At 43.7% G+C, this 144,179-nt stretch overlaps 2 protein-coding genes across 6 annotated transcripts in view; one reads left to right on the forward strand and one right to left on the reverse strand.

Moving 5' to 3' along the window:
* Positions 1-14,635: 14,635 nt before the first annotated feature.
* Positions 14,636-96,552, reverse strand: JPH1 (junctophilin 1). 5 transcript variants are annotated; one of them, XM_036492278.2, is made up of 6 exons: positions 95,982-96,552; positions 90,444-91,203; positions 31,495-31,613; positions 21,247-21,893; positions 17,065-17,160; positions 14,636-16,499 (listed from the first exon to the last, which is right to left on the reverse strand). In XM_036492278.2, the coding sequence occupies exons 1-5, from the start codon at positions 96,358-96,360 to the stop codon at positions 17,080-17,082; spliced, it is 1,986 nt and encodes a 661-aa protein (XP_036348171.2). In that variant the 5' UTR covers positions 96,361-96,552; the 3' UTR covers positions 14,636-16,499; positions 17,065-17,079. The 5 variants fall into 5 exon arrangements, with proteins under 5 accessions (XP_036348171.2, XP_004588114.2, XP_036348170.2 ...); XM_004588057.2 differs by having other exon boundaries at positions 14,636-16,641; XM_036492277.2 differs by having other exon boundaries at positions 14,636-16,644.
* A 43,761-nt stretch (positions 96,553-140,313) lies between these two features.
* Positions 140,314-144,179, forward strand: part of GDAP1 (ganglioside induced differentiation associated protein 1) — a 15,314-nt gene continuing 11,448 nt past the window's right edge. The window contains exons 1-2 of the mRNA XM_004588058.3: positions 140,314-140,526; positions 141,142-141,334. Of these exons, the coding sequence (XP_004588115.1) occupies positions 140,410-140,526; positions 141,142-141,334 (310 nt within the window). The 5' untranslated portion in view covers positions 140,314-140,409. The remainder of the gene's footprint in view (positions 140,527-141,141; positions 141,335-144,179) is intronic.

The raw sequence follows: 144,179 nt of genomic DNA on the forward strand, positions 1-144,179 counted from the left end.
TTCCCCTTTTAAGAGTATTGCCTGGAACCAGCAGATGCCTCACAACGAAAAAACCCTGCTTGGTAGAAGGGGAGGTGCAGACAATTGCTATGCTTCCTTACATCTGCCAACACAGGCCTGAAAGCAAGTTATTGAGCACTGCTTTTCCTGCAGCTCTCGCACTCAGACTCCACTGGGAATTAGAAACACATTGATCAGGGCTGTGAGAGCTGATGACTAAAGGCTGCTCAATGATGTGGGTCCTCTGAGGCTCTAACTAGTGCGTTGTTCGACCAGTGGGACTGCCAGGGTGCTGAGCGAGCCGGTTTTTGGCTGTAGTTCTTCCTTTGTTGTGGCACAGTGTTTTAACTGCAAGGCCACAGTGACATCCTCATCCACTCAACAAATCTGGGAAGCCAAGGGGGAACCTGAGAAGTAAGTGTGTGTCTGCCTCCTTAGCCAGAATGTAAGCTACTCGAGGACAAGGGAGTTGAGTTCTGTGTTTTCTGTACTGTTTTTCTAAGAGAAGAGTGAATGCAATTCATTTACTTAAGTAGTCTTGTTCTGAGAGGCAGCAGGTGGTTACATCCTGGATCATCTCTCTTACCCAGCTCATTTTTGTGTGAACTGAGGTGGGGAGGGGGAGTTGTTCTTTGTAGGCAACAGACTTTGCATTTTGTTCTGCTTGGAATATGGAAAGGGATGGGAAGAGCTTGCTTTCCCTTAAGGCCTCAGGGCCAACATTGACCATTTGTGGGCTCCCAGGGCACTGAAGCAAAACTGTTGCCTCCACCTGCTGGTCCTGGTGGGCGTGGAAGGTAAGCTCCCTTTGGAACCTGAGCCAAGGGGTTCGCTCATTTTGCTTGTGACAGTCCACCTTGAGTCCATCTTTGGCTTGCTGTGCGCCAGACCTCCCAATCCTCAACAGCCTCATTTGCTTGCATGGCTGGCTAGACACAAATGCATGAACAGGCAATGAAGCACTGGCATGGGATTATAAAATTTGCAAGGCGAGCTGGAAGCCAGCCCTGGTGGGTCCCTCTAGAGTCTAGCTCTTTGCATGGATGAGATAACCAGCAGTTTTAACACACACACACACACACACACACTCTCTCTCTCTCTCTTAAGGAGGTGAAATTAGCATTCTGAAGCTAAAGAACTGTGATTTGTGAAGAAATTCTTCTCAGTAGATGCACTATGAGCATTTAGTATTGAAAAGTCCTATGCTAAGTGCTGCCAGGATGGTGATGACTGGGACTCCTCATGTGTCAAGAAGTTTACAATCTATTGATAACAAGAGCCTTTTCAACAGTTGAATGTCACACAATGGTGGATGGTGGATGTACATATCCTGGGTGGGAGTACAGGGAGCCTTCACAGAGGAGGTGTTCTTTTGGCTTGGTTTTGAGAGGAGGCTGCACAGGGGCCATAGGGGATGGGGGGGAGTATAGGTGGGGTGGGGATGCTGTGCTGATGGCATTGTGATTGTGGGTAGACTGGCAGAGATTGCAGAGTTGTTTTGGTTCACAGGTGCAGCAGCAAGCGAGGCCATGGTGTGGGGCATACTTAGATTTCAAGGCCTGTCTTAATACAGCTGTGTGACCTTCTGTAATGGCATTGTTAACATAAGAAGTCATCATAAGGACAAGGACTAATACTTGTAATGTGGAAGGTGCATCATGGCCTCTTGGTGTAGGTGTGCTATGAATAGACAACCCACACGGATGTGTGGGTATGTTGTCTGCCTTGTGCAGTTAAGATATTTGAAGCTAAAAGAGTTTAAATCCCTTCTCTAAGCTGTCTCAGCAAGCAAGAATTCCAGTCCAGAATGTGGGAGCCCAGAGCCCACAATCTTCCCCTTAAGCTGCACTGCTCCTCATGGGAGGATAACCAGTGCTATTACCACCTTGATTGTGCAATCTGGCTCATTTACCCAAGCGGTTACAGAAAAGGTCACAGGGTTATGGTGCTAGAGGAGCTCAGAGGATGGTTAAGTCATGTGAATGGCAGCGGTGGTGGTGGGCTTCCTAGAAGTAGACCTCTCCCCTGCATTCAGCTGAAGAGGGCAAGCAGAGAGAGAATTGTAGCGCCGTGGCTGCTGTGGTAAGCTGCCAGGACCCCAGTTAGGATTGAGAGACTTACTCCACACCCTGGTGGATGTGCTCCAACCCCTCGGGGACTCCCTCAACTGAGAAGTGGCCGACAGCACTGAACTTACAGGATCTGGGCCAACACAGTGCTCAAGCTCCCTGTGGGGTCAGCAGAGGCCCTCTATGGGTTACTCTTCCCAGGGACTACAGTGGGAAAACCAGTTGTGATGGAGGCAGCCATCTTTGCAGCTGCCCCGGGGACTGGGAGGGGAGAGTAGAGTGTGGACAAGAAGGCAGGTGAGCCTGAGAATGAGACACAGGGCAGGGAGGGAAGGAATCAGAAGACAAGGACACCTCTGTGGTCTCGATCTTTAAAACATTGTTTTAATGAAAAAATATGCTCAGTTATTATGTGATAACAAATGACTTTTCTCCCTAAAGATGTGGGAGTTTTGGGGTTTTGTATGATTAAACTTAAATTTTGTGCATATAAAGGCACACAACAAGCTCCAAGGGAATACGTAGATAGCATAAGATGATTGCTATAGTGAAACATATGAATGCGGCCATTGGTCCAAACCCTACCAAAACCGGCTTGAATACACAGGATGCCATAAGCAAAAAGTAATCTTACTTGCAAAGATCAGATGTGTGAAGGGAGAGGCCGACACCTGCAAATCTCTGCTGGGACAGATGCCTTTGCTGTGGCTTGTTTTCTGTAGTTTGGAGCATTGAGGAAGCAGGTCATTCTGAGTTTCCCATGAGTATGAAATGGTTGCTGAGAAAGCTGAGAATCCCCCTTGGAAAGATAGTCTTCATATGAAACGCAGCTGCCTGAGACTGTCCAGATGACACAGGAGTTGGGGTGGTCATGTGTGCAAGGGTCCCCTTGGTGCTAAGCAACTGGAGCCCTCAGAGACTCCAGGAAATCTCTTGTGCCCTGGGGACAAAAGGGTGCAGCTGTGACAAAATATCTTAGGGCTGCCTGGCTTGCCTGTGGCTGACCAGGCGCAACTGCTCAATGTTTTCTGAGTGGTGGATCTGTATTTTCTCTTACATGGCTGGGTTCTTAAGGTCAAATGCAAACAGATGAAAAGCTAAAAGCCCACAGGGGACTGATTCCCATGATGGGACCAGCCTCTGACTATTCATTGGGTACTAGGAACCTGACATCAGGAAAAGTTGGACCTGGTCTTATGCATGGACAGGGAGCCTGTTTCCCTGTTGGTCCTAGATTTTGAGGTAACAACAGTTGGCACAGATTGAGTATGCCTTACCTGAAGTGATTGGGATCTGGAATATTTTGAGATGTCTTGGGGCTGGGACCCAGGTCTAAACACCAAATGCTCATGTTTAACATAGATCTTATACACTGCTGTAGTATGAACATGAGTGTGGTCCTGAGTGCTCTAGGAATTTAAACCCCAATATAATAAGTGCATGGTATAAAGATCTTTGGAATTTCATCCAGTATGTATAGGATGTGTGAGGTCTTACAGGAGAACATTAGGAAGTTGGGAATGTGCCATCAGAAGGGGGTTCTAGTGGGAGGGTTGTTAAAAACCCTAACTCTGCATCAACTGTGTTCTCCATTTCCTCATAATCCTTCCTCTGCATGCCCTTTGCCATTGACATCCACTGGTCTCCTAGGAAGTCTACCTGGTAGAGCCACTTGGTCTTGAACTTGGACCTCCAAGATTGTGAACTAGGTAGAACTTCACTGCTTGTAAATTAATTGCCACAGGTATTTCATCATAGTGATGGTAAAACTAATTTCTACACATAATCTGAAGGTAAATTAAAAAAGATGTGATGATTTATTTAGACAGCAATGGAGAGTGAAGAGGAGAGAAATGAAAGGGGTCTTCAATCTGCTGGTCATTCCCCAGATGGCTGCAACAGCCAGGCCTGGGTCAGGCTGAAGCCAGCAGCCAGAAACTTCCCCCAGGTATTCCATATGGGTCGCAGAGTCTCAAGCACTCGGGCCTTCATTAGCTGATTTCTCATGTTTGTTAGTAGAGGACAAGGTTGTAGCAGAGTATCTAGGTATGTAGGGCCAAATTGGTCATCATTTGAATGTGGGCATTGTAAGAGCTGGCTTAATGTGGTTGTCCCCTAAAGTTCATTTTATGCCCTATTTTTGATGTTCCTGATTTGACTGACTGGTCAAGTGAGCTTGGGTGTAGCATTTTGTACTTGTATTATGCTGGTACTCAAGATATATTGGATTTTAGAATATTTTTTCTTGTTTTCTTTTTTTTTTTTCTTTTTCCATAATGGCCAGTAATTAGCCAGGCCAGAGCCAGGAGCTTTTTCTAGTTCTCATATGTGGGTGACAGGGGTCCAAACACTTGGTACATCTTAGTTGCTTTCACTTGTTTATCTTTATTGTTACTTTTAAAATATTTATTTATTTATCTTGCTTGAAAGAATTACAGAAAGAGATCTTCCATGTGCTGGTTCACTTCCCAAATAGCCACAAAGATCAGAGTTGGGCTGGTCTGAAGCTGGGAATCAGGTGCTTCTTTCAGGTTTCTCACATGGAGGTAGGGGCTCAAGCCTTAGACCATCCTCCGCCGCTTTTCCAGGTCATCAGCAGGGAGTTGGGTCGGAAGTAGAGCAGCTGGGACTTAAGTTGATGCCCATAAGGGATGCCAGCACCACAGGCAGAGGTTAACCTCACTGGCCCTAGATTTTAGAGCATTTTAGATTATGGATATTCAACCTGTATTCAATACTTTTGAGCCAGGAAGTGGCAGAAGACAACTTGGCTTTGTTTTTTTTTTTTAACATATATTTTTGTTGCATTTCCTTTTTGTTAAAACTAATTACATTGCATTATGTGATACATTTTTTTATGCACTGGGATTCCCCCCGCCCCTCCCAAAACCCTCCCCCCATGGTGGATTGCTCCACCTTGGACAACTTGGCTTTGTGTGTGGCAATGCTAGCAGCAGCAGGAGAAAGGGCAGATCAAGGGCAGAGAGACAAGTTTTTGTGAGCTTGGGATCCACCGGATTGGTGGCACTAAGGAGCTGAATGGGGATGGTGGCCATGGAGTGGCAAAGGGCATCGTTTGATACTCCTGGAGGTGGAGCAGGTAGAAGCTAACAATGCTCAGACAAGTCCAGTTTTAGCCATGGATAATGGTGGCTTGTAGTACCTTGGATTTCCTAGTTCCTTTCAATTCTCATAAACCTTATGAGATGGGTTTCAAAAATAGACACGGTTTCAAATTCTAACTCTATTACTACTAGCTGTGTAGGTGCAATGGATATGCAAATCACCTCATGCTGTCTGATTCATTGTTAATTTATAAAATCTGGGAACAATGACTAGTACTCAGTTACTTATTGCACAGAATAAGTCAAATGAAGAAAACAATACGAAACATTTACGATAGCCACCTCTCCTCCCCCACCAGTCAGCGTTCAGTAACTGGGAGAGACTAGACTGAGTCTGATTAGGGCTGTCTGTTGAGATTGTGGTGGGAGTTGGATCTGCAGAGTAGTGACCAATTCGTCTGACTGCTCAGGCAAAACTTATAGGGGAGTCAATGAGAAAGAGCTCTTGATGAAAGAGCCTGTTGTTTTTCAGTTACATGCAGATGACAAGCACAAATACTCTTAACAATCTCTTCCCTTCATAAGGCTATACTAATTTTCATTATATTTTATTTGAGAGGCAGGGAGAGAGAACAAGAGAACATTCCCATGTGCTGGTTCATTCCCCAGATGTTTATGACGGGTTGGACTAGACTCAAGACCAGAGACATGAACCAGAAGTGTAATCCAGTTTTCCCACATGGGAGAGCATGGGCCATCACTGTTGCCTCCTAGGGTCAGTTTGACTAGAAGCTGGAGTCAGAACTAGAAATGGGAATCCAACCCAGGGATGTGGACATTGGAACTGGTGGACATGCCACACTTTCTTAGTGCCATTTTATAGCAGCTGAAACTTGTTTTCCAAAGGATTAAACCAAAATGACATGCATATATTGTTTACTTAGCACCAAAAGTTTTACAGCGTTACAAAGGATCCAGGCTCTTTCTTGACATTCTGCTTCCCTCTTCTTGTTGAATTGTGCTTTTTATACTTTTTGCCTCTTGGTTGTAAGATGCTTACTATAACCTAAGGCATCACATCTCTATTTAAGATAGAGAAAAAGCACATGTTGCACCAGTGATTTCTCTGCTATATTTTTTGTTGTTAATTAGGAGAGCAAAAAGACTTTTCTTAAGACTCAGTGGAGTTTCATTGTCCAGAATTAGGTCACGTGGTCATGCTCCATATTAAAAAAAAATAAATTAATGAAAGCAGGGATCTGGCAAAAAGAAACAGGGTTGCCTAATTCTGGTTCTGTATTCTAATGGGAGGCATTTAAGCAGCTTCGACTTTTAGCCCTTTAGACTTTGGTTTATCCAGTAATTTCCCACCAGACTGTATCAACAGCTGTTTTTGATGGGTGTGTAGCAGGTTCTCTTTTTCCTAAGGACAGGAGAAGCAAATAAGCATCTGGCAGGAAGACATGCTTTAGCCCGGTGTCCATAAGAGATGTTCTAATATCCTTTTCTTTTCTCCTCCTTTCTTTCTTTAATTTTGATCAATCAATAGAGGGCCTCTTTAGGTAACTGAAAAAATAATGGTGAATTTCAAGATTAAACTTTTGTTTCTTCCCAAATTTATCAGTTCAGCAGGAGGCTGAACTGCACAGGAAGCAGAAATGTTTGGAAGCAGGACAGAGGACGCTGCTCTACCTAGGTGGGCAGAGGGGCTTGTTGGAGGGTCACTGGCAGCTGTGACTCCCAGGCTTGCAGGCCCAAGGACCTCCTTGTAAAGGAAACTGAGCTTTCATGATTTAGCTGAAGATAGCTGAGGCCTTGACCGGACCTTCTGGTCACTGCATCACCAAATTCTTTTTCTAACAAGAATTAGAATAATGGTATGTATTTGTAATATTCAGTGACTTTAGAGCTAAAGTTAAACCACTCAAAATAATTTGTGATATTATATATATGTGTATATATATATATAATAACTTCTGTGATAATAAAAAGGGGCTGAATTTGTGAAAGTAATGAGAAAATATTTTGGGAGGAGACAATTTTAAAACAAAAATCTTAAGATGAATAGTATTGATGTTGTACAATGGGGAAATAAATAATACCATTGGGTTGTACAGTTAAAAAATGCTTAAAATGGTAAATTTCAAGTAATGCCTATTTTACCACAATACAGAAATGAGCATAATTTGTTTCTTTGAGGGATCTGCAAGACTGGAGGGATATAATACTTTCAAAAATTTATATTAATTATTTTCCATGATACATTTTGTAGTATAGGGATTGCCCCCTTGCTTTCTCTGTTTTTGCCTCCTACCATTTCCCCCCATATTGTTATAGTAGTATTGTCCTTTAGTAACAGTTACAAGCATACCACTCTGCTATTTAAGTACATTATGGAATCGCATATGTGCAAGGTGATGTTAGGGTATGGAGATGCAACTGTCTGTCTTTGCAAGGAGTGTGCAACCTCCTGGTAAAGACAGACTGAAGTGCAGGGTGCATGGGTGGGAGGTGTGAGCTGGATCAGAGAGGAGGGCTTCTTCTCTGGCCTGGGAATGATCAGAGAAAAGTTCCCAGAGCTGAAACGTGAAGAGACTTGAACCAAGATGCCGTTTCTCTCTCTCTTTTTTTTTTACATTTTAAAAAATTTATTTTTATTGTAAAATCAGATCTGTATAGAGGAGGAGAGACAGAGAGGAAGATCTTCCATCCGATGATTCACTCCCCAAGTGCTCTCCAATGGCCCTAGGTGAGCCGATCCAAAGCCAGGGGCCCAGAGCCTCTTCTGGGTCTCCCAAACAGGTGCAGGGTCCCAAGGCATTGGGCTGTCCTTGACTGCTTTTCCAGGCCACAAGCAGGGAGCTGGATGGGAAGTGGGGCCACTGAGGTTAGAACCGGCGTCCATATGGGATCCAGGTATGTTCAAGGTGAGGACTTTAGCTGCTAGGCTACTGTGCCAGGCCCCAAGATGCTATTTATTCCACATCTGGTCCCTTTTCTAGTTGGGCTAAGAATAGTCAATATGGTAGGTGCTGGGTTTAAAAAATTGCATTGTCACCTAAAATGTTTTATTATTATTATTATTTATTTGAAAGGTAGAGAGAAGAGAGACACACCTGTGGAGGGTCTAAATCTGCTGGTTCCCTCCCTTAATGATTGCATCAGCAGGGCTGGGCCAGGTGGAAGCCAGGAGTCTGACAGTCTGTCCGATTTCTGACATAGGGTCAGAGACCCAAGTGCTTCAGCTATCACCTGCTGCTTCCCAGGGTGTGTGTGCACAGAAAACTGGTGTCAGAAGTGGATCCGGGACTTGAACCCTGGTCCTCTGGATGAGCAGCAGGCGTCCCAACCAGATTCTTACCTACCAAAAACCCACCTTCCAAATGATTTTGACTTGAATTTCCCAGGCTCTTTGTTGACTCCAGCACATTTCCATGTTTACCCTGTGTATTATCTCATCTGCATACTGTCCTTTTGTACAATTTGTGGAAAAAAATCTCAGTATTGCAAATACACTGGAACAGATAGGGAACTTGGGTTTTACTCTTTGAAGGATTGATTTCCTCAATCCCACACACATCTGTGAACAAAAATAAGGATCAGGATGTTTTCCTAAAAGCCCCTTGCTTCCTGCCAATCTGTCTTCCCTCTGATAATCCAGCTTTCTCTTCTAGCCTAGTGGTTGCAGATGAGGTCAAAAAAATGTGCCAGAATCTATGTGCAGATGCTGTCATCATTATCTTTAATGGTGACGTGTGTGTGTGTTTTCTGTCAGAACAAAGGGACAAAGTCTATATAGATGGACAGAGGGAGTTAAAAGTGGTATGCAGATGTGAGAACTTCCTGAGAAAACCAAAGTATTGGAGAGCACGGATCTTAGATGAACAAGGAACGACTTCTGACCTGGCTTGATGGAAATGTCTATAGACGAACCACTGTGTGGACTTGTGGTTAACCCAGTTAGCACCAAGGACTCAACCCTCCTGCTATGTTGATGGCAGTCAGGACCCTCCGAAGGTGCCTCGTGTTTTAACATGGCCAGAGGGCAGAGCTAAAACTGCCTGAAACGGAGGAGAGGGAGTGGCTAGAATCTGGCGCAAGGGCACCTGGGTAGGAGTCCATTATACTCCTTAGCTGTACTTTGGATTGTTGTTGTTAATGAAGTCTTTTTAAATAAATCAATTTTCACTTTATTAGACAGACAGATGGACACACACACACATGCATATTTTTTGGTTAGTTTACTCCCTAAATGCCTGTACAGCTGGAGCTGGGCCACCTGATGCCTGTGGTAGGAATTTCACCCAGGTCTCCCAAGAGCTTAGAGGGACCCAGGTACCTGAATGATCATGTGTGGCCTCTCAGGATGATATTAGCAGAAAACTGTATTGGAAATGGAGGAGCTGGAACTTGAATGAGGTGGGGCAGCATATGTTGTATCTTTTTTTTTTTTTTTTAAGAAAAATCGATTTATTTATTTGAAAGAGAGGGAGGGAGAGGCAGACAGCAAAATTTTCTTGTTTGCATTTTTTAAAAAAGATTTATTCATTTTTAGTTGGAAAGTCAGATTTACAGAGAGAAGGAGAGACAGAAAGATCTTTCATTCCCTGGTTCACTCCCCAAGTGGCTACAATGGCCAGAAGTGAGCCCATTTGAAGCTAGGAGCCTCCTCCATCTCCCATGTGGTTGCAGGGTCCCAAGGCTTTGGGCCATCCTCCACTGCTTTCCCAGGCCACAAGCAGGGGAACTGGAAGGGAAGTGGAGCAGCCGGGATATGAACTGGCATCCATATGGGAGCCCAGGTGTTCAAGGCGATGACTTTAGCCGTGAGGCTACTGCATTGGGGCTGGTAAATTTTATAGTTGCTGGTTCACTCCTCAAGGGGCCAGGGCTGGCCCAGGCCAAAGCCATGGCCAAGAAAATGCTCCCTGGGTCTCCTGTGTCAGTGGCAGAAACCCAGTTAAGTGGGCTATCTTCTGCCTTTCCAGGAGCATGAGTAAGGAGCTGGATAAGAAGTGGAGCAGGTAGGACTGGAACCACTGCCTATATGGGGTGTGTTGCTGGTGGTGGCTGAACTTGCTAAGCCACAGGGAAGAGCATGCAGCAAGTTGCTATTACCTGAGGGTGAATCCAGGCCTGAGTTTGAGAATAACTGAAATGGTTTCCTTTCTATTTCAGTCAATACAGAATAAGGTTTGGTGAAGGGAAAAAGAGGTACATGCTTTAATGACATAAAAACTAAAGTGCCAGGAGGTGATTTTCACCTAATATCAGATTTTCCTTATAGTATCAAATGAAACATTCCTCAAGCAAAATTACTTCCTGTACTTATAGAACAGAAGCACAGGGTTGAGTTTAATGCAGGAGTTTCTGGATATCTCCAATACAGTGGGTAAGTTTTTATCATTTTTTCTATTTCCTCTCTACATATTAATCACAGGAGTTACAAACTAATGGTTGCTATATTCTACTCTGGGAGATCAAATGTAATGATGCTTTGCTAAGGTATTTCTCATTAAATATATTGTAATTTTATTTAAAGTCAAAACCATTTGCTTGAGTTCATAAGCATAGTGATTAAATGTAAGAGCCAGGCCTATTAAGATCTTTCTGCACATCAGTGAGAAATCCCCAGGCTCCACATGCATCGGAAAGTTCTTTCCTATAGCTAAGAGTATAATCATTATGGCAAGACTTTGTCAGCACATCTCTTCCCAAACCTTAATTGTATCTTTTTATCATGCACTTTCTATGCGTAATAGACATTAATGAATAGCTGGGCCAACTGTGTATAATGAGCGTTCTGCATTATTGAATATTCCTGGGCCTCTTAAGAGAGACGCATCAGGAATCTCCCGTGCTTCTGATGTGACTGTGAGGGGCTCTGAAATTTCATTGTTTACTTTTTGCTTTGCAGAAGGGCCCATTTAACTGTATAAATTGCAATCAAATCTGTTAGCAGAATTCTTTCCTTAGGGGAGGACCTGAGGCTTACCAACCCCTGGAAGGTAGGACCACGTTTCATTGACTGAAGGCAGCAGCGATTAAATTCATAACAAAAACCTGAAGAGGGAATGAGTCCAAATTCACAATAAAGGTGAGTCTCGGCTCTGTAAATTGAGTATAGCCTGGACATTCATGATCGTTTACCTAAGGTGGATTCTTGTAAAAATGCTTTAGGTTAGACACCAAAATGATCCTTAGAGTGTCCCAAAATGGCTCCGTGGTTTGGTGACGGCATCCTTAATGAATATGGGAAATGATCAAGTGTGTTACTGGTTTCATAAAAATGACATGGGAGAAAGGGAATACTGGAATGCCTAAATTTGGGTCTTCTCTCTACTTGAATTAATACCCTTGATTTACCTGACATGTTTGTCAAGTTGCATTGTTGAATCGTGTGTATAGGTATGCTGATGGCCTGGGAAGATGGGCAAGGATCTATGGTTAGGAGAAAAGGAGAGTTCAGCTTCTGCAGAAGACTAAAGCATTAAGTGCTGAGCACACACAAGCATCATTAACATTCTTGAAACTTGGAGCTGGGCAGCAAAAAGGTTTAGAGTGCTCCAAACCAAATCTTTAGAGTCTAAAAATAGATATAGGTCAAGAGCTAATAGTTTGAGCAAGCCAAGGAGGCCTATTAGCCTGTTGGGTCAAGATATGGAAGAATGCCAGTTCAAGTCTTGTTGCTCATTTCTAATCCAGCTGCCTGCTAATACACCTGGAAAAGCAATGGAAGATTGCCTGGATGGAGTTCCAGGCTGCTGTGACCATTTGAAGAGTAAAATAGCAGACTGAAGATTTTGCTGCTGTTTCCCATTTCCCTCGCTATTTTGTCCCCACTTCTCTGTCCACATCACTCTTTGAAAATAAGTAAGTCTTTAAAAGAGAGCCTAAGCTAAGCAAACCAATGAAAACTTCAAAATGTAATGTTAGGATTTGGTGGGTTTTTTTTTTTTTTTGGTTAGTATTATTTTGTGGTGAAAAACTAGGTATGATTATTAGGAAAAAGATCTAGTTATAAACTTTCTAATGGAAGAAAATCATGGTAAAGGAAATACTGGAAAATAAAGCTGACAATGGGAATTCATAAATTATGCTGACTCCTTCATAGGATTTGTATCATGAAAAGAAAATGGAATGCTAATAGTATCAAGACTCATTTAGGGCATGGAAGGCAATATCTCATCCTTTAATGCTTTCTAGCATGACATCACTTTGCAAATTCATGCTTCAAGTAACCAGTTGTTTATACTTTTGTTTGCAAGGGAAGGAAGAAAAGGAAGCAAGCAAGGAAGGAGAGAATGAGAGAAATCTTCCTTCTTCTGTTCTACTTCACAAATGCTGCCAACATCCAGGGGTGAGTCTATCCAAATTTGATTCATCTCTTCCTCCTGCTGCCTCCCAGGGTATATACTAGCAGGAAGATGAATCAGAAGTGGAGGAACTCAGACTTGATCAAGACACCTGATAGAGCACATGGCACCCAAAGCCACATCCTAACTTCTGTGTCAAATGCCTACCCCTATCCTTTTGAATAATTTACAGATTTTTACGTCTCTAACTTCTGCTGATTTCTTTGGCTCAAGGATTTGATGTTATCTGCTTCTAAAATGTCAAGTCTAGCTCTTGGGTGTTGGGTTCTGCCATCTGTTAGCCTAATACTGATGTGATGTTAGAACATTTTCTGGTCTCCATCCATTGCAGAGGCTGCTGTGTGACCTCTGCATGCTGGGTGCTATGGTTAAAACAGGTCCAGGATGCTAGAGAATGAAATGCTCCTTGATATCTGCCCACCTTTGCTTTTGCTTGTACTGCAATTGTGTTATTTACAGTTTTTCCTTCCAAACATGTGCCATGCATGACAAGAATCTGACAAACATGAGGATACTTCAAGCAGAAAACGGAATTAAAAAGATGCTTATTGCTACAAAATTTTGAAGTGAATTATCCTTTTAAAAAGGTACTCAGATATAGGATGAGGGTGTCTCAGGTGCTATCTTAACACCATGCTCTAAGGCTGACCGATTCTTAGTATACTAAATTAGCAGCTTTAGCAATCAACTTACAATGGGATCTCTGTATTTTACAATGTTTGAGACCCTAACATGAATTTAGTAATTTTTCCTTGATTTTTCCAATGTGTAAAACACACACAGATACAGCACAGTTACTGTGTGCTGCAAGCACTGCACATAAAGGTCATTTCATCCTCATGGTCACTGGATGGCCACACTCATACTGACATATGGGAACACACTAGGAGCACTGTTTAAAGGAGCCACGAGAGTCATGGCTGTACCCAGGATTCCATCCATCCTCACTGCATTCGATGTATTTGCTGTTTTCTGCTGTTCCTGCTAAGGCTATTGTAGAATACTAAAGTAATTCGCAGAACCTTTGGGGTGAGAGGGGAATGTCGGCACAGGTATTTGCTAAATCTGGAATAAAACAGAACAGCTGATTAACTGTTACTTTCACTGGCAGAATGTGCCACGTTGACAGCCACTTACTGGGCTGGAAACATGAGGCCATACAACTTTCCAAAGGGAGGGGGACTGTGAATGGCCCCAAGTGTGCCTGGGGAGGCTGCATGCTATGACTCTTGAGAAATAATTATTGCATTAAAAGGGCATGTAGAATATTTTCCAGATTTCCTAACCATACAGGCTTCACCCCAGCTTTGGCTGCAGACCTCAAAATGTGTGGTTTGGCCATGAATGTGGAATCAATATTTTTCTCTACCACCCTGTGCTTCCCTTCCTGCTTCCAAAGTCTGTTCTGTGATTTGCTAGGAAGCTAATCATTTCAGTTGGTAAATCTGTCAGAGAAACCCAGAGGCAATAATTTTGTAATTACTGTTGTGAGGGTCTCCAATATTGCGGCACTCAACAGCAGTGTTGGATTTGGGAATGTAAACGTTGCATGGTGGTTCCCTGGGAGGTTTTGGAGAAGACCCTTTATCATCCTGCACAGGCAGACTGCCTACCTGCCAGGCCAGCCCAGGTGGCACCTCAGATGTCTTTGAGGAGTACCAGGGCTAGAAACTGTGGTGGAGGCAAATTTACTCAACTGCATACTGTGCCTCCCCTTCCCAGGACATGCCTAAACACTAGGGGCCATGGCAACATATGAGCCTATGTAGAGGCACCATGCTCAAGAAACTTTTATTAATGGAAAAGTGCCCAGGCAGGAAGATTTACTTGAGTTTCCCTTAAAAACAGGGCAGCTTTAAAGCTCCACACAAGGCACTGATCCAATTAATAAAAGCATTAAGCACAGTGGCTGGTTTTGCAAAATTCTTTGAAAGGCCTAGGATGAAGGAACTTTGGAAAGAGTGGATCAGTGTAACTACCTTCTGTTGCTTTTGGTGGTGGTGTTCCATTCCAGTTAGTTTTTTGGGGGGTGAACAGGGAGGGGTTTCTCACCATACTACTACACAACCATCCTGTGCTCCTGGAGACAGTAATTTATTCACAAAAGAAACGCACATCCAAGTGTATTAATAACCAACATTTTTGCTTTTATTAGAGCTGATACAGTTGTGAAAACTGTACATTATACATTTTGGTTTCAGGATTATAAATAAAGGAACCCACAGGTAGGGAGTTCTTTTTTCACAGCAAGAAATTTTAAATAAACAAAGTCATGTTTTATTAAGTACATTGGCAGACTTCAGGTGCTGTCCAAAATGTAGAGTACAGTATAACAATCCATTAGAAAGAGCCTTCATGTAAAATACAGCTGTGCACATTTTAGAAAAATACCAACAATTTGAGCTTTGTTTTAAAAAAGCTTATAAATCATACATATATTTATAAATGGAACCAACATGCTCACTTTATAAACATATCCTGTAGTTATCTATTACCCATTATTTCCAAAGCATTACATGTTTTAAATAAACATTAATGAGATTAAATAGTTTATTTTCTTTAAAAAAAAATCAGCTTTCCCAGCATAAGAAGCTAAAGGGGTTAGGCAGGAGCCGTGAGGACTGAGACAGACATGGGAACTGAAAGGTTTGTTCTTGGGTAAAAATGTACTTCCTAAATTGGAAAGTCAAAGCAAAATGTAAAAAACAAATACGAGGTGTAATTTTTCATTTGCTCTTTCTGCCGCCTTCTGTATTCCATATTGGTCACACCCAGGATTCACAACATACTGCATTTCTGCGAGAAACGTCACTGGGTTACTACCTCGCAGGTGACAAAGCCTCCAGCCCACACCTGTGCTAACGTGGGCATCATGTGAGCTGTCTCCTCTGTATTGAGAAGGCAGCTAATAAGGTAAAAAGAATCGGATTACACCATGCAAGTGACAACAGCATTTAGGAACAGCTCCCCCTCTGAAATGTAATGTCTTACAGAGATTTAACAGATACCCCTTCTCCCCTGATTTCTTTAAATAGTTTCTTTTATAAAGACCCTGTAGTTTCTCTAGGTAAGCATGCTTCTGAATAATAAAGGCTAAATTATAAAACACCAAAAAAAAACCCCTTCAGAATATGTCAGAACAAAAGACTGCAAAAGACAAATATTTAAAATAAAAATGTCTATGCCTTTAAAATTTGAAATGAAATTACAAAAGGACTTCGAAAAACATGAAAGGCAGAAAACCAAAAAGCAATGATTTCACAAAGCTCTATGCGCTACCTGAATGTATTCAACAAAAACTGAAGTTGGAAACAAGAACAGTTATTAATAGCATCTTGCTTAACTTTGATGGGAATTAACATAGCCTCTGACCAGATTTTATTTGGTTGTAAAGTACGTCAGCAATGAAACTGAATCCTCTGAGCACTGACTACTGCAGTCCATGCAACATTTTGACTGGACTTCTTACGAGTTCTGTTGTTTCTCAGCTTTGAAAATTTAGCACCTCCTAAGTGCATCAGTAATTCACCTCAGGTTTAAACAACTAAAATTATTTCTTTGGAAGGTATGATGCCTTCAAGTTGCTAAATTTTAAAGAGAAATAGCCTCCGATAGGTTTAGGAAGAACACATGACATGAGACATGATATACTGCTATCCAAGACAACACGTAGTCACTAACATCTTGTTGTTCTTTTCCTTGAGATGCGACATGTGTGTTTCATTGGGCCAGGACCGCAGGTGGTGCGATGATTATTCATCAGATTTAAATCAACAGCAAAAATACGAACAGAGTCGTGCACAAGCAAACGAAACGTTCTCTCCCAGAACATTCCACAAGATGTTAGAGCAGCAGGTCATGGCATAAGACTGGTGAGTGATGCTGCTACCTATTTCTTCTAATGAGATAGGAGTGAATGTTGGAACCACGGCCACAGCAACACAATCCTCCGGCCGCATTCCTCCGGCAGTCGTTTCCCCAGCTCCCTACTAAAAACGTCAGATGGTAAAATAGTAAGGCAGCTGTTGACTTCCATCAAAAAAAAAAAATGCAGCTCCATACATTTCCAGTTTAGTCACACTCTGCTAAGACAGATGGAGTAGCCAATGCCAAGAACATCGCTGGATGAGGCTGCTTCAGCAGATTTTAAAAAAGAATTATTATTATGTTTTGCTCTCCAAAATGGCTGCGTGCTTCAGCTCCCAGAGGACCCCAGGGGAAATGGACAGGTCCCCTGGCTGAATTTTCCAAGTTTCATCTCTCTGGCGATCCCATTCTAATTCCAAGCCTCCTTCCCTGTGTCTGAGTCTGCCTGGGGTGTGCCATTTAAAGGGCTGGCGACAGCACGGCAGGGAACTGTGGGCTACCACCACTAGTTGTCATGACTGCACTGAAGGGTCAAAACAGTTAGACATTAAGTAACTATGTTGAATCACATTCAGGCACAGCCAAAATTAAAGTGAAGGACAATATGTCATTGTTAAAAAAGACTGAATTCAAATACGAATAAATAATTTGACAGTGATGTGATACAGAAATTAAGGTTGTCCTTACCTTTCCTAATTTCGATCAGGTTAGAAAGTGAACAAAAAGAATGGCCAGGCCTATATTCAACAGCATGACGAGGACAATCATGACTGAATTAGGGCCCTGGAAGGGGAAGGGAAAATAAAGTAAGCATCACTTTCCATGAGAACATCAACAGGTTACCAAAACTGATGTACAGAAACATTAAGAAAACCAGCCTGGCTGTGGCAAGGCAGGCGTGAGTGACAATAGCAGTTTGGAAAGGTACAAGCTACAAATACCAATGTAATGTTTAGATGAAACCATGCCTGAACTTGCAGTTAAAAATGAGTCCTGCCCTGACTCAGGGTAAAATGTTGACAATAAGCCTTTCCATTTGCCCCAGAACAAGGGGATCATGATTCAGTGAAGGCGTCTGGCCTCATGACCCTGCTTGGAACCAATGAGGAGTAGAGTCACATTTTGCTGTTAGGATGTTAGCCCCTCATCGAAGGGAACTGGGACAGAACAGTGACATGCAGCCTCCAAGGGAAAATTCAGAATGTGATCTGCTGATCCTCTCTCCTGGATGGTACTGTTTTTAAAGTAAAAGCGAGATGGGGAAGCCGAATACTTTCAGCAGTTATTTCACGGGTATAGCATTCGTCACAACCACAGCATCTCAAAAAGCATATTAAATAAACTACAGAATGAATCCTATTTTGATCAACATCACTCGGCCAAATACCAGCTAGCCCAAAGTTCACAAGCCTACTGGACCTGTGGCTCAAATGACACATCTTTTCAGATCCAGCCCAAGCAGAAATCGCCTTTGTAAAGAGATAAAATTTTGGTATTTATCAGCAAGAGTGCCTAAGTCTTACATAGCCTTCAAAGTGTTCTAGATTGGTTTTAAAGCCAGGCAGTGGGCTAAACCTAAGCAGATTACTTCTTGTTTGCTTCTTCCATGTGACTACCACTTCCATTTCGCAGGGCCTCAAGAGTGTATTGCCCAAGGTTACTCCAACAATATTATCAAATCAGAATCAGACCTTGCTCCATTTCAGAAGCTCCTGGCAGTTTTCTCTCGATTCCTGCTGAAGCCACGGGCCATCCTCAGTTTAAAAACAATTTTCAATAGACGTCTTTAAAATGTTTTCATCTACACTTGGGAAATTTCCATTAATAACAACCAGCTGGTGCTTTAGAACAGCTATGTTCTAAGTTAAAAAAAAATTAATAGGAGATGCCTAACTCATGCAACTCCTCAATTATGGCTAACTTAAAACACAAATACTGTAGGAAGTTATAATTCAGAAATTGATGATCTCTCAAAATCACAATTGATATTAAAGATATGCCCTTATCATGCCATGTTGATTAGATTTTGTTTATGTGTTAAGCATTTGGTATTGTTTGAACTCTTTCAGACCAGTGAATTTCATTCATAATTCTCAAGGTTAATTTAGTGATATGAAAGATGAGAAACAGTATACGGGATCAGAACAATACAGTGTGGAGTTCAATGTCTTATGCTGGACCCATGAAAAGCAAAAGACAGGTGCCTTCAACCAACCTCATTTAACTTGCAGTACATAAATTCATGGAATCTGATTAGGATCTATCTCTTTCAAACTGGTTGGTTCAAACAATACCAAATGCTTATTATATCCTCTTGGGTTACATCTATCTTTCTTTTTCCAGTTTTGGCCTCTCTCATTGTACTGGTAATTCTGGAGTCCATGAATAATGAATGAATGCTTTATCCAGAATGAAAAAAATGCTTTCTATTGACCACATCCATATATCTATTTATCATACCCTGTAGTTCGATCAACAAAGCTACTTTAGCAGACGACTCAGTGCAGAAGAGAGTAAACCAGCCATGAAAAGTTAAGCAGTAGCCAGGTAAACAACACAATGTGAGTTGCTATGTTTAATGGGCTTCTATCTAGCCAGGACCTCTGGGTTCTTCAGACACCTGGGCAGAGTGCAGGGTCAAAAGCTTTAAGGTGAAGACTAATAAATATCCTGCAGTGGCGAGTTGTGGCTTAAAATAGCAAAACGAAAAAAAAAAATCAGTCTTGCTTCAAGACTGACTGAGACAGGTGTAACAGGAGAGGCTGTTGCGAGGCTAAGTATTCTTACAAGGTCTTGAAAAGAGGAAACTTTCAGGTGGCTAGAAAACTAATCTTTTGTTGTCAATGAGACTAATCCGCAACTGTTAAGACTTTTTGCTAGAGTTTTGTGTCTGAAACGCGACTGTATTTAACCTACAGTCTAGAAAAGAACAAGGTTTAATTTAGCATTAATAAAACCGTTTAGCTGAAATACTGTTTCTGGCTCTTACTAGGGTGGCCATGTTGCAAAGCCTTACTAAAATTTGGGGGTCAGTACTGTTGTGCAGGGGCACATGGAGGAGTGGCTTGTGATGCTGGCATCCCATATTAGAGTACCAGTTCAAGTTCTGGCTGCTCTGCTTCCAATTCAGTTCCCTGCTAGTGTACCTGGGAAGCTGACCCAAGTGTTTGTGTACCTGCCGCTCACCCAGGAGACCAAGATAGAGTTCCAGGCTTCTGGATTTGGCAAAAACCAGCTTCAGTCACTGCAGCTATTTAGGGAGTGAACCAGTCAGTTGGTTCACTGGGCCAGGAGTCAGGTGCTTCATCCACGTGGGAGCAGGGGCCCAAGTACTGGGGCCATCTTCCACTGCTTTCCCAGGCCAGTAGTTGGCAAAAGGGGAGGGTCCAGAGCAGAAGTGGAGCAGATAGGACTTGAATTGGCACAACACACATGGGATGCCAGCACTGCAGGCAGTAGCTTTACCTGTTCCACCAGAATGCTGGCATCTTTCATAAACTTTTGGGGGCCACCAGATTTGTATGTGAGATCTTATTAACCTGTAGATATATTCAAGGCCTTCAAGTTCTTGAAAAATGTAAATATCCTTTAGCTTCCATTTTTCCAAAAGCTTTTTGAAGCAACCTGCACATGCTAAGTCAGAGGAGAAGCAAATTTAAGTCATTATGTTTTGAAAACCATTTGTTGGAGCCAGTGTTGTGGTGTAGAAGTAAGGCTGCCACCTACGATGTCAGCCTCCCATATGGGTGCCAGTTCAAGTCCCAGCTGCTCTACTTCTGATCCAGCTCTCTACTAATGTGCCTGGGAAATCAGTGGGGGCATGGCCAAAGCGCTTGGACTCTAGTCAGCTACATGGGCGATCAGAAAGAAATTCCTGGCTTCTTAGACCTGTCCCATCCTGAGCTAATGTGGCCATCTGGGGAATGAGCCAGAGGATGGGAGATCTTTCAAACACTTTTTAAAATTCATGTATTTGAAACAGTTAATCTCCATGGAGGCTGAGTTTCAGGAAAAAATCAAACTATATCAATTTCCTTTCTAAAACACTGATAATTTGGGAGAGAAAACAACCCAATCAATCAGTGTTTTATAGATAAATTAACAAAATAATAAATTTCAAGCATAATTAAAAGGTGTTTTGACTGTTTAGTTTTATGAATGGAAACTTATGTTTGAATTTATTCTTTTTCAAATAACCTATACCATTATGCATATAGAAGGAAACTTCTGCAGCTATCAGAACTGTCAGAGGTTGCCATGAAAAAGCCATCACAGGGGCTCGGTGGCATGGCCTAGCAGCTAAAGTCCTCGCCTTGAGTGCGCCGAGATCCCATATGGGCACCGGTTCTAATCCTGGCAGCTCCACTTCCTATTCAGCTCCCTGCTTGTGGCCTGTGAAAGCAGTTGAGGACGGCCCAATGCTTTGGGATCCTGCACCCGTGTGGGAGACCTGGAGGAGGTTCGAGGTTCCTGGCTCCTGGCTCTGGATCGGCACAGCAGTGGCCGTTGCGGCTCACTTGGGGAGTGAATCATCGGATGGAAGATCTTCCTCTCTGTCTCCCCTCCTCTCTGTATAAATGACTTTGCAATAAAAACAAATAAATTAGCAAACCTGTGATGTTTTTTTTTTTAAAGTGTGATGCCTGCCTGCCTATGTTAGCCAAGTCTTACCTATCTGAAGACTGTTTAAGGTGGGTTACTGAAACAGGAACTACTGCCTCAAGGTACCACTGGGTTATGCTCTTCTCTGCACAGCTCTGGGATCCCAGAGTTAGGCTGGCTGTCATCAAGCGGCCCAGTCACTCCCTACTGCTCCTTGACAGAATCTAAGGGAGGGAAGAAACAGAACACACAATGTGCAAGACTTACTGAATTGGCTTCTTTTTCCATGGAAGGGTATGAATCATTCCTTGGATTCTTTGGTATAGCAAGTTCAGACTTCTTAGCTTTTGGCTCAGCTTTGCTTTCTTTGGCAACTTGTTTTGTCACAGATTTAGGGGGATTCCACTTGTTAGGTGATGGCTTGTGCACCAGTGCTGAGGAAGACTGGCTCGAACCACCCTCATCCTCTGCGTCTTCAGGAGGGTGCTGGGGGGCGTTCAGCTTCACATAGTAGCCGTGATACTGAGAATGCAATTCCCCATTACTGGGGTTGGGGACATGGTGGCGGCCAGAGTACTTGGGCTGGGGCACGATGGCTCCTACCTCCTTTGTGGGAGCCTTTGACATCAAGGGCTTATTGACAACGGCTGGCACCTGCTCTTCAGCCACACTCCTTTTATCTTGACTGAGTCTCACCCCTGGGCCGGGGTTCTGCTTCTTCATAGGTTTTGGGGGGGAAGGCTGCGGAGAGTGGCTGTGTTTGGGACTTGCCTCAGGAGACCTTGGCGGGGTGGTGCCTTTGCGATAGAAGTGAGGAGATTCCTTTGGTGTAGGTGGATTTGCTGGTACCTTTTCCTCAGGGTTTTCTTTAGCATCTACACCTTCCTGAAGTCTCTGTTTGATGTAATCAGGGCCTGCAAAATAAAATTCAGAAGGTGATACAAATAAGGTATACAAGAAATAATACCTAAGGAGAGAGAGTTGCCAATTATGCCAAGTTGACCAGGGCATATGGCATACCTGTTACAGAATCACACTATACCCCATAACTGTCATGCGTCTACTAAAACTTTTTGGAAAAGGTATAAAAGAGTATGTTTTTGCTAAGTTGGTTTATCACTTTTTTCCTTTAATATATTTGTAAGGTTTTGACTAAGAATGGGCACATTTAATCCTCCACAGCATCACTGAAAAGGCACTTTTAAGAGACTGCATATACCACTACTTATACTGTTTTGATAGCTCTAAAAGATAGGCAGTTCTAACTTCCCTACCAATGCAACTGTCCCACCTACTTACAGAACATTGACATGAAATCCGGGTTGACAGTGCAATGTTCATCACACTGTAATTAGCTCATATAATACACAAGAAAGCATACCTTTACAAATTACAAATTGACTAACCTGCATTTGAAAAGTTAATGAGGTCGGAGAACACCTTGTTGATCACAGTTTTAACAATCCTTGGCCAAGCGATCGTTCACATTTTCTAGCCACGAACGATTTGTGCTGCTTAGGTTTCACTCTACGAAACCACTTCCATGGAGTCCATGCACAGCTGCGAAAGCCTGGGTGCTCTGAAGGCACTGATATTGAGACAGGCAGTTTCTCTGGCTCTGTATTCTCAGGATAGCCTGCCTCTCTTGTTTATACAGTTCAGGATTAGCTAATAACAATGATGTGTTTCTATAAATGGAAGACTTTTCATCTTTTAAAGTGCATGGCCCAGGTGCATCATGACTACACAAGCAGCGAGCTGTAAAGAGACAGCATGCGCATGGGAAGATGACCCAGGCCATGGGCTTATGGAGGCCTGTGGCTCAGGAGGGTATGGTGTGGGACCTGAGGCAGTGTGCCCGCCTAGGCATACCAGCTCCTCTCCAGTCATCAAGACACACACATACCAACGGGGGCTCCCACTCCATCAGCCACGGCTCATCAAAAGGGGGAATTCAAGGTCACACACAGAGTAGCTGGTGGGAGGTGCTCTGAACATAATCCTTTAGGTGTGCAGGGGAGAAACCATCCTACCAGCTGCTTACATAGTGGACCAGCTGGAACTGGTCCTTCCTGGCTCCAATGCCACCTCTCACAAACTAACAGTATTTACAGAGAGGTTGAAAATTGGTTGTCTTTGACTCTTACAAACACATTGCACATTTACAGCCTTGGTTGCTCTTCCCCTGGTGATCCAAGTATTAAGGTATTGTAATGGGGCTGCTATTTCTTTTTCAGAGTACTTCTCAGTACCTAGAGCCTAACCCAAATTTTAGGCAGCAGGCATTGGTTACACCTGCAAAACCCAACAGTCCCAGAGCTCCTGAGTAGCCTTTCAGATAAAATGAACCTCAACATCCAAGACAATATCTAAGCCAGAAAGGGGAGGTTCTGAAGAGCAGCTCTTGCAGGCTGAGGTTAAGCTCAGTGTCCCGAACATGCCAGCACCGTCACAATTTCCCTCCTCCAAATGATGAATCCGTGACGTGGACTCAGGTTTCCCCAGTCTGTCAAGGCTGCATGCCAACAATGGAGATTTCCTTGCTAAGCTTGGTAAATGCTCCATTTTTAAAGCTGGCAACTTCCTTTTGAATCCTCCATTAAAAGAGGGCAGTGACAAGTCTTGGCCCACTGAGATATTTAACTGGAAGAGGATTGAAAAAGGGTGACTGACCATTCAAAGGCTGACACCTTTCTCTTTTCTGAATCCTTTGCTGGTGTATGTGACCAGACATGACACTGACAAACAGCATCACAACCACAAGAAAGTTAGGTTCCTCCATCAGCCGACTTGCCTCTACTTCTGAACCTTTTACTTCTAACAGTCATTTGGGTATTTATAACATCATTTATAGCCATTTGGCTATTGAAAATATTCATGGGCCACACAAAATGATCAACTAAAAAATTAGCCTGCTATTATAGATTCATTAAATTTTGACTCATTCCTGATGTTGGCTTGGCAGGACTAGACCAAATGATTTCACCGGCTGGATGTTCCCCACCCCTGCCATAAAGTCATTTATGCTGGATTCTCAAAGAGAAGCCCATTGTTAAAGCCTTCTTCAGAAAAACAACAAATGGCCAATCCTTTAAGAAATATCACTAGCCATCAGGGAAAAGCACAAAGCCACAATGAAACATCACCTTCACTCCTGTCAGAATGGCTAACACCCAAAACAGACACAGTCATAGATGCTGGTGAGGATGCTGTATGCAGTGCTGGTGGGAAAGTAAATTAGGGCAGCCACTGTGAGAAACCGCATGGAGGTTCCTTAAACAGCTAGAACTGGAACCGCCATAAGATCCCACAATCTCACAATCTCTGTTTTTTTTTTGCCCAGGAGACATGAACTCTATCAAAGAGATACCTGTACCATCAAGTTCCTAGCAGCGCTGTTTATCACAGCCAAGCTATGGAATCAACCAAGGTGTCCATCACCATATGAATGAAGACAATGTAGAATATAACACAACAGAATACTACTCGGCTATAAAAAAGTAAAATCTTGTCATTTGCAGCAAGATAGGTGGAATTAGAGGACATCACAATGAGTGAAATCACCTAGACACAGAGACAAATACAACAGATTCTCCCTTGATTTTTCAAGTGAAAGTTTAAAAAACAACAGCCAAACAACTCAATTTGAACATAGAATGCGGATTACTAGAGGCGTGAGAGGTATAACTTTTTGAATTGAAAAAAAAATACGGGATTTGGAATATGGCTGATTAACTATGACAAAGATACTAACATGGGATGCTAACGTGGGGTACCAGGAAACTCTCTGTTTTACTATCTCACAATTTTTGAATTGTAAATTTAAAACGATTTGGAAGTAAAGTGCTAAGAAAGCTGTCTCCTCTTCTGTGATCAAGTATTTCTTGGAGGCTGGTGCAGTGTGAGTTGCTTGCACACTTTCTCCTCACTCCTCCATGCACGTTTCACTGTTGCTGGTTTATCTGTGCTCCATCATTACTCAATTTTATAGCAGTACTGAACTACCCGGCTAGGTATGGCAGTGCATGTACTCTGCAAGGACGATTAAAATAGTTAAGACTCTTGAGTTCACAGGGTCTAAAGTACACCATACTGAGTTGATCATACAGAGTACTTGTACTGTTGATTGAATGGATTGGCATGAAAGTTCCCTCCCCCGCACCCAAATGCCGATCTGAAGAGCAAAGTACATTAAAGTGATTGTTTCACTTAAATACATATATAGGAAAGTGTGTAATGAACTAACAGACTCTGCCAACTTTTAGTTATACCTTAGGGTAGCAGGGAAAGGCCATGAGTGCCTGAGTCCCAAGAAATAAAGCTGTGCTAAAGCCTGTGTGTTTCTGAAGATGTGAGGCGGATGGTGCGGATGGTGCCGCTTAAACACCTCTGATGCACCCTGCTGCCTTTGCATCCCACCCGCAGCTGCTGCAGAAATGGGAGTTGCTTTGATAGATTCCAACAAGCATGACAGTTGCACCCAAACTTATAAGGAGACCATTTCTTAGGGGGGACCCTAGCAGTTCAATTATAGCAGGACCATGAAAAAGCTTTCTGATGACAGTATGTATGGGGGTTGCTGGTATTTGAAAAAAAAAATGCAAAGGCTATAATGCTTAAAAAATAAAACATTTTCAACTGCTTTTTGTAAACAGTTGAAAGAGTGGCTCCCTCTCCACTGAAACTAGCATGAATAGGCGAAGTTGAGAATAATTTGCTAGTGGAGGAGTTTGTATTAATGGATTTACAAAGTTAAATTTTGGTTTCCATTGAATGTAGTTCTTTTATGCTTATTAACTCTCAAATACCAGCCCATTTATTTTAACCTCTAGAAATATAAAGTTATCACTACTTTTTGATTATGTATGCCACTCTCAAATTGTTTTGAGAGAGATACTTCAGAGAGAAGGTGGGAGTGGGTATGGATGGGTAAAAGTATACAAGCAAGGGTCCAGCGGCATGGCCTAGCAGCTAAAGTCCTCGCCTTGAACGCCCCAGGATCCCATATGGGCGCCGGTTCTAGTCCCAGCAGCTCCACTTCCCATCCAGCTCCCTGCTTGTGGCATGGGAAAGCCGTCGAGGACGGCCCAAAGCTTTGGGACCCTGCACCCGTGTGGGAGACCCGGAAGAGGTTCCTGGTTCCCGGCTTCGGATTGGCGCAGCACCGGCCCATTGTGGCTCACTTGGGGAGTGAAACATCGGATGGAAAATCTTCCTCTGTCTCTCCTCCTCTCTGTATATCTGGCTTTCCAATAGTAATAAAATCTTAAAAAAAAAAAAAAAAAGAGTATACAAGCAAGAGAAGGCAACCCCATTTGCTGTTCCCCATTTGCAAACTATCAGCCTGAAGTTGGGAACTCAAACTAGGACTCCTATGTGGTTGGCAGATTCAGTTACTTGAGCCATCCCCACTACTTCCCAGGACTCAAATTAATAGGAAAAAGCTGGAACTGGGAACAGAGCAGGGACTCAAACCCAGGCATTCCAATAGGTGACAATACACGAAGCAGGTGTCTCAACCACAAGGCTAAATGCCTGCCTCTTGTGCCCACTCTGTCAAGATACGCTCTTCTTTTATAGTTGCCTAGACTGAACTAGAGGGCTTCTGATGACACTCAAAACCTGTGAAAACTACGGGGTATTAACAGTTGAAGCAGTGACTCCTACACTGACTATCAGACGCATCTGGGGTATTGTTCTGAGAGGTTTTCACACAAGAGGTACAAAGCAAAGCCTGGAAATCTTCACGCCCAACAAACGTTCCCAGTGAGTCTAGCGGACCTAGTCACAGGGGTGTGAGAGTGCAGTGGTCAGGTGGTGACGAAACATGGACCTGATGCCAGCCTTACCTGAGGACATGCAGCTGGAAGTGGTTCTGAGCAGGCGCAGGCACATGCCGGCTGAGCAGCCCAAGAGCACACAGAGCCAGATTCTCTTGAGCAAGAGTCAGTACTCTTTAACATAAAGCAGAGGACAGAAGTGCTTCCTGGATGGTTCTCTCTCAGAGGGCATGCACTGTGCTTGCTACTTATTCCACATAGCGACATGTGGCACTGTTGCAGTGCCAGTGACATGAAGCTGGTGAGATGCAGCAGTTTCTAAAACAGTCTGGCCAGAACACTGCCAGGGAGAGAACTGTGACAAGTGAGTGGAGCTGCTGCAGCAGGGACTTCCCTGTGTTTTACAGACGCTATCTCGGACTCCTCAAAGGTTTTTTTCCCCCTTTGGGGATTTACTTTGGAAAGAAGCCTATGAGGTACACAGTATGGAATGGCCACATTCGGTACTGTCAGCCACCAGTGATGCATCACTGTTGGCATGGAGGCTCTGGACAGAGAATGGCAGATGACACCAGTGGGGTATCCAGTTTTACAGAGTAAGCCTCAGTGAGCTGGCTATGGGTAAAAAGGCAACATGAAGATACCCTCCTGTCCCCCAACAATGCCTACTAGGACAGTGCTGACACCAAATGCTTTGTAGTGACAGTGGGAATCATTCACACAAAGTAGACTTTGTTGCTGCAGTGCCAACCTGTGGAAGGACCAGACTGAAAGATTCTAGAGTGATTGCAGGGGCAGGAGTTTGACCTTGTGGTTGACACGCTGCCTAGGATGCCTGGGCTTGGTGCCTGACTCTGGCTCCTGCTAACACAGGCCTCGGGAAGCAGTGGGAGACCTGGGCTGTGTTCTTGGATCCCAGTTCTGGCTCAGCTCTTATGGGCATTTGGGGAGTAAACCAGCAGATGAAAGATCTTGTTCTGCCTCATATGCATGTTTAAAAAAAAATGAAAAGGATGACCTAAATCTCTGTGGGATAACTTTTGGGATCTATATGGAGAGAATATGGCTATTACAATTTCTGAGACCAAAGCCTATAGCAAGGGATGTGCAGCTCCTCATACCTGGTTGGCATTCAATTCACATTTGTGCAAATAGATATATCTCAATAGATAAGTGGCAAGATTAATTAGCAAAGACATGAACTACTAACTTCATGCCAACCAGTGTATTCTTTAGTTTCCATTTATTTATGAGAAAAATGTATTCAGAATTTTGGGTTTGGAAGGTGAGTCTGCAAGTCCTCCATTCCTGGATGCTTCCCTTTCCTTAACCAAAAATAGTGCCAACTAATGATAGGTGCAGACGATTATGTAATGAGGATGTGAGTGCTTTAATTCTAAAGACTCCTAACTCATGCCAGACATCCAAGCTTAGTTAGTATTGTTTTCTAATTTTCCTAACATTGTTTCCTAATTTCCTTTCATTTTAACTAACCCAAGAAACTATATATGTGTCAGCTTTAGGAGGGTAATTAAAGTTCATGGAAAGTGCAGATAAACGTATTTTGGTGCAGAACAGTTTTGAAACCCATGCATATAAGGGGCCTGTGAAAAAGTTCATGGAAAATGTCCACTATAACATGCATGGGGCCCAGCACGATGGCCCAATGGCTAAATCCTTGCCTTGCCAGCACTGGGATCCCATATGGGCGTGGTTTGTGTCCTGGCTGCTCCACTTCCCATCCAGGTCTCTGCTTGTGGCCTGGGAAATAAGTAGAGGACTCTGCCTTGGGACTCTGGACCTGCATGGGAGACTTGGAAGGCTCTGGCTGTTGTGGCCATTTGGAGAGTGAACTAGCAGATGGGAGATCTTTCTGTCTCCCCTTTCTATATATTTGCCTTTACAATTAAAAAAATCTTACAAAACAAAACTATGCATGAATCTGAAACATTTTCTGGCAACAAAATTTTTTTCTTTAAAAAATCCAAAGCTTACTTATCTTTATTTCTTTGAAAGATAGAATAGAGGCAGGGTGAGCATGAGAGAGTGCATGTGGTCTTCCATCTCTGGGTTAATTCTTCAAATGCCTGCAATAGCCAGGCCTGGGCCAGGCTGCTGCTATAAGCCAGAACCTCGTCTGGATCTTCCTCGTGAGCCAACACTTGCTGCCTACCAGGGTGTGCATTCACAGGAAGGGGGAACAAAAGCAGAAGTGGAGGAAGGACTTGAACCCAAGGACTCCACTACAGGATGTAGGTGTTCTGAGTGGCAACTTAATCTTTGGTGATCCAATCCCCACCACTCAATACTGTTTTAACTCCATTTATACTAGCTTCTACAAGTATACAAGTATTCTACAAGTAGGCTAGGGAAGTGGGCTAACTCCCCAGAAGGCTCAAAGGAAATTCACCACATTCCAGGGTAGTCTGAATTGCTAACACGAGCCCAGATCACTGACAAACATTATGCCCTACTTAATATCATTGGGCATTATGGCCAAAACAAGTGTCTGGAGGGAAAGGGTATATTGAATGGTGGCACAAAGAGCCATGCATACAGTTTGCCGAGTGTTCCTCTCCCTGGGCCTCATTCCCTCTGCCTTTCTTGGTGAACATTTTTCAAAACTTTATCTTAGCCTTACTGGCCTGGGAATCTGATTGCATCAGTTTATGAATTAGAGTCATCTCATGGCTCACATTACTAACACAAGACAGATGTATAATACCAGAAGGCTGCAAGCAGTATAAATGTCTCCTAGGCCAGTGGACTCTCACTGACACCACAGTATATGCTCTTCCTACTGGCAGACCTCCAAGAAGAGCTCAACCAAAATTAGTGGTGAATGTGGAGCCAAGGCAAGGGGCAGGAGATGAATCAAGTATCTAATAGAATCAAACTGCTATATCCTCATGCATCAATTTCCTCAGTCAGGACAATCTTGCCAATAAAGCCATACACTGTTGGCTCTAGGGCCCTGCATCCTTCCCCGTGATGGCAATGTCCTTGCCAATGTGACTGCAATACTCCCAGCTTTTGGCTCAGGCTTATTCTCTGTGCAGTGTTTGAATGTACACTTCCAATGTTGGCCTTTCTGACTCAATTTCTGCATGTACTTCAAGGATTTTGTGGGGGAAAAAAAGAGATCATTTTATTTTTTGCAAAAAATAAAGCCTCCCCTAGTTTCTATGAATATGTATTTTCCATGAACTTTTTATACTTCTGTAGTGACCAGTCTTTCAGTGTTTCTCTTCAGCCAATCAGAGGTCTTGTGGTTCTGAGAGCAGTGCCATGGCTTAGGAGCACCTGACCTCCCTGTGCAGCCTACTGGGCTCATTTTCAAGTGTAACCCAGAGAGGAAGTATCCTTCAAAGTTCTTGGGGGTGATTCACTGTGCCACTCACACAGGTGAGAATTCTGTGCATGTACACAATTACTATATCCATGGTTGCCTATGTCCCCGTGTAGTCACTTTTGTAGAAGCTAACACTTTGAGTGATACAGCCATGGCACACGAACCACAGAATAATATAGCTTTGAACTAAAGGCACAAAATTTAACTTAGATGGTGAATACCCAACTCACTGCCAGCTCCTGAAAAAACAGGTAACTTATCACCAGAGTGTTAAAGTGTAAACTGAGAGAGACAACCATCTCCCCAGGGTTAACAACTTCTTGGCATGGGCACATGCATTCTAAACAATGGAGACATTTATATGTGAAACATGTAAATGAAACCAGCAGCCTGACTTAGAAATATCTGAAAAGCCCTTTTAGAAAATGTCTATCTGATTTGGTCACCCTGTAAATGGAATGGAAGGCAGGAGTTGCTATCCCTTGAGACGATCAATAATGCTCACCACAGAAAAGCCCTCTATATAGTTGCTGACGGAAGTGCTGGCTGTGGGTCAAAGGGGACTGCAGCCGCCCCCCGTTTAGCTTGGTCTCCAATAGACCCACTGTCATCTCATGCTACTGGGATGCATTCATTACTGATGGACAACTGCTTGTATGAAGTGCTTTTAGTTAACGGAGGGTGGAATTACATTTTCCCACAATAGTTTTTTTCTTTCCCCTCCAATGCTTCTACACCATAAAAACCTTTTAAAACACCATTTGGTCTGGGAAACCAAGCTGACCTACCTCCTGGTAATACCTAATAGAAATCTAGAAAGACTCTACTGCCCATGAGAATAAACAGCAGAGCCAAGCAATCACACCAGCAGACAACAATTGTGGGCTTGTTTTTCAGAGCAGCTCAAGCCCGTAGCCCCTGGCTGCCCGGCATCTTCCTGATGGCAGCAGCACTGGGAGGCACAGCTCTCCATCCTGTGCAGCTGGCGAACTTCTTCCACAGCTCTCACACCCATGAACAGCTAACTTGCACACAAACTTTAGGTATCACAGAAATGTGAGTGTATTTCTCATCAGAAAATTTTTTTTTCCTCCTGGGCCACTCCAAAAATTAAAAGGTTCCCTTTCCTAACAAAATGTGTATCTATATTCACTGATTTAAACTCTAACCCAAAGGTTTAAAAGAAAAGTGAAAGAAAACACTAGCTCTGGTTGCCACCCTTGTCCGTGAACTCCTCCATGAGGATGGGATGCAGGCATGGCTCACACCAGGTGCCACTTGGTTTGTGGCATTGCTGACATTCAAACACAGATGTTGCAGTGAAAAGGAAATACAAGCATAGCCACTGCTCCCAGCAGCCTCATCAAGAGAGAACTGCTTTACCTGGCTGGTAGAAGTCAGGCGACAGCTCCCTGGCCACAGCTCTCGCGATGTCGCACTCCTGGCGGGCGGCCAGCGCAGCCTGGTCAGCGGCGTCAGCTTTCGCTCTTGCGTGTGCAGTCCTATACGGGGCACAAAAGGGCCAGTCAGCAAAGGTGGCACCTTATTAATTACACCAGGAAAAGCAAAGCTCAATCCGCAGAAAGCAACGTTAATCATGATCGGGGTCTGTGCCACCTGCGACGGTGAGTCTCCAGATCATGTTGCTGTGGGATTCCAATGTCACAGAAAAGAAACTACCTGTGCCTAGCTTCAGTCCTTCCGGCGGGGGGGGGGGGGGGGGGCGGGATGAGAAATATAAGCAAATTCTAAGCAGACTCATGTCAAGTCCAATTTTTAACACCAACAGAGGTAAATCCCCTGTTCACTCCGGTTTCCATTGCCCCCTTAACCTCACAGTCAGATGTGAATTAACGTCATGTTTGTGTATTTCATTCTTATGGGAGAATCAACATTAAAATGTGATTTACGAAAGGACTGCCTGGGAGTAGACCAGATACAGTAGCTCTTTGGGGAAAATATTTGACCAAATCCATTGCTAGTAATATCTGCTCATTCTCATAAAGTAAATTGCCATGGCCAATTTTGGGCTCCCAGTGTGATGCCACTGGACGTGCAGGGAGCAGTCCTCGTTTCCAGCAGCCTAGGCATGGCCCATGAGGTCTTCTCTAAGAGCACGGGTGGTAGAGGAATCCACCTACTGACTTGCAAGTAGGTTTCTTGTATGAAACTAAACAGAGATGGTGAGGCAGAACTGCTGAGAACGAACCAATCTCTCAATCTTCCATCATCTCCATGACCCAAACCCACTACCAATACAGAGGACTCAGGCCAGGGATGAGGCAGCAGGGAAAAGAGGCTTCCAATAAGACATGAATGGTGCGTCACAGCCCAGGAAGAGGGGCCTTGGGAGGTCAGAAAACTCTGGGTGGTTCACTGTCAAAGAGGAAAACCCTTGTCCAGTTAGCTTCTAGATGATGATCATGGGCACCGATTTATTTTTCACAACATCTCCCAACCCCTCTCTTTGAAATGTAAAGGAACAGAGACAGGGAGATACGGAGACAGATTTATTACATCTGCTGACTCACTCCCAATAGCTGCGACAGCCAGGTCTGGGCCATGCTAAAGGCAGGACCCAGGACCTTCGTTTTTATTTTCTACATACCTGGCAGGAACCCAGGCACTTGAGTCATCATCCACTACCCCTCACGTGCATTAGCAGGAAGGTAGGTCAGAGTAACCAGGACTAGAATTGGCACTCTGAAATGGCATCCTCCTGTCTCATCACATGTGTCAGGGGCAAAATATCTCTAACTCTGCCTTTTAAGTAAATAAAAACAAATTTTCAAAAAAAGAAAACTAATGAATGGAAATAGCTGATGTGGTATAAGCGGTAAAGCCAGCACTTGCAATGCTGGCATCCCATATGGACACTAGTTTGTATCCCAACTGTACCACTTCACCGTTGCTAAGGTGCTTGGGTGGATGGTATACTAGAAGACCTGGATAAAACTCCTTGCTTCTGCCTGGCCCAGGCCTGGCAGTTGTGGCCATCTGAGGAGTGAGCCAGCGGGTTGGAAGATCTCCTGTTTCTTCCTTTCTAACTCTGTCTTTCAAATAAATAAATCTTGAAAGAAGAATGGAAAGGGTTGGTGTGGCATAGTGGGTGAAGCCATCACTTGCAATGCTGGTATCCCATATGGGCACTGGTTTGTGTCCTGACAGTTTCACTTCCCCTGCCAATGTGCCTGGGAGGATGATAGTTCAAGAACCTGGGTCCCTGTTACCCATGTGGGAGGCCAGTATGAAACTCCCAGCTTCTGACTGGCCCACCCTGGTGCTTGCGGTCATTTGGAGATTGAACCCATGGACGAAAGATTCTCTTCCACTTTCTCTGTAACCCTTTCAAACTAATACTCTTTTCAAAACATGAATGGAAGCGACAGTAAGAAGATCAATAATTGTAAAAAGGTTCAAGGTGCAAGGGAGAAAGACATGAACAGGTGGAACAGAGAACATAATTAAAGTGAAATGATTTTGCATCACACTGTAAAGGGGGCAACACAACACTATACATTTGTCAAAAGCACAAAACAAAGAGTGAATTCTGTTGTCAATTTTAATACTAATGGATCCTGGGATGAGCTTTGTGATGCAGTAGCTAAGCCACCGCCTGTGATGTTGATGTCCCATGTCAGAGTGCCACTTCACGTCCCGGCTGTTTTGCTTCTGATAGTTTCCTGACAATGCACCTGAGAAAGCAGCGGGTGATGGCCCTGGTGCTTGGGCCCCTGCCACCCTTACGGGAGAACTTGGTGAACTTTGGGCTCCTGGCTTTGGTCCGGTCCAGCCGAAGTCATGACAGCTATTTGGAGAGTGAAGCAGCAGATGGAAGATCTCTACATTTGTGTATCTGTGTGCCTTCCTTCAACCATCATTCTTTCATATAAATAAATAAATAAATGCATAACTTACAGTAAGGGTCACTGCATGTGAACATGAGGACATAGATAGTATCTGAGAACTTGTACTTTCTGCTCAACTTTTGGGTAACATCCTACTTCTCTGGAAAAAAAAAAGTCCATTGGCTAAACATGAGTGAATCAACTTTCAATCATGAAAACTTCCAGATCACAGAGGATATTATAGATTATCTGTCTTCAGGGCCCAGGAACTGTGACATGGGATCAAAACCAAAAGGGCAGGGGTGTACTCCCTGACACCGGCTGTCACGTCAGTCTGCTTGGGTGCCAGCACTGTGACAGGTGAAGCTTCAGTCCTGGGTTGTGCCTGGGAGTTTATACGGATGCCCTCCATGAATGTTCTTTCAGTTTCTCAGAATTGTAATTCTTTTTTCCCAGAATGACTTTCCATTTTGTCAGCTATTCTTAGCGAGAGCCTAATTATGTCTAGGTATCATAATTAATCTTCCTAAGAGTACAGCTATGCTGCCTTATAATTTGCTTGCCCTTTGATGATAAATGTATAAGTCTTGGATACAAAGTGCTTGTTCTAATACACTGAAAACACCACCGTAGAGGTGTGCATGTAAAACGGCAGTGTTACCTCCACCACTTCTTACAACATGTTGAACTGGAGAGCAGACAGGTTCTGCCTAACCTTCTACAAGTGTGTGACAGGAGCATGGCATCAGGGAAGTGGCTCCTGCGACTTCTGTGCTAGGTCCTTTTCTCGTGTTTCACTCTAAGCCCAAACAAGAAGGAAGACCTTTCCATCCATCATTGCTCCATGTATCAGCACTGCTGCTCACTGGCCAGGTGAATCATAAACACATCAAAGCCTGATGTCTGCCAGAGAGGTGCTGACAGCCCTGGACCTGACCATGAGAAATGCAGCAAACAGGGGCTCGCTGAATTTACCAAAGCCACTCACCAGCCTGTGTGGCCAACGCCGCTGGCATGTCTAGCTTTTACTCAGGAACAATCTGGGTCTGTCCTGGCTCATATCCCATGTGTGCAGTGGGCAAACATTGGAGCAGCAGCCAACACATGACTGGGTTGCCAGTATCCCATATGGGAGTACCTAGGGTTGAGAATGGCTCTAACGCTCTTCCAGCTTCCTGTTAATGTGCAATGTGGGAGGCAGCAGGTGATAGCTCAAGAACCTAGGTCCCCGTCAGCAAGCTGGGAGATCTGGATTGAGTTCCAGGCTCCTGGGCCTGGCCTACCCGAGCCAAGGCTATTGTAGCCATATGGAGAGTAAACCAGTGAACAGAGGATTTCTCTCAGACTTTAAAATAGACAAATACGCCCCATATATGCCCGCAGGCTTCCCTAATACATCCCTAAAAAACAAAACAAAACAAAAACAAGATCCCAGGCTCAGTTCCTAAGCAACACAGAACCCCCTTTCACCCATCAGCTGGTAGGTAATATCACTGTTCCCATTTTTGGGGTGGGGCAGGGGTTTGGTGATTCCATCTGGGGAGATCTGCTGAAAGCAGTGTGGGAGCTGGGCTACAACGGTGGGTTGTGTGAAAAATGGGCACACAGCAAAGACGCATGGTGTCCAGGAAGCGTTCCTGTGATCCAAAAGGCCTCTGACACTGACTAGTCTTCAGATCCTCAAGAACCACCCAATACTCTATGCTTGGTATACGTATGCAAGGAAAGAATCTTGATTGAATTTGAACTGTAATACTACATCAAGGTGGAGGAATCCACCAGGGGGGAGGGGAGTGGGGGGGATTCCCAGAGCCTATGAAACTGTCACATAATGCAAAATAATTAATAAAAAAAAAAGAACCACCCAATACCATGACCACATGCATGTTCTGCAGCCAAATGCAATAAACAAAGTGAGAAGCAATCTCTTTCAGTGGGTGTAAGCTGACGACTTCATGAAGGGATATGGTTTTGCAAAGGAACTGAAGCTTTAACTTGTGGAGAGTTAGAATGGGACCACAGGGCTGGCTGGGTGAGACCCAGGTGGGCTGGTTGTGTTCACTGGACTCCTTCCTGGACACCAGCCCTGCTGAGGTCAGCTGTGAACAGCCCTACATGTCTGGCCTCCTTCATGCTGAAAAACTCAAATACAAATAGGTTTCCTTACCAATAACTGAATGAGTAATTGAAGTCTTTCTCCCCCTTCTTCACCCCCCAAAATAAATGAAATAATCTGACAGGAGCTCTCAAGTTACTTTACCTAGAAGAAAATAGGCTAGTTCTTCCATTTTTTTTTCCTTAAACACAGTAAAGCTTTCGTAAAAAGCACATTCAGCCTTCACTAACGACAAGCCAGCACATACCTCTCCTGCTTAGGCACTCACAGGTTCAAAATTGGTCACACATGATGGATCTGCCTCAACATTTCATGGCAGAGGCTATGATCTAATTGGCTCAGGGGGCTGTACTTGCAATTTTCTTTGATGTCCAAGTATCTAAAGAAAATTATTAATTTTGGAAAAATAAAAAGCATGACTGCATGATCCCCTCTCTGCCTCCCCCCAGCTCCGCGTCTTGGTGTCAGAAATGTCATGCTACAGATAATGTTCAAGGTGCTCTGGACACCTCGCTTCCCTCACACACGTCTACAGTGGGCACATGAAGCTGGCACTACCTTTAAGGAAACTTCAAAAAGTTCACCTGAAAATGGAGCTAAAAGATAAAGACATTTTGGTGCAAAAAAAAATTGTTACTACCTATGCAGAGATTTTAAACACTTTTTGCATCAAAGTAAGCATATCTAATTCCATTCTCAACGTATTTTTGTTGTTGTTCATTTGTGCATTCCCCACCCAATCATTTCTCCCCTTCCTCATGGCTACCGCCATGGTCATCTCATCATCTCCCCAGGGTTACTGTTAAAGCCAAACTGACATCCTCCGTTTCCCTCTCTGCCTGCCAGCTATCTCCTTCCCTTCCAGTTCTCTTGAAAATGCCTGACAATAACCAGAAAGTCTTCCCCTGGGTTATGGCACCATGGGTAATAAAAAGTACAAAAAAAAAAAAAAAAAAAAAAAAGGCCTGCTAGCCTTCCTTCTGGACTGTGACATTATTCATTTACGAGAGACCTAAATTTGAGAAAATCAATTATCTTGTGCAGACGGCTGCAGCCCTTTTTAAGAAATTGGTCTGCCGAGCGAAGAACATTCTCAAGAGGGACAAGAACCAAATGGCTCCTCGGATCCAAGTTAGAAATCAGAGGCCTGCTTCCAAACTGGCCTGACGTGATTTGGTCCTCTGACAAGACAGACTTCGCAGGGCTGAGCATGTGTGCCCTGCACGGGGTAGATGCTGTCTCAGTTCACCACATAGAACTCTTCATCCCCACATTAGCAGAATTAGCTGTGATTTTTACCTGGAATGGACCCGGCTTTTGCTAAAGCTGCATATTCAGGAGCTTTACCTTTGAGATATCTACTTCATACACGCTCACCATCTGCAAATCCCCATATGCTACTTTTCTGCACAAATTAAGAAAGGCTCTGGAATAGTAACCTCGAGACAGCATTCCTAGGTTCTCGTTTAATACAAGCTACATCATGAGTGAAGAGTGGGTCTTTGTTAAAGCAGGAGTGCATGTCTTCCTTTCCTTTAGAAGCACTATCAAAGGACTGCTATTATGTGGCACAGTGGGTCTCAACCGTTGCTTGCCACTAGTACCCCCTAGCAGAACTCCAGTTTGAGCCTCGGTTGCTCAGCTTCTGATCCACCTTCTGACAAATGTGGCTGGAAAAGCAGATGATGAGCCAGGCACTTGGGCCCCTGCCATCCATGTGGGAGACCCAGATGGAGTTCCAGGCTCCTGACTTTAGCCTGGCCCAGGGCTGGCTATTGTGGTCAGTTGAGAACTGAACCAGTAGAGTGAAGAGGTCTTCCCTGCTCTGTCTTCCAATCTCTGTCACATCAATCACTGAACTTAAATAAAAGCAATATCAAGTTAGATATGCAATATAAACAAATTCCATAGATATGTATAATTGTGATGTTTGTATTAAAAACTAAACATTTAAAAATATAAACCATGGTCTTACTGTATGTGCTGAAGTTATGGTATAACTTTGAATTTCCAGGGCCCAAACTTCCTCAGTGCCATCATCACACAGGCTTGGACAGCCTTAACGACCAGCAAGGAAGCCAAGGCCAGTCTGAGCGACAAATCAATCTTGTCAATGAGACCAAAAGTTAAACCACACTTTTTTTTTTTCAGAGAAATGCCTTCATAGAATCATAATTAATATCATACTCTTGGCTTTTTATCACTAGGCAATAGGAGGAGCCAAGATTTAAGTGAAGCATATTTATACAGCTTTCGTAAAATGCTGTCCACTATGTAGGTCATTGTCATGTTTATTAAGGTCTAGGTGATACATTTCTCTTGGACTTCAGTGCCAGGAAAATTTGGTCTGTGATGATAACCTGCTGTGTTTCCTTGTATCATACCACTTGAACTACATCATCTATTGTTTCTCTTTTGTTACTCCAGGAAACTTGGAGTAAAAAAGTCTTCAATTTATGTGCATAATTACCTCTTTTAACCACGTGGCTTTAATGCCAGCGTCAGGGATGCAAGTATATGTGTGACTTGTGGTAGTGTCCTTCAGATACCTTTTATAAAGTGGCAGGATGTGCAAACAAAATAAAATACCAACTCCTGGAGCAGTCAGCTCTTGTCCTATGAGGTTTCCTCCACTCTGAATGCCATCCCCCCTCCCTGACCCAACAGTGTTAACCCTCAGGGGACAGGATGTTGTAACTTGGAGACCAGAGAGTCTCCCATTTGATCTCTTTTTGTGAGACTTTTTTTTTCCTGTGCACAGAACATTTTCAAGCTCAGAAAATAAGTCCTCATCTTTAAATACCTCTATTTCCTAACCTCTGATGAAAACTTAAGCTTAAAAGCTACTGTCTGGACACACTGCTCCTAATCCGGGACTGGAATATGTCATATACTTTTTTAATTTATTTTAAATTTTATAAAATCTAGCTAAAACTTACCTTCCCATGTTATTTATGCGTTGGTGAAAATTTTGATGTAAAAAATATTAAAAAGTTGTGTTGGTCTTGAAATAATTTTTGGAGAAAAGCCTTTTTGAGTGAAGATCATTCTACAGTTCAAAAGCAATGCCAAAAAGCAAGAAAAACACCTGCAAGCTACTGAATGGGACAAAATAATACAAATAATATTCTCTTTTAAGGCCAGTGAACAGAATATATGAAGAACTAACATTTCATAACAAAATAACTTGATTAAAAAGAGGCAAAGGGCTAAAAAAGGCATTTCTGTAGAGAAATAGCCAATGAACACATGAAAAGACACTGAACCTCACTAAGCTGAAGTGAAATGCAGATCAAAACCAGCAGGAGAAACCTTTTCATGCCTGTTGGATGGTTGCTATTAAAAAAAAAGAAAAACCCACCAGAAAATAACATTGGCAGGGATATGGAGAAACTGGAATCTGTTCACTGTTAGTGAGAATGTAAAATGGTGCAGTTCCTCAAAAACTTAAAATAGAACCACCATATGATGTCCCAATTTCACTTTAGAATGGAAAGCAGGGTCTCACAGAAATACATGCACACCTCCTCTGATAGCAGCATCAATCACAATGACCTGAAGGTGGGTGGAAGCAACCCAGGTGTCGGTGCATGAAACAAACAAGCATGCATGTGTGTGCGTGCACGCGTGTATACGCATGTACACACTGGAATATTATTCAGCCTTAAAAAGGAAACCCAGGCACATGGTACAACCTTGAGATAAGCCTTGAGACACTAACCTAAATAGAAGAAGGCAGCAACAAAAAGACAGATATTGTAAAGGTGCCCAATTCGCAGAAACAGACCTGGTTGCTGCCCATGGCTAGGATAAAGGAAGAAGAGGAACTTGTTCAACGGTATGGCGCTTTAGTTTTGCAAAACGAAAAGCTCTGGAGGTCAGTTACTCAGTGGCATGAGTGTGTGACCACTCAAAACTTACAGAAAGGTTAACTGGGTATATTTGTTATAAATACTTTATAATTAAAATAATTTTTGAAAATCAACTGATGGACAAGTGTTTACACATCTGATCTGTGCCTCATTGTCTTTGAATATATCCAGAACACTTGTTTTATGAGAAACCAACATGCACTCCTATGTTCATAGCAGCACAATCAGTAATTGCAAAAACATGGAAGCAGCCAAAATGCCCATCAGCAGAGGATTGGATAAGAAAGCTATGGTTCATTTACTCCATGGAATACTACTCAGCTATTAAAAAAAACAAAATGCAGTTCTTTGTGGCCAAATGGGCCAAACTGGAAACCATAATGCTGAGGGAAATGAACCAATCACAAAAGGTTAAATACCACATGTTTGCCTTAATTTAAGGTGATATGATGTTATGTATAACATGTTATGTTATGTATGTTATATGTTGTGTATAAACTACAATTGAAATGTCGATGAGGTGGTCACAGAAGGTGGTTAAGAACTCGCATTTACTTTTACCATATTGGTTACTCATTACTATGTCAATTAATTCCATAATGATGGAAATTTTTGCTGATAGTATGTTGGAGCTTTTAATTGATCGGGATGATACTCTGCTGGCTCTGTCTTCAGACCAGAGAGGGTGTACCTAAGAAGCCGTTGAACTTGACTGGACAATAAGATGCTGGACTCTGTTTGGTATATGCTTGCAATGGGGGAATCTCAACTGAACTTGAACTGTGGTTATGCAACAAAGTGGAGGAATCCACCATGGTGGGAGGGTTTGGGGAGGGGTGGGGAGAACCCAAGTACCTATGAAACTGTGTCACATAATACAATGTAATTAATGAATTAAAAAAAAAAAGTTGGGCAATGGTCCTAGTTGTTCTGGGGCTAGGACTGATTTATACAGCACACTCAATACTAACTTAGAGAAAGTATGTATAGACAGATCAACATTCATGATGTATTTTGGGGGAAGAAAGAAAAAAAAGCCAAGATGGAGCTCTCAGCTGAGAATCCGTTGCATTAATCTTGGCTGTGGCATGCTCAGGGTTTGATGAGTGCTATGAAGGCAGGCACTGATGGACACTTTCAGGAAAGAAGTGAAGAAATAGGAGCACAGTCCTCACGTCTGCTCTGTTAGCTCTTAACATTAAGGCCTGGCACAAAGCCTTCAACAGAAATGTAAGCAGAATGGCTAAGTGGGTAAGAGAAAGAAACAGAAGATAACCCCAAGACTCCCAGCATTGTCTCTAGATGCATGGCCTTATCGCAGTGTGGGCCACACTACAGCTAGAAGCTTTTGACAAACTCACTGTTCGCCAACTAGGATTTTATATGACATGGTTAAGCTGGAGATAGGAGGCTGCAATGCAAAGGGAAGATACAGTTTATCAACAGATACCAAGTTCAACAAAAGGTGGATGAACTCATTGCCAAAAGTGAGCTGGAGAAGCAAAAAGCCAAGGACACAGACCAAAGGATTCTAGGGACCCAGTGAGGAAAACAACGTGTGCCATTGAGGTGTGGCAGCATCCAGGGAAGGTGGCGGCCCTCCAGTGGAGCTGTCCCACGTGCCTGTTCTTGGTTAAATCCCGTGCTCCTTTTCCAAGTTAAGTGGGCCAGATCCAAATTGGTCTTTTCTCAGGGGGCAGGTGCATGTTCCTCAGCCTGCTGGCTGATTGCTGTGCATCTCCAGGACAAGCACAGAGTCAGGGCAAAAGGGCCTGCAGGTCCCGTGTGTGCTCAGAGAAGGTGCGGGCTGTGTGAGCACTGCTGCCTTTGCACAGGCAGTTCAAGTAACAAGGCCACTGACGAAGCCAGATGGAAGGGAGTCGGCAAGGAAGCGGGCAGGGGAAGCAGAGGAAGCAGGTGTGGGCCACATGCTGGAGACTTTTGACCCAGAAAGGAAGGAGGAAATTTGGACAGTCACCAGAAGGATTAGCTGGGTCAAGGGAAAAGAGGTTTTACTCAGATTTTTAAGAAAATGAGAACTGCTTCTGTTGGGAAGTAAGAAGAAAGTGGCTCAGAGAACGAGAGAAGATGAAGCAGCCTTCACAACTGAGGGAGTCAGGCCCTGGACTTAAGAAAGGAGCCAGGTCAGAACCCAACAATTGATTTACATTACTTGAAGGACCCCGACTTTGAGAGGGACTGAGGGTGTTGTGGAAGAGCCAGTTTAAACACAGTATTTCACATTTTAGCTTGTACCTCCGTTTCTTTACCTGCCAAAAGGGTGCAGTACTTCCTGGCAGAGTTGTTTTGGGACAAGCATCAATTTATAAAAAGCACTTGGAACTAACTCAGAGAAGGTGTTGAGCTGATCAATGACAATTATTGGGCTTAGTATTAACTCAGAGAAGGCATTTAGTAGGTCAATGCCTACTACCGGTCTTCTGATGTAACTGAGGGCCGACAGGCAGGACTCAGTGAATCTAAAGAGGCGAGGATTTACAGTCAGCACTGTGCAATCCTAAGGAATGGAAGAAAGGAAAGTCAGGACTGCTGAGCAGGACTGGGAGGATCTAACTTCAAGTCTGTGTGGTTGTGTGTCTTTCCCTTTTCCTAGAAGAAGTGGAGCAGGTGGGAGGTGGCCTTGGTGCAGGGGCAGCAATTTGGGGTAAGGGGTGCAGCAAGCAGCGGGCAAGTCACTATGGAACTAGGCACATGACACAGTGGCCTATGGACAGGACAGGACAGAATGGGCCAAGTCAGGATGGAAGGAAAGCGTGAAAGCAATGTGAACACCAGAAATCACACTTGTCTGCACTATTAGATTCTTAGGTGCTTTTGAGCTAAGTCACTGCCTACCTTCCCATGTGACAAGTTTTACAGAAATTGTCTTGACTCAAATTGGCTTCCTAGTAGAGTCTACCACTTGATTAAGTTATTGCCTAGTGAACTTTTGGTAAGAGAAGATAGACAAAGCTATTTTCAAATGGACACACAGCCTATGAGGCAAAGCTGGACCCAAATGTAATCATGAGGATGCTTTCTTTTGAGCAGTGCAGTAAACACCCGGATGTGCCTGGAAAGAACCATGCTACCTTCAGAACCTGACATTCTGGGTTATGAGAGTCATCCTGGCAATGATGTTTTTATGCCAGCATCAATGTTACACTTCTTGTCCTTTGTTGGTGGTCCAGTAAAGGCAGAAATTAAAGCCTGGCTAAGAATCAGAAAAACTGAAGATTACCCAAGGGTACAAACACATATTCTACTGAATAATAAACTAACCAGGTGACCAGATCATAAACTGACCTCATGTCCACTCCCTGCAGCAAATGCCCACAAAACCCATTCCTTCAGGACCCACACATGTCTGTTTTATAGATACGTAGCACATTTACCAAAAATTAAGCAGAAATGATGTAAACTCTTAAGAACTCCTTCTTCAACTTAGTTATAAAAGTCTCAAGAAGTAAAATACCTATTTTCTAAAAAGTGCAAATTTCCCTTATTCTGTCTAAATATGCCAAATAGCAAATAACAACAGAATCTATTCTTGTACTAGATTTGTGACACTCAACAGCGTAAACATGAACTTTCTTGAGATTAGATACATGAAACCTTTCTCTATTCCAACTTCTATGTCCAAAGTCCATGTGTTTAAGAGGATTGCTTTATGAGGAATGCTCCAGTTTTAGGGATACATGTATTCTCCTAGCAAACTCATTTCATTCATCTGTCATGTCTTGGTAGAAACTGGGATTTTCTTCCTCCATTTACTGCACACCTGACTGGAGACAATGAATCATTCAATAGTTCAGCTAGCAAATCCAACTATATTTTCACTTTAAATCTCCAGTTTTTGGCTATAGCAGAAGTTATGGACAACAAAATAAGGATCACAAACGAATTTGTTCTGATTTATGTTAACCTTTCAGTTTGGGAGGAAAGACTGTGGAATGTACTGCTTTACCAGACTCGGTTAAAAACACAGGGTAAAAAAGATTGCATCAAAATAAAAGCAAACACAAAACAAACCACAGCATCAACTGGGAGGGTCTTTGAGAGTCCACAGGGTCTCCTCTCATGGCCAGGCAATTCCTTCTCCTTGGGTAGCGATCTAAGACTCAAACAGACCAAGGGACATACGAAAAACAGCACAGCTATCCAATAAAAAGGATTGGCAGGACCTACATCTTTCAGCCTTCAGGATAAGGACTGTTGACAGAATTTTTTTTCTTGTGGCTTGACAGTTTATTTTGATTTGTCTGAAATAACAAGAGCATTTCAAGCATCTTTTATGATGTAATTGATGTCCTGCATTAAACAATCTACTAAACTCCGAACAAAAGGGTTTTAGGTTTTCAAAAAATTTTTTTAATTAAATAGTTATTTCAAAACCAGTAAGTAAGAAACTAATTAGGACAGATGCCATGACTTCATCAGAACACCCCTGTTCAGGTTTTTGTTTTGTTTTAAACAAAGCCTTAGTGTTATCTCTTTGGCTGTTAGTGTTAGCAATTTATCTACAGTATTTAGCAAGGTAAACTACAGGCAAAAAATTTAGCAGTTTCAGTACAAACACCTCCTTTTCCCTGAAAATACAGCAGTATTTGAAAGGCTGGATGTTCTCTGCAGTTATAAGGAAGCTTCCCATTTATAGACAGGAACAACAAAAAATGTATCCAGAAACCATAAGAACCGATGTGTGCTAAAGATTGGTGGGACATTTGTTGGAGAGATTTTTAGATTATTTCCTACCATTCCCATTTAATTATGCTACCTTCCAGCTTATACACTTCCTCTCTGCTATAAAAATCCATTCATAGGGCCTGGCACGGTGGCCTAACGGCTGGAGTCCTCGCCTTGAGCGCACCGGGATACCATGTGGGCACCAGTTCTGGTACCAGCAGCTCCACTTCCCATCCAGCTCCCTGCTTGTGGCCTGGGAAAGCAGTTGAGGACGGCCCAAGGCCTTGGGACGCTGCACCCCGTGGGAGACCTGGAGGAAGTTCCTGGCTCCTGGCTTTGGATCGGCGCAGCACCGGCCATTGTGGTCACTTGGGGCGTGAATCACTGGATGCAAGATCTTCCTTTCTCTCTTCCTCTCTGTATATCTGACTTTCCAATAAAAATAAATCTTTAAAAAAATCCATTCATATCCACAGTTCATCTTATATTCATGCTTTCTCCTTGAGTTACTGTTCTCTTTATTCAGTCTATAATTCCCAAATTTATAGCTCCTACTTAAAAATGTCAATTTTGAGCGTGTGCACACACTCTCTCTCTCTCTCTCTCTATATATATATATGCATGAGCTGGTTCCATTTGGATTAATGCATCTGTCATTATATTTAACCCTTTTTGCTCACTTTAATGTGAAATAACAGAGCTTAGAAAACATCTTATGGAAGACCACGGGACAGATTTGGTTTTCATCAAAGTTATTCTTTAGCAGGAACATTTTTAGGTGGTGTTAAAAATGTTACAGATTCAACCTCTCACAGTGCCTTCCTCCACTCATCAAATTAGTAATTAACGCCTCCAAGTTTAAAAGGAAATATCAGAAGATTGTCTAGTTCTTCCTGAATTTTTAGTTCCTTTTTCCTCGTGAGAATCTCAAAAATTTTCAGCATTTGCTGTTAAACAGAGAGCAGACATTTTTTGGCCTTGATATTCCACATACATAATAGCTTATCCAAGGACATTGAAAGCTGTGGTTATGCAACAAGGTGGAGGAATCCACCATGGTGGGAGGGTTTGGGGAGGGGTGGGAGAACCCAAGTATCTATGTAACTGTGTCACATAATACAATGTAATTAATGAAGTTAAATAATAATAATAAAAAAAAACATTTAAAAAAAAAAAAAGAAAAAAGAAAAAAAGATAGAAACAAATACACATTCTACCAGACTAGTTTTCTATTTAGCAACTTACATAAAAGCATCATGTGGCATAACTTGGGGGACAGAGGCAGTTTCAAAGATGGGTGCATGCACATTATGGTTAAAAGGAACAACTTGATTAGAGATCATGAGAGAAATGGAACACAGAATTGAAATCAAGTTCAGTAACAAAATCATGTTACACTCTAGCTCGAACAACTGGCATCTTTTCTCTCTGATCCTCATCTGTCGATAGCGAGTTTCTTCAGTACTTATACTCTTGCAATTCTTGTAACACTTAGAAAATTCTCAGTCCGAGGCCTGCTGTCTGCCTTGGTACTGACGCTAAGCACATTCTGATGAACTTTCAACCTTCCTTATCCTTGTGGTAGGAAGAGCCAGTGCTGGGGCCTGGGGTGCTTGTATGCAGGTTAGCCAGACTTCCGCTGCAACCCTGAGGAATGCAGGGCCTGTCTTCCTGGACCCTATGGCTGGCTGACAGAGGCATTAATCCAAATGGAACCAGCTCAAGGTTAGACTAATTCCAGGGAATATCAAGAACTCCAGCCACACAGGGAAAGCTATACAACCCAAGAAGAGGGAAATTCAGGATGTCAGTGCCACTGAGGTCAGGCTTCCTTGTTGAGGCCCAAGAATCTGGGGACGTCAGCTAATTACCATCTTGCGAGTGTGGGAAGGTCAGTCCGAGCGTGTACCCAAGCCTAAGTTCTTTGCTGTCGAGCTGTCCGCCATCAGTATCTGGCATGCACCTGCTGCTTCCCTGGTGACTGACAGCTGTCAGATCTCAATGGCAGGCTCTCCAGGTTTGCCCTAGAGCCTCAGGCCACAGAGTAGTGCCCATTATCCATGATTTTGCAGTCTTCAGTTTCAGCTACCGTCCCACAGTATTAAATAGAACACTCCAGAAAGAAATATTCCTAAGTTTTCAACGGCACAATTCTAATTAGTTTAACAAGGTCTCACGCTATGCTGTTCGTCCCAGGGAGGCCAGTCATGCCTTGGTCCAGGGAATCCATAGTATACACTGTAAGCCACTCAACAGCATCTTGGTTGTCACACCGATTGTCGCAGAATGCCTGTACTTATGTGTGAATAACCTTTACTTCAGTTAAGGTACATTTGAGTAATGATGCTGGAAATGTGCATATGTAGAAGGAAGAGAAGCCATAACATATACTTTCCTTAAGTGAAAAGATGGAAGTTCTTAATAAAAAATACGCTGAGGATGCTGAAATCAGTAACAAATCTCTCTATGCACGTGTAAAGAAGAAAAAAGAAATTCGGGGCCCGGCACCATGGCCTAACGGCTAAAGTCCTCACCTTGAACGCCCCAGGATCCCATATGGGCGCCAGTTCTAATCCCAGCAGCTCCACTTCCCATCCAGCTCCCTGCTTGTGGCCTGGGAAAGCAGCTGAGGAAGGCCCAATGCATTGGGACCCTGCACCCGTGTGGGAGACCCGGAAGAGGTTCCAGGTTCCCGGCATCGGATCGGCGCGCACCGGCCCGTTGTGGCTCACTTGGGGAGTGAAACATCAGATGGAAGATCTTCCTCTCTGTCTCTCCTCCTCTCTGTATATCCGGCTTTCCAATAATAATAAATCTTTAAAAAAAAAAAGAAAAGAAATTCATGCCACCTTTCCTTAAGTCCCTCAAGCTGCAAAAGGCATTGTCAGAGCTGATAGATGCTTAGTTAAGACGGAAAGATAAGCTATAGGGTTCAGTACAATGGGGGAAAGGCAGGCAAGGGAGACTTAGAATTCATCTCCAGTGGATGAGAGGGGAGCATGAGTGTTTTCTAGTGAGTTTTCCATCTGCTTCATGGGCAAAGTTTCAGCCAGTGAAAGGAGTCCTGGGGATAGTTTCTCTATTCATCTATCAGTACAATCATAGTACTCTTCTGATACAGCAACAGCCTTGGGAACACAAGGATGCATGCTGGCACCCCTGGCTGACTTGGTCCCATCTAAAGCCCAAATGTGGAGCATTTGCACTTAAGGCACAAAACCTGGTGGCCAGAAAAGGCTCTCTCAGATTATGGGGAAAACTTGTGCTGTGTATTTACAACTGCACCCAAGGACTGCTGCAGTGGGTAGGAGACTGAGCCCTCCACTCCATGCTGTTTTTTTTGTTTTTTTTTTTTTCCTAAAGATTTATTCCATTTTTATTACAAAGTCAGATATACTGAGAGGAGGAGAGACAGAGAGGAAGTGGAGCCGCCAGGATTAGAACCAGCGGCCATATGGGATCAAGGCGAGGACCTTAGCCACCAGGCCACACTGCCGAGCCCCACTCCATGCTGTTTTAGCATTGGTGCATAGAAAGCTCTTTCATGGTTCCCTGGAATCAACCAGCTTCCCTGGAGACATCATGCGCATCAGGAAAGAAGTGGCCCTTGACAGACAGTCTTATGTCCAGAAAAAAAAAAGCCCAGCCTGAAGGGGACACTGCCAGGGTGAACAGGATTTCCTCCAAGGAGATGAGACATCCGGGAGAGCAGCATTTGTTCCTCACAGTAGGAAGCCAAGTGGAGTGGTCTCCTGTATGACAAGCAGTGACTGACCAGGCGTAGAAGATTGAGGCTGGCAGCCTGCTGACTGCCGGCATCTCCAATGCTGCAAATTCTTGCTAACATGACCAGTGCCCTCTGGTTCCTTGTTTTGCTATCGACACTTCCCCAGATGTCTGATCACCTTGGGATTTGTACTCCCTGGTAAAACAGTCACCCCTGGTCTGTCTGTCTGTCTTGTCACTGTCATCCAAACCTTCATTTTCTATCCACCACCACTGTTTTCCACTTCAAACAAAACCTCACCACATCCAATGAGCTACAAATGTCTAGCAATGCTGCTTCAACATCGTTGCTACTCTGGGCACACCGATAACCCTAATTCTAAATATGCCATCCATTTTCTTACTCCTGCTTCTTCTGCAAAGTGTATGTTGCAAAGTACACTTCTACAAAATATGCAAACTTTGTAGAAGTTCGCACACATCGCCATCCTGCTCCACCACCTCTGCTGGACTAGTAGTGAAACAGAAGCTTCTTTTCTCTCTACTTTCTCCCTGGCAGCTGCTGGCTGCTGGCAACAGTGATTACAAATATGAAGTTTCTTGTAATGTTTTCCTGAGTCGTCAGAGCAACGGCCACTCAAAGAGGGATCTTACATGGCAAAGTAAGATGAAACAAGGGCTGCTGCGTGTCTGAGCTCAGGGACACTACAGCAAGTCACCACAAGGGAGGTTTTTATTATTGAAGTGTCTTATAACATGTTACCTGTGAAAATATCTTTACCACAGTGCTGGCATATCTCCAGAAATCAACTTCTCTACCTTGGTTCCAAAAGCTTCAAATTTATTTTGGGGGCAAAATTTTTTTCCTACTCTACATATAAAGGAAAGATCTTGGGGTATTATTTTTTAAACTTGCTGTAGATTCCGAAAACAACTATCAACTTCAATATTATATGATGAACGATCCTGTTTATCATCACAAATTATTTTTTTTAAAGATTTATTTATTTTATTACAAAGTCAGATACAGAGAGAGGAGAGACAAAGGGGAAGATCTTCCATCCGATGATTTACTCCCCAAGTGAGCCATTGGGCCGGTGCTGCGCCAATCCAAAGCCAGGAACCAGGAACTTCTTCCGGGTCTCCCACACGGGTGCAGTGTCCCAAAGCTTTGGGCCGTCCTCGACTGCTTTCCCAGGCCACAAGCGGGGAGCTGGATGGGAAGTGGAGCTGCCGGGATTAGAACTGGCGCCCATATGGGATCCTGGGGCGTTCAAGGCAAGGACTTTAGCTGCTAGGCCATGCCGCCGGGCCCGATCATCACAAATTATTGACAGGGGCTTGCACTGTGGTACAGTGGGCTAGGCTGTTGCCCATGATGTTGGCATGCCATATGGATTCTGGCTGCTTCACTTCCAATCCAGCTGCCTGCCCTTGGTCTCAGAAAACAGTGGAAGACAACTCAACTGATTGGCACCTTGCACCAATGTAGGAGACCTGGAAGATACTCCTGGATCCTGGCTCAAGCTTGGCAGCACCCTGGCTGTGGCAGCCATTGGGTATTAAACCAGGAGATGGGAGATCTTGGTCTCTCTCTTTCAAATAAAAAGTGTGGTAAGTTTACCCTGATTATGAACTTGGGGAGAATACATATGTGTACATATATAACGTATGCACCTTTTGACTATATATTTGATAGATATTTATGTCTGTACCAACAAATGTTAACCATATACTATGAGTGCCTGCAGGTTTTTGCCTCACACTTCTGTTAGCTTTCCTTTAGCACAAATACTCATTTTATTTATCCTTGAAGAAGTTATTTTTTGTTTGTTTGTTTCATTGAATCACAGGGAATATGTTGAGTTGGAATCAATAAAAATTTAGAACCACCAAGCAATCAAACAATAAGCAACAGGAAGAATGAACAGTTTAACTGAAATAACAGGTAAAACTCTTGTACTCTATGCTGCTGCCTTGGCAAATATTTAAGTCAGGACTGCTCATATTGTAACTTCATCACGTACCGCTTCAGCTCCTTTGTCAAGCAAAACTTTCTTACAGGGCTGTTATGGAACTCAATTCATAGGCCATTGGTATCTCTTATGCTAGAAAACCTGACTGTAATGACACTGACCTTGATTCTAAATGAGAAATCATTCAAGTGGGATTCAGTAATGCGATTAAAAAATAATACTGCACTCCTTATTTGGTTTGTAAAATAGAGTTTTGTGTTTCTAAACGTTTTCACCAGTCTTTCACGCACCAGGCATTTATACGGGCCTGAAATGCAAGAGCCGGGGTAGGATCCCAGGGCGTCCTGTTGTCTGCTGCTATCCAGGCCTGGGCAATCTCTCTCAAAAGCCCGTTTTCCCATCTCTTAGCCATTGCCTGGCAAACAGCCTTTGTCTGCCATTTGCCACTTGTTCTGAGCTATTTTAATTCTGGACAAGTTGTGGTAGTAGGCTATATTTAAATTGGCCTGCACTGTGAAGAAACACGGCAAGTGCACGTGGCACCTTCTCCCCTTTTGACATAATCCAATTGTGTTTTGGCTGGGAATCAAGCTGTGTAAGATTCTGTATCCTTTGCCCTGGCCTGACTCCCACTGCCCAGGTGTTTGCCACTCACAGGGTGGGAGCCTACCTAGAGGGTTGAGCCCATGGGGGCAGACAGCACAGCCTTTGGAGGAAACCAAGCCATGGATAATGAGGACGGGAAAAGCAAAGATGTCACTGGCTCCTGAGTCCTACTAGAACATCTGCAGTCATTTTTTCAAAGATCAATTTCAGGAGAGATTTTTTTTTCCAGTTAGATAGAATGCAAATATTTAGAGTCTTTAGGGAAATTCTGTGCATGTAGAAAGCCAGCTTTCTCAAATTTGAGTCTCCAGACATAGATGTGTACTCAGCAAGATCTAGTTGTAACCTGTCCCTCCCAGGCACACACACCTGCTTGCCCCCACTGGGTTAGTGCTACACAGAAGGTGTGAGCCCTTGGCTAGAGTCATGCTGGGGCCTCAGAGGAGAGAGTAGGTGGCGGGGGAAAGACTCGTAATAGTTAAAAGTTAAAGAATTAAATAAAGTATAAAAACCACCTCTCTACAGAAGGGCTGCTATGGTCTTGGAAACTTTGGCAATTCAAGCCAGCCAAAAGCCACAATCAGCACTCAAGCATGAAAAATCGGAGACTGTTAACTTTTAAGGAAACATTTTACAAGTCTAGGAGTTTTGCCCAGAGCCCTTAATGTATGGGACTGTGATCTGACAGGCTCCTTCCCCTGGCAGAGGAATGAAAAACCCAGCCTGGGTATACGGTGCAGCTGCATTCACTGAGCAGGTCCAGGAGAGTTTAATATAGAAACCAGGGCTTCTGCCTATTCACGTCTCAGGTTATTTACTTTCACTTCTTGGCTGTGAGAATTTTCCTGCTGTCAGTCACATTTTGACTTGATTTTTTTTTTTTTTTTTTTTTTTTACTGAATCAACTTTACCATCCAAATAGGTGGTAAAAAGCAGACTTTGTGTTTTTGGGAAAACTTAGGAGCCCGTGTTAAAAATATTACAGAAAAGCAGTACAGGTACACAAACTCAATAATTCACATGAAATGCTTTTAAATGTCCCTAACAGAGGAGGTGGCATTCATGGACTCTATGGGGACTATAGCTGCAGACTTCTTAATTTAAAAATTTATTATCTGACAGAGTGGCAGGAAGACAGAGGGAGAGACAGGTTGAGGGAGACACGTTCCATCCAGTTGAAGATTGATTTCTCTTTGTATTAGCAGCGCAGAGATGTCACTTTTTTTTTTTTTTTAACCAGAAGGGATGTGAGTGCTACTGAATTATGTTTTTGAGTATCATAAAGATACAACTCAAAATAAATCTCAGTTTCCAAATTTCAACCCATCAAATATCACCTCCCCCTCACCCCCCAAAATGTCTTCTTAGGGATCCTAGCATTCCTTATGTAAGACATATCTACATGCTTGCTGGTCCTTCTTTCCTTTTTTTTCAAGGATATTGCCCAAACTCTTTCTTCCAGGCAGCATGACAGTGACAAATGGGGAAGACATTCTCATCCTAAGGATGCACCCGTACACTTAGCAAAACATCGGGCATTTACAAGTCTGGGTCAGGAACCTGTCACGGAGATGCTGCCAATGGGAGGATCATTGTGGCTGCATCACCAAAGGATAATGGGAGCAGAATGTCCCCAAAGGCACTTAAAATCCTTTCAATGTAACTGCTCCAAGTCATCAGGGCTTCCTCCAAGAACAGGGATAGGAGTAGGTTCTTCTGCATTCCTGGCTCTGAGGAAGAGGAGGGTGGGGGGAGTGAGGGACGGAGAGTGGGAGAAAGGAGGCAAAAGGGAGGGCTAGGAGCGAGTCTCAGGTCAGAATTGAGGCAGGGAGGAAAGAGACACGAGCCAATTCTGGCCTTCAATCTAAATGGGTACTACTGTTTTGAAACAAGTATTTCTAATAATCCCTAACTGTTCAGCTTTGATTATCATCTGTGCTTCCTTAACATCAGACAAAGCATGATGAACACATGCAGAGCACATGTACCCCAAGAGGAAAACAAAGAGGTGATGGGCTAATGTTTCTAGGAATGGCAGGATAAAGGAACAAAAAAAAAAAAATTATTACCAATCTCTGAAGGCGGCCAAGGCAGGAACTGACATGCAACAAATAGAACCACAGTGGCAGAAGTCAGAAAGAACAAAAGCAGAGGGCATGCAGCAAATCCCTGGATTTGGGGTTACGGAGCGGTAAATGGCTAGAAGGGTCCCTGAGAGCGACCTGCTCCTAGGCTTGTGCTGCCCTATACTCCAGAGCATGCAGGTGTGGGCAGACAGATGACCTCTGCACTCCACGTCTGTTCACGCAGGCTAGACTGCACAGGAGCATGACTAAGGGCAGTGTCTGCAGGCGCCACACTTCAGCTCAGTGGTCTGCAATCTGTGGAGAAGGATTAGAAAATCAACACCTGGGACGCACTGACTGACACCAATGGTGACTGACAGCACCACCCGAGTGTGTATCATACAGCTGGTGAAGTGTTACCTAAGAACTGGACGTGGAGTAGCTTCTGTAGCCTGGGGTCCCAAGTGGGTGAGTGGTGGGAGCTGGTTTCCATGAGAGGTACAAATTATAACTGTGCACACACTATCTCACCCTTGCTGTAGATTTTTCGCAGTGGTCTTTCTATTCTGTTCATGAATAGTGTCCACACAGTTACTAAAAGGTGAATATTCTCTTCCAGATAGAATTTCTAAAAGTTTTTCTTAGCTTTCTATACACTTTCACTGGGGCAGGCGTAGTGGCTTAATAGGCTAATTCTCTACCTGCAACTATTGGCATCCCACATGAGCACCAGTTCAGGACCCAGCTGCTCCACTTCTGATTCAACTCCCTGCTTGTGGCCTGCAAAAGCAGCAGAGATCCCTCCACACATGTGGAAGACCCAGAGGAAGCTCCTGGCTCCAGGTCAGCTCAGCTTCAGCCATTGCAGCCATCTGCGGAGTGAACCAGAAGATGGACCTCTGCTACTTCTCTCTATAAATCTCCCTTTCAAATAAAAATAAATCTGAAAAAAATATGTATTTTTAAAATAAAATACACACTTTTACTGTGTGACATGATTCCTGTGTAGTTTTTCAGGGACCATTTTCAGCTTAAATAAAAGTGTAATGGACCATAGTCAAGTAAGAAGGAATTGGTAGCTAACAGTAACTCTTCAAGTGAACTTACCCCACCATCAAGGATTCACCAAGTTACAATATCTCCCTGAGACTCTTGTAAGATTATGAGGTGTTGCCAGGGATGCATGCCAAACCCTCCACAGAGGGCACTTCACGCCCCTGGGGTGGCACAGGCAGCCTTCTGCCTGCCAGGCGACCCCAAGGCCTCTCCTGCCTTCCCATCCTGCTCCCTGCTGTGTTTTTGCCATCTGGAGGCTCGGATTGTTCCCTGTCCACCTCCTGCCCTTGGCATGTCCTCAGGTGTCTCCGCACTTGTCATAGTTGGCACAGAAATGCCAGCTACCTCAATCCACAGCATATTATTACAAGCAAGCACAGCATAAATGTAATCCCTGGATAAGGTTAGCATAATGGAAGTTTCACGTTCTCCTTGGACTGCTCTATAGAAGCAGACATGTTATGAGGATTCACAGACTTCAAAAGCAGCACACTAAAAATACCTCTTGCATCACACTGGAACACATTCAAAGTTGAGATTCCGGGTGTTTGTCTAATCCCATTTCTATGGTGGCTCAGCGCACAGATAATCAAATTAGCTCTCATCACACAGGAGCCGTAACGCACGGCTTCCTCACCTGTGCGGTGTGAGGAGTGGCAGAACCTACTTTGCTGGCTGTGTGACACATGTCACGCTCTAACAGCAGAAAATGCAGACAAAGCTGGGCACACGATAAACAATACACACAGAATATTTACTCAATTAACTTAAAAAGAAAAGAAACTCACAACATGTTTCTATATAGGTACTATATTTCCATGGAGATAACAACATAAAAAAAAACACCACAGGGAAGTTTCTTATTTTTTATACTCCTTCAACTACAGCTAATCACTGTTGCTTTTCTTAAAACGTTTTCCCAGAGTTTAGGGTATGTACAAGAAAATCTGAATATAAAGTCCCTCTCCTGGCACAGGTGTAGTCTAGTGGTGAAGACAATGCTTGCAAGGTCTCCTTTCAACATCTATATTCAAGCCCAAGGTGCACTCTTGCTTCCAGCTTCCTGTGGACCTACACCCTGGGAGGCAGTGATGGCTCGCCTGTGTGGGTATCGGGGCTGTGCTCCTGGTTTCTGGCTTCGGCTGGGCCCGCTCTTTTGGGAGTGAACCAGTGGGTGGGAACTCGCTGTACAGCTGTCTGTGTCTCAAGCAAATTTTAGCAAATCTTATTTTTCCTTTCTAAAGGCAGCAATGCATACATTTTGATGCTGCTGTAAAATGCAACTAGAAATTAGGGACCACACAGAGCGTAAAGGACAACGAAGTATGTGTGTATGAGTTCTGTATACGGTGTAGCAGTGTACACTTCTGGATGGTTGCGTACACACACACACACACACACACACACACACACACATACACACACACACTGTGTGGCTATTATGTGCCAGGCTGTTGTAACTCTCACTCTTTTCTACTCTGAAAACACCAAGCATGGTTGTGGATAGCACCAGCTCCTATTTCAGGCTCAGTATCTGGCCAGCCATAGGATAATGCCTGCTTGGGGTCCCAGGGTCTGCTTTTCCTTCAGGAGACCGGGCACAAAGCACACACTGCACCCTACTCTGACCTTGTGCAGTGCTTCTGGTGTTGATCTAGAGGTCTATCAGGGAGTGGTATAATGACTCTACTGGCTAATCATCTACTTCCATGTGCCGGGATCCCATATCTGTGCTGGTTCCTGTGCAGGCTGCCCACTTCCCATCCAGCTCCCTGTTTGTGTCCTGGGAAAGCAGTAGAGAGAGGCCCAAAGCCTTGGGACCCTGTACCCATGTGAGAAACCTGAAAGAAGCTCCTGGCTTTGGATCAGCTCAGCTCTGGTCACTGTGGCTACTTAGGGAGTCAACCAGCAGACAAAAAATCTTTCTCACTGCATCTCCTTTCTATACCTGGGTTTCCAATACAAACAAATAAATCTTAAATAAAAAATAATAAAAGCCTATCAACAGGTATGGGTGTTGTATGGCAGATTATGCCACTGCCTGGGACTCCTGCATCCTGTATCACAGAGCTTGGTTCAAATCCCAGGTAACCTGTTTCCATCCAGCTTCCCAAGTAATAATGCCTGGGAGAGAGCAAAAGATTGTCCAAGTACTTGGGACCCTACTACCTTTGTGGGGTGTCAGAGCAAAGCTCCTGTCTCCTGGTTTTGGCGTGGCCCAGCCCTGGCCATTGAGTCCCTGTGGGGAGTACACCAATGAATGAAAAGATGTTTCTTTTTCCCCTTCTTTCAAATAATTTTTTAAAGAAAAGATGAAAAAAATCTTTCATTGTGTCACTCTTTCAAATAAATAAAATAAATGTCTGGCCATAGGAATTTTTACCTGACGGTAAAGATTTGAAAATTACCCTGGATGGGAGAGTACAAGGCGACACCAAAGACCTTCCAGCAGATTTCAGCCATCAGAAGCACAGAAGTGTGCCACGCCCTGCACGCGTCGTAGGGCCTGACTTCTCTGGGGCTCGGAGCCCCAGCCAGGGAAGCTCTGTGGGGCAGGCCTCGCACCTACCCGTGATGACTGAGTTTATGGATATGCGCATTACGAAAAAACCAAGGTAAGGGTTATGCTATCTTTTACATTTTACACCAAAATATGTTTTTACTAATTTCCTCATCTCAAACTTCAGAGGATAGGATCAGAAATCTATTGTAACGTAAATATAACATAAAAGCAGACAAATGTGTGTAACTTCTGGCCAACAAACATTGGCTCCGGCAATGTCTCTGACCCCCACTGAAGCCCAAGAACATCAAAGGTCAGGGTGTGAAAAGCATGGGAAAACCAAAAAGCCTTATGGTATCCTTCAACACAAACGTTCAAGGATTGTCATAGACATACTTTGCTTTCTGAAGAAATAATCATATGTGAACAGAACCAAACTTCATTTCTAAAAGTGATGAGAACATTTTTACGAAATGTGAAGTCCTACTTAGCTTTGTAAAGTTACAGGGATCAGAGAAGAGCAAGGCAAGAATTCCTTCCAACTGAAACTGCCTTATGATTTGAATGACAGAGAGTCCTGCCTGTTGGCTGTAATCAAATCACTTCAGTAAGCAAAAAGCAAAGTTTTACCAGGACACTCGGAAAACTTTGTGGAGGATGGGATGATATTCTACCAGCTCTAACTTTGGACCAGAAATGGTCTCCCCAAGAAACTGTTCAACCCATCTGGACAATAAGTAGCTGGACTCTATGTTTGGTATATGTTTGCAAGGAAAGAATCTTGATTGAATTTGAACTGTAATACTGCACCAAGGTGGAGGAATCCACCGGGGGGAGGGGCGTGAGGAGGGGTGGGGGGATTCCCAGAGCCTATGAAACTGTCACATAATGCATAATAATTAATAAAAAAAAAGTCAAAAAAAAAACTTTGTGGAGGAATAAAATTTCAGTGACTATAGTTTTGCATAATATTTAGAAAATACATACTATGAAAAAAATTACACATAGATTTCAATTTTTATCCAACAAAATATTTTCTGTGAACTTTTTGAATCTCTCATGTATTTTGTAAATGCAGATCACAAAGCCTCACAATAGATATTTATGTATATGAACCTAACAGCTGAAGATTCACAGTTGATTATTTAAATTTTACTTATTTATTTTTATCCTATTTGAAAGGTGAAGAGAAAAAAGGAGAAGATTTTTGCATCACTGATTCACTCCCCAAATGCTTCCAGCAGCCGGGGATAGGTCAGGCTTCAATTTGAGGCTCAATTCGAGTCTCAATTTGGGTGGCAGTGCTTGAGCCATCACCTCCTGCCTCCCAGGGCGTGTCTTGGCAGGATGCTCGATCTGGAACCAGCACAGGCTCTGCCATGGGGCAGGCAACCCAAGTCGCACCTCTGTGCTAAATACCCAACACCTTAAAGTTGAGGATTTTTACAGTTTGTGATTTTTGTAAGTGCACCTCTAATGCTAGATAAAATTAAATATTCTGCAACCTGCTAATTAAATCCAGAGGTATTAATCACTGCATCAACACATTTCACAAAATCTACACACTGAGAAAGACCTCAGAAGCTATTTGGTTCCAAAACACCCACGTCGATCAGGAAGTCGAGGCCTGGATCAATCAAGCGTAAGCACTGTTTCCACACATACCGGATTGCATACCACAAATGTTTGGCTTACATGCAGAAAATACACATATCTCCAGGCATCATGGCCCTAGGCAAACTCAGTTCCACCATCCTCAATGACAGCCTGGCAGGAGTCCAAACAGTGCCATAGATACAAAGCACAGATATCCCTAATGCTCTGAACCCATAAATGGTGGAAACTGGTTGGGAAAGGGGAGGCTGGCAGCCTTGTGGGACCTTAAGAACTCATAGGGTACAGAGATGATTTTTTAAAGTTAGCCAAGCGCTGGACTACTTTTCAGAAAGACATAGCACTGCTGTACTCACCTTCCTTTCTAGTGATGAAATAGATGGAGGTGGCAGGAAAGCAGGGAGGAAGACAGATGAATGTCAGGGAAAGTCAGGAGGACAGGAGAGACGATACAAGTGAGGAATCTGTGGGGTCAACATGGCAAAGGGTCCCTAACCAGTACACACCCCACAGTGACACTGAGCTCTGAAAAGATACTGATGTGCTGGAGCAAAATGAGGAATTACAATTTTACTATTTATATAACAGCATGACATGCATGCAGATTCACATGGCATACACATCAACACACGTTTATGGCAATACTGCCCTGAAATGACTGTATACATATACTACAGAACTTTGCTAAACACTTTATGATGAAACTGAGTAAGCTGGGTTCTCACCAACAACCCTGGAAAGTTACTACTATGTGTTTTCCAATGGGTAGTGGTTTGCCTAAAACACGCATCAGTGACCAGCAGAGTTGGGACTGACCTCAGACACGTGCAGTGAAAAAGTCTCTCCTCTCCGCGACCCCAGTCCAGCCCCTGCATTATTCTGCCAGTTGGGACTAATTAAAATGTTACGAGGAAGATCTGCCAACTGGTGACATCTGTTGCCTTATTAGATCCATTTCTGTATCTAAACCTTCCATGTCTTAAACTTTCATATTTTTTATAATCCCACCAAGAACTTTCACTGTTTCATTCATTCAGATAAAGATGATTGTTATTAATCTTGTGACTTAAACATCAAACTATGAACTAGCAGTGCTAAATCAATTCTGTTGACTACAATCCTCCCAGGACCCAGAATGTTACCAGCAGTCACTGAGCTGTGTAAGGCTTGCCTTCACATAGTCGGAACAAAAGTCCTACTAACCCCTCAATAAGCCAGTGTGGTTGAGAGAGCCGAAAATACCAAGCAGACAGTTGTGTTTACCCAATTATTTCAGTTGAACTGACCCAGCCTTAGCAGGCAACCCACTGAAATAGCCGCACCCCTGTTCAGAAGCAAGCATCTGTGGGCAACATTCTATGTGATGTCTGATAAGAACATTCTGTTTTGGAGAGAGTATGCAAAAGATGCTGCAAGTTCTGATGGCTTGGGATCCAAATACCAAGCCCTGGGATCACTGCAATGTGTTCCAGATTCATTCCCATCTGTCCTGTGTGGTTAGTGGGAGCTACCCCAACCCTGACCCAACTCATTCCACAATTATCCCCTCACATGCATACTTCTGTCATCTTAGGTCATGGGGTAAATCTTCTTGGATTTCCCCCTCCCACGCCCTGCCCTTTGCTTACAACCACTGGTACCACCAACTGCCAGCCCCTTCCTTCCCAGGGGAGTAGAATGGCAGCCACCTTTGACGTTGTCCCAGATGGGATGCAGAGGAAAGGCTTCCCAAAGCATCCATGCTGGCTCTTAGGAACAAACCTGAGAAGCTGTCTGATTCAGACGCGGTCATGAGACCTTCTGTATGTTCCAGTCACCTTTTCTTCAAGGCTCACTAAGTGTCAGGCATCACAAGAGATGCATCCCACACATGAACTTGTGGAATCTGTTTGTTTCCCTTATGAGGAAGGCTCTAAACGTTCCCAGCCCCAGTAGCCTATTGATGACAATGCCAAGGCTGAGAGCAGTTATATCAGCTGCCCAAGGTGGAGCCCCGACTGACTCCAAAGCAAGTGTGCTCCTTCCATACTCCATTACTTTAAATCACAGTGCAAAAAAGACCAGTCCTCCGTGCATACCTACTAGATGGAAGATTCTCGACTAGTCTTCCACCAAGTTTTGCAAGCAAAGATCTAAACTATTATTACGGCAGCTGTGCATGTTCTAAAACCTATCTGCCCAGCCACATAATGTATTCCATATTCTGTTAGAATGTTTTAACTTTTAAAATTTACTCTTGGTATACAGAGTACACAGGCTGCGGTAGGTAACAACAGTCTTCTAATTTTAATGAATGACACCTTCGTTTCTTACAAGATCATCAAACACAATGCTTATTATTGATGACAGTGGGATAAGTCAGGGGCAACCTAAGGATCCACTACTGGGGCAGTGATAAGTAAAATGTGGTGATTGTAGACTTCACGCTACAAGGTGGCAGTCAGAACCAGTAACTTAAGTATGAGACAGCATACGTAAATCCTAAATCAATGTGTTGAGTGGCCAGACACACACACAAAACTAAACAGATGTAAAATGTTATAATATGATAAATTTAATTAGGGAACATGGGTAATGAGAGGAAACTTATATATGTGCTGCCAAAGTGAGCACGAGGACAGAAAACTTTAAATCACAGAAAACAACACTATACTTTCCAATGTATACACATTCAGTGGCATACAATAAATATGAACTGCAAAGTTCAGGGGAAGGGAATTGGGGGGGGTGGGGAGAACAGGGATCAAGAGAGGAATCCTGCACTGAGGGCTGCATACAGAAGGCCAGGAACTGAGAATAGTTCTAAGATTAACCTTCCACATCACAGGGTTAAGTAAAGAGAAAGGGAAGGAAGATGAACAGGCGGGTCGTACACACCTTACAAACTGAGCGCAGAGCCTGTGTTCTGGCCCGGTGTAATACACTGCTATGAGTTTCAGAAGCTTTGTGCATGTGCAGATACCCATCCCATACCATCTGCAGCCCTGACCAGAACAGAGCCTGAACATTCACATACACTGACATTGGCACTTACTGACCATACAACTGAGGACTTTAGTCCTGTTAAAAAGTGCTCTGTTTTCATAACAATATACCCTAGCAGAACACAGAGGTGAAGGGGATAGGAAGCACAGTGGCTAGCCGGCAACTGAACGGGATTGAGATCTGCTTTTTCCTTTCTCCTCCTTCCTCTGCTCCCGTGCACCCACTGAACCAAGGCATGGAGGGGATTGTAGATTTCCATTCCTTAGATCCCAGCCTCTGAGAATCCTCTGGTCCCCTTAACCTCAGGCCAGCAGCCGAGGCGCTGTGGTGGCTTGGGGGAAAAAGCCTTCAGGAGCCAGGGCTGGTGAATGAACTCCTAAACAAACTCTCCACTGACACATCACTAAAAATAAGTATGCTTACATGCATAACACATTTTTGGAACGGTAAGCTGAACACTCTTTTTATCCTCTCGAGAGACGTTTCACTCTTGGACTTTTTATACAATAACATGCAGGTGCAACCGTGCTGAGCCTCATAGGTAGTTAAGTTTTGATGTGATAATTGCACATCTGCCAAGAAGTTAAGGGATCGCCAAGGGAGTGGACAGGCCCTGTATATCAGCTGCAAGCCCAGATTCCGGTCAAACGCTGATAAGGCTCACTTGGGCATTGCCTTATTTAGTCAGACTGCGCTGCTGAAACACGGGCGCACGGTGACAACTGCGCATGCTATTACAAGTCCTCCTTCCAGTCATCTGCTGACACACCAATTAATAGAAGTGCTCCTGTTATTGAAACAGCCTACTGCCTTTTCTCCCAGCAACTTTTCTACCAAGAATGATCACAATGATTTCACAAACAAAAGATTTATTACACAGAGTTACACAAACAAATTTTTAGTTCTTACATCTCCCACCGGCAACACTGAGCAAGGATAACATTACATGCGATCACTCTAGTGGTTTGGCTAAATTGCCTACTTTTCCCCACAGACCAGTACTACCACCATCTCTAACTATTCATTTAAAAGGAGAAGTACGGTAAAGAGAAGCTTTGTACTAGAATTCAGTGACTTGACATACACTGAATTCTACTATAAACCAGGCCAATAATATTTATAGATCTCTTTCTTACACACACACATACACAACACTATATATATTTTAATGATTTTTTTACAGGTCTAGAACATGAGTAAGTTGTTTATATTGTTTCTATATTGTTTATATGAAGATAGTTCAAAAAAGCTCATGGAAAATGAAATTAGATTTATTTTGGCTCAAACATTTATAAATCTGTATTATTTCTCACAATAAGCAGTTTCCAAAAAATATCTGAAGATTCCACGATGCAGTGATTTTAAATATTGCACCAAGATAAACCTTTTAAATCTCATTTTCCATGAACTTTTGGAAGTAGCTGTGCAGCATGAGGAAGTGCTTCATGAGATAGAAAGCAATGATCTCAGCTACATTTGAACAGCAGCAGCAACAAAAACATTGTGCACTGTGAGTTCCCAGCTACAGCCTCTTGTCTGCAGTTTCAAGATTTGAAAAGCTCTGAAAAAACAAAATTACCTTTTTATAAGTTTAGACCCCAAACAGGGGAATAACACTTGGATGCACCTGACACGAATCTCTTTACAGCTTATTACCCCACTAGGTGTGGATTTTGGTTTCTCTGGAGAATTAACGTGTGTCATTTCTCTGGGCTGTGCAGATCCTGCGGGGATTTCATGTAACGGACACCATCAGCAACACGCTACTTTTGTCCCATAGGTTCCGAGCTCTAAAACATCTGGACCCGCAAAGGTTTCAGATGGCAGCTTTGGAATACAGTCCGTGATCATCTTTTGCAAGAGTGTGAAAAAAATACACATTTGCACATATAAAGAGCAATGATTTATGAAGACACTACTAACACGCACTCCCTTCAGGAAAAGTACTTGGTTCTCTAGTCACGAATGGGAGGGCCATCCACTACTCAGTCTATTTATCATTCTGTAACTTGGAAAATCCATACCGTCAACATACATCATCTTCCAAGAAAAAAAAAATTACAACTCTTACACTTCAAAATTAAAAAAAAACCACCATTTGTACATATATGGCAAGAGCTTGATCCAATTCAAGCATAAAGTTTTTACACAACCTTTGACTCCCACTGTTGGTGGGTAATGTTGAGCAGCCCTTGCTGGGCACTGTAAAATTTCTATTTCTCTTGACTCACATTTTCAGTTGACCTAACTCTTCCCAATGCAGTCAATCCTTACTTAAAACACTAGCTAGAGCTCATTTCTTACATCCAGATTTAAATCATGTCTGTCACTCCGTAGTTACCATAGTCAGGCTTACTCAAAGGTCCTATCTGCTCCGTGACACTGAAATCCATGAAAGCAGGGATAAAATAATCCAGCTGTACAAAGTCTACTTGGCACCGTTTTTCTCCCATCCATGGTTAACAACCCTGGGTGCATACTGGTTCTTCCCCATGAACCTCTCAGGGTCCGCTCAAGTAATAAGCGATACATGCCACTGAAGCGGAATGAAGCTTATTGAACACACAATCATGTCCCAGGAAGGTTCTATCAGAAAAATGGAAAAAACAATCAAGGCAGACTCCTGAAGATTCAAAGTGCCACCTGTCAAGACAAATATATCTGTGTAAGATGCAAACCCCGGCTGACTGGGAGCTGCAGGGAACTGACAATTCTCAAATGCTGATACCTACAACTTCAGGCAGAAAAACTCCATGGTGTCCTGGCTCTCTTAACACATAACAAATGGCCCAGCAACGAAGCAATGTGGGTTAAAAAGAGCACTTGTTCTCTGGAATGAAAAAGGAAAGGTATGGAGTCCCAAGAACTTAAAGAGACTCAAGATCTTCAAAAATCATGGGCTAGGGGCCAGCATTGTGGCATAGCATGTTAAGCCATGGCCTGCAACACCATAATCCCATCTGAGTGCCAGTGCCAGCAACTCCTCTTCCAATCCAGCCCCCTGACGATGTGCCTAGGATGGCAACAGAGGGTGGGCCAAGCTCCTGAGCCCCTGCCACAGAAGTAGGAGATCCATACACAGCTCCAGGCTCCCGGCTCAGCCACTGTGGCCGCTTATAGATTGAATCAGTGGATGAAGATCTTCCTCTGTCACTCTGTCTTTCAAATAAATCAATCTTCAATTCACAAAAGCATGAACCTCTCAGTTTAGAGATAAGCCAAATCCTTATCTTAAAATCCTTGAGAGTCTTTCAAAATGAGTTTTTTTTTTTTTAAAGATTTTATTGTTATTGGAAAGCCGGATATACAGAGAGGAGAGACAGAGAGGAAGATCTTCCATCCGATGTTTCACTCCCCAAGTGAGCCGCAATGGGCCAGCGTGCTCCAATCTGATGCCGGGAACCAGGAACTTCTTCCAGGTCTCCCATACGGATGCAGTGTCCCAATGCATTGGGCCGTCCTCAGCTGCTTTCCCAGGCCACAAGCAGGGAGCTGGATGGGAAGTGGAGCTGCCGAGATTAGAACCGGCACCCATATGGGATCCCGGCGCGTTCAAGGCAGGACTTTAGCTGCTAGGCCACGCCGCCGGGCCCCAAAATGAGTTTTGCAAAGGTCACAACAGTGCATTAGTTTACACACACAGTTAACAATCAGTCCAGTTTCTAAAGACAGAAAGCAGAGACTTCTGAGGAAGGTGAAATTCCACCCAGTGAAGACCAAGTTCCCTCTGACTATACATTTCACTGAGCGTTACCTTCTGGCCTGGGTGACAGAGCTTTGTATTCAAAAGCAACACAACACAAAAACTATGTTTGCCTTGGAAATTATTACTACCAAGTTTGCATTTAAATTGTGTCTACAGTCACAAGTTCAACAAATTGGTAATACTGTAGCTGATAATCCCAGGTTTACCAAAAAAAAAAAAAAAAAAGCAGCCAGAAAAACCCTGGCAACAGCTCCACCCCACCATTCTCACTGTGTGGATGACAAAACTAAGTCCAAGTAAGTCTGCTTATTGGATGTGTTCAATCTGCGAGGTATATAATTATTCAAAAGAACTGGCTGAACTTATTTTAAGAAACAACTGCAATGATGCCTTAGTAAGTACCCAAACAGAAGTCTGCACAGAATGCCACGGGTGAGGGGGGCAGATGAAGGGAGCCGGAGAAGGGTGGCTTGTTTCCTCTTGCGGGCACAGGCCTCCCTCTACCTTCTCCAGCAGGATTTCAGCAGCACCAGCACCCTGGCATCCCCAGTTCCTCCGTGCCTCTCTTGAAATCCCATTTCTTGGAGAAAGCACTCTGATACAGAGGCCAGGCTGTGTCAGCAAGGCCATCAGCCCCTATGAGTGTGGGTTCAAGTTCCTACTGCTCTGCTTCCACTCCAGCTCCCTGCAAATGCACCCGGGAAAGCAACAGAAGATGATCCAAGTGTGTGGGCCCCTGCCACCCACGGCGGAGGCTGGACTTCAGCCTGCCCCAGCCCTAGCCATTGCACACACTTGGGGATTAAACCACCAGCTGGAAGATTCCTTTCTCTTTCACTTTGTGTTTCAAATAAACAACCTCAAACAAACAAAAAACGTCTCTCATACCTAAGGAGGTCTGCAATGAATATCCATGAATGACTTCAGGGTAAAAACAGGAAACACAGAACTGGAGATGCAGGAGGTTTCAGCAAAGAGAAAGAGTCAGAAAACAGGAGAGTCAAAGGCAGGTTTGGGTGAAGACAGGCTAAAGAGGAGGGAGATGGAAAGTCAGGTAAAAAGCACACAGGCGGCCAAGGAGACGCTTTCTGGGCAAGGTAAAACCAAAACAACACGGAGCCCTCAGACCACCTCCCAAGACACGAATGCATGTGTCATCTTCAGCAATCACAAAACAAACACCGGAGCCTGACGTCACCAAACCACTGATCCTAGGCTATCGTCTTTGCATATCTGAGATAAAAGCTAATATTTTAATTGTGTAGTGCTAACAGCCTCAAAATGACGCTCAACCTGTGGTCTTGTGCATGTAGGGAAGATTTTGTTTACATTTCTTGCTGGGCCAACACACTGTCACGGGTTAGGGGAAGGCTGAGCCACCTGGAGAGACAGGCAGACCCAGGAAGAGCTGACTGTGGAAAGGTGACCAACCCAGCTTTGTTGTGTGTGTCACGGGGTTGCCTGGGGTTATGTCCAAAAGAGTCATTTCTGCCATGAGCCACTTCAGTTGGTAACACAGAGTTGCTCAACAGGTCCAAGAGATGAATAATGCTAATTAATGTGATGATATATTAAAACTGAAGAAGAAAAAGAAAAATCTTGGGGACCGTTGTTGTGGGGCAGTGGATTAAGCTGCTGCCTGTGGTGCTAGCCTCCCATTTTGGGGTGCAGGTTTGAGATCTGGCTGCTTTGCTGTGCATTTAGCTCCCTGCTAATGTGCCTGGGAAAGGTATGGCAGATGACCTAAATTCCTGGTCCCCCGCATGCACACAGAAGATCCAGATGGAGTCCCTGGCTCTGGCCTACTCCAGCCTTGGCTGTTGTGGCCATCTGGGGAGTTAACCAATGGGGAGAATATCGTCTTTCCCTCTATCTGTTTTTCTCTCAAGTAAAAGTTGATTAATTTAGGAAATTGAAGGAAAACTTCGAATAAATTTGGTTAAAAAATACACAAACAAACATAAGCCCTTATAGCCTGCTGTGACCTGGCTGTGTCCAGGTTGCCCACTAGGCTGGCACTGTTTGCCTCTCTTGCCTTTCTATCCCTTCCTCCTGCTCATAACTCCCTCCTCTCTGGCTGCCTCCCCAGTCCTTTATGTTCCAGATCCAACTTCCCATCCTTCCCTGCAATGCCTCTCCTGATGCTCGCCCAGGGATCCATTGCGCTGTTCTTTCCAAAGACAGAAACAACTGATTCTACCCTGGCACTTGCCCTTCACCTAAAGTTTCAGTGGCCCATGACATTCCATGACTATAAAAGCTACTGCCCAAGAGCCAGGATGGCCTCCTGTTCTCTTCTGAATCCCTAAAGAGCCCGCAGCATTGACTCGCACAAGTGCCACCAAGTTGGCCTTAAGAAAGGGCACGGGATAGGTCTTATACGAGTGGCCTGGAGAAGCATGGTGTAGCGGCCTGCGTATACCGACTTCTAGCTCCCTATTTTGTTATTGTTTTTAGAAGACTGATTTTATTTGGAAGGTGGAGCAAGAGTGACATCTTCCAAACACAAGTTTACTCCCTAAATGATCACAACAGCCGGGGCTGAGCCAGATGGAGCCAAGAGCCAGGAACTCCATCCAGGTGTGTCTATCTCATGGCTGGCAAGGCTCTGTGTGCTGGGTCCATGTTCTGCTGCTTTCCCAGGTATATCACCAGGGAGAGGATTCAAATGGATGTTCATATTGGATGCTGCTGTCACAGGCAGCAGCTTTATAAGCTGTACCATGATGAGGCCTCAGTCTCCCTATTCTTTTTTTTAAAAGACTTCTTTGAGGAGCTGGTGTGATGGGTCAATTGCTTAATATTCTTCTTGCAAGTGCTGGCATCCAATATGGGCATTGGTTTGTGGTCTGGCTGCTCTACTTCCCATCCAGCTCCCTAAGCAGCAAAAGATGGCCTGAAACCTTGGGCCCCTGCACTCATGTGGAGGAAGTTCCTGGCTCCTGCCTTTGAACCAGCTCAGCTCTGACCGTTGTGGCCATTTGGGGAGTGAATCAGAAGATGGAAGATCTGTCTCTTTTTTTCTCTCTGTAAAATCTGCCATTCCAATAAAAATAAGCAAATCTTTTAACAACAACAACAACAAACAATTTATTTGAAAGGCAGAGTTACAGAGACAGACAGGGTTAGAGAAAGTTTCTTCCACCTGCTGGTTTAGTTCCCAAAGGGCCACAACAGCCAGAATTGGACCAGGTTGCATCCAAGAGCCTGGAACTCCATCAGGGTCTCCTATGTGAGTGGCAGGGGCACAGACACTTGGGCCATCTTCAACAGATTTTCTAGAGAAGCCCTTTTTTTTGGGGGGGGGGGGGGCGGAAGACTGGTTTTATTGAGAAGACTGGTTTCAGGACTAAAAAAGCACACTTACCAAAGGATAAAATGAAGATGTTTTAGTAGGCGAAGACTGACACTTCCCCTTGCTTTTAGTTTTAAATAATAATAAAAATCTAAGAATTTCTTTCATGACTTTGATGAAGTGAAGGTAGGAATGCAAAAATGCAGGCTATAGGTAGGCACAATTGTGCTTACAAAGGAATCCAATCAAATCCTGCTTAGCAAGGCAAGGCCCAGGACAAAGCCCCAGCGGTTCCCTCCAAAGCTTTTCCTAGAGGACGCCAAGCAGTGAGTCAGGTCTGCAGTTTCCAAAGGAAACCTGCATCCCCAATGCCCATCTTTGCTACCACAGTTTGCACACCCCCTGGAACTTCAGGGACTTCAAACAAAGGTGCGGCACTCCCCACCGCAGGCCGCCATCGTTCTTCCTATTTGTGTGTGATGTATTGGGAAAGACATCCCTGGTCCCGCTCCATAATCTGCAGCTACTAGGATGCTGCAATGGCTTTGCAGAAAAGAACATAAAATGAGGACTTGGGTGCCAAACATTTTGATACCCATATATCACCAGGTGTCTTCCAAAAGTTCCTGGAAACTGAGTATTAAAAACAAACAAACAACAACAAAACCCCATGGATTTCAAGACTTTTCTGCACCCAGTTATCTAGCTATGAGATTTTGGAGGTATGCTGTATCTGTCTTAGAGATCTATGAGAGCCAATGAAGCCCCTCTTACCCAATAACTCAACACTTGACTACCTGAGATTCACCAAAGCCTTAGGTAATGGTTCGGGACACTATCATACCCTTGGACATGCCCAGTGTGAACACTAAAAATGTGTCCCTGCAGGAGAGCATGCACTTCACATGTGTAGCCCTTCACTGTGCTAGGTGCTGCCCTAAGCACTGAACGACAGATCACCTGAGTACTCAGACTAACTCTGGGAGCTTCTACTAACCACCCATTTTACAGACAGGAAATGAAGGTGTGGAGAGGCAAAGTCGGTAGCTTGCGGACACTTAACTAACAAGCAACAGAGCCAGGTTTCAAAGCTGCTCTGGCTTTCCAGTCCGTGATCCTATTGAGGGGCCAGCGCTGTGATATGGTATGCTAACCTGCTACCTGCAGTGCCAACATTCTGTTTGAGGCCCAGCTGCTGCATTTCTGATCCAGTTTGGGAAAGCAGTGGAAGACAGCCCAAATACTTGAAGGCCTTGCACATAAGTGAGAGCCCCCAGATGGTTCTCTCAGCTCCTGGCTTCAGCCTGGGAGAGTCCCAGCTGTTGTGGCCATTTGAGGGGTGAACCAGTAGGAGGAAGATCTCTGACTTTCCCTCTCTGTGTAGCTGCATCTTATAAAAAAAATCTTTTAAAAAATGTCTTAATTAGGTAGTTACATATTTTTAAAAAATCAGAATGAGGTTCAAAGCCTCTTTGTGTAAAAGGCAGGCAGGCTGCTGTGCCCACTAAGAACTGTCTCTCCTTCACTTCTGTAAAAGTTACAGCAAGGCAACCCACAGGGATCTCTTCCCTGGCTTCTGGCAAGCATAACTGCCTCAGGGGAGCCCCCACCGCAGGCGCCCAGAGCCCTCTTGGAGTCTTGTTCTGCTCTGTCCTTGGGGAGAACAGGGCAGCCTTACCCTTCTGAGAGAGTACCTTTGAGCGTGGGAGGTGGGGCTGCCACTGGAACCCAAGGGGCCGAGCAGAAGACGTGTAGGGGTGGGAAGCAAACTTCATGCTGAACTCCTGTGGCGAGGGCCTGCCACCCGACTTCTCTCCATGGCTGACAAAGAGCCCCAGCTCGTGCCTTCCTGAACTTCTTGTAAGCCACTGAGCAACTGCACTTGATGACACAGAGGCACACCTCTATCTAACTCACCTCCCCAGCCTCAGGCCTGAGGGCAGCACTTGAACTTGGTCTAGGAGAGTGAGAGGAGCCAAGAGTGTCTGGCTGTAAAGCATGACGGACGGACAGCAGCAGGCCTGGACGGAGCTGACCCAGCCCACCTGACCAATCCAAAGCTGAAGACACCTGCCACCTCCCCTCTCCCCAACCTATCTTCTTCCAGGAGCTTTTTCCTTGCCTTCCCTGGTGACACTCCTTCCTACCTGCTGCCTGAACACTCACAGAATTGCACTGCCAGCTGTTTATGTATCCATCTTGATCAGCGGGTCATGGAAATGCTCTGGATGATAAGGACTAACACATTTCCCTATTGGTTTCACTCTAGTTACGTATGACACCTGATAGGGAATGTTGTTGAAACGGTCACAAAATTTGCCCTACCATGAAACATGGAGCATCCAGCTTCCACTTCAGATTTATGAACTCCTGTAGGCTTCAAATGGTGCTTTGAGTAATGATTAATACTTGTTTCCCATTTTGCAAACAAGAAATGACAGACAGGGAGAGGTTAAGCCATGTTCCCGACTTGTATCAGTGGCAAGGTCAAGATTTGCATGAACTGCCTTGGCTTCAGAGGACAGTTTCTCAAGTGTCCTCTTTAAAGACACACACTGCTTCTCCAGGCTCTGGAATGACACGAATATGCGTGACAACAGCAAATCAACAAACCAGATCTCTAAATCCTCCACACTTTTGCCCATGCAAGTGCTTCTGATTGGAAAGCTTTTCTTCCCCTTCCCGTCTCTGGAAGCTAATGCTTGTTCGCTCAAGACCCTGGCTAGGAATGCTTGCTGGGACAGATGGACAGGCAGAAAGACACACACACACACACACACACACGATGTCCTTTTGCTCTACCACTGCTTTCTTCACACCATATATTATCTTTTGGCTTCCTCCTCAGTCTTTTGCCCCAAGGAAAAGAGCCCTTTCCTTTTTTTTTTTTTTAATATTTATTTATTTATTGGAAAGGCAGATATACAGAGAGTAGGAGAGAGACAGGAAAATCTTCTGCCCGCTGATTCACTCCCCAAGCGGATGCAATGACAGGAGCTGAGCCAACCCAAAGCCAGGAGCCTCTTTCGGGTCTCCCATACGGGTGCAGGGTCCCAGGGGTTTGGGCCATCCTTGACTGCTTTCCCAGGTCACAGGCAGGAAGCTGGATGGGAAGTGGGACCTCTGGGAAGTAGGGTCTCTTGGGGCCCGGCACCCATATGGGATCCCAACACATTCAAGGTGAGGACTTCAGAGCTGCTAGGCCAACGCGCCAGGCCCCGGGAGCCCTTTTCTTTATGCTGAGTATGGTAGTAGTGAGAAACTGCTGTGTTGATTTAGCACCTGTGAAATGTCACTCTCTCTGTTAGGGATACTTACATACACCTGATCTCATTCAATTCACCCAATGTATGGAGAGACAAGGTCATTTTCTGGCTATCACATCTAATATTTAAAAAGTCTCATGGTTAGATGACACTTGTGAACAAAATTTCCTACCTCACTGGCATCCCGTGAGGCCCCCACAGCATAGGGCGGGACCCCTGATCAGAGGAAGAGTGGCATGTTCCTCCTCAGGCCGGGGGCAGGCAGATCACTTGCACCTTGACCTCAAACCTGTGTAGGTAGAGAGTACTGTCTGTCCCTAGGTCACAAATCTCTCAGGGCTTTAACTGCAACTCATTCATTTGCTCATTACATGTCACCCAGGTGCCAGGTGTGTCTCAGCTGAGCCTTCTAGGTCAATGTCACTACCTGGAAAGTAGTAACAGTTACTTCCACTAAACACTTACACAACCACTGCAGTGAGGAGCAAAAGCAAGCACTGAGAATATTTACCATGTCTTCACATCAGTGTCAGGCTCTATGCAAGTTAATAAATAATTACTTTAACTATGCAGTCTTTAGACGCACACAGCGGGTTACTACAGTGTAAGAATGACCTATTTATGGTTATCACATTCTTTCCCAATACAAGTAAACACCAGAATTGGCTCTTGGTAAAAAATGATTTTGGCTACCTTTAAATTTATGACTAAATTATCAATGAAATCTTAGTAACTCTGCTTGGCTTTAGAGAGCATCAGTTCAGTAGTTACAATTTTAGACTTCTAAGATATGAGGATTTAAGTGAGAATTTTATATTCTAATCAGAGATAAGCAAGGAACAGAGTAAAGGAGGAACGGAAAGTTAAGGGAAAAAAATGCCTTAAAATATTACGAGAAAACCCACTTAGCTACAGCCTATTTAAGTCCGTAAAGATCTTTACACCTGTTAATGTAGGGTCTGCCAAAGAAACTTTCCAAAAAAAATTTTCCCCTTCAAGAAATTCCATCTCTTCCTTGCCCTTGCCTTCATCAGCTTTATGAAAACCTGACAAATCACAAATTGTCTTTATAGTAAACAGTGTATTTTGATCACCTAATCCAGAGTGATTAAATTAGGCTGATCTGAAGGGTGCTGTTTAGACTTCTCATTGTTCTTCCCCTAACCTACGCCATGTGTAATGTCCTCTTGGAGGTACAATCCTGGACAAGGACTGGAGCCTGAAATGAGCCACTACTCAATTTTCCCATGCTTTCTTTCAAGGAGATAAGTAAGACAAGCACCTTGTGGGGAGCGTTGAAGCATGGGAGCTATGCTGCTGCTTAGGACCCCCACATCCCATTCTGGAGAGCCAGTTTCAAGTCCTGACTCTACTTCCCATTCCTTTTCTAGCTAATGAACACCCTGGAAAGCAGCAGGTGATGCCTTAGGCACTCAGGTATCTGTCACACGCAGAAGACCCAGATGGAGTTCCTTGCTCCTGACTTTGGCCTGGTCCAACCTTGGCTATGTAGGCATTTTTGGAGTGAGTCAGGAAACACATGATCTCCCTCCCTCTCGGTTACTCTGCCTATGGGTAAACAAAACAACCAACAAAAACAAGCATCTTCATGAGAATCATGTGGTCATTCTCTTGCTCCATTTTAGATAAGAATGATTAACAAAAAATGGAAACTGCCATTTCCAAGGTAAATGTTACGCCTTAACAGATTTAGTCAAAGACCACAGACAGCACCAGGAATTAAAGTTCTGACCACTGTATGGCGGGCTGACTAGACAGTCTGATGGCTCCTCTACTACAATTTAAATAAAGCAGATTTGCTAATTTGATTTTGTTTCAGACAATGAAATTATGCATAGATAAATTACATTTATAACCACAATCAAATCATATTTGGCATCTTATCTTAGTATAAAATAATTTCCTGCTTCATTATCTCTGCCTCTTCGCAATTTCTCCTGCCCAGCCCCTCTAGTCACTTTCCTAACTACTGTTTATCATAAATGACAAAGTGAATTTTTGATGGTCTCATTTCCAAGGGCAGCTCCTGAAAGCCTGCCTTATAAGAATCTCCAGATGGGCCTGGCACCATGGCCTAGCAGCTAAAGTCCTCGCCTTGAACGCCCCGGGATCCCATATGGGTGCCGGTTCTAATCCTGGCAGCTCCACTTCCCATCCAGCTCCCTGCTTGTGGCCTGGGAAAGCAGTCGGGATGGCCCAAAACCTTGGGACCCTGCACCCGCGTGGGAGACCTGGAGGAGATTCCTGGTTCCTGGCTTCAGATTGGTGCAGCATTGGCCGTTGCGGCTCACTTGGGGAGTGAATCAGTGGATGGAAGATCTTCCTCTGTCTCTCCTGCTCTCTGTATATCTGACTTTGCAATAAAAATAAACAAATCATTAAAAAAAAAACAAGTCCAGAGAACTCATCTGATTCCAGCTTGAACATCCAAGCACGGAAAAGTGTGTGCCCTCACAGTGTCTCACTGCTATTCACGGCGCCGAGCTTGAGCTTTGCTAACTCTGCCATGGCCTCAGTTTCAGTGCCCCTGTGTACCACCAGCCGGTGTGGCTTCCCTTCGAGGGTCCAGTTCTATGTCTTTGATGCCTTCTTCCTTGTCCTCAACTTCTGCTACTTGCGATGCACCTTGCACCCAGCAGCGAAAGCCATCCTCCTCCTGTTTTGCTCATGTTACGAACTTCCTAAGAGTTCTGAAATGGTTTCCACTTGAGTGTTTCACAATGCCCAATTGCCGCTTCTAAGGTCCTTTAATAGTCAGGCGCCCCTTATCTCATTGTCCTCCTCGCTTACCATGACTCAGCTGTTCCCGACACCACAGCAAAGCAAAACATGGTGAGTGCTAGGTCGCGTGCTCCTACAGGGTGGAGCAACATTCAGAAGGGGTTTGAGGACATTTGTGGCCACACATTTCTGAGACTTCTCACTACAGGAGAAAGCTCCAGAGTCCAAACCTGATGGTGCATAGGGCTGTTCCCAGTGTCTCACTCCTATTTTTTATTTTTTTAAAATATATTTTTATTTTGAATTTTGAATTGTGAGGTGCAATTTTGCGTAGGCTAGGATTCCTCCCCAAACTTCCACCCCTGTCAGATTTTTCCCATTTTGTTGCTATAGTGTAGCCCTTCATAAGGAATCATAATTCTATCAGTCTCTTATTTAAGTGTATCCCGACCTTGTTGGTACAGACAATGTCAGACAGTCCAGCATCCCACTGTCTACACATGTCCAACAGTTTCATTGGGAATCCATCTTTCGTCTGGATGCAGGGATGCATGTTCCGTTATACCCCCACGTCTGTATATGATAAACCCCAGTACTATTTTTTAACAAATATTTTTAATCAACTCCTATTTTTAACAAACCTTTGCTGCAGACAGCATTCATATTTCAGCAATGTTAGAAGGATCACCACTGCTGTTCCCCAAACGTATTGATTTTCTGGATCACATTTCTCAGTGGGGCAGGATGAGCGCACATGGAAGTCCCTGGGCTGTAAAGATACCTGTTTTGAGATCTTATTGGCAAGTGTGGGGGGGGGGGGTGGGAGGGGGCTCATTAGGGCCCATCACCTGCAGAACTCCATGAGAAGGTCTGGGAAGCTGCAAAAATGTTGCTACCCACGGTGCATGAGCCTGGGTATCTTTTCTGCCTCTGAGAGTTCTTCCTCTCAGCAGGCTGTGAGTCATCAGATATGCGATTCCTCCCCCACCTGGCAACACCTCCAAGTTGCTTGCCTTGCCGGCAAATCATGCTTCAGCTTCGCTTCAAAATGTCGCTCACAGATCAGATTCTTTAGGAAGCCACTCCAGGCCACTAACTCCACCTGACAGCAGACATGCCATCTGTCCCAGGAAACCCTTAATGGAGGCCTCCTCTCCAATCCTAAACTCTTTATCATTATTTATCAGCAGCACACACACACACACACACACTCAGTTTGCACAGACACTGTTTAAGAGGCGAGGGATGCTATTCCTTTGTTGGCTTAACGCCTTCTACTATTCCTCTTGCCATATCTTTAAGTTCTTATTATTGGGTACCACACACAGGGGAGGCTCTGCCAGGGGGATGAAAATAGCAACCGTAATTTAAAGAAAACTTTTAAACAATAAAATTTAAAAGCCGAAATTTCAGACCACACAATTAACACAATCCTAAAGATGCTGAAGCTGTCAAATATATATCCCCTCAACATGCTCTTATCCTCTTGTTTGTTGATGAAATTCATCAGAAATGACTGCCTAGATGATAACCAGATTTCAGGAATTTCAACGATGTGAAAGTCATTCTGACCCAGCGAAAATTAAGGATTTTTAACAATGTTTGTACTGTTCAGTTCATACAGTCATGACGAAATAAAAGGAGAGATAGTCAAATAAGTCACTGGAATTGGCATATGAACAAATCAGTCTATCCCTTTTTCATGCCACTAAGACTAACCAGTCTGACATTTATGTACAGTGCCTAGAGATGTTTATGGCGGAGACACTTCAGGGAGCCTCATGGACAGAGCTCTGATAAGCTGACAGCTGCCTGTCTAAGTGGCTTTGCATTGCTTCTTACCTAGGTCCTCTGGGTGTGCCTTATCTGCATCTGTCTGTAAGCCTGGAGGGAGGTCAGGCTCACACCTCGCAGGGTACTTCTCTGAGTACCCTAGAGTGCTTCCGGGCACTCCAATGGCTTTCCGTTGATGGGCCTGATGATAATCTTTGTTTTTGACAATTTACTTGGTAGGTCTTTCCCCTCTTCCAAAGAACCCATCATCTTGTGATTGAGGGCTCACCTGGAGTTGGAAAAATTTAATGTCAGTGATGTTTTTGCTACATTTGCTGCATAGTTTCCATAAGAAACATAGATGGTATTGTGATGTAGAGTAGGGTTCCAAAACAAGAAGAGAATTCACCTGTAGGCTCAGGATCTTTGGTGACAAACTGGCCCAGTTTTCAATGTCCTGACTTCTGTTTTTTGATATGAGAGACAGACTGAGACACGTGATTTGTGTTATATGTTTGAAATAAGTCGCCCACAGCCTGGCACTGGATAACCCTCTCTGCTAACCTCAACAGGGTATGAGGACATCAGACCTACATCTCGCACTTATTCCTCTTTCCTGACCCACTGCTTTTGGTCCACCGAGTTCTGCTCATTTTTTCCCTAGGTCTTGCCTTTGACTGGGGGCCACTGTCATCTCTGCCACAGAGCAAGTGTGTGCGCCTAGCTGCTGATTCACTTCCTAGATGCCCCCAAAGGCTGGAGGACAGAAGCTGTAAAATTAGTCTCGCATGTGGGTGGCAGGAACCCAACTACTCGAGCCATTACTATTGCCTTTATACATTGTCTGCCTTAGCAGGAAGCTGGTATTAGGAGACAGAGGCGGGAGTCAAACAGAAGTATACCAATGCGGAACGTAGATGCCCCAATCAGCATCTTAACCACTAAGCCAAATGCCCACTATGGTTTATCATATTATACAGACATGTGTATTATTCTGGCCCTTATTAAGGCTTGTGGCTGTTCAATGAACAATGTCTGCTACTTGAAACAGAGCAAAATTGAAGTATATGACTAATAATACTGCCCTTCATGAGTCTACAGAGAACACACGGGTTCAAGAAACAAAACAAAAAAATCCTTAATTCTCAAAACCCAGGGAAAAGTCAGGGCCTACCAGAGATCTGACAAGTACTCGCTTTGCAACATTTTGACTCAATTTCCTGCCCTTCAGAGGGTTGCCATGGTGATTTGACAGCCCATATATGCCAAGTTGACACCACAGGTGCAAGGACCGGGTAACCATTCACATCTGTTGGCTATGTGACCAAGAGGTATCACTCAAGTTAAGGATCCCTACACTGAAGGGGGTGGGGCGATGCACCTGTGCATAACGCACTTGGGGGAAGGTTTACAGCTTTTCTTAACCGGCAATGCCACCAAAAAAGTGAAGTAACTGCCAAATAACCAGCTCTGATGTTTCTGACCAAAAGGCACTGTTGAGATCTAGCTACTCTCTAAAAATTTATTGTGCAGACTCTATGCCGAGATAATTAACTTCTCTAAACTTTCGAACAAAACCACTCATCTTTTTCCTCTTTGGCATGGCAAAATTTTATTTTTTTTAAAACAAGTTTTGTTGATAGCATTCCAATTATCTGAGAGAAAATTACTTCTCTGTAGAAACATGTTTACTGGGTTTCTTTGCTTAGCCCGTGCCTGCTATGGACCATTGGCATAATCACAAATGACTAACGGGTCAGGCCCACGATGGGAGGCTGGGGGCTCTCCAGGCAGAGAGAGCTGTTGTGCAAACAGCTGCAGGAAAGCATCCGTGATGAGCTCACCCAGACTGGGTTAGGTGCCTTCTGGAGGGTGGGGGCGGGTCTCTGCAACCCACAGGCCCACAGCACCTGCCAGCTGCGCAAGAGTGCCATGAAGTGACAAGGTATTTGCTTTTAAGCACAGCTTTTGTGTCTTACTCATATCTATTCCCAGGGCCTAGTGCCATGTTTGGACAGAGCTGGCACTAAATAAATGTTTGCTGAATGATGTTTCTGTAGCATAATAATTTGTGAGAATATTTTATTCCAGGATGTTGACAAGGAGGGGGGAGAACAGTCCAACAGATCTAGCTTGCTGGATAAGGCCCTTAAGCACAAATCTTTGAAAGTACAATTTCACAAATTCAAGAATAGAAATTCTGATATCTGAATTGCATTGTCACGAGGCAACAGATTCCCAGTCATTTGATGTGAGAACTGCCTTACTTATCTTTAAGAGCAGCAGCATCTGGTATCACACAGAATTCCCTTTTCTTTGCGTGTCTCATGAATACTGTCTCCCTGGACTCAAAGCACAGTGCACATCTCCCCAATTCCCATGTCCACCTTGCCTGTTACGTTTTAAGCCAGAAAAAGTCATCTTTCTCCCTCAACCCGTGGAATTCCTGTCTGGTATTTTTCTGAGATCACGCGACCGTTAGGCCTCCCATCACCCAGGCCCAGAATTTAACATGTTAACTGACTCTTCACATGCTCATGCAATGACACGTCTGATCCTATGAGCCGGCCGGGCAAGCACCTCCATACATTCACCTCTTTGCCTACTGCCACTGTCTAGCACAAATCCGAGGCTCTGACCTAGGCTACTAGCTAGCAGCCTGCTACCTAGTGTGTCTCCAGTTTGACTGCCTCTTACTTTGTGCTCTCCACCACCACCTGTAGCCACAGTGATCTTTCTAAATATGGCCTTGTCAGTCTCCTGCCCAGAGCTCACTAAGAGCTTTCTCCTCTCGTTGGGATAATGCCCAAGCTTCCCCTTAGATTCAAGCTGAAAAGTCCCTGTTCATCTCTCAACACCGCTCACCCAGCACTCTTTTTCCATCCACACTGAACACGGTAGCCTACCCCAGACACATGGAGGCCACTGTGCCTTACACCCACACATCCTTTGGATCTGATGCTGGATGACCTGCAGAGCCCTCTGCAGTCTCAGGCTGCGTTTTGATTAAGCCTCTCCATGTGCTATCCGAGGTCATAGTCAAGTGCCAAACATCAGATGAGTGACTGTTTCTTTAATCTGTCTCAACCAGACTCGAAAATTTAAGGCCTGGGTTTTTGTCCTAAATTTAATTTATATGATAAGTAACTGATTAATATAACAATGATTAAAATGAGTATCTCACTAACCAAACCTTACAAAAATGAGCTAGCTATCCCATCTTTATTAGCCCATGCCACAGTATTAATGAACGTGCTCACTCATGACAGAGAAGGGCTAAGGAGGCCATTCTTTAAGATCATTTACCCATTTCCAAGGCAACCTGACTTTCAGATCACTGGGCTGAGGAGGAGGAGCAGTGGGGAAGGCGTGACCAGGGCTGCTGGTGGGTGGGCAAGATTCTATCACAAACCTCCTGGATTCTCTCTCACCTGGAAGTGGACCCTGCTGGTCTGCGGGGGAATATCTATCTTTTCTGCGCCTTTAGCCTATTAGGCTCTTCTCAAAGCTCTCTGACATTACATGAAGGGAAATGTATGAACTCTTGAAGATACCAATTTAAAAAGCACCAGGAGTGGGCTTTGTGGCAGTGGCGGAAGCCACTGCTTGGGATACCTGCAACTCATGCTGGAGTGCCAGTTCTGGTCCTGGTTACTCTGGTTCTGATCCAGCTTTCTGCTGATGTGTCCTGGGAGGCAGCAGATGATGACTCAAGTGTTTGGGCCTATGCCACCCCAGAAGGGAGACAAAAATGGAATTCCAGACCAGTCCTGGACTTGGGCGGGGGGCATTTAGGAAGGAAGCCAGCAGATGAAAATCTTTCTCCCTACTGCTTTGTCTTTCAAGCAGATGAAAACAAATGAACATTAAAAACAAAAAAGGGTCCCATGCCAATATCAATGTACAAATGTAAACAGTGGCTTATCTCAACCAATAGGACCAAAATCTGATTGATCTGGTACAGTAAAACTACTTAAAATTTCTATTTAAAAGGTTTTTTAAATAAAGCATGACAAAATTATTTGTTAATCTCTATTATTTTAAACACACTCAAAAGTGAATTAATGCATTTTATGTGGCTTAAATAAGTTTCTTTTGGCCAACATGGAAATCCTAAGAAGATTGACTTCAAAGAGTTGAACTATTTTAGAGGCAATCCTGATTCCTCACATATTAAATTTCTGAGAAAGCAGCTTATTTTGAACTTAGCACATTATACAAATAAACGTGAAACACCATCTAAAATAGAAAGGCAAACTTACGAAAAGCTGGATTCTCTCAAGAGGCTGTTGTACTAAAGCTGAATGACTTACATAAATACCTCTGGCATTTGTTGGATCCTGTTCCTAAACACAATGTTCATATTTCATCTATAATAAGAAAAGCATCTCAAAGATTTGCAAGGCACTGGTCTTGCAAGCGGCCAGCTTGGTGTCTTGAGTAAAGTGAGATTGGCAGAGTCAGCTTAATCCATAATGGAAAGTTGTGCGCGGGCGGGGGGTGGGGGGGTGCCTGGGCCGCCCAGCAGCTGCTCTGAGAAGGAGCCGCCACCTGGAGCTCACCCCTCACTAGCCTGAAAACAGCTTCCCTGGGTCAGGGCTGGAATTCACAGAGTAGACAGGAGCCCGAATGCAATCACACTTCTGGGGGCTTTCCAGAAAATATCTTGATGGGGTGGTTTTCATTACAAGTGAAGCTAAGTCATTTCATGTCTTCATATTTATACCATCAGAAAAGTATCCTATGAGTATTTCAGAGCTAAGTGAGATATAAGCTGTTGGCATTTGCATTTTCTAAGCAAACTGGTGCCTACAGTTAAAACAAGGTCAACATATGTCCTCAAAACCTGCTTATCACCTAGGCTGTTTTGTTTTTCTGCTCCATCCTTCACAGCTAGCCAGTCCTCACTGAACAGATCACGGCAGACTCAAAGATCGCCCTGTACATGTTTGTACCCTAGGAAGGATCTGCTCCTTCCCCTTCTCCACTGTTTAATCCAGTACACAGCCATGCCTAGAGGACTCAAGTTGAAAACTCTTCTCAATGGCCAACCACTCCACATACTTGTAGGACTCTTCGTTTTTTTTTTTGTTTGTTTGTTTGTTTATGGCTTTAAGACTACTTTTCATTCAATTTGCATTCACTTGAACCTTTTTCTTAGCCATGGAAACAGATGCCCACCTCACTGCCTCAGTTTCTGGATATGTCTGGATATGGGGGGGCTGAAAGAGTTTTTTGAGGGGGTTGGGGTGGGAGGGTTGCTTTTCTTCCTTTTCTTTTTAAAGATCTTTAGAAACAAGATACCCAAGGTTCTGATAACACAGTATGTTCCCATGTTATGTGCAATGAGCTGTTAAATGGACAGTGATATTACCCAGAGCTGAAGGAGCATTGAACAGAAGTCTCCTTGTGTTTCCAAGTTACACCTCTTGGTATTACTGCAGCCAGGCCAGCCCCTTGCTTGGGGGCAGGACAGAGTGGCCCAGGGGATAATCTTTGTGGTTTCATCCGCTCTCCCCATAATGACTGTTCTAGGACACCTCGTGTAGAAGCCCCAGCAAAACACACGGAAGTCAGAGCAGGCACCCTGCTTTCTTGCCCAGAGGACATAAGCATTCTTTGGTGTAAAGCAGAACTTTTTTTTTTTACGCAACACAAAAATTCCAAGATATATCATAGATGATGGTGACACACATTAACTCACCTAAACAATATGAAGTTTGAATTCTTGCTATCCTGTGCAACAGTATTTCATATAGGTTGTAGAAAATAGAATTAAAAGTTTATTTTGATGAAAAAAAATCTGGAAACCCATGAATACTCATTTTTTTCTTAAATATTTATGTGGAACAAGTGCCATGGCACAGTAGGTTAAACATCCACTTGAGGTGTTGCATTCTATGTGAGTGCTGATTCAAGTCCAGCTGCTCCACTTCTGATCCAGCTTCCTGCTAATGTGTCCAGGAAAGCAGTGCAACATGGCCCAAGCGTGGGCTTTTGCACCCACACAGAAGACCTAAAAAAGACTCCTAGCTTCAGGGTGGCTCAGCTCTCACTATTGCAGCCATTTGGGCAGTGAACCAGTGGATGAAAAATTCTCATTATCTCTTTGGCTTTAAATAAAAACAAACAAATCTTTAAAAAAAGGATTATGGGCCAAAGCTGTGGTATAGTGCATCAAGCCACCAGCTGTAGTGCCAGCTTCCCATATGGGCACTGGTTCAAGTCCTAGTTGCTCCACTTCTCACTCAGGTCCTACTAAGGTGCCTAGGAAAGCAATGGAAGATGGCCCAAGTGCTTGGGACCCTGTACCCATTTGAGAGATCTGAAGAAGCTTCCAACTTGGGTCTGGTCCAGCCCTGACAATTGCGGTCATTGGGGAGTGAGCCAGGGGATGGAACATCTCTTTCTCTCTCAATCTATAACTCTGTCTTTCCAATAAATAAAGTATTTAAAATAAACTATAGGTCCGTCCATTTAAAAAAAATTATTTGAAAAGCAGAACAACAGAGAAAGAGGAATGCAGACACACACACATGGAGGGAAGGAGAGGAGGAGGGAGGCAGGGAGTGAGCGAGCAAGAGTATCTTTCATCTACTGGTTCACTCCCTGAATAGCCGTAACACACAACAGCTGGGACTGAGCCAGGAGCTAGGAAGTCACTTCATCTCTCGCACTTAGGTGGTATAGACCCAATCGGGCACATGGACAATCTGCTGCTGTCTTCCCAGGAGCAGCAGCAGGGAGCTGGATTGGAAGCTGAGTAGCTGGGACTGGAATCAGTATTCAGATTTGGGATTCTAGTGTTACCAGCAGCAACTTAATCCACTATGCCATAATGTTTGCCCCTAAACCTATCTTTGAAATCCATTTTTCTTTTTTTTTCTTTAAAGATTTATCTGTTTCATTGGAAAGGCAGATATAGAGAGAAAGAGATACAAAGAGATCTTTGGTCTGCTGGTTCACTCCCCCAAGTGGCTGCAACTGTGCTGAGCTGATCCAGAGCCAGGAGCTTCTTCTGGGTTTCCCAGGTGAGTGCAGGGTCCCAAGACTTTGGGCCGTCCTCTACCGCTTGCCTAGGCCACAAGCAGGGAGCTGGATGGGAAGCAGGGCCACTGGCAGCAGGACTAGTGCCCATATGGAATCCCTGCATGTGCAAGGCAAGGACTTTAGCTGCTAGACTACTGCACTAGGCCCCCCTTTTACTTTTTCATGTGAACTTTTTAACATTATCTTTATAACAGGATCCCAGTATAGCTCTAATATACCAGTGCTTTGCTCAATTTGTGCTTTTTCAGTCTTAAAAAGTGCTACTGCTTGTTGCTAGCACACTGAGGTCACACACACGTGAGGCTGGAGATGGGTCGCCCGAACACGGATGAGCACGCTCTCTGTGGGCCAGCTTGGTCGGTCTGACTCTTGGCCTTCTACTCTGCCTTCCCTTCCTCACCCCATTTCTCTCTCTCTTAGTTTGGCTTTTTTGCAGCTTTCTATCAAGCTTCACTTCTGAAGATGTCACTGTAGGAATACACCTTTTTTGAAAGTATTAACTGCATATCGCTCATTTACAAAACCTGTGATAGCTACTCTCAATCTCCCAAAGAATTCTGATCTGAAGTTACTGACTGAGGTAATTTTTCTGAGCCCAAGTCTGAGGGTTTACTCAAATCTCTGCCTATGGCTCCTAAAAGGTGGAAAAGGTAACAGAGGAACAGTTGTATCAGAAAGGACACAATGGCAACTCTACTACAGTAATAACACAGGGGAACTCACTGAGGGTGGGGGAACTGGCAAGTGGATATGGGAAATCTCACGATCTATGCAAATGTATTGTAAAATAATAAAAAAAATAACATTTAAAAAAAGTTAATGCTTTTCTTAGCCATAAACACCAACATTTTTTGGTGATTCTCCCTAAAATTTACCTGTGTAACAATCTCAGAGTAAAAAGAAAAAAAGAAACAGAAAAACTACTCATGTTGATTTGCAAGACAGAATTCTTTTCTCCAACAGAACTTAAGAATTTCAAAATCCTAGTCCTTCACAGCCATCTGGCAGAGAATAAGCTTCTTCCCAAAATTGGTAGTCAGTTTAATTTGGATCCATAATGTGCAATGACTCATGTTGACTCTGGGTCTTAATTACTAATAAATGAAATATGAATAAAGTCAAATGATTTCAGGACAGTCTGTTTATCCCAGTCGGCTTTATGTGTTACACTGAATGTCTTTATGGTTAAGAAAAATAATCCCCCCAAAAGGGGCAGGGAAATAAAAATGTTTAAAAGAAAGCAAAGACAATCAGACATTCAGCAAACTTTGATTTTTAAGAATCCATAAGCTCTCATGTTCTGACACTACATATTCTGGCATTATCAAATGTGTCTGATGGGCTAAGGGCATTATGGAGAGTCAAGCTGACTTTCTAGGGTTTCCATATCAGAGAACTGCAACTATGTAACACTGAATGGGCTCAGATCTATACAGACTGAAGACAATTGTTTCACTTAATCAGAAGCTCTTAGTCTGGGCCCAAGCCTTGTAAGGATGCTGAGGGAAAGGACACCTGTAACAATACATTTGCATGATTTTGCTATTTCCTCGACTATGGTTAGGGCTGAACGTCCTACCTTAAAGCTGGTTTGGACAACCTAATTCACTCATTCATCAAATATTTATTAGAGAGCCTACCAGTGTGCCCTGATCCTAGGTATACAAAAGCCAGTAAAGGTGCCTTGAGGGTCTGGGGCTTTTCCCCAGGCACCTTGGAGCCAGATAGGAGCCAGATATCCAACAGGACAATGGGGTGATGTTATGTAGACTGAGGGGGCTGGAAGAGATGAGGGCAGGAGTGGAGGTGGGGACACTAACTGAACAGACTCTACAGCTGCACCTGAGTGAGGAGGCGGCAGTCACAGGAGCTGCTCAGGGGAGCCAGCAGAGCCACCACGCACAGGGACATGCTGCACAGAAACTTTGTTCTCAACTGAAATCAAGCTGGGTGGCCAAGCTGTTGTGAGGACAGAAGAATGGAGGGGAGTAGGATGCAACTGAAGCAAGGTAGACCTTTAAAACTGCATGGGAAATGGAAATAAATGATACGTTTAGGGGCCAGGAGTGTGGCATGCCCAGTATAAATGCTGACTGTGGTACTGGCATCGCATCTGGGTGCCACATGGTTTGATTTCTGATTGCTCCAGTTCCCATCGAGCTCCCCGCTAATTTACCTGGAAAAACACAAGTGCTTGGGCCCACGCATCCACGTGAGACCCGGAGGAAGTTCCTGGCTTCAGATCAGCTCATTTCTGGTCACTGTGGCCATTTGGGGAAAGAACCAGCAGATGGACCTTCTACCTCTCTCCATCACTCCCCCTTCCCAACTCTACCTTTCCAATATTTTTTAAAAGGTTTATAATCATGTAGCCAACAAAAACAAAACACCACCCTATGTACACGAGGGAGTTTTTAAAAAGCTCCAAGAAAATATGTATTATGAAAAATCTATAAGGGTTTCAAATTTTCCAACAAAATAAATCTTTTACGTCCACTTCCCATGAACTTTTAAAAGAATCTTATGTGTCACTTTTAAAGAACTCCCTGGGAAACAGTTTTTAAAACACCTGTAGGAAAAGTATGCATTGTTTCTATAGTGAAGTCTCCCATTGGCAAACATGAATTCTCACCTTCAGTTCTGAAGTAAGAGGTGGCAAGCTCGCTCGCACGGCAGGTCAGCCAAGCATGAGGGACTCCACATTCCATCTGGCTGCCTCTGTCCCCCAGTGCAGCCACAGCTGGGACCATAATGATACAGGTGGGGCTGGCCCTCGTCAGGGAACAGAAGAGGGCTCCCTCAGGACACTTTCTGTCTAGGTGCTTCTGTTGCTGCCTCAGGGGCCACCACTAGCGCTCAGGAAGAGTTGGGCAGCAAGACCACAGTCCTCAGTGACTGGCTAACCTGTCCTGATCACCAATTCTTCTTTGCCACTCTTGGGAGCCTGGCCAGCCCCGCACCAGCCCATTTTAGCAGCTGCAGGGAGACTGCTCACTGCACCTGCCAAAGGCTACAAAACCTAAGAATTGCTACAAACTCTCTCCTCTCACCTGGTAGTGTGTCTTCTCCCTAATACTGCTGCAAGCTGGTACAAGCAACTGGTTGTGGTGCTCAGGACTTCGGGCCAGCTCTCTCTCCCAGTCCTCTCAACATACAGCTTTCATCCTCTGGCATAACAATTTTCTCGGAAAGCTCAGCTCACACACAGCTCTGGTTCTGCCCACAAGCCTTCCTAAATGATCTACTCACATGACATAATGATTCTCTAAGGATCATTTCTTCATTGTTTTCTCCACTAAATGTCTCACTGTAACATTCATCCTTAAGATAACTTTCTCAAGGAGCAGAAATTTCTTTAAACATCTGCCTTAAAGAATTAGAGGAGATAAAAGTCAATGGAGTAGAAACTGTCCACATGAGAAAAGTGTCTAAGATAATGTGAGCAGCTGAAAAAATGACTGGAGGCAAGAGCTAATGGAATACACTGAGAGCCCTTAAGAACCTGAAGGGAAACAGGATGGTGATGGGTGGTGCCGCCTTCCATCTCTGCTGTGGACTGCCTGGGCCCGGGCCTGTATGCTCGCCTGGGACTCTTCCAAAGCTGGGACTGGTGGGGGTTGGGGGGTAGGGGGGTGCGGGGGGTCAGTCTTCTCTCTAAAACAGACTCTGCCTATTACATCTACATATAGGAAGCTCTACTTACAAGCTCTACCCAGTACTCCAGGGACTCACAAGTGAGTGACTAGCCATGTTAGTACCAAATGTTTAGGCAGATGCAGCAAAGACCACACAGCCTTGGCGTGAGGACTGGTTCTGCTCTTCTCTTTCAGATCTGTCTCTTAGAGTGGTGTCTACACCTATAAAATAGGACGGTGGGGATTACAGAACTAGACAAGTTCGCCAGCAGGGAATGGTCTTGGTAACTGAGATGCAAGGCCGACTGGCCGAAAACACTCACCTCTTGGACCATTCTTAGCAGACAAGGTCTCCGAGACCCCTTCCCAGCCCTGGTGATGATTTGTATCTTCAAAACCAAGAAAATAGGATAATAACATTTTGTGAAATCTCCTAAACACAGTATTTTTTTTTTTTTTTTTTTTTTTGGATGAGAGTCACAGGCTAAAAAAAAGTTCTGGGAGTCGGCAAGTTGCTAGCACTCTGGGTGATTACAACTCCCTAAGTGTTAACCTGCTGGTTAAAGTGTCTACAAACACGATATCCACTATATGACAGCTACTAACCACTCCGTCATACCCATAGATTTCCTAACTGGTAAGAAGTCACCAGCGGCTCAGAGCTGCCTTCAGCAACAAGCTGCTCCCTCTCTATTCAAGGCCCACAGAAACTGTTATCTTTGATCTTGGGTCAGAGGAGGTTGGCCCTGTGCATCCTAGTTGCCCCAAGGAGACTGGTGACTGCAGCTCCTTTCCCTCTCTGCTTCAGTGCAGACTAGGAAGATGCCAGGAAGGCAAACCGGGTGCCTTGGGACTTAAAGGCCAATCTGAGAAGTGCAAGAAATGAGGGAGAAGAGTGATTACCGACATCCGGTGGACAAGCTGAGCGGCATGTGACTATTAGCTGACCCCGCCCGCTGCTGTTCACGGGGGTGGGGGGGTGGGAAGGAGTGAGCTGCCAGGAGTCGGAGTTAGTTCCCATTCTGCTGGATGGGGCATGTATCACTTTATGTTCTTCAACTGTCAATATTTTGAGAAGTCATTAACAATCACTACAGAGAGGGAAGTACCGATCCTCTGGTCTTACAGAATTAGGGTTCATGACAACAACAATAGCTACAACTCCTTGTTTCTGGGATATCTCTTGAACTTAAAAAAAAAAAACCCTCTTTTTATTTATCAAACAAATTTTGAAAAGACTCTTACAAAGTAACTCTAAATGCACAGCTGTTATAAAGGAAATGTCAGTCCTTCAGTTTTCTCCAAAAACAAGTGCCAAAGCAACATCTCAAGTATTCTTTATGGCAAAGAGCTTGGAAAACAGAGTAAGGCAAGTTGAACGCTTTTCATTTGTCCATTGTGCTACCAAAACTGTATTGTGCCAAGAGTACTTTACAGGACTCCTGCCCCCTGAGCCATTTTAAATGCAGACTACAGCACTGCTCACCTCTAGGTCTCTAGAACTTATCCATCTTGCATAACTGAAATTGTACACCTGCTGCACAGCCAGCCACTCCGTCCCCCTCCCTCTGGTCGTTGGCAACCACTGCTTCCCTCTGCTGCTCTAAGTGTGACTAGCTTAGTTATATTGTGTAAGTGCAACTGTGCAGTACCCTCCTTTCTGACTGGCTTATTCACTTAGCTATCTCAACAACCTTTAATTCACTGCACTAAGCAAAATATTTATGAAGTAATGAATTAGCTAAAAGTACTACCTTAAGTTCAACATTTCTTGACTACAATTACATAATACAGTACTCCTAAACTACATACTACTTCCCCCAAAAGGCTTTCAATAGACTATGGCGAGGACTTGGTGAAGACTTTGATGATTATACTACAGAATTACCTTTCGGCTATGGATGCAAGATACAAACATGCAACATACACAAATGCCCTAGTTACACTGGGGTCCAAGCCCCATGACAACACCTTCTATGTATACAAATAGTCCAATTTTTTTTTAAATGTGAAATCCCAAACACTTCTGTGCCCAAGAGGTATACCGAAGCTGCAGCATGAGCACGGATGCTCTCTGCATCACAAGTAGCCCCCTGTGCTTGAAGGTATCAATAATTTAAACGAATCATAAAAGTCAACAATTAGAACAGGTCATCTGCTAGAGGGTCCTGAGCAGGCTTATTTTCCACCTGCCAAGACCAAACTGCCTCCAGCATACAGCTAAACTATAAGGTGGAAATAAAACGGAAGAATTCTTGAGTGTAATCAAAATTAGAGATGAGGCCCTGGCAAAGGATACTGCTATGTCTAAAAGCTAACTGACTGCCAAAATATCCCCAAAGATTAGATGTGCCAAGCATCTATAAGCAACTTGAAGAGCAAGCTCTAACACCTGGTTATCAGAGAAAACAATCATGTATATTAGAACATGCTTAAAATCGGAGAAACCCTTCAGGAAAGTGTGTGTTCATTAACTAGAAACATCAGAAAAGGATTCATTTGGGATAAAGATGAAAATCTTGAAGACTTTTTATACCCAAAAGATAATTTTAAAAAATACAACCTCTTTCATTTTCCAATTGGTGTTTGGGACACTACAAAGCAAATAGTAGTCCTGAAAAAGACACAGTAAAAAAGGAGTTCTAGAATATAAAATCAATTTTGGAACACTCAAAAATCCAAATGTCAGAAATTTCATATGGCTCAACAAAAAAAGGACGGACGGTGGATCTTTAATCCAAGGCCAATAACAAAAACTCGGAGACACAATACTATTTATCTGCTTTCAAACAGGAAGTGTAGTTTTTTGGAAGAGCTTTCTTGAAGCAGAACCAGAATTCTTAACATTTTATGCCAAGTTTGTTACTCCAAACACAGAGCTAATACGCCTGAGAATAAAAATTCCCAGTTACAACAGTTTTTTGTTTAACATCTGACATCCGGCTCTGAAAAAATTCTACCCAATAAGGTGTGTCTGTCTCCACTTCTGCATCCGTACACCCAGCCATTAATGGGAAAACCTGAAGTAGGTAGTCCTTCCACGCCCACATACACCCCACCTGTCACTCTGCAATTCACCTGCTTTATCCTTCTCACTCCAGCAGGTTCTGAATGCTCCACTTTCTCCCAACCTTGGCACAGTCAGAGGCCCATCTGTCCATGTCAGATTCCCCCCACCCCTTTCCTTTTAATACACCAATGATCTAATCTTCCCAGCCCCGAACGCAGCCGTTCTCATATGCCTTAGTCTCTCTGCCTTCTCCACATAGACCAGCTCTGCTGCTTCACACATGGGCTGAATTCTGCATGTAACCCTCCAGTTCTGCCCTATCATGGGATCAGTGGCTTCTTCAAAACCCATCTCCCCCTAAGGTTCCAACAAACAAAATCTGAATTTCATAAATGATTATTTTATAGGGAGGATTATGCACACCTCCAACTTCTGTATTAGAATAGAGGCACCCAGTTTTTGCTGGCACACTAGATACAAGTTTCTTGGGACAGTATTCCAGATGTCCTTAACTTCCCAGATGCAGGAAGAGGGACACGGGACCTGAGTGAACCCATCATTCAGGCTAGTAACTTAGGACAGGAAGAAAAAGTCATTAGAACATCATTTGTTGACAAATTTCAGATTCACACCAAGTACATCTTTGACTTTCATCTCTTGAGGCTAAACCAGTTTCTATCTTTCATGGTTTTTTTTAAGGGGGCTGGGGGTACCAGACATATAACCAGTACGGCAGGCAAACTGACATATTTGCTACTCACGGAACAACCTGACCAAACCAGCCACCCTCTGTCTACCTACCTTGAATTTGCGATTTCTACCTTGGTTCTCGCCATGGCAGCTGCCCTTTGCGCGCCTTCAATCGCTCTGTCCACCTTCTCCCTAGTTTTTGTATTTCTTATGGGTATAAGCTGCTTCCTTATTCCGCGAACCAGAATATTATTTTTGTATTTCCCCTCTTCTTTGGAGCCGTCGGGAAACACAGTGCAGCCATAGCCGTGCCTCTTGTTGTTAGCCCACTCGCCTTCGTACTTCATGCCGTTGGAGCGCTCACTGATGCCGAAACCATTGCGCTTGTCATTCTTCCACTCGCCCATGTAGGTTTCCGTGGTGGTGGCGTCCACGTGGTCTTCCACAGGGCAAAAATCACAATCAACGTCACCGAAGCTGATGGTGGAATTGGCGTCGCTGGAGCTGATCCTGCTCATGGCCGCGTCACTGCGGACAGAGCTGCGCTTGCTGGAGATGGAAGACTTGGACTCAGACTTGCGAAGCTTCATGCTTCCCAGAAGCGAGCCCCGGCGGAAGAGGCCGCCCTTCTTCTTGCCTGCAAGCTCAGCGTCCGCGTGGAAATTGAGCACAAAGCCACCACGAGTGCCCGTCGGGGTATCGGCCGCGGCCGCAGCATCGTGAAGGATGCTGCCGTTGCTCTGCTCGCTGCGCAGCGAGGCCAGCGAGGTGCGCAGTGGAGAACGGATCACCGTGGCCATGCCGTAGGGCACGCTCTGGCGCACGCCATAGCCATGCCGCATGCCGCCGGCCCACTGGCCCTGGTAGGTACCTTGGAGAGGGAGACAGGGAGAGAGCATGAGAGCTCAAAGTATGAGTGGCAGAGGCCCCAGAGAAGCCAAGGATCGACTACCAGCACCCAGGGTACCAGACAGGTAGATCCAGGATCAAATCCACTCTTTCCTCACCCCACTCCCTTCCCCTAAATCCAATCTATTACATCCTATAATTCTGTCACTAAGACCTTATTGTAATTGAACTCGTGTAGGAGTTTGCAATGATATAATCCATTTTACCTTTCATTTAAAGAAGTGTTTAGAGGAAAAGCACTACTTTTTAACAACAACAAAAAAAGAATGTTCTTTAGGCAACGCTCTAGAAATTTCATCTTCTGCATTCTATTTCTGAATCTCACTAATTTGGAAGAAAAATAACAAAAATAAAAATGACTTTTAGGTCTATATCAGTATTTACTTTCCAGTAAGCACAAAGGTTTCATATCAGCTACCCAGAGGGCTGGGATGGGAACTGCTTTGTTCAGCACCCTTTCTTTAAGGTAGGATAACTATTTACTGTCTACTGTTACTTGGATTTGAGTCAACCTTGCTGAGAGTGACTGGACAAATGCAATATATATCCTTATAAAAACATCAGCAACTGAACGTTTGTGCTTCTCACTGGAAAGGGCAAGCTTGGCGTCACATCACTTGCCAAAATCTCTGCTTCTCCCTGGACACTCCCACTGGAACTGCCCAGCCTCTTCCATTGGGTTGTCCCTCCACTCAGCTCAGACCAGCAGCACCCTCAAGGCAGGAAGTACTCTTAAAACAACACTCAGCTCCCATAGGTGTGGCTCACAGGCCGGGCCAGAAGAAACCCTCTGCTCTGTCCTGACCTTCACCTCAGAGCAAGTATGCACTTGGCAATGCTCATTAGAACCTTGTTCACACCAGATCAGTCTTCCAATAAATACTATACTTTTCAGGGATAGAGTAATTTTTAAATAGAGCTTCTGCAAAATATAGATTAAAAAAATAGCCTGGTGTGGAGGATATCAACATTAAATTAGCAAATTTAGGATTTGTCTTCAAATTAAGGTCATTTCCTTTAATTCAAAGAAAATGTTAATAGCTTCCAAAGGAAGCTATCTGGAAATTTCAAAATGCAATTGTTCCTGTGTTATCCATAACAACCTCCACTATCATTGGTAATAACTTATGTTTGATCTTGACTTCTGACTGTATAGACTTAACACTTGTGTTTTATAGTACCATGCATAAGCTTTCATTGTGTAGCACAGTTTTTAAACCACTGACAATGCTAGTGGTCTCTCATCACTGTGTAAACAAGGGTTGGCTATTTTATTGCTGTTTAGAACTAGAATAGCTCCTAAAAGTTTTGACCAAATTCAAGATCACTGGCTGTTCATTTTAACACATTTATATAATATAGTGTTATGGTGCAATGAAACACTAGATGGATCAGGTACTGTGAATAATGTATTCTGGGTGGATGTGATGTCTTCACCCAACATATGTAAAGGAGCCGGGTGGGCCGTGCTTTTCTCAATAGGATACCCCCCAAAGAATGAGATGGTCACTACACCATTTCATGGCAAGACACTCCCTACAGAATACTGGCCTTCTCCAAAACACTGCCATCTCTCAGGAAAGTGAACCGAACTAATGGAAATTTCAACTTGGACTTTTCCTTTGCCTATTTAGGCGAAATTTTAAGTTCTATGATGAAAGTTATCCAACCTGACTTTTCCATACTGAAAAATCTCCTTGTTTTTATTATTTTTGGTTAAGTTCATTTTACAAGCATATCCTTCGAACGCTTCTACATAATGAAAGTTAATTTTGCTCGAACATTTTCCAAAAATGCTACCATCAACAGGCACTATCTTAAGCTCATCCTTGCCTTCTTGGTGAATGGGAACATCTGACACCCTCCAAAAGAAAGACCACTCTTTAGAATTTCCAAAGAAGTCAAGCAATTGCAAGTCCAGAAATTTACATTTGTGTGGAGCTGCCAAACAGGGATGTGGCAGGTGAGGTGGCGGGGACGGGGCGGGGGAGGGGGCCGGGGTGGTGGGGGGGACACCACCTTCTCCCAATTGCTAGAAACTAATTTACAGTCAAAATTGTTAGTTCATCTAAAATTTAAAACAGGTCTAGTGAATGAATCTGGAGAAAAGGACCATTTCCTTAAGAAGCAGGCGGGTTCCAATTTCGCCCTGCTGTTCCACTTCTAATCCTTTCCTCTTGATTCCTAAAATATAAATGCATATTTCACAAGCATAAAAATTCTTACAGGTTTGTTTAAAATTGTGTTCCTCTGGGAGCCGATTCTTCTGGATGCAGCCATTTTAACTACACCATCTCGCAGTGGAAGATATCCAACTCAGAATGAGTTTCAAATATGAACTGTTCTATGCCAGCGTACGTTTATACGCTATGAATGGATATGTGCAAGTAGACATACACTTAAAAGTTAATAATGGGCATTTCTTGGTGGTCTCAGTTGTTTCATGACAGGTGAAAAAGTATTAGATTGGAATTTGCATAAGAAATCCCAGGCCCCTGGCCATGTAGCTCATGAATATGGTACTTCGTATTCAAGGGGTTTCTATGTCAACAACATTCCACTCATAAGTCAGGAATAACTTAAAGGGATACTTCTCACCTGGAATTTCTTCGTTCCTTTTTCAGTTCAATGTAACCACAAAACACATGCATCAGATTTTAAATCTGACAGTGTACAGGAATGGATAGGTAAAAACAAGCTCACTCTTAGTAATAAAGTGGTATTCCTATCTTAGTCAAAACCTTTAAATGACATTAATGTACAGCTACTCCTTTTTATTGCAACCCTCATTATGAACAGGTTTTTCTAATGAAGTGAACACAGAGCAGCAAGTCCACTAGCACTGAGTAGACACTCAGTGAATTTTTTAGTTTCTTTTTTCTTCCTAATTATAGTATGGTGAGTTTTTGTGGATTTATTTTGGTAGAAAAAGAAAACTACAGTATTATGATGCCAAATTTTTAGTTTCTTCTTTTAAAGAAAAAAATTAGAGTTAGTTTTAAAGCAAATTCATAAAATTATCTTGGAGGTTTATTTGGGCTTCTACAACACAGTCTTTACTGTAATATTTTTTTCATTACTATGTATAACAGATCCTAAACCAAGAGATTTTAATTAGTAGCTTTTAAAAGTGACTATTTTTAACCTTCCAATACTTCAGTAACAGAAGTATCTGCAGCCTTTTTAAAAGGTTACAAAATGCACAATTAAAAAAAAAAAACACATTTTGCATTTCACTTTTGAGCATGGAATTTTGTCTTATGGTCAAGCCGGGGGCCCCCAGTAAAAACCAGCCACATATTTACAGGGCTGTCAACCAAAGTACTTTAAATGTCTATTCAGACAATTTAAGGCCCCTGATTAAACTACTGTGGAACCCAGGACTCATACAGCCCAATGAAAAGTATTAGAGAAAGTTTTCTCCCCCCTTTTAATCCGTGAGAACCATATTCTTTATACCGCAGGATGAAAAGATGTCCTTTTTAGCAAATCCTACCATTCTGCTGTTTTGCATTTGAAACACGGCCCAAGTGTTCTGAGTAAGTGAAGTGTACAAATTGTATAAGCTTTTATATAAGCAATGGCATAACTGGGGCTGCAGTGGGCTGGAGCAACTTTTAATTGGATTGCTTTAATATCCTGAGTGGCTTAATTCCAAAGGGGGACATCACCTCCTACAATCCTTCCAATTAAATAAGACTATGCTTATCAAAAAATGTGTTTTCCAAAGCTCAGGCTGTCTGTGTTCCCTAGCTTTATACACAAGGAAATGCATCAGGTTTGGGACACCTGTTTCAACAATGTACACACGCTCTAATTTCAAAAGGAACTCCTGTCCCAGGACAAACACTGTCTTTGGCGAATACAGAAACAAGATGCTTTTTGTTCACCGCCAGGCTTACTGTTTAGGTCATACACCTGAACGCAGCTCTTAATGAACGCAGCCCCTCCCAGGACAGCAGGTGCTAGAGAGAACACAACTTTCACTTGTGATGCTGTAAACCTGGCTGCGCTAACAGGTTTTTCTGGTAGTTTGCATAGTGATCTCCAAACCACCAGAAAGTTTGGAAACCTACAGTTTCAAGAACCGAATGAAAACCAGGGGGAAACTACATCTCTGCCTCCACATCTGTCAGGTGGCCTCCTGAATCCCAACAACACGGACGTTTCCAAACTCATCCCGAATAAGGTCCAATCCCCCCAACATCTTAGTTATGGATTTCTGGCTTCTATCTTTAGGCTACTAGAGGACCAGGAGCGAAATACGACTCCACGTGAAACCAATCCGGAGAGCGGTCAGCACGGACCGCCAGCCACACCAGCCTCAGAGCGTTCGCGCTAGCTCCACGGGAGTGGCGATTTCAAACCGGGCCGGGAGAGGGAGGGATCAGGAACACACTGTGACCGGACTCAAGTGACAGCGTCCGCGCTCCAGTCCAACCCTCGCGGGCGGCGCTCCCTCCCGGGGGCAGTGCAGCGCTGGCACCGGCCAGGTATATTCACGCCTCGCTCCCCTCGGCGTTGACACCGAGCCCGCTCCAAGAAGCCGGTCATCCCAAAGCCTTGCGACCTAGTCCTGCGCCCCTGCGCAGCCTTCCGCGGCAGGGAGGCAAGGCAGGAAGGTGGGCACTGTCCCCAGGTGTTTTGGCGGGTTTCCGGACACGTGCGCCGCGCGTCCACCCTGCTTCCCCGCACCCCGGGCAAAACCCGCCGCGCCGAGCCGCCTGCGACGCCGCTCACCTCCGTCCCCGTAGGTCTCCACGCCGTACCCGTCCTGCAGCCCGTTACTCCAGGTACCCTCGTAGCGGGCGGGGGTGCATAGGCTCTGGCGGACCCCGTAGCGCCCCTTGAAACCATGTGACCACTCCCCCCGGTACATCCACTTGCCCTTCGTCTCCACCCCCAGCCCGTGCCGTTTGCCCTGCGCCCAGTAGCCCTGGTAGGTGTTGCCGCTGGGCCAGGTGTAGCCTCCGACCACCTCGAAGCCGTGCGACCAGGAGCCCGAATACTCGCCCTGGCCCTTGGGCCCCGTGCAGATGCCATGCCCGTGCGCCTTGCCCTCCTCCCAGCCGCCGCAGTAGGTGCCGCCATCGTCGAAGTCGAACCTTCCGCCCGTCATTCGGGGGGCAGCCCCGGCGCGCTCCCCGCGGGGGCACGGACGCGGGCAGAGCTGGGCACGGCAGGGTGTAGTTCGGGGGTGGGAGCCCGGCGGGCAAGCTCACGACAGCGCCCCGGGCAGCTCCCGCCGCCGCTCGGCTCCAGTCCGACGCCGCCCCCGTCCTCCCCTCCTCTGCCGCCGCCGCCGCCGCCGCCGCCACCACCACCACCACCACCACCACCGCCGCCGCCGCCTCCGCCGCCGCCTTCCTCCTTGTCCTCCGCCTCCTCCTTCTTCGCCGCTACAGCCGCCCCGGCCAGCGCCGCGCGCGAGAGGACAGCCCAGGCTCCCGAGCGGACCTTCAGCTGCTCCCGCCCGCCCACGTGAGCCGGGCGCCGCCCCGTGCCCGCCCCTCGTCCCCTCCCAGGGCGCCGAGGCCCGGCCCCGCGCGGCGCTCCCGCCCCACCGGGCCCTGCTCCCACCGAGCTCCGGGAGCCACAGCTTCCCCGGCGGGCGAGCGCGGAGACCGGGTGGCGCGTGTGTGTGCGCGCAGTGGGCTACCGGGGGAGCCGCGTGTACCAGGGCAGGCGCGGCTGCTTGTGTAGGGGCAGCTAGCGCGGGCGCCCGAGCCTCTGGTGTTTGTGTTTTGGAGTTTTTCGATGTGATTAAGCTCCTGTAAGTGCGGCCACGTGTGTGTGTGTTGAGGGAAGACTCTTTATATGCGTGTTTTGTCTGCATGGGGTTTGTAGTTGCATTTCTTTTCGACATTCCAACTTGTGTACTCTTGCATTTGTCATGCTCAGCTGTCATCATGAATTAATGTCCCCCAGATATATGCATGCATGTGATACAAATCGGTGGCGCCCTAGCTATAATTGTGCAGAATGTTCTCTTACACCCACCCATTTCAAAGCACATGTGTTTGCATTTATTTAATGAAGCTACTGGGGGAGAGCCATGCAACTTGAAAAAGCCCAGAATAATTTTTTTCTTTTGTTTTGTTATAACGAAGATGCTTTTACATCACGGCCTGCTGTTTCTAGTGCCTAGTTTGTTCTTAACTTTAGAAGCTCTTCAGCCTGGAACTGTGTACCCAACAGAGGACTCAGACTGTGTATATCTAGAAGTGTCTGGAATGTACACCTGGTACCGCTCCTCTGGAATCCAGAAAGTAAATAAAAGTTTTCAAGGAGGGCTATGGCAAGTAAAGTACTCTTCTAAACTTACAAAGAGGCTGTGACCTGCAAAACCACTGGCAGCTGTGGGCCAATCTACTTTCTGCTCCGTTGAAAGCACTTTAGACAATTCTTCTAAACTTTTAAGCTTCTCTTTTAGTGTCTTCCCAATGGGAATGACAAGATTTGCCTTCTCTTTCCTATGTTAGGTAATGACTGAGTGTGGTGTAGGAGCAGTGCCAAGCCAGAAAATTAAGAGATCCGGGAGGCAGCAAGTTGAATCACTCCATTTTTCTCGCAATGATAGCAGGCGTTGGGCTCACCCTTACCCTCCCAACACCCACTGGAGACACTTCTCCCAGGTGCTCTGCAGCACTGCTCTGCGGGTTACTCCTGAGGCTGGGATGGCTTGGGATGACTGGACAAGCACCAGGGGCTGCCAGAACTCCTCTCACTAGGTATTTAATAATCAGATAAAAATATAAGGACAGATGTCAGGAAGGCAGCAGGGAAAATGTAGGCTAAACTATCCAGAAAAGGAACTGAAATTAACCTTGATTGTGTCTGTCTCTCAGGACTGGAGCTGGCCCTTCCAGCATATCTGACTGCATGACTTAGAGGAACATCTCCTTTTACGCAGAAGTGAATCACCAAAGAGGGTTAAACCCCTCATGCATGGCACTGGCTGCAGTCGCCAGGAATAGTGTGTATCCTAGTAGCCTGAATCGTTAGGCATCGCGCTCAGCATCTTGCCCTGGCTGGGGACTGATTTAGGCCACTGGGAAGGTGAGGGCCCAGGGCTCTGCGGCTGAGCCATCTTTCTGTTTCTCTGCTATGGGATATACGAATCAGGAGCTAGCAGAGATCGACACAGTCACATCTATTTTGAGGATCTACTTGATACAAAAGACAGTGTGGTTGCTCAAGCCAACTATGTTTTTTTTTCTCTTTTGATACTCAATTTACAGAACATTCTTTGTTTTTCTGTTTTGCTTTTTAGTACCCACCCATATGTATCAGGACTCTTACGCCATATTCTTTAAGAGCTAGTTAAAAAAAACACAAATGATTAATAATTGCTTTTCCTAATGAATTCCCATGCAATTGAGAGTTTCTGGAATATATGATGTCTGCTCCATTTATAGTGGATGGGGCAAAGATGAGTGATATCCACACATCTACATGGAATAGGCAGATTTGGTTAGGCCAAGAAAATGAGAAATTTATTTCTTAACCTTTTCCTCTGGTATTCCTGATAGATTTCTTCCTGAGAAGGAAACTTAATTAAAAGTGAAAAATCTTCCGCTGGGTCTCCATTTATTACATTTCAACTAATAATAATCCTAACCCAATTCCACCATTGACTGTCTTCATGCAAGTAAGTTACTATTAGATTCTTTGCTATCTGTCTAAACAGTTTTTGGCAAACCAACCATTTGAGCCACACTTCCAGTTACCTTCTGGCATCACAGTGACATGTTTCTCCTGAAGGCTTAGAGTAAGTCTTCAGGTTTGTTGATACTGGCTGGAGAAGACAGAATTGACAAGAGGAAGAGGTCCTGAGAATAATGATATAGCTGACAGTAGACAGTGGAATATGTTGCCATTTAATAACTAGGGTTAGTAATGTCCTTATTTTCCCTCTCTGAACCTTTGCCCTGGATAAGGGGGAGTTGAGTTTAGCTTTAAGAAGGGATTAGTAAGGAGAGAATGTGAATGTTGGCTTGACAGGTGGGATGGGGGAGGCCATTGGAACTCAGGGGCCAACAACCACTCAAGCAGTTTGTTTTTTTCCATGCTAAAAAACCCAGCTATTTCACATTTGCGTTTTTAAAAAAGTTTATAGCAAGTGGTAAGTCACTTTGAATGTGAATACATCCAGTTAACAAAATTTTGATATGAATATTTTGCTTAGAATTTAAGATTTGATTTTGAAATCGTTCATTTACTAATTTGGGAGTTAAAGAGAGACAAATAGAGCTTGCATTCTGTGGTTTATTTCCCAAATGCCTGCACTGGCCAGGGCTGCAGTAGATCAAAGTCATAAACCCGAACCCAATCCAGGCCTTTCATGTGGATGACAGGGACACAACCACTTGACACATTACCACCATTTCCCAGGGTTTGTGTTGGCAGGGAGCTGAACTCAGGCATTCCATGGCTCACTGGCATCTTAACTGGTACCTTTAACCACTAGGTTCAAAACTTGCCCTCTAAAAACTTACATTTTTTTTATCTTAAGAGCTATCATTTAGTCGAGAGGCAGAGAGAGAAGAAAAATGGATCTTCCCTGAGCTCGTTCATTCCCCAAATGCCCATAATAGCAAAGGCTGGGCCTGGCTGGAGCCAGGAACCAGGCGCTCTGTCACATCTCCCATGGTGGTGACAGGGACCCAAACACTTGATTCATCATCTGTGGCTTCCCAGGATATATCAGTAGGAAGCTAGGCTGGAAGTGGAATCGTTTGGAACTCAAACTAACACTTTGCTATGGAATGTAGAATGCAGGTGTTACAAGTACTAGCTTAACTGACTGCTCCACAGTGCCCACACCTGCTCTTTAATGGTGTTTTGAAAACAAAATCATATGTAAAAAGTTAACTTTGTTTTAGTACCATAGAATTAATTTAAGGGCTTTTAGTAATTTATAAGCACAAAACTAATCTATACGTGTTTTCTGTTTAAAAGATATAATCCCAAGTATGCAAAAAAGCACACGAAGTCACTTAATTGTAACTCAAACCAATTAGATTGATTTGCAAAAATAGTAAAAAATTGATTGTATGAATTAATTATTCATAAAAATGTAAGAAATTTATCCATAGTAAATGAAAACATTGGGAAATATCACAGGGCTGACACTGTGGCACAGTGGATTAAGTGACTGCCTGTGGTATGGGTCTTCCATATTGGTGTGCCTATTTTAGTCCTGGCTGCTCCCCTTTGCATCCAACTTCCTGCTAATATGGAGAATGGTCTAGGCATGGCACAGTAGCCTAGCGACTAAAGTCCTCACCTTGAACATGCCGGGGTCCCATATGGGCGCCGGTTCTAATCCCGGCTCTCCTGCTTCCCTTCCAGCTCCTTGCCTGTGGCCTGGGAAGGCAGTCGAGGATGGCCCAAATCCTTGGGACTCTGCACCCACATGGGAGACCCAGGAGAGGCTCCTGCCTCCTGGCTTCAGATCGGCTCAGCTCTGGCTGTTGCAGTCATTTGGGGAGTGAATCAGTGGATGAAAGATCTTCCTCTCTGTCTCTCCTCTCTGTATATCTGCCTTTCCAATAAAAATAAATAAATCTTAAAAAAGAAAAAAAAAAAGAATGGTCTAAGTGCTTAGTCTCATGCTACTATCCATGTGAAAAACCAGAATGCAATTCCTGGCTTCTGGCTTTGGTCTGGCACAGCTGTATCTATTTTGGCCATTTTGGGAATGAATTGGCAAATGGAAGCTCACTTGCTGTCTCTGTTACACCCCTTTCAAATAAATTAAACAATCTCTTTTTTTAAGTAGTCATAAACTGTTCAGACAGCATGCAATCAGAAGAAAAGAATTCCAAAACTTGTTGGAGGCCAGTTATGTAGTGGGTGGGTAAGGGTGAGGAGAAGCGGTGATATCTTTTAGGGCAATTAGTGTGGGTGTGTCAGACACTGTGCTGAGTTCTTTATAGGTAGTCGTCTTAATCTGAATGACTATAATCAGTACTAGTAATATGACTACTGTACTGAAGGAAAAATTGGGTATAGTATGTGAATCTGCCCAGGATACTCAGAGCAGATATGATATAGCTGGCATTCAAGCCCACCTGTGTCACTCCAGAAGTGACTCCTGAATATGTCCTTTATTGGACCAAGGGTAAGAAAACATTGCTGTCTTTCACCCGGGGGACTAGAGAACAGATCAGTGTGAGTAAAGGCAAGAAAGGGCCAGAAGATGAGCCTTATTTCCTATGTGTTAGACTTGCAGTCTGGGTGAATAGTGCTGTTACTGTCTTGAGATTTTTTTTTTTTAAATAGAGGAAGAAGAGTAAATTATAGGGGTTGGAGAAGGTATGTTAATTTAGCAGAGAGTGGTCCAGAAATATACCACAGATGAGATGTTCAGAAGGCAGTTGGGTAACAGAAGTAAAACTCTAAAATAAAGTCAGTTGATAAATAAGTAATCCTTGTTCATTCTCTCTCTCTCTCTCTCTCTCTCACACACACACACACACACACACACACACACACACAACACTCTTTTTCCATAGCACCCTCTTTTGACACTTGCAGTATTCATTTGTCCTACTTCAGTGGCCGGATCTAGTCCCCATCTTCTCTTGGTTGTTCCTCAGTGTTCATCCAAGATGGATGGCTCATCCATTCTGCCTTAGCATGCTGCTGTCCCCTGCCACTGTCCTGGGCAGCTTCATCATGGGATCCATTGCCCTTCGTGCCCATCATGATCGGAAATGAAAGTCCACCTCCTAAGACACAGAACAGCCAGCTCTGAAAACAACTTTCCAGTGCCACTCCTTAGCAACATAGTTTCATCTTCCCATGCTCCATGAAGGAACTGACTCTTAACCAACGTCTTCACTTCTTTGATGCCCTCTGTGTCCTCCTGGTCCTTCCCTGGGCTGTCTGTAAGTTCCAATGGGTCATTTCTACCAATCTGTCCCTGGCACTCAGCACTCCTGGTACATCTGTCTATCTTTGTCATGCCATACTCCAGGAAGCCCTTTATGGAGAGAATCACATAGTCTACCAGTGGTCTCCATGAGGTCCCTCTGTACTGCACAGCAGATTTTTTCCCCCAGCAACTCCCAGATGCCCATCACTGCCACCATTGAGCCTTCTCAGCCCCAGCTCTCTCCCCCAGAGGGACTGTACTAGCCCTCCCAGAGAAAAGGGCTAACAGCTGGGGTCACCTTCACATTCCCTGTCTCCAAGGTTCCCGTTTTCTTCCTCCCCTTACCCATGCCTTCACAGAAGAAATTTTTATCCTCTCGGTTTTGGGCCAATTCCTTTCTCTCTTTCTCTCTCTTTCTCTCTCTTTCTCTCTCTTTCTCTCTCTCTCTCTCTCTCTCTCTCTCTCTCTCAAAGATTTATTTATATTTATTGCAAAGTCACATATACAGAGAGGAAAGACAAAGAGGAAGATCTTCCATCTGATTATTCAATCTCCAAGTGGCTGCAATGGCTGGAGTTGAGCCAATTTGAAGCCAGGAGCCTGGAGCCTCCCACATGGGTGTGGAGTTCCAAGGCTTTGGGCTTTCCTTGATTGCTTTCCCAGGGCACAAACAAGGAGCTGGATGGGAAGTGGGATCACTGGGATAAGAACCGGCACCCATATGGGATCCCAGTGCATTAACGGTGAGGACTTTAGCCACTAGGCTACTGCACTGGGCTTCAATTCCTTCTCCTTTAAATATATTTATTTTTAAAATATATTTATTTTCTAAATAAATAAATAAATAAATAAGCTTATTTTCTTCCCTCCCAGTCAACAAACATGCTCTTGTGTCCTCCATATTAAAATAGCCCTAATTTCCTGACCCTGCTCTCTAAATTCTGTGTGTGTGTCTTTGGAATCTCAGACCGGTTCGAAAGTGTGCATGACCCTCGAGTCTTCACTTCCTCACCTGTCACCCTCATGCCACTTGGTTTGGGTGTGGTGAAATCTGTGTAGCAGTTGAGAGATACCATGGACTCTTCAGTTCTTGTCCGGCCAGTGGCCGCCGTGTCTTTGATGCTTGCAAACACTTACCTCCTTGACTTTTCTGAAACCCGCATCCCTTGCTTCCTCCTCCCTCTTTTGCTTCTACCACTGTAGTGGGCCTGTCCCTGCTGTGTTTTTTTCTTATCCTTTTCTTGTTTCCTTTATTTTAAGCCTGTTCCAGGCAATAGTTTCATGGTGCGGGTGGGGTTTTGTATAATTGCTAGATACTTGCCGGCTGGTACAACTAGGCAACACTGCCGTAGCGACTGAGTGTCTAATTTAGAAATAGACTAATTCTGACATTACAAACACCAGCTGAGCCATGTTTAAATCCCAAGGGCAGAACTTTGATGATTTTCTTTTCCCATAATGTGTCCCTTGTGGCCTTTTGCTGTCCCTTCCCAATGGTAGAAGATCTACCTAGAGCCATGAGATGAGGCTCATGGGAGGTTTCAAAAAAGTTCCAACAATGAAAAAGTTAAAGACAGATTCAAGGGTACCATAAAAGAATAGTACACATTAAGACACAGAATGAATCACAAGTCTGTTTTGAAGATCTAATACCAGTAACAAACCCTAAAACATCTAGGTGTGCCTGGTTTTGTGTGTGTGTGCATGTATTACTAGCCTAGGTGAGATACAGAGAATTGGGGATGCAGCCTTGCTGTTAAGGATATAAAGTCTCTCTAAAGAGTACAAGACATGCAGCCACAAGTAGCCAATCAGAGCCCAAGTGTCAGAGTGAAAGGACAGTGATTTTGTGGTGGAGACTGTTTTGGGACACATAGGCATATTGCTTAGCTTTGTGGTTGCAGTAAAGACACATCCTTTTAAAGACCTCTAATGGAATGATTTTCTCCTGTTAAGAGATGCCCTACGGAGAAGAGGAATGGGAAGAATTCCTGTCTGTGACTGTGAAAACAGGAGACCTGCTGGAAGAGGGAGGCCTGGCCCCAGAGGAGACAGGCACGCTCATCTCTCTCATGCCACATTTAAAGGCACAAAACTTTGTTCTGGTGACCTGATGCAGAGGGCCTTCAGTAGTTAAAAATCACACAGATTTGGGGATGGCAAGGAAATAGAAAAGTATATTTGAGACTATTGGTATGAAGATGTTTTTAAAAGTTGTGAAAACGGATACAACAAACTTTTGCTGGAGTGACTGAATAAGGAAAGGAGGCACACACTATTGTTGAAAGTAAAATGAAGGAGTAAGCTCCAGAGTGACTCATAACTGAGGGAGAGGAAAAAAAAAGAGAAATCATTTATTAAGCAATAAGAGAAATATAAATTATAATTGAGGAATGAATGGCACTAAGAGCTCTGGAATGGGATTTGAAATAATAACTAATAATAGAAAAGGTTTTCCTTTATTAGGGTAATGAGGGGGAATGTTTATCTTTCCTCAACATGCACACCTGAAAGGCCTTGTAGGATTCTTAGGTACTGATTGTGTTACATATAAATCCTACACTCCTCTTCCTTTCCTTCATCACACTACACTTTGCAAATCACTTGCATAGTACTTATTATTTTTACACCCTACTGAGACATCAGAATGCCCGTGGGAGTGGTCCTGCGGGTAGAGTACTCAGATCTGCCTTCAGGGGAACCTGCTCTGTGGAGCGTCCTGGCAGGAAGCCTCTGGCTGCCACAGCTCTGGGTCTGCTGACCCATTCTGTGCTCATGTGCAGGGAAGCCCCTCCAAACCTAAAGGCAAATTGCTACAACTTGAGCAAAAGCACTGTGGAATGGCTGGGAGACTGTGCATCTGGTTAGAGCTCTGGATTCTGGAAACAAAGACTAGAAGGCTGGGACATGGAAGTGCGGGGTAGATGAATATACAGCAGTGGACATGGGTGGGTGGAGTTGTGTTTCACATGTCCATGCCTTCCAGAGAGGAGGCACTGAATACCTAAGTAGATGAAAAGGACTCAGTTACCTGATGTAGGGTGGGCTTCCTCATCAGCTATTCCAGATCTGGAACAATGGGCACATGAACCCAGCAGCCTTGGTGGCAAAGGAAGAAACTACCCAGGAGCTCCAGAGCAGGAACTTCCACTTAGGACCAGAGACTCTTTCACGAAAATAAGCAACAGTGGGTGCCAAGTCTCCTTTCAGCCTGGAAGATCCAGTGGTTCTTCTTCAACAGGGATAGAAACATATTTAGGGGATAAGTTTGCCATTCCTGACCCGGTAGCCTCAGCCCTTACCACCATGAGAGATGTGCGTAGGGAGTGCTGGGACTACAGACATGACATTTTGTAAACCAAATATCCAACTGGGGACCCACTTCACTACTTATTTATGGGCTTGGTGGGTCTTATGTTACTTTACCTTATATCTCTGTTATGTATGAGGACTCACCCTCATAGAATGATGGCCTGAGGGCACAGCTGGAATCATGGAAAAGATCCTATGAAGATAGAATGGTTTCCTTTTGAATGCATCCTCTGCTCTACTTCCGGCTTTCTCTATGGCACTATTACTAATAGGAGGGATTTGCAGGCCTGGGAACCAAGAGGTGAAGCAATGGTCCTTCACTTTTCTAACATGCAATGGTCTACTTGGAGCTTCATTCTTCCTGTCCAGGCAGCTCTGGGTTCTGCAAGGTTCCCAGAGTGGGAACACTCTGGCCAGAAGATTGTTCTGGCCACAGGAGCTCTGATGAAGCCTACACAACGGCTGCCTTCTGGAAGTCCCAGGGGTAGTACCTTCTGGAAGTCCCAGGGGTAGTCACTTCTGGAAGTCTGATGCCGAGGGAATCATCCCTAGCAGTATGTGAATGGCTGACTTGGATGAGCCGAAAGGAGATTGTCATGCCACAGGGTTAGTAGGAATGTAGAACCTGGATGATCCATTTAGATGCCCCCTTGCAACCACACAACAACCCCTGTCTAAGAAGGGTGTGGCTAGCAAGGGCTCATATCATAGAGAAATGAATGTTTGGTTGCCACCATTGCATCCACCACCACATTCCACTGGTAGGATGGCTGAGTGGGAGGGAAAATGAGAAAGCAGACAAGAAAGACCATTGGCAGCCTTAGAGCAACTGCTGAGACAGGGGCTGCTGTTTGTCTACGTCACTGGTTTCTAGAGCTTCCCTTCAGGAAGAAAGACCCATGAGAAGTGCTTCCACGCCATGTAGAAGAGATCCTCACTGCAGCTCCAGGGGGAGATGGTGGTAGTTGTACACTGTCACAGGTCCTCAGGTGGTGATGGTGGTAGCTGTGGGTGTGCATGTCATAGATCCTCAGCTGGAGATGGTGGTAGCCCATGTCATAGATCCTCAGCTGGAGATGGTGGTAGCCCATGTCATAGATCCTCAGCTGGAGATGGTGGTAGTTGTGGGTGTGCATGTCATAGATCCTCAGGTGGAGATGGTGGTAGTTGTGGGTGTGCATGTCATAGATCCTCAGGTGGAGGTGGTGGTAGTTGTGGGTGTGCATGTCATAGATCCTCAGGTGGAGGTGGTGGTAGTTGTGGGTGTGCATGTCATAGATCCTCAGGTGGAGGTGGTGGTAGTTGTGGGTGTGCATGTCATAGATCCTCAGGTGGAGGTGGTGGTAGTTGTGGGTGTGCATGTCATAGATCCTCAGGTGGAGGTGGTGGTAGTTGTGGGTGTGCATGTCATAGATCCTCAGGTGGAGATGGTGGTAGTTGTGGGTGTGCACCATCACAGATCCTCCTTCAGGAGAACAGCTGTGAGGAGGGAGGCTGATGCATGGTGAACAGCTTCCAGCTGCTGCACCACTGGAGCCCAAGAGTGTCCAGGCTGAGGCACAGAGCACAGTGGGGATAAAAGAAGAGGGCCATTCCTTTTCAACGCAGGGCCCTCTGATGGTTGTTACTTGCTGTGCTTTCTGTTGACTTGGCTGGGTAAACTGCAGTACAAGACTCCTCTGCTCAGTTCTTCCTTCCCTCCTTCTTTTCACCAGTTTTAGACCTGCCTCATGACCCAAAGCTTGACCCACTGCTTTTTCTTCCTGTGGGCTTTATCCTTCACATGTGTTCGTCCTGGTATGTCCCCTGTATGGCTAATTCTCTCCTGGTGTCTGTTTCATGGGAAGTCCTGAACTAATACAGGCAATGGCTTTTAGAGAATAAACACATATACTTTTGAGTGTTTTATTGGGTGTTTGTAAAAGACAGAGAGGCAAACTAATCTAGGCTTAATAAAACTGAATCAAAGTTCTTGTTTTATGGTTCTTAAGAAAGAATGAGAAAGCTTTCTTTGGAAAATTCCCGTGGTCTATTAGGTGGGAGAAAGCAAGAAACAGTGCAGTGTATGTGGCATGGTATATTCTGCTGTATTTTTATGTGTATGTAAAAGTACAAAGAAAAATAAGAGTGTAGAAGTGAGAAATTTCACTGAAGAGTAATTTAATTTTCCTATTTATTCATGTTTTAGAGACAGGGAGCTCCCATAACTGTTCTACTCTGCTAAATGTCTGTGACACCTAGGGTTAGGACAGATCAAAGCCAGGAGGTAGGAGCATTATCCAGGGCTCGCATATGGATGACAGGGACCCAGCTATGTGAGTAATAACCTGCTACCTTCTAGAGTGAACATATGAAGGGAACTGGATTGGAGAAGACCTGGGACTTGAACTCAGGCAGTTCAGTATTGGATGTGGATAGGCCAAGCAGTGCCTTAACTGCTACACCAAACACCCATCTGATTATATTTTTGAATTTTACTAATTACTAATTAAATTAAAATGTCAGGCCTCAGCATTTTATATTATTATTATTATTATTTAAATAGTTATCTTACTGGAAAGGCAGATTTACAGAGAGGAGAGAGAGAGAAAGATTTTCTATCTGCTGGTTTACTTCCCAAATGGCTACAATGGTCAGAACTGAGCCAGTCTGAATCCAGAAGCCAGAAGCCAGGAGCCTGTTACAGGTTTCCCACACAGGTTCAGGGTCCTAAGACTTTGAGCCATTCCTCTTCTGCCTTCCCAGTCCACAAGGAGAGAGCTGATTGGGAAGTGGAGTGGCTGGGCCATGAACTGGCATGGATGCCGGTACTTAGAGATGGAGGACTAGCCAGTTGAGCCCACACTCTGACCCTGAAAGTTTTGCTGTTCCTAGAGAAGTGTGTACCACTATTTGCATCACTCTGACAGCCTCAGCTAAATTACACCTTATTTCCACACCTCAGATCCATGCTTACTATTCCTATAGTACAGATATTTCAAAGCAAAGATAAGAATCCACTGCAGGATAAACTTAAACATTGCTTGGGCAGGTTTTAGCTACCCCTGGCCTACTCACCAAGAGTAGCACCATCACAGCTTTTGAACACTTCCCTAGGGAATGCTTTTGAATGCTTCCTAATGTATTTCTCAGATGAGGAGTCATTGTTGTAGGCTATTGCTCAAACTCCCCTGCTGACGATCACCAGGGGTCAGTGGCTAAATATACACAGGCCCAGGTCTCTCCCTTGGTGAATCATGAGTCTGTGTATTTGTGCTGGGGCTCAGGAATCTGTTTAAATGACCACTCTTGTGTGTTCATCAGGGCAGCATTACTGTGGGTTAATCCTCTCACGTGCATCACCTGAGAGCCTACAGACTCAGCAAATGAATTCAAAGTTCCCTGATACTAATAATCCTCAAAATGATTCACCTCTCTCTCTTTTTTGGGGGGGGGGGGCATGAATTCTCTCTCAAAATGCTTTGAGGATTATAAACAATATCCTTGTTCTTGTCATTTCAAAAGCAAAATCCAGAAGTACTAGGTAAGGGGCCGGTGCAGCTGCCTAATTAGCACGCTAATTTTCAGTCTGGAAGCAGTGTCATCCCATATGGGCACTGATTTGAGTCCCAGCTGCTCCTTTTCCCATTCAGCTCCCTGCTTATGGCCTGAGAAAGCAGCAGAGGGAAGGCTCAACTCCTTGGGCCTCTGTGTCTGTGTGGGAGTTCCAGAAGAAGCTCCTAGCTTTAGATCAGCTCAACTCTGGCCATGGCCATTATAGCCATTTGAGGAATGAACCAACAGATGAAAAACATCTCTCTGTCACTTCTCTCTCTGTACAAACCTGCCTTTCAGCAAAATATTAAAAAAAAAAAAAATCTAAAGAAAAAAAAAAGTATTAGGCAGGGCCCGGCACGATAGAGCAACGGCTGAAGTCCTCACCTTTAAAGCGCCACGATCCCATATGGGCGCCAGTTCTAATCCCTGCGGCCCCGCTTCCCATCCAGCTCCCTGCTTGTGGCCTGGGAAAACAGTCAAGGACGGCCCAAAGCCTTGGGACCCTGCATCCCTCTGGGAGACCTGGAAGAAGCTCCTGCCTTCGGATTGGCTCAACTCCAGCCGTTGCAGTCACTTGGGGAGTGAATCATCAGACGGATGATCTTCCTCTTTGTCTCTCCTCTCTGTATATCTGACTTTCCAATAAAAATAAATAAAAATCTTTTTTAAAAGTATTAGGCAAGAGCATGTCTGCTAAGGATAAGTGAAGCATAAACAGTGAATATTTACAAGACCAAACAAGCCATTCATGAGGTGGCCTTGGAATGAACACTTTACAACTCTGCTAAGTGTAAGCCAAACCAGTGCATGGACCTGTAGGGCCTTCATCTCTGGTCCAGCATCTGGATCCTGAGCTCCAGGAAGTGTGTTATTCTGATGGTCTGTTAGCTTTGAGAGATATCTTTCTCCTGCCTTGAGGAACCAGGTGGGCACAGGCTCTGGGCTGTTTCCTTAGGCTACCACACAGCACAGTACCCCAAACCCAGCTCTGCGGTTCCTAGCTGCTTTAGAATTAGAGCCTTGACCTTGTTGGTGAATGCTGCTTTGCCCTGCTCTGGCTGGGCACTGTGGCATTTGGGCATGTCAACCCCAGAAGAGCAGCACCTGGGTGAGCAGGTTCCCCTGCTTATCAGTCGTGGGGCTTTAGAGCAGGGTTGAAGCAAGAAGGATCCAAGGGGTGAAGTCACAGATTTTTTTCAAATGATTTGTTAGAAGGAAGAATGTTCTATTATGAGTGAATGGTTTGGAGATGACTGAATCATGTATATCTTAAGAGCTATTCTGTTCCAGCGGTAACCAAATTTTCCATAAAAAGTCTGTAGCCTTTGAAGTCATTTACATCCTGATTCTGATATATACTTTGTCTCTGGTGTCTGAGGAGGCTGCCTGTAAGTGCTATTTCAGTTTGTAATTTTCCTTCATCTGAAAGGCCACATGTTACTTTCCCTCAAGATTTAAATTCACTATGTTACTGTTACCCATTAACTAAGATGGAAAAATGTCAGAAAGTCTTTGCCCTTCTTTACAGCTATTTTGATCATGTGAATATAAGCTTCATTTTTTCCATTTGTTCATTTACTCAGCATGTATGTAGCAAAGGATGCCCTGGAGTGAGCATTGTATCCTTGACGGCTGCCTCCTTTCATGGGACTTACAACCCACTGAGAGAGTAGATGCTAAATCAACATATCACTGCAAATGGAAAAAGTGGTACTATATAAAAAAAAGAATAGTAGGGGGCAGTGTCACTTAGATTGAAAGCAAATCCCTCCCTTTAAGTTTATCATCCATCCATGCATCTCTCCACTATCCATTCTTCCAATAGGTATAGCTCAGATGTTTCTCTGAAGGAGTGACATGCAAGCTAAACTCTGAAGGATGTGCAGGGGAAATCCAGGGAAATAAGTGCATGAGTGGGAGAAGTGGAAACAATTCAGTATTAAGAGCCTGGCACTTGTGCTTGGGAGCTCATTGAGTAGGGAAAACATCTTGGTGGGAAGAGATAGCTGAGAAGAAGGCAGGGACCATGCTCGCTTGACTTGAAAACAAGTTGTATTGACATTAACAACCAGAATCGAATGTAATAGATGCTCCATAAAATGTTATGATACTGCCCAAAGGGACATAGCTCGTCCGGAGTTCAGCCCATGCTCTGCAGGATTCTGCTTTATGGGTTCCTTTAGGAGGCCTTTCTCAGTACAGTCTACAGGCAGGCCATTTAGCTATTGCTTGGTGGATATGCACCATTCACATGGCAGGTTTGTCTTGCTTCTCGTTAATCAGAAACAGTTACAACAGAAGGACTCACTGCCAAAGCCAGCCTAAACATACCTTTGGAACCAGCCTATGGAGACAAAGAAAAATTAGAGAAAATCATCACACCTCTTGCAATACATGGATGAACCCCATGGCTGTGGGTTTGGAAAACAATCCTGAATCAAGAACAGATTATTCCCAGAGACTTCGTTGAGGACAAAAGGGAAACTATTTCTTCTCACATAAAGCCAAGGGGACAGAGTCAGTTGTTCCTTCTGATGTTCTAAAAAGGGGATCATTAGCATCTAGGGTTTGGTAGAGTCAAGAGTGATTATTAAGATCTAAGTGTAAGGAGAGACCAACTTTGGTGAGGTCTGACGACCAGGTGCTTTTTACTTATGATATCCAAGACAGGCATGATTAGCCAGAGGTGACTGAGAGACTTTTGTCACCCAGACCTTGCCGGTGAAGCAGGTTTAGAGCCCTAGCCTCCAAAGTCAGGTGCACTGGGGTGTAGGAAGGAAATACAAAGGGCCATGGGAGACCCCAGCTCTGTTTTCAGCCACAAAAACAATGGCTTTCAAAGAAAAGTTCGAGTCTGGGGCTCAGTAAAACTGAGAGCTGTGGCCAGTTAGTGCAATACACTCAATGCAAAAAGTAGTCACATTTTGTCACATTTTTGTCACAAGGCAGAAGACAGTGTAGTTTGTAGTTGGAAGCAGGTTGGCTTCATGTGTTTGAACATGTCAGCTAATGCTCCTTTGATTATTTCAAGTAGCTACAAGTCTTCCTGCCCATCAGTAATGCTTATAACTTCAAGGGGGATGGAGAGGGCAGGGTAAAAAAATAAAATCGAAACTGCCAATTTGAAAACAGATTTTTCACTTTGGAAGAAAGGATATGCAAGAGACAAAGGTTAATATAAGATTCAGGCTTTGGTGAGAGGAAAAAGAAATGATTTGTGGGAGTCCCTAACAGGGGAAAAAGAAATGATTTGTGGGGGTCCCTAATGTCATTAATTGGAAATTCGTATGGGGGTATTTTACTAAGCAACATGGATCAGAGAAGTTTCAGGATGTGAACTCTGAGAAGACCTAAGAAGTTTGGGTGAGCCCACAGGACTCTGGTCACTTCAAGTAGACACACTACTCCCATGTAAGCATGGGAGCTGAGGGCAGAAGAGTCTCACATGATTGTTCCCCCTCAGACCTGTGTGGGGAGGAGTAGCAGTCACCTCATCAGATAATCTGAGTGTCTGCAGGACAGCCACCTCAGAACAGAAGGGAAGGGATGGGTGTTTGGGCATACTCCCCTTCTGCACGGGGCACCAGTTCCCCCAGCTGCCATGAGTATTGACAGGTGAGGCTTTGTGGCCGGGATTGCCCTTTGACAAATGCAAATAAAAACCACAATGGGATTTCACCTGACCCCAGTTAAAATGGCTGTCATCCAAACAAACAGAAAAACAATGCTGCTGAGGACGTGGAATGACAAGGTGCCCTAATCCACTGTTGATGGGATTGTAGACTACTGAGATTCCTCTGATATGTGAAAATAGATCTACCATATGACCCAGACTTTATCTAGATGACATTAAATCAGCATATCAAAGAGTTATCTGTACCCTCATGTTTGTAGTAGCTTAATTTACAATAGCTAAGATATGGAATCAACCCAGATGCCCAGCAACTGAGGATGGGATAAAGAAAATGGTGTGTGTACTCTATGGACTACTACATAGCCATAAAAAGAATTGAATCTTGTCTTTTGTAACTAAATAGATGCAATTGGAAACCATTAGGCTTAGTGAAATAAGTCAGTCTTCCATATGGGCGCCAGTTCTAATCCTGGTAGCTCCACTTCCCATCCAGCACCCTGCTTGTGGCCTGGGAAAGCAGTCAAGGACAGCCCAAAGCTTTGGGACCCTGTACCCACGTGGGAGACCTGGAGAGGGTTCCTGGCTCCTGTCTTCAGACTGGCGCAGCACCAGCCGTTGCGGCCACTAGGGGAGTGAACCACCAGACAGAAGATCTTCCTCTCTGTCTCTCCTCCTCTATGTATATCTAACTTTGCAATAAAAATAAATAATTTTTTTAAAAAAAGATGTAACCTATAAGAGTGAGACTGAAATTCTTGGATTTGATTATTTTGTACAGCCTTTGTTCATATTCCTGATGAACAGTGGGAGCTTTTTGTTGGTTCTTATTTGTTATTTTCTACTTGCTGTGTGCTGATATATTTACCTAATGGAGTGTTAAGCCTGTGATTATGAAGTGAAAATAAAGCATGCCATTGTAAAAATTGGGGGAAAACATGAAGGAAGGAGGACAGTAGGTGGGGAATGTGGGCAGGAGGGAAGGTAGAGTGTATTCCAATATATGTCGAATTTGCTCACTTTATAGAAATAAAAAATCTTTACTATAAAAGAAAAAGAATTGCTCTTTGCTACAGGGGAGCTTTTAGCAAGAGGTCATGTGAATGCCCGGGGGCAGTGGCATACAGTGATGGGTCTGTTGTCTGGAGTGCAGAAGTCTGACCCCTTAGCCTTGGTTGGAATGTCTCTGATGGGATTTGCTAGCTCTGGGGTTCCACGTCACATCAGCGTCTATGTATTTGCCTGGAGGGTCTGATTCCTCTCTCTGTTCAACCCAGCTTCTGAGGTTGCCTCGTTGGGTGCTGCTCTATTTGCCAGAAGACCTTCTTCTTCTTCTTCTTTTTAAAAGATATATTTTTATTGGACAGTCAGATATACAGAGAGGAGAGACAGAGAGGAAAATCTTCCATCTACTGTTTCACTCCCCAAGTAGTGGTAACGACCAGAACTGGACCAATCTGAAGCCAGGAGCCTAGAGCCTCTTCTAGGTTTCCCACGCGGGTGCAGTGTCCCAAAGTTATGGGCTGTCCTTGTCTGCTTTCCCAGGCCATAAGCAGGGAGCTAGATGGGAAGAGGGGCAGCCAGGATTAGAACTAGCACCCATATGGGATCCTGGTGCATGTGGCGCAAGGACTTTAGCTGCTAGGCTACCGCACCAGGCCCTAGAAGACCTTCTTTAAGCAAATCTGAAAGTTTGTATCCTGGGATGCATTGCCTACAAGAAGCCTCCTGAGTTCTCTTGGGTTCTGTGATTAAAGTACGGAGGAGACCAGAGTGAGTTCTGGCCTAATCCAGGTAAGATTCAGAAGCTGGTAGGCTGTCAGGGGGTTGCTATGTGTCGGGCTAGGGGAAGACATCACAAAAGCAAGGACTGGGAGGAGGACTTATTGGAGCCAAGATCTAGATAGCTTTGGCGGGGAGAGGTGGATAGCTGATCCTACCTGTTCTTGCTGGCAGGACTGAGAACAAGTGATCTTAAATGTGAATCTTTCAGCAGATGCATCAAGGCCAAAGATCATGCGCCAAGATTCTGTTGGATAAGAGACTTCTTGGGAGGCCAGTGAGCACCAGAGAATGGTTCTCAAACCAGATGCCTGTCCCTGGATGCCAGAATACTAAACCAATAGAAGACGAATTCCATTTTCCACCCACCCCAGAGGGAGAGGATGACAGAATATTTTCCTGAAATATGTTTTGGGGATAGCTGGCTGACTTGCTCTGAAAGGGATGAAACTGTTTTTTGAAGCATAGGTAGAAATGGGTCTTGAGCTATAAATCTTGGTTCTAGGGGACATAAATCTGTTTGTACACACCTGAGATGGGCTAGAAAAATGAACAAATTCCATTTGTACACACCTGAGATGCACTAGAAAGACGCATAGATAGTATCAGGGCAAAAACAACGTATATATGCTTTGTATTTTTATGTGTAACTTTTTTTTAACACTAAGGAGTGGCCCTGTCGTAAGTCCTTTTATTTGCAAAGTTTTGTGGCTTGTGAATTTTCAAAATGAAAATTCATCAAGCTAACAGCACACTTTAAATAATTTCCTGGATACCTAAAAGGTGTTTCCCTGGCAGGCAGCCTCTGAATCGGGAGCACAACTCCTGACTGTCATCCTGGTTGTCATCTTAGGAGATGAACCGCAACTGAGCTGGAGGGAGCTTGCACTTGGAGAGTCAACTTCCCTACTCGACAATGAAAGCAAGGCTCCTGCTCTCTCTGCCTTTTGAGTTTTTTTTTTTAAGTGCTTTTACAGAGATTTTTTCTCACATACTCCCCACAACAAGCTGAGGGGGTAGTTAGCAGAGTCCCTTTAATGTTACCAAGGAAATGGAATATGAAAGTGGATTGGCAATTGAGCTGGGGAAGCGCAAGGGTTCAGACTCAGAGCTGATGCCCGTCTTGTCTGCAGCCCACTGCCTGCACTGTAGCGCTCTGCCTCTGTGTATGTTTCTGATGGGAGTGTGAAAAGGCACAGGATAACCCAAGAGGCAAGTTAGCAAGTGAAGATGATCAGCCAGCTAAGTTTGAACATGGGAGATTTCTGAGCAATGGTGGAAGATTTTACCCCATTGGCCCTGAGTAAGGGTTAGTGGTTAGGTCAGAACCATGCTCATCATGTAATGTGTGTTGTAATTAGTTATTTATGTCTCTAAGTTCCTCATTTAGAAAAGCTGTATATAGTTACTTTCCAGGAGCCATCACCTGTGCCTGTATTATTATAGCCTTAATTGGAGTGTCTGTGACTTGTCATGTAGTCTCTTTGACGTCACAGAAAAGAGGAGTGTCTTAATAAGGAGGCATGGAGGGACTGAGAAGGCACACAGGCAAGTGGAAAATCTTCAAGTGTTCTGGTAACATTTGAGCATTCCCAATATTCAGCAGCGAAGTCCACATTTGCCAAATTTCTAAGCTATTCTTATCAATCAACTTTTTCCTGACCCCAACCTCTACTCTAGGTTTTCATTCCTCAGCCCAGTGGCCAAGAAGAGCCAGTAATGGTAAAAGTTGGATGCCAACAGTATACATTTAAAATGCACAGTGACAGAATTTAAAACTTTACTTAATGACATACTGCAGATGGATCTGGAAATGCCCGAGAAGTCTCCTTTTAACTGTCCTCCTGATAGAATCTATTTGTATCACTGGTTTTAGCCTTGTCGACTTGGAGGGAGTGGTGAAAGATGAACAGGCAACGCTCAGCCACAAGGGGAGAAAAACGTCATCCGATCCTCAGAATAGCAACAGCAATAAATATGGTCATGTCCTTCTTCTGCTGAGGCTGAAACGACAGACGGGATCACATTTACGGCACCCAGCAGGCCGACTGGCGACCAGGGGTGGCTCCAGGAACTGGAGGAACCGCGCAGCAAAGTTGATGCTGACTTGGAAAGCTCAGCTTAGAGCTATGACTTAGCACAGTAAGAAAGAGGGTGGCAGAGCCCAGTCCCCACTGGGGAGCTAAAGGGGCTCCAGTACCCTTCTGGCCACAGGTTGGGGCGTTTCTAAATTAGCTTTCAAGACAGCTGACTTGGGGCTCTTGAGAGCTGAGCTGAGAACTTCCCTGAGCCACTGCTTGAGGACTTGTTGCTCTCTGCAGCTGCTGCAGCCATCAAGGCACATACGTAACAAGGAGGGTGAAAAGGAGTCCTCTCCTTGGTCATCAGTTATTTAAAGAGGGCCCATCGGATTTCAAGCCGCTTCATTGTACAGAATCAGCACCTTTGCCCCCAGAATCCTCCAGGTCTTGGTACTCAGTACTCCCCAGCTCTCCTTTTCTAGATCAAACCACTTGGCGCTGGGACTCCGGAGCCTCATCATTTTCTATCTGTTTGCATGTGTTTCCCCACTTCATGCACTGCACGGCCAGGCCCTGGAAAAGGGTTTAAGCTGATACACACACACACACACACACACACACACACACACACACACACACACACACACACACACACACACACACACACACAGCAGATTCCTTTGAAGCCAAAGCATCCCTTGAATTGAACGACTTTTCCTTTTTTTTCTCTGTTAAACTTTCCTACACTAAGATAATAGACTTCCTCCTAAAGCCATGTTCCCATCTGAGATCTTTGTGGTGTACTGCCCTCTGTCACCTGTCCCCACAGGGAGTCGCCGGAAGCAGCTTCCCTTTGGCCATCCGTCAACCATTTCGCTCCTGCAGCTTTCACGGGTACAGATCTCCTCCATGCTTTCATGGCTCTCAGGTACATGCTGAGGATTTAAATGAGTCTTTTTCCTCTGAGGATTACAAGAATGCTTTTCTTTAAAAAATACAGACCACAAAAAACAAAAACCAATGTTGCTTTAGACTTTCGTGTCTTAATATGAAGTTAGCCTTGTGTTCCACTGTCACTATTATTTCATTTTTTAGAATCCTGTTAAAAACAAAAAGATAAATGAAGTGCATTTTTTTTTTAGCACCAGCTCTCCTGCTTGTTTTCTCAATGTCTCTGGTGATGTTGGGTGGCTAAGAAAAAAATCAAGCCGGTGTGTTGAAGTTGGTGCCAACAGCACATAGACAACTACTTGCGGCTCAAGTTCTGCTGCTGCTGAGAATCATATCTTGTCTATTTATACATTCACAGAGCAAAATCTTACTTAGTGCAACCCTTGCAGGCATAACCATTTATTTCTTTAAAGCTTATGTCACTGAATTTTTTTATGCCATTTGTCTCATGGGGCTGCAGACAGTACAGACATAAATGAACTTCCCCACTTTTTATTTCATGAGCACAAGAAAACTAAAGCAAAGGCATTTGAAAAATAAATCCCAATGCATTATTAAATCTTCTAATTTGAATTATAAAGAAATGCACCCAAATGATTTTAAATCCCTGTAAAGATCCCATTAGGCATGGAAAGAGAATGCTAAATAAGGTATAGATGAAGACCACCTGAATCATTTATTGGGAACTAGGGAGAATAAGGGCACCTTCCTCTGAGGGGCTGGTATTCTACAATTGTGATGAAAAGACAGTTAAAATGAATACAAGCACATTTAAAGTTAGTTAGAAACATAACTAATTAAAACTACGATTACAAACCTAGGCATTAAGAATCCCCTGTGGAATATGCTTTCTCCAAGACTATAAATAACAAGTTACATGCTATTTTATAGTTACCAGCAGGTTGTAAATAGACCCCCTTGGCTACTGTTACATCAATGAAGACATGTCAGTGACATTGGTTTGATTCAAATACCAGAATACACTGCAAAGTGACTCTCCTACTCTCTTACTTTCATATTATCAGTGATGTTTGCAGAATAACAAGAAAATCATCAAGGTGTATTTTCAATTACTTCGTAAGCACAGCATGAAATCAAGAAATAAACTTACATGGATTTGTGAGTAGTGGTGAAGAATGTTATTATCTTTCATTAGAAAGTTTAATTTCTACATGAATTGTTTACTCCATAGGTATTCTGAAGTGTATATTGCTGAAATTCACCTTAAATCATTTGAGAGAATTGCCAAAAATGAAGTTCCAAAGTGCTGCCAATCTAGTAGCTTAGCTCCTCTGACTAGAAAATACTGTATTATTCATCGTTAAGATTTATCCAGAGTGTTAGAAAAAGCACTACTTTGAACCATCCTAAAATTTTTGTCTATTGGTACTTTACATTACAAAATCAGAATTCATCCTAAAAATATTTCAATCTCTGGTGGACAAAGTGATTCCAAATTAAAGATAAAAGATGGGACTGATGCTATAGCATATCAGTAAAGCTATCACCTGCAACGTTGGCATCCCATAGCGATATCAGTTCAGGATCTGGCTGCTCCACTCTAAGACCAGCTTCCTACTAATGTGTCTAAGAAAGTGTCAGAGGATGGCCTAAGTGCTTGGACCCCCGTACCCACATTGGAGAACCAAAAGAAGCTCCTGGCTTCTGGCTCTGGACCAGCCCAGGTCCTACCATCAACAACCATCTGGGAGTGAACCAGCAAGTGGAAGATTTCTCTTGTTGCATGTGAAGTACAGCCTCTGCCATTGCACTTATGTAATGGGTAGAGTCTATGATATTTCACCAGTGTGTCTAAATCCTTCACTGCAATAATTAAAGAAAGTATTATCAACAAGTAGTGCAAGTGCATCTTTGCTTGGATTGTATATGATGTATATTATATTTGTTCTGAATAGGTATGCTAGTCATTGAGAGTAGGCAGTTGTATCAATTCTTTTCACCCAAAATATGGCTCCTAGTGAATTCTCTAGTGAAAAATATTTAAAACATCAGCATTATTGGTTGTTCTTTCAGGAAACTAAGAAATTTACCAAATTACTATAACTCTAAAGAACCTCATACCTTAAGCTTCCTGAAATAATAAGATGCATTTGGTATAAACTATGCTTATGTAAGATCAGAGGAAAACATGTAGTTTCAGAGTGAAGTCTGGACTGTTCCAAGGTTGCTGGGCTTTCAGCCCAGAAGGTTATCTGCACTCTGTGAGAGGCAAGCAATACAGTCTTGAACCTAGGAACTCTATCTAACTGGTGGTTGGCACCGTGGGGTTCTACAGGTTCATTTGAGGTTGTTCCAAATTATTTCATGTTTTCTTCCTTACACAATAAGTCAACCTTTGACTTTCTTTTAAAACTTTTTTTTTTAAATTTTGAGTGTGAGGATTGGGGAATGGAGTTTTCATTTGCTGGTTACTCCCCCAAAATGCCTGCCACGATCAAGATTGGCCCAAAGCTGAGAGCATGGAACCAGGAGCCCGCTGTGGGTCTCTCACAAGGGTGGCAGAAACACATGTGTTAAGCCACCACTGCTGTCTTGAGGGGCCAGCATGAGCAGGAAGCTGGAGTCGGGAGCCAGGAATTCAGCCCAAGCACTCTGAAATGGGAGGCAGGCAGCCCAACTGTTTGACTAAGCAGTCATTCTATAGTCTTTTGACATTCAGTACCACTCTGCTCAACAAATGTCACAGATTTAGATGAAACTAGCAACTATGAATTGAGATGGCCAAATAACTTTACACTACATTGATATTTCTCAAACTTAAGGTGTAGCAGAAAAACTTGGAGGGTTTGTTAAAATGCAAACTGCTGGACCCCACCTCCAGAGCTCTTGATTGAGTGGGTCTGTAGTTGCAACATGTTTCCAGGTGATGACAATTGCTTTTGAAGGACCCATACTTTGAAAACCACCATTATAAATCAAATGATGAGGTTACATTGATTAGGGTGCTGATCAACTAGCCAGAGCCATCACAGTTCTTAACAAAGTAACACACTAGATGAGCCATCTTTTATCTAACTCAGATGATACCTACAGTTTTGTGGACACTTAGGAAATATAAAATCATACTTGCTTACATTTGAAGCAAGTACATAAAAATACTGAAGACTGAGTTCTAAAGACCTTCTCTCCTTTGCGGGGAAGGTGTACATCCTGGTCTCAGAGTCCCTTGGGCACAGCGTAGCTAGGCTGTAGTGCTGAGCCTTGGTCCCCATGTGTCCTGCCTTCAGTGTGCTTTGTTTGTAGTGAGTCTTGGCCCCACAGGCACACATGGGGTCTCATGCCTGTGTCTGTGTGGCTGAACTCTCCTTCCTTTCTTCCTATGTGTGCTCCACTTACAAATCCTATGTAAGTCATGCGGATCAGATTGTTGGCGTGAGTCAGGGCAGATCAAATAAAGTAGTTCTTGGCTGTTTGGTCATTAATAACGTATTATCAGAAAGTGGAGACAGCTCTGTTTTTTTCAATATGCAGACAAGATATTTAATTTTTTTTTCCAAAATGTGGTTTTGAACTACATTGGTTAGTTAAATATATCCTCTGTTTCTGTTTCTTCCAGCTCAAGAAACATAGCAAGGTTGAGTTATTCTTTAAAACATAGAGCCCTCTTGTGGTCATTTATGTAAAAGTACTTAAAAAATGTACAGCACACTGATTTGTGAAGTTTTGAGATCTCTGGTTTAGTTAACATTCATTTAAGAAAATATGTGGGGATTACTAAATTACCAGCAAAATATGTAAGACAAGTAATAAAACTTTACACAATAGTAACTTTTAAAAATAACTACCAGTTGTAATAGTGCTCTGTGTTACAAACTTTACTGAAACAAATCTTAGAGGAAAGTGCCAAAGTCGTCATTATCCACCTTGGGGAATTTTTGCAAGCTGAACGCAGCTGTAGCCAAACTATATGGTTGATCTTTATTATAATTTTATAGGTAAGGTGACTTGGGCTCAGAGATGTTATGTGATCTGTTGTTTTCTATCATCAGTTAAATAAATTTAAACTTCATTTTTTTGTGAAATATTTAAAATGAATATAGGACTTCAATAACTATTACCTAAAAGTACTGTAATTTTATAGACTATGACTCACAGTCTAGATTAATGAATATCACATTTTGTCGAATGAAGTTCTCTACTCACAGAATTAGTGGTAGACTAATAGACTACATCTGATAGTTATGTAATATCGTTGGTAGTTGGTAGTGGCTGTAGTGATTATACCTTGTCTTTCTCCACCTGTTCAGAAGCAGTTTGGGAGTACCATCAAACATTATCCCAGCCTAGGGATATTAAAATGAATAAATGATGGGCTGTTGCCCTAACAGACTCAGAGTAAAATGCACAGGGAAGGCATATTGATGGTAGTTTGATACAGCTATTTGACAGAAGCTCTAGTAAAAGTATATATACTGGGCCCAGCATGGTAACCTAGCGGCTAAAGTCCTCACCTTGCACATTGCAGTATCCCAAAGCGGTAGTGGTTCTAATCCCAGCAACTCTGCTTCCCATCCAGCTCCCTGGGAAAGCAGTAGAGGACAGCCCAAAATCTTGGGACCTTGCACCGGTGTGGGAGACCCGGAGGAGGCTCCTGGCTTCAGATTGGCACAGCTGCTGCTGTTGAGGCCACTTGGGGAATGAATGAATGGACAGAACATGAACAGAGAGAAAAATTTTCTCTCTGTCTTTCCTTCTCTCTGCATATCTGAATTTTCAATAAAAAAAGAGTAGTGTAGGATAGCAAAAAAAAAAATACTTGGCTAATAGTCACAAAATTTATGTTGTCACTTATTATCTCTAGGAGTTTGGATGAGTCTGTCACTGACTAAATCTCATGATTCCACCATAAATTAATGCTAGTGATTACCTTCCTTGTTAGCAGGAAGATAATTGAGATCATAAGAAAGTCTTCTGTGAAGTGTAGAGGCAAATGTTCTGCATTATTCCTTTTGTTTAGAGGGCAGCAAGATTAAATGCCAGTGTATCATTCACTCACTCATTGTTTTGCTGCTGGGAAGGTGTGCTGGAGAGAGTGCTCTGTGTGTAAACAGAAGTATGTATATCCACTTTATTCCCAAGCCCAGGGAATAAGGATGGTGGGTGTCTGAAATGAAGTAGGAAGGAAAACTGAAGCTGGTTAGGGCAGAAGAGGATAGCTAAACTACCTTAGTGTACAGACTTATTCACAGATCTACTCAGAGTTCTCCTGAATACCAGCCGTGCTACTACCACCACCACCATTGCTATCATCACAGCAATTTGTTAAATAGTAAATAAGACACATTCATTGGTATTCTGGTATATGCTAACATAAATTGATAACCAACTCTGGAAAAATATAAACACAACAACATTTACAGATTTTACTAGTGTAAATATTCCTACTATGGCTAATTTCAAATAACTGATAACACAAAGTTAGGATAATATGCTCAGTAGCATACCTTTTCATACTAGTTCTGTCATGTGGATATAACAATCATAGGTTAAATTCAAGACTGAGACCCAAACCATCTTCCCTGTGGCTCTTGGCCTACGGTGTCCTTACCTGACATTTATTAAAACTAATTCACTGAATTGAGACAGCTATCACAGTTAACCCAACCAAGTTCTAATCACTAGATTCGAGAAATCATTTGCTGGGACCAGCATGATTGCTTAGTTGGCTAATCCTTCAACTGCAGTACCAGCATCTTGGGTGCTGGTTCATGTCCTGGCTGCTCCATTTCCAATCCAGCTCTCTGATTATGGCTTGGGAAAACAGCAAAGGATGGCTCAAGACTTTTGGCCCCTATTCCTATGTGGAAGTCCTGGAAGAGGCTCATGGCTTTGGATCAATTCAGCTGTGACCATTGCTATCATCTGGGGAGTAAACCATCAAATGGAAGATCTCTCTCTCTCAGTCTTTCCTTATCTCTGTAAATCTGCCTTTGAAGCAAAAAATAATAATAATAATAAATCTTTTTTTTTTAAAGTAGTCATTTGCTCCTCCAATGGATAAAGCCCTGTTGTCCAGTACTGTCCAGGATGGTTTGTGTGGAAGGATTTCAGGCCTAAAAAGGGAGAATTCAGGCCTGGGACAGAAGGTAACTGCCTCTTACATGTGACTTCCTCTTCCCAAGACAAACCTGATTGTTCCAAATTTGTGAAAGAGCATGGCATCAGCACCAATTATAAAGGAAGGTCACAAGCACCACTGACCAGCCACGAACCTGGACACAGCTGATCACATGTCTCTTAGCCCCAATTTCAGTCCATAAGTACCTTCCCTCAAACTTGCCGAGCAGCATGGGGCTTAGATAAAACTGTCCAGATCTTTTGTTTTTCCCTTTGCAATCAGATGAGATCGGGTACATTCAGGTTGCAATCAATACCTACTTTGTTCCAGGATCCCAATGTCAGTGGCTGGCTTTCTGCATGTTAGACAAGTATGCCTGCTTTGCGGGTTCTTTACTTCCAATTTGTTTGGAAATGTTTCAAAGTAAATGTTCAGAACTTGGACACTGCTGTGAGAACTGCCACCTGCAGAAACTCTGGACCTGACATGTTGCCAAGTGGTGTCCTGCGGTTCCAGTTGAACAGATCTATATTCTATCCAGTATCATTGTGGTTAACTACTGTAGTCTTGGGCTATTAGTCGCTCTGAGGCAGACTGTAGCAGTGAATGGTTTGGTTCTATTCCTTTCTCCGCTGTTCTTAGTGGGCTCTGAGCAATGTGACATGGGTGGTCACAGGATTGAATGCCTGTGCCTACCCTAGGCCCAAGAGGAGGCCTCTAGGATGGAATACCCCTAATTTAAGGTCTTCTTGGTTCATTCTGTACGGCACACCAACTGTGGATGTGGGACACATCTGATCTTGAGCATTTCCATAGAGGTGCATATGTCCTGTCCGTGCACTTGGGGTAGGCCTCAACTGAGGGTGCCATTCATTGCTGATGTGCTGCAAGAGTCCACAGGTTCAGGGAGAATGACCATATTGTTTACAGTTTTGGGAAAGACATTTAACAGTGAAGCCAGGTTATGAAAACTAGGAAAAAAGAATAAATGCTTTAATGTGTAGATGACATCATATGTCAATAAGTGTCAGTAACTGTCAGAGAAACATGACCTCACTTAACAAAACGAGTTTCCTGAAATCTCTTTCAGATCTGACATAGACAAAAGCTGACATGAATTTAAAATAGGGGCCAGCAGTGTAACATAGTGAATGAAACTGCTCTGTGCAATGCTGACAGCAAATATGGGTGCCAGTTCCACTCCTAGGGGCTCTGCTTCTGATCCAGCTCCCTGTTAATGTGTTTGGAAACTCAGCAGAACATGGCCCAAGTGTCTGGATCACTGCAACTAACAAAAGAGAATCCAGATGCAGTTCCAGGCTCCTGGCTTCAGCCTGGCTGAGTCCCAGCTGTTGTGGCTATTTGGGGAATGAACCAGTGGATGCAAGTTCTCTCTCTCCTTCCCCTCCTCTCTAACTCTTCCTTCTACATAAATAAATCTTTTTAAAACAATGAATTTAAAATAGTTGTAAGGAAATTCAGCTCACTTCAAGAGAAGCAATTTAATACTGTAAAAAGAGAGATGAGAATACTTTTTAAAAATCAAACAAATTCTTCACGTGAAAAGTCCATTAAGTAGAAATTTAAAATGCATTAGTAGGTGTCAGTAACAGACTAGATCATAAAGACATTTTCAGACAAATAAAAGCTCAGAGAAGTTATCACCTCTAGACCTGTATTATAAAAAAATGTTAAAGGTTGATCTCTAAACTAAAAGAGAATCTAATAAACAAGAATATATAAGAAGGTAGAAAAATCTCTGATTAAAGTAAGTATACATAGTCAAGATGCTTTCCTTTGGTGAATAAGGCATGTACATTATTTACCTGTAGATGGCTGGCTTTGGCAGCACATATATATATAATTCATGTGTAGAATGCAGATTTAAAAGCAGAGCAATAGAAAATGATAACAACTATTAATACGTTAAGAGACAAATATTATAGAATGATGTGAAATGAGACATCAAATTTTCAAACTGGGGTGGGTATTTGGTGCAACTGTTAAAGCTCAGCTTGGGACAACTGCATCTCACGCTGGAGTGGTTGAATTCAAGTCCCAACTCTGCTTCTGATGGCAATTTCCTGCGAATCTGCATCCTGAAGCAGCAGGTGATGCCAACCAGGCCCCTGCCAACCAGTGGGCAGATCTGGATTAAGTTTCTGGCTCTTAGAGTCATCCAAACCTTACTCCTGCTGTTGCATGATGATGAACAGACCAGTGAACAGAGGATATCTGACTATCTCTCTGCTTTTCAATTACATAAAATCTTTTTTTTAAACATTCAAAATGTTGGGCTGGCATCATGGCATAACAGGCTAATTCTGCATCACATATGGGCTCTGGTTTGAATCTCAGCTGCTTCACTTCGAATCCAGCTCCCTGCTAATGACCTGGGAAACAGCTGAGGATGACCCAGGTCCTTGGGCTCTGAATCCACGTGTGAGACACAGAAGCTACAGGCTGCTGACCTTGAATCAGTCCAGCTCTGGCCATTGCGGCCATGTGGAGTGTAAATCAGCAGATAGATCTCCCACTCTTTCCTTCTACATAAATCTGCCTTTCTAATTAAAAATAAATAATCTTATAAAATATATTTATTTTTAATTGGAAAGGTAGATATACAGAGATAAGGAGAAATAGAGAGAAAGATCTTCTGTCTGCTATTTCACTCCCTGGGTGGCTACAATAGTTGGAGCTAATCCAATCAAGAGCCAGGAGCCAAGAGCTTCTGGGTCTTTCAACATGGGTGCAGCGTTCCAAGGCTTTGGGCTATTCTCTACTGCTTTCCCAGGTACAAGCATGGAAGTGGATGGGAAATTCAGCAGATGGGACATGAACTGGTGCCTATATAGGATTCTGGTGCATGTGAGGCGAGGATTTAGCCACTAGGCTATTGTGCTTGGCCCCAAAAACTAAAAAAAAAAAAAAAAATTTGGAGAAAGTCACAATGTCAGGAGGAATGAAATGCAAATGTAGAATTTTTAAATTTACATTTTATATCTGCTTCATCTTTGTTTCCTTGCCTGAAAATCACTGTTAAATTGCCATAACTTCAAAATAGCATATTTCAGCCAAAATACATAAAACCTCATTGTAACTACAAAGCAAACAGAATAGGCAAAGAGTCAAACAGGCTATTAGAGAAATATATCTAACCACAAAATAAGACTACAAGAGAGGAAGGAAGAAAGAAAAAAAAGAAGAAACTGCAAAGGTAGAATATGATTATCAAAATGTTAGTTGTAAGATTTTAATTTCAATAATTGCCTTTGATGCAAACTATTCTGAAACTGAAAAACCAGACTGGGGACTGACATGGTATAGCATCTTAAGTCACTGCCTGCAATGCCAGCATCTCAAATGGGCACCAGTATGAGTCCTGGCTGCTCCACTTCAGCAGCAGTTTGTTACTAATGTGCTTCAGAAAGTACCACAAGAAGTTCCAAGTACTTGGTGTGAGAATCTTGGTCCTTGTGGTCATTTGAGGAGCAAACCTGGGACTCAAATCTCTGCATGCATGCATATAGCTTTTCTTCTTCCTCTGTAACTCCGCCTTTAATATAAATAAGTATATGAATAAACAAATAATATAATAATATATATCAATAAATGTATAAATAATATAAATATATATACATACATATACATATATTTATATTTAAAAGACCAAATACACTAAAGAAACTTCATGAGATCCAACCACATGTTGCATTTAAAAAGCTGAATTTTGGCTTGCATCATGGGGCAGGGATGAAGCTACTGCTCCAGTGCCCACACTCCATATTGGAGTGCTGGTTTGAGTCCTGGCTGCTCACTTCCAATGCAGCTACCTGCTGGTGTGCCTGGGAAAGCAGCAGAAGATGTCTCAAGTTCTTAGGGCCTTACTATTCACGTGTGAGACCTGATTGAGTTCCAGGTTTCTGGTTTTTGGCATTGTGGCCATTTGAGAATTTTTTTTTAATTTTTATTTTTTAAATTTTATTGTATTGTTGTTGACAATAGTTAATTGCAGTTAAAAAAAAGGTTCAGGGGGTATAGGGAAGTGGGCAATACTATTATGTCCATATTGTTTCCATCATGTATCTGAGGTAAAGTGGGATATTGAGGGAGAAGCCCCACCCGGTTTCCCGCCCACCCCAAGTCCCGGATGTGGGGCACGCTCTGAGATATTTGCTCAAGTGGTTTTAATAGTTCTCCAGTTATGAATCACTGCCAGTTTCGCTCGATGAGGTCGTCCACTGAATGATATGGTCCATCATAGAGGCTCCGTTTGCCCCATATTTCGCTGCCAACATATAGCTGAGATGAATGATTGACCTGTTCTGTCTTCTGTCTTTTCTTGGTTAGAGTTCTGAGTCCAGCAGTTTGATTGGGGAGATCTCCAAAGAAACCTTGAGGTATTCCCAGACCAGATTCTTGTATGTTCTAGCAAGCACAGGGCCCGGCACAGTCCATCACCCCGATCAGCTGGTGGTTGCAATTGCTGGGTTGGTTCTGTTTTCAGTCCCGAGTTGCACTGGAACCAATGGGTGTTGCAGTCCAGTCTGGTTCTGCCCAGCACATACTCCGCCCTTACATCAACCAGTGGGAGCTGCAGCCTAGTCGGGCGACCCACAATAACCCCCACCAGGCCTGCCCCCTACCCTGGTTTGCCAGTATGTGTAGCAGTAGACCAGTCTGTCCCCCATCCCATTTGGCTCTTATACTTGTCAATCGGTATTAAAGCTTAGTTCCATCTAACCAACTCAACCATCCAGCCCTCACGGATGTTGTTGAGTGCGTCTCTGTCTAGCCACCCCAGCCCCCGTCCTAGTTTTCATGCCCTCCCGCGGAACTAGTGACCCAGGGAGGGGGAACCCACTTTTTCCTTCCCAGGTCTTTCTCAGTCCCGGTTTATGCACTCTTTAGGTGGTTCTGTGGTTTGACTTGACAGAATTAGTCCCCAGTGCCAGCTTCTGCCAGCTGATGCTGCGGCCAAGCCCAAACATCCCTCACCCGCTCTAACTTATGCTTGAACCCACAGGAATAATCAGCCCAGCCTGGCTTTTCCCTGATCTAGTCCACATGCAGCGCACAGGTGTTGCAGCCTTGCTTAGTCTGGTCTGTCCTCATCCCAGCCCACGCTCTCCAGTGGGAGTAGCTGTCTGGCGAGGGGACCAGCCCCTTAATCCCCCTGCCAGCTCTGTCCCTCCCTTCCTGGATCTCACGTGTGCTGGTTGGGTGCTGCAGTCAAATCCAGTACAGGCAACCTCACCCTGGCATTCCATAATGTGTACTGGTTTTGTTACAACCAAACCCGGCTCAACCCACACTCTGTTCTCGTGTTCGGATTTGCCAGTGGATGACATGAACTGATTCAGCCTGGTCTGCCCCGACCCATGCCGAATGTATGCCAGTGGGAAACTTTCCATGGCCTATTCTGGGCTGTTTCCTATCATGTTTCTTGCGCTCACCTGCAGGGACTGTGTCCTGCCAGAGGAGTTGCCCAGGCTCCTCCATCAGAACCCCTCCCAATGCCAGATTTTGCGCATACCAGGGGGTCCATGAGTGAGACCTACTCAGTTCACCTCCTGTCCTAGCAGGAACAGTGGCTTTTCCCGGCTGGCTTTCACCCCATTCTGGTTCTTGTTGTTGGATGTTTCAGTCCAGCCATGGCTCGTCCATACCCACATACAGCTCACACATGGCTCAGTAGGGGGTTGAGACCCAGCCTAGTCAGTCCCACATCTACCCTGGTTCTCCATGACACCAGATGGTGTTGGGGTCTGAACTGGCCTGGTGCATCCAATCCCAGCCCACACTAGTGCCTCGGGTGACTGCAACTGTTTCCTAGATAGAATGCAGCCCCCATTCCAGCACAAGCGCCCCTTGGTGGGAACTTCAACCCTGTTGGGGTGTCCAACTAGGGGAACTTGTATTTCCACAGGGTTGGGCCCACACAACCCCATAGAGTTTACCCCCAGACCAAGTTCAGTCTTGACCCTGCCAAATGTGACCACTCCACCACTCCACCAAACATTTGGGTAATGGTGCCCATCACTGCCAAAGAGGCCCCCACCCATAGTATTGGTGTGGGCTGGTGTGTGATGATCAGTGATGTTCTAGGCAAGGAGGCCATTTCTGTATTCCGAATTGGGTTGGTGTATCTGATTAACTGTAATTGTCTCCTGGGTACTTCCCTCCAAACCACCAGGTCTCAGTCCCCATGCATGCCTAAAACTTCCATGACCCTGTCACTGGGAATCACCCAAGATTCACTACCACCTACACTAAAACTGGACTTAGTCATGGGTGTCCCCAGGCAGCAAACATATCTTAAAAAACCCCAGAGCAGGCCGCCGGGCGGCCAGCAGGCAAAGCCTGGCACCACATGGTGCACTGGCCGTCCTGGGTGAGGCCGAGGACTCGTTCACTGCCTTGCGGCAGTGTCTTTGGGGTGAGCCCCCAGCATTGGGTCCGACCCGGCAGGGGCACCCCCCACAGCCGCCACACTGTGAGGAGCGGCACTTGCCCCCAAACCCAAGGCCCGAACCCATTTGAGAATTAAAGTAAAGATGGTATGTATCTTTCTCCTCTTTCTCTCTGTCTTTTGTCTGTCCCTCTCCCCTTTAAACAGAATTTTTAAAATTTTCAAAATATAGATTAAAAAAATCAAACTGACTTCACCTCTAAGGATATGCATATAATGATGTGTAAGGGTAGAATGAAATACTCCATACAAATAGATCCCCAAAGAAAACAAACTAGGCATAATTATATCAGATAAATTAAACTTCAAATCAAAAGTTAGTATAAGAAGAAAAGTTCATTTTAGAATAATTCTGGGTTCAGTCCAGCAAGAGGAAATAACACTTATACGTGTACCTCAATGTCAGATTTCAAGACTTACTGCAGGCCAAATAATCAAAACACCCTAGTACTGGCCCAAAAGTAAACATGTAGACTAATGGAACAGAATAGAAACCTCAGAAATCAATCCATGTAGCTGAAATTAAAATTAATCATTGACAAAGGAACTAAAACTATTCCCTGGAGAAAGGAAAGTTCCATCAACAATTGGAGTTGAGAAAATCGGGTTTATGCATGCAGAAATATGAAACCAGCCTTTACATCTTAATATAAAAATAAGCTCAAAATGGATCAAGAATATAAATCTATGACCTGATGCTATCAAATTGCTACAGCAAACATCAGTGAAACTGAAAGACATTGGCATGGACAAAAACGTGTTGGAAAAGACCTCAGAAACACAGGAAATAAAAGCAAAAATGGACAAATTACATTAAGCTAAGAAATTTCTGCACTGAAAATGTTTGCAAACTGTGCAGCTGGTAAAGGATTAATGCTCAGCTCAAGGAACACAACAAACAGTTCAATTAATTTCTTAACTGGGCAATGGACATGAACATGCATTTTTCAAGGATGAAATGCAGGCAGGAGCAGCCGAGGACTTCAGAAGGTACCTCTTGGGACCCTCTTGCCCCCATCCAGCTGGTGTTAGCAGAGGTGACTCCAGATTGGGGGACCCAGTGCCTAGAGTCACCTTGATCCCACTTGATCTGCAGGAGCAGCTTGCAACTTCAGGGGGCCTGCTTGGGGTCCTCTTACCCTCATCCAGCTGGCAGTGGCAGAGGTGGATGAAGATTGGGTGGCCCACTGCCATTGGTGCCCTGGCCAAGTCCTCGGCCCACCCGGTGGCAACACGCTTTACTAAGGACTTGGGCATGTGGGCTTACATGGGGTATGAACCAAGGCACAAGTGAGGCAGATTGAGGACTTAAGGGTTCATGTCTAGGAGAGGAATGACTACTGAGATACATCAATGGACAAGGTCACTGTACTTCAGTAAGTGAGGATGCTGTGTTTGAGTAGCTTGGAGGAGGGAACGGGAAGACCTTTTAAGGTTATCCTGAAGCACCAGCACAAGTGGGAGACCTGAGCTGTGGCAGTTAGCATCGGTCATCACTGAGCACCATTCACTGGTACACACTAAAGCTAAGGCTGGGGCCTACCAGACAGGGCAAGATCACAGTAACCACCAATGAGAGTCAGGTCAGGGGAAGGGTAAAGTTAGGATCAGCCAAGATAATAACTAGCATGTGAGAGAATCGAGTCTTGTAGCAGAATCTGTGGGGGATATATATATATATATATCTGTGGGTGAGCTCTTTGAAATTGCAGTCTTTGCTGGCATGCCCAAGAGCTGTGCCTGGGAACAGACTTGGCTGGGAAACTAAGGAGACATCACAGCTGGGTTGGGATTCTCACTGGTGAGCACAAAATGCAGGTTGAGGGCATTGTGCTGGGATCGACACGGCTATAGCTTCTTTTGGCGTGGGTGTGAACTGGGTCTGGGGAACAATAGCCTGGGCTATAACTCCAGCACCCACGGGTACTCGTGAGCACCAGGGTGGGTATAGAACGGGCTGGGCTAGGACTTGTCTCCCACTGACCCTCATGAAAGCTATGTCTGGGCACAGACTAGGTGTGGCTGGGCTGCAACACCTAATAGGAAGAACCAGAATGGTGTGGGCTGGTTGAACAAGGCCATGTTTCTGCCAGCACAAGAGGTGGACAAAGTCAGCTTGGATCAAGGACTCACTGGTGTGCATGAGATCTGCCACTGGGAATAGACCCTACAGAGGAAATTAGAAAATTCCTTCGTAGGGATGCAGTCCCTGCAAGTGAGCACAAGAACCAAGGCAAGGAGCAGTCCAGTCCAGGCAAGGTTACAGTATCTGCTGGCATACATGTGGGTCAGGTCTGGGGACAGACCAAGCTGTGTCAGTTCATAACATCCACTGGCAGATCTGAGAACCAGGACAGAGTGCAGAAGGGGGCAGGTCAGGCCACAACAACAACCAGTTTACACTAGGGCCAGGACAGGGTGCTGGCTGTACTGGGTTTGGCTGCAGCACACACCAGCAGGGGTTGAACTGAGCCAGGTTGCGCAATACGATAGTGGATGCTGAGGTGAGGCAAGCCATGCAAGCCTGGGGTCAGTGGGTACTGGGTTCATCAGCCCCATGGGCGGGGAATCTGGTGGGACTCAGGTCACTTGGCCTAGGACCTGGGGCCTGCCTGCACAGTGGGTACTGGGTTCGTGAGCCCTGGAGTTAGGGATCTGGTGGGGCTCAGGTCACCTGTCCCAGGTCCTTGGACTTGCCTGAGAATGGAAAAGGCAGAACAATAGATGCAGATCCTGATGGACATGGAGAATATGGCAGCCCATTTGGTACCACAGCAGAAGAAGAACAGAGCAACTTGGACAACTACCCCAGAAAACAATGACAGCAAAAATCTGAGTGAATGGAGACTTGAAGTTAATTATGAGCCAATGAACACTGGGAGGTTGCCTCACCTTTGGATGGGCAAAATCAACAGCATTTCAGAACTGTCCAAACCACTTGGTCAGAACCATTGGAACATGCACCACATCAGGACCTTTCCCCAGAGACAAGAAGAAATATCGAATTTGGGAACGAACACAGAAAGAATGGAATACAAATGGCTGACAGACACATGGAAAAAAGCTTAGGATCTTTAGCCATTATGGAAATGCAAATAAAAACCACAATGAGGTTTTTATCTCATACTAGTTAAAATGGCTATCATAGAAAATTAAAATATAGTAAATATAGTAAAATTAAGATGTCAAAAAAAGGCACCTTAGTAAATTGCTTATTGCAATGTATGCTAGTATAGCCATTATGGAAGACAAAAAAGAGATTCTTCAGAAATCTGAAAATAGATCTGCCATATGACCCTGTCATCATTTCTGGGAATTTCCCAAACAAAATGAAGTTAGCCCCACAAAAACAGTCATCAGTAATCCCCATGTTTATAGCATATCCATTTACAGTATCTAAGATATGGGATCAACTGTTGACTGGATGCAGAATATATGATATATATATACATACACTGTGGAATATTGTCCAGACATTCAAAAGAACAAAATTCTATCTTTTGCAACAAAATGGATGCAATGGGAAGTCTTTAAAAAAATTTTTTTTATTGGAAAGTCAGATATACAGAGAGGAAAATCTTCCATCTGTTGATTCACTCCCCAAGTAACCAGAATGGCCAGAACTGTGCTGACCTGAAGCCAGGATCCCGGAGCCTCTTCTGGGTCTCCCAGGAGGGTGCAGGGTCCCAAGGCTTTGGGCCATCCTCCAATGCTTTCCCAGGCCACGGGCAGGGAGCTGGATGGGAAGCAGGGCAGCCGGGATTAGAACCGGTGTTCATATGGGATCCTGACGTGTACAAGGTGAGAACTTCAGCTGCTACAATGGGAAATCTTCATGCTTAATGAAATAAGCCAGTACAAAAAAGACAAATATCACATGTTTTCTCTAGTATGTGGTAATTAATATAGAACACCAAAAATGGATAGGAATGATAACGATCTTGTGATTTGATTGTTGTTTTTAGCCATTGTTTATATTCCTATGAAACTGTAGTCTTTCTACTTTTTGCTTGTTGAATATATTATGGTTAGTGTTGCAGGGAGCTTGTTATTATAGAGTGGGCTGAAATTACGTTTCTGTAAAAAAAAAAAAGAGAGGAAGGAAGGAGGGAATTAAGCAAGGGAAAGAGGGAGGCAGGAATGTATGGTCATCTTAGAACTGTACCTATGAAATACATGAACTCTGTTCTCTTTCTACACATTAAAAATTTGAGAAGAAAATATAAAAAATAAACATGTGTTCTCAATATAGGAAAACTCAAATACATACAGCAAATATTAGACTTTCAAGATAGATTCTAATGTAATATTGGTAGGAAACTGACATTTCACTTTCAGGAATGAGCAAATCATTTAGAAAATGAGCAAAGAAATATTAGTTAAATTGCACTCTAGATCAATGGGCCCTAACGTTATACGCTAAATCAATTGGACTTAATACATATCTTTGGAACATTCCATCCAATAGCTGCAGAATATGCATTCTCTATGGATCCAGAACAGATCATACAGAAGGTTATAAAACAAGTCTCAGCAAGTTAAAAAACGATCAAGTATCTCTTCTAATCACAATGCAGCAAAACTGGAAGTCAATACAACTACCCAACACCAAAAGTTTGTAAGCTACATAATTACATGGAAATTAAATAACTTACTCAAGAGTAACCAATGGATCAATAACAAATATAAGAAGGAAATTTACAAAATTCTTGCAATGGATGAGAATGGAATACAAGGTCAAGGCCTTGGGAGACATAGCAAAATTATTTGCTAAGAGGGAAGTTTATAGCAACCAATACCTTCCCCAGAAAAGCAAAGTTAACTTATTACCATAGTTTAATTAGGAAGGCAAGAACTCATCAAGTCCGAAATTAGTACCAAAAAGCCCCTACAGGATGAAGAACATAAATACAGACTAAAAATCAGTGAAAGGCAGGATTTTTTTTTTAAAGATTTATTTATTTTTATTACAAACTCAGATATACAGAGAGGAGGAGAGACAGAGAGAAAGATCTTCTGTCCGATGAGTCATTCCCCAAGTGAGCCGCAACGGCCGGTGCTGCGCCAATCCGAAGCTGGGAACCTGGAACCTCTTCCGGGTCTCCCACGCGGGTGCAGGGTCCAAACGCTTTGGGCCGTCCTCGCCTGGTTTCCCAGGCCACAAGCAGGGAGCTGGATGGGAAGTGGAGCTGCTGGGATTAGAACTGACGCCCATATGGGATCCCAGGGCGTTAAAGGCGAGGACTTTAGCCGCTAGGCCATGCCACCGGGCCCAGGGCAGATGATTTGAAAAGAAAAACAAAACAGTTAAAAAGAGAGAGGAGCTGATGTAGTGGCTCAACAGGCTAATCCCTCTGCATGTGCCAGCATCCCAGATGGGCACTGGTTTGCGTCCTGGCCATTCTACTTCTGATCCAGCTCCCTGCTCGTGGCCTGGGAGAGCAACAGAGGCCCAGGTCCTTGGGTTCCTGCACTTGTATGGGAAACACAGGAAATTTCTGGCTCCTGGCTTTGGTTAGCTCAGTTCTGGCCATTGATGCCATTTGTGGGGTGAAACAGCAGATATAGGATCTTTCTCTGTCTCTTCTTCTCTCTGTAAATCTGCCTTTGAAATAAAAATAAATCATATTGAACCCAGCGTGGTGGCCTAGCAGCTAAAGTCTTCACCTTGATCGCACCAGGATCCCGTATTGGTGCTGTTCTAATCCCGGCAACTCCACTTCCCATCCTGCTCCCTGCTTGTGGCCTGGGAAAGCAGTCGAGGACGGCCCAAAGCCTTGGGACCCTGCACCCACGTGGGAGACCTGGAGGAAGTTCCTGGCTCCTGTCTTCGGATCGGTGCAGCACCAGCCCGTTGCGGTCACTTGGGGAGTGAATCATCGGACAGAAGATCTTTCTCTCTGTCTCCCCTCCTCTCTGCATATCTGAGTTTGTAATAAAATAAATAAATCTTGTAAAAAATAAGTCTTATTAAAAAAAGAAAATTGGAGAAAGGATCCAAATAAAATCGGAGACGAAAAGGGAGATTTTACTACTGACACCACAGAAACACAAAAGTTATCAGATTATTGTGAACAATTATACAGCAACAGATTTGATAAAACATTAAAATTTCTGGACACATAAAGTTTCAAGAGTGAATCATGAAGATGTAAACAGACTTATAATATGCAGTGACTGAATCAGTAATAAAAATATCCTATCAAGGAAAAGCCAAGAACCAGATGGCGTTAATGGCTGGATTCTATGAAACCTTTAAAAAGGATTAATGCCAATTCTTCTGAAACTATTCCCCCCCAAAAGGAGAGATTTCTTCCAAACTCATTTTTTTTAAAGATTTTATTATTATTGGAAAGCCGGTATACAGAGAGGAGGAGAGACAGAGAGGAAGATTTTCCATCCGATGTTTCATTCCCCAAGTGAGCCACAATGGGCCGGTACGTGCCGATCCGATGCCGGGACCAGGAACCTCTTCCGGGTCTCCCACACGGGTGCAGGGTCCCAAGGCTTTGGGCCATCCTCAACTGCTTTCCCAGGCCACAAGCAGGGAGCTGGATGGGAAGTGGAGCTGCCGGGACCAGAACCGGCGCCCATATGGGATCCTGGGGCTTTCAAGGCGAGGACTTTAGCCGCTAGGCCATGCCGCCGGGCCCTTCCAAACTCATTTTTAAGACCAGTATTATATAACTACTAAAAGTAAAAGCATAATAAGAAAGGAAAGGAACACACCAATATCCTTAAACACAGATGTAAAAATCCTCAATGTAATACTGTGAAACTAGGTCCAGCAGTATCCTGAGAAGATTCTCACTGTAGCCAAGTGGAATTCATCCTAGGTAGACAAGGATGATTCAAAATATGCAAATTAAGGGGATGGATTATGGTAGGATGGGTTAAGCTGCTGCTTGAGTTGCTAACATCCTATATGAAAGGGCTTATTGGAAGGCAGCTATGTTCACCCCTATACCACCAATGCTGTCAGAAAGGGCTTACTAGAGTCCCTGTTGCACACTGGCCCTGGTCCAGCTCACTGCTAAAGCTAGCAGCTCACATACTTAAGTTCTGATCACTCTCTTTCACTTTCATGCTCTTTCTTTACCTTTCAGATAAATAATTTTAAATAGGTAAATTTATGTAGATAATACATTATATTAGCAAAATGAAGAGAAAAAAATCAGGCTTGTCAGTTGGTGCAAAAAAGACATCTATAATATCTAACATTCTTCATTGTATGTACTTTAATGAATTACATGCATAATGAATATACCTCAACATAAAGAAAAAACCCTATACAAGAAATCAGTAGCTATCATTTCCCCCTGAATGGGGGAAAGCTGACAGGTTTTTTTCCCCTGAGTTCTGGAATAAGACATACATGTCTACTTTCACCATTTTTATTCAACATAGTGTTAGAGGTCCTTGGCAGACAATTAAGCAAGAGAAAGAAGAGCATCCAAATATAAGAGGAGAAAGTCAAATTGTTTCTTTGTAGTTGATATGATCAAAGAAAACCCCAAATTTCCTTTATAAAACTCTGTAGCATTGTTATACATCAATACTGAATCATCTGAAAAAGAGATCAAGAAAGCAATCTCATTCCCCAAAGTCACAAAATTACCTAGAGTACATTTAATGAAAGAAGTGAAAAATCTCCACAATGAACATGATGAAACATCAATGAAAGTAACTGAAGAAGGCACAAAGTGTGAAAACGTCCCATGTTCTTGTAATGGAAGAAATAATATAATTACAAAGTCCATCTATCTCAAGTGATTTTATAGATTTGGTGCATTCTCTATCAAAATACCAATGACACTATTTTCCCAGTACAAAAAACAAACAAACACAAAAACAAAAACCCCACTATTAAAATTTCTTTTGGATCACAAAAAAGTAGCCAAAGGAAAAAAAATAGTAGGTATTATACTGCCTATCTTTAAGCTATATTACAAAATTAGAGTAATTAAAATAGCATTTCATTGGCATTAAAACAGAAACGGTGACCATGGAGATGTTAGAAGTGACCACACACATCTACAGCCAACTGATCTTTGACGAAGGTGCAAAAGACTAAACATTGGTAAAAGAGTAATCATCATTAAACAGTACAGGGGAAACTGGATTTCTACATGTGGAACAAGGAAAACAGAATCCTACTTTTCATCATATGCAAAAAATAAGTTCAAAGTGAGTAAAGACCTAACCCTAACATCTGAAATTTCAAAGCCACTGGAGAACAATGAGAGATGCTTCAGGATGCTAGATGGAATGGGGCCAGTCTTTTTGGATCAAACCTCAAAAGCACAGAAAACAAGCAAATATAGATAAATAAGTATTTCTAAATTGCTTCCATATGAAAAATGAAATAACCAGCAGAGTGAAGAGAAGCCCTAAAGAAGATATTTACAGGTTACACATCTTAAAAGACATTAATAATCAAAATATGTAAGAACTCAACTCAATAGGAAAACCCCAAATAATTCAATTTAAAAAGGATTAATAGATTTAAATGGATATTTCTCAACTGTAGAGAAACAAATGGTGACCAAATATGGAAAAAAATGCTCAACATCACTACTCAGTGAAATGCAGATACAATATCCTGTGATATGACCTCATTCCAGTTATATTGACAATTATCAAGCTGTTCCCTGAAAAAAATTTTATTTGGTCACTGGTGGCCTGACCTTGAAAAGATAGTTTTTCTCACAAGGTTTTTATAAAATCCTGGTTTGGGCCCCACTTAATATTTCTCTGTTCCTAGATTTTTTTAAAAAGATTTATTTTTGTTGCAAAGTCAGATATATATATATATATAGAGAGAGAGAGAGAGAGAGAGGAGGAGAGACAGAGAAGAAGATCTTCCATCTGGTGATTCACTCCCCAAGTGACTGCAACAGCCGGAGCTGTGCCAATCCGGTGTCAGGAACCAGGAGCTCTGCTGGGTATCCCACGTGGGTGCAGGGTCCCAAGGTTTTGGACCATCCTTGACTGCTGAAGCAGTGCCGCCAGGATTAGAACCGGTGCCCATATGGGATCCTTGCAGGTTCAAGATGAGGACTTTAGCTGCTAGGCCATCGCACTGGGCCCTCTCTGTTGCTAGATTTAGATGTGACTCCAACATGTACTCCTACCAATGCCCTTCTGACACTTAATAAACGCCGAACCAATAGGACCACCCAATCTTGGCCTTGAGTCTCTAGGACTGTGAGTAAGTTATCAAGCAAGTTGCCTTATATATTTTATGTATTTGGATTTGGTAAGACCAAGTTGACTAATACGAATTCTTCCTCATCTTTGCCTGGGATACAACTAGTACTCAGTAAATATTTGTGAATAAGTTACACAAGAATTTATTTATTACTACTACTATTATTATCACTATCATTATTATTTACTGAAAGAGAAATTTTATCAATCTACTGTGATGTCACATTGTGGTAGGTATATAACAATAACCAGACCAGTATGGCATTAAGGTTCTGATCTTGGCTATAAAGAGAATGCTTCTAAGGCAACTGAATCTGTGAGTAATATCATTTACAACATGATAGGCTGTTTTGAGAACCTGACATTTAATTGCCTACCCAGTTTTCACAAAAATCCTATTAGTGCAATAAAAATTATCTTTTCTATTTTAAACAATGGAGAAATGGAGTAGGTGCTTGAAAGCCTGGGTTCAAGTCTTAGCTCAGTTCCCAGTACCAGCTTCCTAACAAAGCACATCTTGGGAGGCAGCTGGTGATGGCTTCCATGGTTGGGTCCCCATGATCCACATGGGAGACCTGGACTGGGGTCCCACCTCCTGGCTGCAGTCTAATCCAGCCCTGACCATCTGTGACTGAACCACTGGTTGAAGAAATGCACGCTCTCTCTCTCTCTCTGCCTCTCAAGTCTGTAAGACAAATATCTATATAAAAATAACAGAAACAAAATGGAATTAAAATGTTAAGCGTATTTTAAAAATTAATGTTAATACTGGGACATGAATCTATGCATTTACCAACAAGGCTAATTTGATATCACTATTTATTAGCTGTTTGTGAGGGAAAAAAAACTCTTTTTTTTGCATGACCCATTGTGCACACAGGCTTAATCTGTTGCTTTGTCCTTAGTTTTCTTTGGAAGGTTCCAAGAAGAACCTTAAATATCTCAGAAAATAAATGCATTTAGATCTCAGCAATTTCCCAGGATGATGGAACATTTGCTACCAACATTTTTCATGAGTCTCCTTAAGAACCACAGCCTCTCCCTTCTAAAAACCCTCCATGCGCCTCTTCGGTTGACCTCCAGTGTCTTTCCTGCAGGCCATGCTCTGTGGGCGACAGCGCCCCGCAATTCTTCCCGGCTAAACTACACTTCCCAGCAGCCTGTTCGTGCATCTTCCCAGGTCTTGTGGGCCCCTGGAGGCGTTGCGGAAAACCCAGACGCTTTGCGGCGTGGAGTGGGAGGGAGACCAGCAGGGAGGACAGACAGGCCGAGCCTCGCTTTGCACACCGAAATGGCTCGCAGGCAGGACGAACAGAGAGGGGGTACGCCCTTGCTGGCCGAAAGCAAGCCAGACGCCGAGGTTAAGCTCATTCTGTACCACTGGACGCATTCCTTCAGCTCTCAAAAGGTAAAGGTATCGGTTACATGGGCGGCGTAGATCGGGTTTCAGCACCCGGACAGCTCCCTCTCGGACCTTTACAGGCACGCAGGTGCACTGGGAATCCGGCCTCCTGCATCCTATCGTGGGCAGGTGCAACCTTGTGGGCAGGGATGTGCATTGGTGGGGAGCGGGTGTGAGATATGATGCAGGCAATGCCACACTGCTGATACGCGACAGAAAGCATCCCTTTCGTTGTTAGGCCCGGCGGCCTTGCCTACACAGCGAAGGGCAGGCAAGTGCCAATATGCCATCCAGGGTACCTTCTTTCATTCTTTGTCGCACGCACACTCCTCAACAAGGCATAAAGGACCCTGTATTCAGGTTCTTGTCCAGAAGAGAGAATTAGGACGCCAAGAAAATAATGGTGGTAGGGAAGGTGAATGCCTGTGAAATACTTTTCATTTTTTAAAAAAATTTATAATAATAAGATGCTAGCAGTATCTCACATATGCTTTCCCGGAAGAGGAGTCATTAAAGAGAGTCCTGAAGTGTTAATAACTCAGGAAAGTCCAAAAGGACACTTAGGCAAGTCATTTAATGGAAAGCTGGGGTGCTTGTAGTAACCAGTGTGAACTCTTCCAGGTGCGCTTGGTAATTGCTGAAAAGGCATTGAAGTGCGAGGAACATGATGTAAGTCTGCCCCTGAGTGAGCACAATGAGCCTTGGTTTATGCGTTTGAACTCAACTGGAGAAGTGCCTGTCCTTATCCACGGGGAAAACATAATTTGTGAGGCCACTCAGATCATTGATTATCTTGAACAGACTTTCCTGGATGGTAATGTTAAGGCTATTTGTGATTTTTTGGATTTACTTTCAACACAAATGTGTTCCTTTTCTCTCTCTGCCTCTTTCTCTCATGTTTTAGTGATTGAAAACTTTTCCATTTCCATAAGCATATAAATAAAATAAATCAACTTAAATTATTACAGTTCCATTTAAGAGAATTTCATGTTTAATTGAAACATTCTTTTTAAGTTCACTTGCAATAACTCCTACAGATGTGTAGGTCGTGGTAGGAATCTTTTTAAATATTAAAACCAAATTCCTAGTATTGGTTCTAAATGCACGTTAAGAAAGTTAACTTCAATCTTAAAAATCAGGAAGAAATAGGAGTAAAGAAAAGAATAGACTGTTAGTATAATTTGAGTTATTTTCCCCAGTTATTTCTTTAATGTGAGATTTTAGTATCTTTTCTAGGGAAATATATGGTTATAATTTGTATAGTGGTTTTAATTAATCATCACGTATTGAAAGCTTTTGTTATCAAGTATTTTGTAATTTCAATTCTATTCAGCCTTCAGAAGAACCCATTCAAAGATAGGTCTGATTCCTTAGTAATTCCCACTTTGTACCTGAGGAAAGAGAAAAAGAATCGCCTTTTTTTATTGCCGTGTTGTGGCAGTCTCATCTTCTGAACCTTCATAACTATGCTGTGTCGCATAGTCTTGGCCACTTAGGCCGTGCAGACAGCCCTGGAAGGTGAACTGTAGCTTCAATGCTTTGCTGGAGATTACAAAGCAGACCTCTGGCAGAGCTGAGTGCACACAGACGCTCCAACGTTCACATTTCTCTAAAAACGAAGTTGTATGAGGTCCTGTGACTTTTCATCTGCCACCAGTTATGCTGGTAGGTAGGATAAAACCTTGATGCTGGGGAAAGAAGTTAGGAGGCTGAAAAATGTCTTAAAAGAAAAAATGATTATGAGATCTAAATGTTAATGCATGTGTTAGTTCCCCAGGGTTGTTCGATTCTGATTGGAGGTTTTAAGAGTGGCCTTGGTTGAGGCTGAAAGCTTAAAGAACTACTTCTTCACCATTTGTTGCTAATCTATAAATTTATATGCCAGAGACTGTCCTGGAAACAGTGACTGAATTGACCTAACACACTTTTTTTCTCAACCTTGAGCTTTTTGGAAATGGATAAGTCTGTTAACAATAATCTATATCTCTTAGGAAAAGTAACTATGCTGTGATACAACAATTGTGTAAAAACTTTATCTTAAATTACCCAAATTATAAAAATGGTGTATATGTAATAAATGAAAAGGCATATTTGAATCTCTTGGTATCAGTGCTGGGTCAACAACTGCTACTATTATCATCATTCCCCTTACTTTCTGTACCTCCTGCTTTCTTCTCCTTATATTATTTTCCTCTGAGAAATTCCATGATATAAATAAAATGGTTTTTTTAACATGGTAGTGTTACTTTGTTAAATTTTGTGTTAAAGTTTATTATGTCATTTATGTAATGTATTAATATTACATATTTCCTTAAAATATTCCTAAATAATTTCCCTTTTGATTTTACCTTACAGTAATAAGAAAACTGAAATGTGTTGAGTCCTGCTGAGTTATAGTTATGTTTAAATAACCAATCAAGAGAAATACAAAGCTGTTCTTTTGATTATTTATTGAATTAGAGGATAAGGTAGCTTGGGCTGACTGACAGGATGAAAATATGGAAGCTACAAACTTTAATTTTGATTGAGCTATGGTTATAAGTAAGCAATCAAGGGTCCTAAGTTTTAATTGTGATGTTGCCAGTAACTTGCTGAACATCTTTGTTGACTCTGATTTTCTATTTGACTTTTAGATTAGGTGATGTAAGTTTTAGCAGTTACAGAGAAAAAACATATCTAACTAGCTCTTAATTTTACACTTTGATTTTTCCCATGAGAAGAGTCAATTAAAAAGGAGTAAGAAAAAATAAGAATAAAGGAACCTCGCATTTATGGTGGATTCGAAGATAGCAAAGGAGTAACAGTTTTATGAATTAAGACTAGCTCAGTCTGTGATAAAGGTGAAGTTTGTCTCTGAGTATTGAAATATTGCTGTAACCTCATTTTGTGAATAGTAATTGTCATACTTGAATTACTTGTGAATTTTCTTAAATATTGTAAGGTCAAAGGCAGTGTCTGTCTTACTAAAAGCTATCCTCAAAGCTGTGGAACCTGAATGTTCTTCAATAAGTGCTTCATGCTTCTGAATGAATAAAATGCTTGAATTGTTGAAATAGATGTCAGTCCAAATGGAGATACCTGGTGGCGTTCTTGTATGCTGTTTGCTATAGAAGAGATACTATTAGATCTGTGGATGATAGAAAAGCAGAAATAGTTACAGTGTTGATTTAGTTTATGGCATATTTGTCATGGAAAAACACAAAAATGGGAAGCTAAAGTTCAATAAGACTAAGGGCAATATACAAATTTCATTTTAAGAAATCAGCTGGTTTAAGGAAGGATGGAGAACTTGTTAATACTTACATGAAAGGTTAATGTAATGTCAGGTTATTTTAAAAGTATTGATTCTGTCTAGAATAGTGTGAGCAGTAAGGGAAAATCGGAATTATGAGCTGATTGAAACATTGAGAATTTTTTTCCAGTTATAGACAGAACTTTGAGGAATGTTGCCAAATTAAAATGACAAGCAGGTAGATTTCCCAAGGAGTACAATTGCACCTAGTTGTATATAGTTGTACATAGTTACATAAGAGGAGACTTAGTGTAGCCATTCATGCATAGTTCAGAAAGGTGTGATCTGGTACCTCTTTGTCTGTTATCACTGTTACTGGCTGATCCTTCTTATTTGTCAGCTAGGAATTATAAGAAAACTGATGATT

This window comes from Ochotona princeps, chromosome 9 (genome assembly GCF_030435755.1).
Source record: "Ochotona princeps isolate mOchPri1 chromosome 9, mOchPri1.hap1, whole genome shotgun sequence".
Taxonomy (NCBI): domain Eukaryota; kingdom Metazoa; phylum Chordata; class Mammalia; order Lagomorpha; family Ochotonidae; genus Ochotona; species Ochotona princeps.

Coding starts and splice junctions, on each gene's coding strand:
- JPH1 (XM_036492278.2), bottom strand. CDS start 96,360: ATGACGGGCGGAAGGTTCGACTTCGACGATGGCGGCACCTACTGCGGC. Junction 91,204..95,981: donor GGAGACCTACGGGGACGGAG/GTGAGCGGCGTC, acceptor TCCCTCTCCAAG/GTACCTACCAGGGCCAGTGG. Junction 21,894..31,494: donor GCCTGACTTCTACCAGCCAG/GTAAAGCAGTTC, acceptor TTTATTTTGCAG/GCCCTGATTACATCAAACAG.